The sequence below is a fragment of the Acomys minous genome (assembly GCF_964271855.1).
Source record: "Acomys minous genome assembly, chromosome: 6".
Taxonomy (NCBI): domain Eukaryota; kingdom Metazoa; phylum Chordata; class Mammalia; order Rodentia; family Muridae; genus Acomys; species Acomys minous.
In genome coordinates this window covers 53583146-53727324 of record NC_140487.1, presented here as the reverse complement: position 1 = coordinate 53727324, position 144179 = coordinate 53583146, and the positions used below count along the sequence as shown (strand labels likewise).

The 144179-nt window shown below is 42.4% G+C and overlaps 1 protein-coding gene across 2 annotated transcripts; it reads left to right on the top strand.

Annotated features, from left to right (window-relative positions):
• Nucleotides 1-69692: 69692 nt before the first annotated feature.
• Nucleotides 69693-141415, top strand: ZNRF2 (zinc and ring finger 2). 2 transcript variants are annotated; one of them, XM_084787589.1, is made up of 5 exons: nucleotides 69693-70310; nucleotides 110965-111060; nucleotides 125581-125686; nucleotides 131843-131924; nucleotides 135803-141415. In XM_084787589.1, exons 1-4 carry the CDS (start codon nucleotides 69836-69838, stop codon nucleotides 131898-131900), a joined length of 735 nt encoding a protein of 244 aa, XP_084643715.1. In that variant the 5' UTR covers nucleotides 69693-69835; the 3' UTR covers nucleotides 131901-131924; nucleotides 135803-141415. The 2 variants fall into 2 exon arrangements, with proteins under 2 accessions (XP_084643715.1, XP_084643714.1); XM_084787588.1 differs by having other exon boundaries at nucleotides 69693-70376.
• Nucleotides 141416-144179: the final 2764 nt, after the last annotated feature.

Genomic DNA, 144179 nt, shown 5'->3' with positions numbered 1-144179 from the left:
GAAACAACTCACTTCCCTTCTGGAACTGAAAATTACAGAAGATTAGGTCCCTCCCAAAGAATCTGATAATACCTTCTCTGGAGACAAGTTACTTTTTTGGAAGAATGTTTTGGGAGATTTTGCATGTGTGTCCGAAGGAGGCCAAGTGTCTCTTCTACAATGCTGAATGAAAGAAAGGTAAGGAATCCGAGAATGAAATTGTTCCAATGTATTGTGGTGTGTGTGTGTGTGTGTGTGTGTGTGTGTGTGTGTGTGTGTGTGTGTGTGTCTTTCTCCAGAGACAGGAAAGAGGCCTGAAGTCTGTGGTACCCAGAAAGAGGTGATATGTGGCATTAAGATCCTGGGGTTGGCTGGAAGACCTCACAGAACCATGCATGACCTCCTCAGAGGCTGGATCCCAGGTACCATCACTGCCTGAGGGTGGCATGGAGTGTTTCTTCGGCTTGAGTAAAGAGCATAAGCCTGCAAAGAGCAAGCCCTGGTCCCCAGACCTTCCCTGAGTCGTCCTCCTCTCCATGTGTTCAGGGTGCATTGGTTCCCTATAATTTTCCTAATCTCCCCACAGTTGGTCGTTTTCTGTGCCTCTGGGTGAAAGATTTGTCCTGTCGGGGTAGCTCTGTCTCTGATTCTACCCGATGTCTTCGGAGGAGCACAGAACATGACCTCTTGCTTTGCTCTTTCTCTCACCACACTGTCCAAGCAGCAGAAGCGCAAAGCAGCCTGTGGTTAGGGATAGTCAGGAAACAGACTTTTTTTTATATCCAGAGCATAAAAGACAGACAAGTAGCAACGTGTCACTTTGCGGATGAGTGGAAGGACAGGCACATGCTGGCTAACAGACACACACAGGCAGGCCTACAGTTTAATGGGGGAGATTTTGCTTTAACTATTCTGGGTGTAACTCAGACATTGACAGAAGGCATCAAAATGGAGGTCCACTGAGTATTGTGTTAATTGCGACAAAATATTAGTAGGCCTTCGCTTTTTATCTTTTTTTTTTATTTCATGTGTATGAGTATCTGCCTGCATGTGTGTCTGTATACCATGTGCATGCCTGTTGCCTGGGGAGGTCAGGAGAGAGGGAGTGGATCTCTTGGGACTGGAGACCATGAGGATGCTGAGAATCTAACTGAGATCCTCTGGAAGAGCAGTCCGTGAGCAGGGATCTTAACCACTGAGGTCCTCCTCCAGCCCCTCACTAGCAGTTTTGACAGACTCATAGAAGCAGAGATTTAATTAAGTAAAAGACTTTCTTTTCTCATGCAAGACTCCACGCTGGTGCAGCCTAGCCTTGTGAAATCAGGGGCCTTCCTTATCATACCACAGGCTGGCAAGACCCCAAAAGGCCTCAGCTACATCTATGGCATGTGCCAAGCTGAGAGTGTGGAGCAACAGAGAACTCAGTCTCCGCTGCAGTAGCAGAGACCAACAAGGCCTCCTCCATCCCTGAGCTTAGAAAGCCTGGCTGGGATCACCAGCGAACATGACAAAATCTCAGCTCCTGTAGTAAATGCTAATTAATACTTCGAATAGTGAGGAAATCATCAAGCCGTAGGTAGCGTAGGCAAACCAAGCTCATGTAAAGGATGTGTTTATGTGCGTGCGTGCGTGCGTGCGTGCGGTGGGTATCTGTGAGGTGCTGGACCAGTCTCAGCCTTCTAGGTTCTGTCGCCTTGGCTCTCTCAGAACCCTAGGCTGGGGTCATAAGCAGAGTATTTATCCCTGCCTGTGACCTCTGAGTATGTCCCCACTCTTGCTCCAGCTGGGAAATTTTCAGTTTGAGCGAGGAGCTGATTCAAGTAGAGGATGTCCCTTTAGGTGGGCTCCGCATCTATTGCCCCTATCCTAGGTGTTTCTTTTGGTCTGAGGCTTGAGCTCCTGAGGCTCGAAAACACATTTACAACTTTTCTTTCTCAGCTCTCCGCTGTGTCTCCTCACCCCTGTGGTGAGGATACTCTATCAGCCTGGCTGATAGAAAAGGACAGTGTGAAAGGATGGGGGGTGGGGTGGGGGAACCTCCCCAAGCCTTGCATGTCATCAGCACCTGACCACACAAGGACAGCCACACGTTGGCTGCGTCAGGGTTTGGGAACTCGCTTCACACACCTGTGCCTGGTGCATATTTTTGCCCTAGAAATATTTGTCACCTCTGAAATTATTCAGGTTTGTAGAAACTCTGTACACAGACGGTGACACTTTTAAAGCAATCGGGGGGGGGGGGGTGGCTGGAGAAAGGACTATTGCTGTACAAACTCAAGGACCTTACTCAGTCCCGAGAAGAGAGCCAGGCACAGCGGTGTGCATGTGTAGTGCCAATGTGCCTTCGTGAGATGGGAAGTGGGGACACGACAGTCTCTGGATGCTGTGGGCCAGCTAGCCTGCTATACTCAATAAAGGTATCCCGTATCAAAACAAGATGGAAGGTAAGGATGACACCCAAAGCTCCTCTGGATCCACCCATGCACTGTGGCAAGAGCACTCACACACAGTAACACACACACACACACATCAAAGACACGCACACATATCATACATCCACAAGCACTCAAAATAAAATAGTATAAAATAAGTCAAAAAGTAATAGGGAGTAAATATCCCTTAAACCCAGTGTTGGCAGGAAAAGTGCCAGTCTCTGATTGGCCACTGATGTGTCCATTGGTCTTCCAGGGTTATCATCCTCCTGTGGGTGTCCTGGCAAACAGAATCCTTGTGCCTCTAGGAATGCGTCCACAGTTAGCTCACAGCAGGTGTGGCAGCGCTATTCCAGGGCTGCCAGCCTGTGTAAGACTGTGCCAACCAAGGCTCTCACTTCTGGGTGTTTCTGGTCTGTCTGCCAAACCTCACTTGACTCTCAACTCTTAGGGAAGATGGTCAATGACGTCTCTCCGGACTAGGAAAGATTTACTGGGGACAAGGGGTGTTCACACATTTCAGGTAGATACACTGCTGTTAGCACATCCCTGTTTAACAAGCATAGAAGTGTACACATGTGCACACGCGTGTGAAGGTCAGAAGGAAACGTACGGTGTCATTCATAAGGTACCTTCCATCTTTTTATTTTATTTTTTTTCTGCCGTAATCCCTCACTGGCCTGGAGCTTGCCAGTTGATTTAGGCTGGCTAGCTAGTGAACTCCAGGATCTGCCTACTTCTACCTCCCCCAAAATGTTTATCTTATTTAGTTTTTACATAGGTTCTATGATTCAAACTCAATTCTTTGTGCTTATAAGGTAGACATTTTAACAACAGAGTCATCCCAGTCCCCAGTTTGGAGCTCATTATGTAAACCTGGCTGGCTGCACACTCATAGAGATCTACCTGTCTTTGCTGCCAGAGTACTGGGATTAGAGGTGTGCGCCACTGAGCCTAGCTGTCTCAGTCTTCAGTGTACAATTATGCATCATAGATGCTCACGATTGTAGTTTGTGCCACAGTATATGCTGTAAGCAAATTCTCATGGCCACCTCGATGCTCCAACAGTCTACGTGGGGCTGTTGCCAGGCAGAACACATTTTGAGAAGCGCTGTGGCGGCAGCACACACCTCTCCTGTTATAGCATAGCGTTTTGTGGTTCTAACCACTATCATTTGGGGTTAGAGACGATCTGAGCTCGGCGAAGCTAAATGATTGAGAAGCAGCAATTTAGACTCACGACTGAGACAGCGACTCATCATTCCTGTAAATCTCCCAATACTGGGAAATCAATGGCTGGGCTATTGCCACTAGTCATTTCAGACTGGGACTTTCCTGGCTGTGTTTCTATTGGTCTAAGACCCAAGATGTTTCCTTTGCTTTTGCTTTTCTTTCTGGAATATATATATAAAAAAATCAATATTCTAGAAGATATGAATCACCTCCTTCTCTTCTCCCACGAGAAACTCGACTCTTTATTAAGTCAGTTTATTTACCTCCTGCTTCATATGGTCCCTACAGAACATGCGAGGTTGAAAGTCCCTTTCATGGCTACTGTGCCAATCTTATCTGATGCTGTTAACTATTTACGCTCCAGAAAACATCATATCCACACAGTTATGGGTAAAGAGGCCAAGTGGAGATGGACGAAGTCTGTGGAATGCTCCTAGTTTGGAGCTGTCGGGTGAGGAAAGGTGCCCAGGTCATGGGGGCAGAGAAAGACTATCCCGGTATCACTGCTGCTTAATTTTGCTGAATTTCTTGGAACAGGCACCATTTTGAAACATGGGAAATTAGAACCTTGAACTGGTCTCAAGACAAACTGTCCCAGCTAGGAGATGGCTATCAGTAGAAAACTCACGTCATAAGCATGAGGCCCTGGCTCTGGGTTCCCAGAACTCATGTACAAAAAGTCAGATGTGGTGACACACGCTCTTCATCCCAGCGATGCCAGGAGGAAGCGGAGACAGGTGGATCCCTGAAAGCTTGCTTGGCCGTTGGCCTGGCCTAGGTGTCAAGGTTCTCAGGTGGCAAGAGACCGTGTTTCAAATAGAATGTGAAGGTGCCTGTGATGGTTAATCTTCTTTGCAACTTGATTGGATGTAGGGTCACCTAGGAGACAGATGTCTGTGAAGGAGTTTCTAGGTTGAGCTAATTAAGTTAAGAAGACCCGTCCTTGCCACAAGTGGTTTCATCTAGTAGCCTGGGGTCTGAAAGTTAATAAAAAGGAGAAAGCTAATTGAGCACAAGCCCCCATCACTCTGTTGTTTCCTGACTGATGAATAAATGTGATTGGATACGTCATGCTCCTGCCGTATGCCTTTTCCACTGACTGTACCCTCCAAACTGTGAGCCAAAATAAAAACCCCTCCACCATTGAGTTACTTCTTGTCAGGTGTTTGGTCATAGCAAAGAGAAAGTTAACTAATACAACACCCAAAGAATGACACTGAGGTTGGCGAGACGAGAACTCTCATGTATATCTGCACCGCTCTACAGATGAACATGTGCACACAAAACAAGGACCAAAAGAAAGGAAGAAAGAAAGGGAGACGAGCTGCTTAATAGATGTGTACAGACCCAGGCACGAAAACATTAGAAGAGAGAATGAAAGGAGGAGGTGACCGGCTCAGAGACAATAATGCTGAAAGACTTGAACCACCTTGCCCACCACTGCAGAGAGACAATAATCCTGAAAGACTTGAACCACCTTGCCCACCACCGCAGACAGTATGGCTTGTACATGTCAGTTCCCACTGCTGGGACCTGCCAGGCCAGTGTTTCATTATAATATTGGCCCTTAAAAGTGTGTTTCTTCATACAATGATGACAGGACTTTTTATGAATAGAAATTAGGCCTTGCACCAAGTTTATAACAAACCACAAGCTTCATTGCACAGGTAAGAAAGAGGGACCAGCCGCTGAGTGATATACCTGCCATGTAGCAAGAGAGCAGCTCTGAGAAGTTGTTTAGGAAAGATTCCACAGTGATTTTGGACAGGCTCCAGGCTCTTTCTCTTGGGAGTGAACGTATAGGAGGACAGTAAGAGACCAAGGATTTTTTTATAAAAATTAGATAACTGGGTAGAAATTCTTCCCACTTCTGTTGAGCCAGGTCATCTGGGTCCCTGGAGAACTGTTATATGATGTTTATTAAATTTGAAAGGAAAGAATAAACATGATTTTTTTTTATTCAAACCTAATTAAGATCTATGTGAAAAACTGGGGGGGAGGGGGAGGGAGAGGAGGAGTTTCCTCCTACTCAAAAAAATGAACAAAGGGCCTATTGATGCTAGGAAGTGACCTCACTGTGCTTAAAGATATTTGTGTTGCTTCTGTGTGGAGTGGCAAGCAAATAAGTCCTTCCCAACCTGTGTGGGCAACAAGAAGCAAACAGGAGAAGAGGAAGTGCGGGTGAGTGGAGATGACCAACTTGGGTCAACACCAGTGCTTTCAAGCAAGAGAACTCACGGAGCTTCAGGTCGAATAGATGATACTCTGCCGAGGGGTCAGCCTGGCCTGTCTGAGTCAGCAGGGTCAGCATCCCAACATAAGGGGGATATCTGAGGGGTTTTTCCCTTGGCCCTTCAGCCAGAGCCTGTCTCATCCTCAGCTTCAAATGCTGTGTCCACTGTTATATATCAGCCACAGCCCCCTGCCAGGCAGCTTCATGCACTAAGCTGTGTTGTGACCCACAGGATTAGATTTTGTCATGCACATGCGCCCATTCATATTTTTCTCCGTCTGTGGCTGTATGTCGTTAAAAGACCTGACAAGTAGTTGATGTCTCTCGCTGAACTTAAATGAATTTAAGACTTGTCCTGGTTTACTTCTGGGTCTGTTGAGGCAGACGTTTGGTTTCTTTGATGGGCCTGTAACATTTCCCTCAATTTAAGAAGGAAAGAAAATGCCCAGAATCTGGGGGAAAGGTTAGACAGAGGACTATGATGTGCCTTTCTCTGTTTCCACAAACAGTGCTTGAGCCGTTCTAAGAGACCAGACTGGTCTTGTTTTCATGAAGCAAGCTGTTGTTCTGTGTGTGATTGTAGGGTAGAGGTTAGATTTGAGATGCCCAGATAATGCAGTGTAGTCTGTCTGGTCCCCCATAGGAATTACATTGCAAAACTAGAGGGACCACTTTTCCTGCTGCTGAACCCCAGGAAGCCTGGCAGCTTGGAGAACAGAAGGTACATGAGATGCAGCGACCTTCACCTGGCCAGGAGCTTGGTAGAGAGTCGCAAGTGCACCATAATATACCCCACTTAGGGTGAATGAACTAAGTGAGGAGTTTAAGACTTCTTGAAGGTTCCGTGCTCCCCACTCCCACATCCCTGTGCTCTGCGCCTTCTGCTAGGCAACATTTCCCAACCACTGAGCACATAGGTGAGCACATAGGATTAGACTAGTTTTAGCCAGTTCAAGTGTTGCCTGTGCTTCCAAGCCTAATCCAGTTTCTAAAATCTGGAGACCGGAGGTCTCTATTCCTCAGAAGCTGTGACCTTTTTTCTTTTCTTTTCTTTCTTTCTTTTTTTTTTTTTTTTTTTTTTTTTTTTGAGACAGGATATCTCACTGAAAACTGAGGCTCACCAGTTAGGTGAGGCTGCTGAGTCAGCAAGCAAGCCTAGGGATTCTTCTATTGCTGGCCTCCCTCTCCCATTCCATCACTACCACCACCCTCATTTTTGACACTTGGGGTCTAGAGAGTAAACTCAGGGCCTCAGGCTTGTGAGGCAAACATCTTGCCAACTGAGCCATCTCCCAGCCCTGCATTATCTCTCTTCTTCATTAGCCAGCCAGACGAAGAAGACTCAGAAACCCCCCAGGGGATATCAAAGCCACAAGATGGAAAGAGCTTGGGTCATTGAGTGACTGCCTAGACTGGGCTCGATGTGAGGGGGATAACACTAACGCATTAGAGGTTAGACCTTGCTTTCCCAGTGGTTAGGGCATCAGCTAACGCAGAACAGAAGTCGAAGAGTCATTATGCAGAGAGTGAAGCCAAAGGTGCCTACAGCCTTCCCCAAAGTTTCCTCTGGATGACTAGAAAAACAATTTAGACTACACTCACACCCCATGCACTGAACTGAGACCCAGTTGGTTTCCTTTGAGTTTGGATTTCCTCTTAGTCTTCTAAATGGAAGAGGACTATTTGCTTCAGTAAAAAACCTATACATATAAAGTCATAGCCCTCGAGTAAAACTGACTTTTAATCTAAGCCTCGGTATCGCCAAGTGAAATTTGGCTCTAAGTCAGGTGTGGTGGTGCGTGTTGTAATCCCAAGCACCCTGGAGCCTGACAAAGGAGGATTATCAGAAGTTTGAAACCAGCTTGGTCTACCTAATGAGAATCAGGCCCTCGGCACCTTTAATAAATACTCGGGACACTTTCCAGTTCTCGGGTTTGTACAGATTTTACTTCATGTGCAATCTGTGCCTTCTGTTGCCTTCTCTTGGTGTGAGGCACTTAAGAGGGGGCGGCAGGTGGCAGGTGGCATTAGTACCCTCTCCTCACTGGCAGCGTAAGATAAGTGTTCCTTTTCCTTTCATCCCAAACAGATGTTTATATCAAATATAGTGTCTGGCTTTTCTATTAAAGAAAAGCATAAGAAAAGTACAGTCCCCGGCTATGGTATCAACTCCTCAATCACAGCTAACGTGTCTGCACTTCCTTCCAGTGTGGCCCAGACAGTATCATTCTGTCTTTGCCAGAGAGCTCAAGGATTCAGGACCAAGCTCCTGCGCTCTGGGAAACCCGTATGAAGCCATTGTGTCCTCAGACACCCAGCTTTACAGTAGCAGGATGATTTAGGGGTGCACTGTGTTGTATGTCCAAAAGAGAATGCCAGGCTGCCTGTTAACACAAGCTACAGTTTGTTTAGCAAGTGTCAAGCCAGTCGCCCTAACACCCACACGGGCAGTCTGGTGGCAAACCGAGCTGGATGCAAAAGCTTTGGGCTCTTGCCGGATATTTATCTGTAGAAACAGGATTATAATTATGTATCCTAAGGCTACTCACAAAAACAGTGCTGACCAACAACGCAAGTGAGAGCTCGCCCACCAGAGTTCCTCAGACTGCTCGTCAGCCCTCCAATTCAGTTCTTTTTGAGATCCCTTCCTTTTTTTTTTTTTTTTTTTTTAGATTCCTTCCCCTTTTCTTGGGTTCCTCTAAATTCTAAGAGCTTGAAAAGTCAGTTGCAAGGAACTCAGGCAGTAAAGGCACAGCATTCCCCTAATGCTGTGACTATGGAGCCAGCTGAGATCATAGCTGGGAACTGACCTTAGCCTAGGTACAAATCCCAGGTCTGCCTTCTGTTAGCTGCCTGTTAGCTGCCTTTGACTCTCAATTTTCTTATTTTTAAATGAAATTCCTATTGCCAAGTGTGGTGGAGCACACCTTTAATCCCAGCACTCAGGAGGCAGAGGCAGGCGATCACTGTGAGTTCAAGGCCAGCCTAGCCTACAAAGTGAGTCCAGATTAGCCCGAGCTATTACACAGAGAAACCCTGTCTCAAAGTGAAATTCCTAAGGGTTTAGGAAGAATTGAGGAAACGGGCTGCCATTTTTTCCATTCAACTGCCAAATCTTACAGACGCCCACTATCAATTCACAATTTTATTATTAGACCACAAATAACTGGTAAATATGTAAGATACTGCATGTTAATCAGCTTGATCTAGCCATTCCACACTGTACAGATATTCCAAAGCATCATTTTACATTCCCATAGATATATGCACATTTTCCAATTAAAAGAGATTAGAGGAGTGGGACATGCAGTGCAGTCGTTGAGCGGACTCTTGAACAGGACCTGGGTTCGATTCCCAGCACCCACACGGCAGTTCACAACTGTCTGTAACTCCAATTCCAGGAGATCTGACTCCCTCACACAGATACACACAGGCAAAAGACCAATGCACATAAAATAAAAAGAAATAAAAATTTAAAAAGAATATATCCTAAATAGTGCCAAATTTACTTTGGGGGCAGAAAGAGGTTGGTTAATGGACCCCCAATGTCTGTAAAGGTCATCAGTTCCATTTATGAATGTATGTATGCATGTATTTATTTATTTATATTTGGCCCCCATGAGAATCAGACCCAGGACCCCATTGTTCAAACACTAAGCTGAGGCAGGCAGGTGCAGGCGTAGCATAGCTACAGCCCAGAGCCCCACATGGTTTGAGGTAGACACATACCACTTTCCCAACACAACATTTTCCAAAAAAACAGCATTTGTCAACCTGAGATCCTCTACCTGCACCGAGCTGCATGTTCACTTGCTCAAACAATGCATGGGATTGCTCTTTCATAAGAGTTTCTTGTTAACTCCCCTCTTGTGGCCAAATACATCCTGAAACTAAGGAAAATGAATGGATCCACCCTGAACTGGGTTTTTTTGTATGCGTGCAGCAAAACAAAATTTCTATGGATAAACTTTCGGGGGAAATTCTCTATTTACCATCTTAGGCATGTGCACAGTTGGCTGTGCATATGATTAAGTCAGATGCATTATGGGAAAGGACATGTACAATGAATAAAGGTTTATGTAACCCAAGCTCGTTAATAAAAACAGAAAACCACGCACACCTCACTCCCAGAAACCAGCTCCTCTTCCTCCTAGCCCCTGAAAAGGAACTCCCTAAACAATAATCCGCTGCTCTGAATGCTACCGCGCAGTAGGCTGTTCCTTGCACGATACCCCCGCAGCAGGTTGTTCCAGGCAGTACATCTGCTGTCTACTCATGGTTTGTCTTTGAATAAAACATCTTGCTGCTTTGTTATTTGGGTGCACCTCTTCAGTATTTTAAAGAAGATATCAAGAACCCGGAAATACTCAGTCCAGACAGTGGCCCTGACAACAGAGGGGCAGCCTCCAGTCCTTCACGAGTGCTCCATCGTTGTCAGTCAACCTCAAGATGCCCACCTATAACTTTCGTGAGTTTTCCCAACCAAAGACTTGTGGGGAAGAAGTACACCCATTCAAAACCGCAGTAGCTATGAGCTTAAACTCCGAACTGGGTCTGCCCGCGTTTGTAGCAGGTACTTGTTTCTTTTGTGTTTTCTCTCGTTAAGGACTGAGAGCCAAACTGGGATTCTCTGTGGCACACTTCTGTCATGGTGCCCATGGAAACAGGAACCAGAGGGATCTTCAAGCTGTGCTGGGCTGGATTCCAGAGCCTAAGCGTGTGGAGAGAAGGCTGTCGTCCTCCATCCTCATAACCCAGAACGTAGATCCTCAGATAAACCAAGCATTTCCCCAGCCTCCTGGATTTCTTCACAAGAACAACAACAACAACAACAACAACAACAACAACAACAACAACAAAAATCAGACTCCAAAGCAATTCCCCTCCTGCACCCTACTGCCTTTATCTTCACCAAGAATGTAGCTCTAGTCTCTTCTGTGGACTGAGCTGTGTGTCTTTTACAAAGACCTATGGAAGTCTTAACTTCACTTGCAAGCAGCCATTGCAGATAGAACTGGCGAAGATGAAGTCGTTTGCAAATAGGGCGAGCCTCTAATACAGTACAACTAGTGTTCTTATTTAAAGAAAGAAAGAAAAATAAAGATGGGAAGACAAAAGGGATGCAGGCTGCAAGCCTAAAGGTACTTGAACCTACTGGACACATCAGAGGCAAGGGGACACAGTGCAAAATGCCCCCACCACCCATCCAGAGAGTTTTCATCAAGAGCTAGACTGCCCACTTCCAAATTTCCAGCCTGCAGGACCTGGGGGGGGGGGAGGGGGATAGGTTTTTGCAGCTTTAAGCCACTCTGCGTATGTCAACTTCTTAGGACAGCCTTTGGAAACAACACTCTTTTTGGATGAAGCTAGACCCTAGACAAGAATGAATTATTTGTGACTATGGCTGGAAGGTAAGAAGTAGTGATGGGGCCGACCGAGAGCTGGTTCCGGTGCTGCCTGGCCTCACTAGTAAATGGTGGTTTTCCTCCCACAGGGCCAGGCTTGGGGAACTTCTCAACTCCTGTGTTCCAGGCTGACCCCGATGCCTGAGACTTCTGCCTCTGTCTTTTAGCTTCTTCAGAGCACCCTTCCACTCCCCCAAAGCCCCCCAGAGTTACACCTTCTCTAAGTGTGCAGTGGGTACCAGACAGAATGACCCATTAGGAAAATTACATGGCAAGAGAAAGAAGAAATATCTGCCGGGTGTGGGAGACAGTTGCTAGGTGAGGGGAAGGTCAAAATGACCCAGGAAAATTTGGTAAGTGCATGGGAAAACAGCATCATGAGTAACTAGCAAAAATCTTTGCTCTTGTTTGACCAGTTAGAAACAAAACTGGCTTTGCTTTTAAGGAGGAAAAAAAAAAAGAGAGAGAGAGAGAGAGACACCTGCCTAGCACTGCAAACTTCAAAGTGTCTGCAGAAACAAAGAGTTGGTGCTGGGTGCGTATTTATGGTTGTGTTTTAATTTGCAGCAGGATCCTCAGGGGCGTGTAAAGCCTGTGTTTACTCCAGGCCTGTCAGGCACCTTGTGGGGAGTGACTGAGTCAGCGGTCTGCCTTCCTGTCACTGCTGCTCCACTGACACCAATCTCCAATGAACTTTAAACAAAGACGCGTCTCAACACTACACCCACTTAGCTTGCTGGCGCGTGTCCTGCCTGCTGTCACATTGCTGTCTGTCCTCTGGACTGACTCTGCCTTTTATCAGCCCTTCTGTCTCCTTGTCTGTCGTCTTTGTGCCCTTTGCAGGGACTTTTTTGTGTTAGCTGCTTTGCCACTGGTGGCATCCCCACCACCCCTCCCATCACTTCCTAGCTCTGCATTGCATTAAGTATGCTAATTAAACAGATGAAACACTTCCTTTATTCAGCTTGAACTTCTCAGAGCTGAAGCTGAGAAACGGCTTTGTTTTCTGCAGGTTCTTGTAACACAGTTTTGCTCCTGAGGCAGAAAGCAGAAGCAGCCCAGATGGAAGGCCTTCCACTTCCCTCTCCTCTCATTGTCTCTTGACTGGTCTCCTTTCTTTCCTCTTTCCTTACTTATTATTTACATAGCGAAGATAAAAATACTAAGTGACATTTACCATTTTAAACCATTTTTAAAGGTGTCCTTCAGGGCCATTAGGCATAGTTACCTTGTGTACAACTATCAACATTTAGTTCCAGAAAATCTTTCATCATCTCAAACAGAAACTCTACCTATTAGGCAGGACCTCTTGGCTGCCTCCAACCCAGTTCCTGCAGCCACATTCTGTAGCATACTGCTATTGGAAGGGGCTGAAGCCAGTGAAAATGCACTACCCAATTGGGGCGTGTTGGTGCGCTCCTTTAACGCCAGCACTTGGGATACTGAGGCAGACAGATCTGTGAGAGTTCTAGGGCAGCCTGGTTCTGAGTTTCCAAACAGCCAGGGGCTGCATAGTAAGACTCTGTCTCAGAAAAAAACCAAAAGTAAAGAAAATGCCTTACAAGCTCCAGAACCACCAAAAAAGCTTTTTAAAATTAGAATTGATATGCTAAGAAAAGAGAAGGGTAGCTGGGCGGTGGTGGCGCACACCTTTAATCTCAGCACACGGGAGGAAGAGGCAGGCAGATCGCTGTGAGTTCAAGGGCAGCCTGGTCTACAGAGTAAGTTCTAGGACAACCAGGGCTAACACAGAGAAACCCTGTCTCAAAAAACAAAGACAAACAAACAGCAAAAACAAACAACAAAAAAAATTGAAAAGAAAAGAAAGAAGGAGAGAAGAAAAGAGAATGGCATTATACATATAATGCTCAGTTTAAAAAACAAAACACAACAGGAGCCTTTAATCCCAGCAGAGGCCGAGGCAGGTGAATCACTGTGAGTTGAGAGGGCAGCCTGGTCTACAGAGTGAGTCCAGGACTGCCAGGGCTATCACACAGAGAAACTCTTGTGGACGTTTTGGGTTATATGTAAACATGTTTTTGTTTTAATCCCAGGTGTGGGATATAGGGGCTGCTCCAGTTTGTCCACAGCTGATAACTGCCTCATGAGAGGGTGCCTGATCTTTGTCAGCTGGGAACTGCCTCATGTGGGGTGTGGTCTTTGCCAACTGGAATAAATGCCAAAGAGAGAGAGAGGAGAGAGAGAGAGAGAGAGGGGTGGGGGGGCGGTGGCTTAGAGAAAGAAGGCTGCTGGTAGTTCCCTTTCTGCTCCTGGTTGCTGTTGATGCCGTTTGAGAGAAGCTGGAGATATCCGGAACCGAGGATTGGACTTTCCCCCAAGGAACCCGATGACCCTAAATAGCAGGAAGTAGCTAAGGAAAACTGCGTTCCCTCTCCCCAGTAACCTTCTTTCTCCCCTGCCTGGTGTTGAGGGTGTTAGAAGAGGTTGGGGTGGAGTAGGGTAAAAAAGATTTAAGGAACTCAAGATAAAAATAGATTGTACAAATATGCCAACGAATCGTATAGGAAAAATAAGATGCCAGGCAACAGATACGATTTGGAGAAGTTTATTTGTAGAAGCATGGGAGAGCAGGGAAGGGGGAGGGGCACCCCAGAGACAAACCCACACCCCCTCCCCCTCTTCTCTCTCTCCCTCCCTCTCTCTCTCTCTCTCTCTCTCTCTCCCCCCCCCTCCTCTTGTTTCTCTCTTGCTCCTCAGATCTATTCCTCTATCTCTGTCTCTCTCTCTTTCTGTCTGGGGTGCCCCTCACACTTCTGACCTTTCCTCTCATTTGTACTTTATCCCCTATTTCCCTGTCTGTCCACACTTGGCTACTGAGCTACTGATACCTTTATCGCTAAAGAAACTGTAAACTACATTTTACTCATCAAGTATCTGGGTGCCAATGCTGCAGAATCTTATCAGGGACACAAGTGACGTCCACAAGTGTCTCCTGCTGCCACCGCCACAGGGCCACCGGTAAATCACTGTGTTACCACTGTCCCTCCCCACAGACAGCAATATAATCCCAAGTGCTCCCCAGAAGGATTTATCAGGTAAAACAAATAGAAAGAGTTAGGAAGGGGAAAGATAAAACTTCCAGCCATCACCAGGCCATGGTGGCGCATTCCTTTTAATCCCAGCACTTGGGAGGCAAAGGCAGGTGGATGGCGGTGAGTTTGTGGCCAGCCAGGTCTACAAAGCAAGTCGAGGACAGTCAAGGCTACACAGAGAAACCCTGTTTTGAAAAACCAAAAATAAATAAATAAGTAAAACTTTCAGCCATCCCAATAGATGCAGCAAACACAACAAAGAAACCCAAAATCAGGTTACCAATGTGGATGAAGCCATTGGTAACTCAGAGAATAAATTCAAAACAGTAAAAGAAAAAAATGAGCAAGGAAATTGACACCTGCTCTGTATCAGCTGTACAGGCTCACAATTCAGCTAAGGAAACCAAAGATGCCGAGATTCTGAAATGTCAGGAAGATTCAGAATCCTGTCTTTCAAGAGAACTACCCGCCGGGCGTGGTGGCGCACACCTTTAATCCCAGCACTCGGGAAGCAGAGGCAGGCGGATCGCTGTGAGTTCGAGGCCAGCCTGGTCTACAAAGCAAGTCCAGGACAGCCAGGGCTACACAGAGACACCCTGTCTTGAAAAAACAAAACAAACAAACAAACAAACACAAAACAAAACAAAAAACAAAAAAAAAAATCAAAAGAACTAGCCATATCGGTGATTGAGGTCGGATGAATAGAGAAAAGGAATTAACTCAGGACCCAGAAGAGAACATTACCAGTGTGGATGAAACCACCTGTGACAGGGACGATACATTCAAAACTGTAAAGGAGAAAACAAAATTGAGCCAAGGAAATTGAAGTGCTGAAAAAGAACTGAACAGAAGCTCTTGAAATGAAAGAATCAGTCGGTCGCACAAGAAACACAGCAGAGCCATGATGAGCAGACAAGACTCAGCCGAAGAGGGAATGTCAGGAGCGGGCACAGGGTGGAGAAGTGATAGGTTCAGCCATGGACAAAGAAAAGTGCATTGACTGAAACTTCAGAAGCTTTGAGGCACACTCAGCAGACCAAGAACGGGGTAGAAGAGCGAGCTGCGACAACATCTAAAAGAATAAGCACTCTATTCGGTGGCATTTATAACAGAAAATTTCTCCTAAGCGTGTGCGCGCGCGCGCGCACACACACACACACACACACACACAATTTAAAGGACATGGTTGTGGGCTCGCTGTAGGCATCATGGGAGATCTTCACTTGAACCCTATACACACTTCCTTCTGAGGTGACCAGAGCTCTTCCATGATGTGTGTAACCCAGGTGCTCCCTGAGGAAGCATTGCCAACCACATCCAGGGAATGCAGAAAATACAGGGCAGGCCCAAACAGCAGGCACATCCAGGCTCTGACATCACCTCTGCAAGATGATTGAGTTGGGCAAGTGGTCCCCTGGGCTGAGTACCAGCTTCCTCAGCACTAAAACACAGTCGGTAACTTCCTTATAGATTTTCTATTTAGCTTCAGTGGGATGAAGGGACTATTTAAGAAGTGCTGGGTGGCCGGATGTGGTGGCACATACCTTTAATCCCAGCACTTGGAAGCCAGAGGCTCACAGGATCACTGGGAGTTCAAGGCCAGCCTGGTCTACCAAGTGACTCCAGGACAGCCAACCCTGTCTCGAAAAAACAAACAAAAGTGCTGGGTGGTATAGGATTTCTGTTATTAACCATGCCTATGGAATTCACACCTTGTGGCTTTCTTCTTGTACTCTGTCAAGGTCTAATTCTTGCTACATGATCTACAGCCTAAAGCAAAAGAGAAATATTTTTACTTGCTTCTATTAAGTCTGGACTCCTCTCTTTCCATACACACACCTTACATCTATAGATGAAGAACGGCTAATGAGCAAGCCTGGTTTTTCTTAGAAACATACCAAAGAGATTGAACAGTGTAGGTAAAGAAGGGGATGCTTGCCAGGGTGGCCACAGATGTGCACACGTGGGTAGAAGGGGTAAGGTCTGGGATTTCAGAATTGAAATACAAGAAATAATAAAAGTAGCTTACACCTGAGAGTGGAAGATGTCTTCACATGGCTCCGTCAGCCTAGCAGAGCTGGCTAGTTGCTCCAAGCCCATTCTTCCTCTCTTCCACGGTCGTATTACTTTTTGCTGGATTCATGGCCATCTGAGGTAAAGATTCCATTTCCCAACTCTGCTGCCATTAGTGTGTCTGTGAGTCTGTGGTCCTGCTAAAGAGTGTGAACACAACGGATGCTAGGTCTGACTAGCAAGAGGTATGCCCTCCATATGCGTTTTTCCTTTCCAGTAGTGGAATGAGGTAATAGGAAGAGGCTTCTGGAGCCATATAAACAAACGGAACACATGGGGATGTTGTTGGAGCAACAGGACAGAAAGGAATTGCATCAGTGACAATGTCCCAAAACTGAGCCAGATGTAATATGAATAAATTAATAAAATAAAATTTAAAAAAAGAATCTGTAGAAGAAAAAAACTGAGCCAGCACCCCAATTGTGCTGCTTGTGTCACTGTAGGATATTTTTATGCTACTGTGTCTTTTAGGTTCTAAAATATGGCTACACTGATGTCATCCCACCCCAACTCATGTAGGAAAAGGACAGTTGAGAAGGAAGCGATTCACAGAAAGATATGCTACTGATGTGACACACGAGATAGGGACTTAAAACCCTTCTTCTTGGTTAAGCAACCATTACCTCGTGACCCTAAGTGCTTGTGCATCCAAAGGAGAAACTAGACAAGCAATTCAAATTCTAAGAGTGGACTCAAGATGAAAGAGGAAGGACAAGTGTAAGCCCTTGTCAGGACGTTCAGCTGTAGTCTGGCTCAGAGGTAGACTGCATGCCCACCATACATTGGGGCCCTAGGAAGGAAAGAAGGAAGAAGGAAGGGAGAGGAAAAAATGTATATGTAAAGAAAGCACATGGAAAGCAACACAGAGTTAAGCATCCATCCTAACAAGGTTTAGCTGGGGGTAAGAGAAGAGGTGGAGAAGCAGAGTAGGATGCTTGCTGTGGTACACCTGCCCCAGCCTCCTCTTCTGATAGACATTGACCTAGCACTAGGGCCTGACACCAAGGCCCTGATGCCAAAGGGCCGACAGAGCTGAAGATGCAGGCCACACAGAGCGTGGAGACCTGTACTCCTCCACGGTGGGGAGATGCACTACTGCCTCAGCCACAGGGCTGGAGGTTTTGAGATCTGCAGAAGCAACAGCTTTGCTTTGGCTGTGAGCAGCATAGGCAGTAAGGGTCCTCATTTCCCCTTCTGCCTTCCAACTAACCACTTGGTGCTCAGCAAAATGCCCCGCCTTAGAGGAAGTGGTCCATTTGTACTGATTAGAAGGCAAAAAAAAAAAAAAAAAAAAAAAAAAAGGAAGTCATCCCTCTGGAGAGCTGACTCAGTGCTGGGCTTTACTTAAATCCGTTAGCACCACTGCAAACCCCCAGCTTTAGCTAAGAATTGCCAAAAGACAAGATCACTACAACTTAGTGTTAAGATCTTATTTGGCTTCCCTGTGAATCCTGGAATGGGGCAACATTCCACTCTACTAGACATCGTCACCATGATAAGAGCCGAGGTGTTGGGTTTTAGAGGCAGAGGAGGGACTCCAGAAAGCAATACAAAATGAAAAACTGGACTGATGACTTGTGAAGTTTGTTTTGGTGACAGTGGGCCTTAGGACCTTACCCAGGCTAGGCCAGTGCTCTACCATCAACTCACACTCTTACCATCCAGTCACATCCTCAGCGCTTGTAAGTGAGGGACGAGTAGAGCCAGAAGGAATAACATAGGAATTGATGTAGGCTCATTGCAAACTGCTTCTTTTGTTTAAGGATTAAGAGGCTGAGTTTCCATATTAGGCCAGTTAGAACTGGCTTGTTTGGACATTATGACTGTCCTCTTGCTAATATTGTCTATTTCAAGGTCAGATAAACAGCTAGGTTTCATGGGGTGATGTGAACTTCAGCACAAGGGACTCTGTAGAAGAATGTTAATTCAGAGCATGGCTGTTTTGGGTAGAGATCACGTCCAAAGACCTTCTAAGTCTGTGTGATCTGGCTGAAATACAAACGTGCCTTTAATCCAGGAGTCAGAGGCAAACAAATCTGAGTTCAAAGCCAGCCTGGTATAGAGTGTTAGGTAAAGATAAGCTTAGATCCAGGCATGGTGATACATGCCTTTAATCCCAAACAAAGGTTAAGTTAGTCTGTAGAAGGAAGCACCTATGTTTGAAAGTAATGTGGCAGAAAAGATGATGAATATGAGATTTGACAGACTAGGATACACCCAACTCTTAGAAGAAGAGAGTGGGAAGTACTCTCTTAAAAGTAGTTTTTCAGAGAGGAGGCAGTTTTTCACCAGGACAGTAATAGAGAGAAGGGTTGCAGAGAAAGAGCTCAGGTGAACACGGAATGAGCCAGAAAATGAGAAGAAGCCAGAAGATTAGAGCAGACTGCTGAGTTAGTTTGAGGCCAAGCAGAGCAATTCCAGGCCAAGAGAAAAAGCCAGATTAAATAAGTCAGCTGGGAGAAGAGTTTGAGCCAGAACAGCTGAGTTGAACCAGCCAGCCCAGAACTCAGAAATAACAAGTAAGATTGAGCTTATTAAGCAGTAAGTCTCAGAGGCTAAAACATTTTAGGTCTAGGTTAGATTGTACAGAGGCGAGAAGCTTCCAGGACTAGGCCTAGGTTAGCAGAAGTAGGTAGTTAGCTTCGCAGATAACAGTTGATCCAGGAGAATAAAATTACTTTTACAGGTTTTCTCTGTGTAACAGCCTTAACTGTCTTGGACTCTGTAGGTCAGGCTGGCCTCGAACTCACAAAGATTCTCTTGCCTCTGCCTCCTGAGTGTTGGGATTAAAGGTGTGCGCCACTGCGCCCGGCTAAGGGACTCCATTTTGATGTTTCTCCTTGAGTGATGGAACTGAACTAGGAACTTAGTCCAGACTAACGGCCTCCTATGTTGCTGGAGAGGGTAAGAGGGCAGGAAGCTGCAAAAAGGAAGAACAAAGCATTTTTATTTCTTTCTGAATAAGATTCTGAAGGTGATGGCAGATTTTTCTGGCCCCTATTTGCTTAATGACATCATAATGCTGGACATCTTACAAGAAAGGATTCTAGAAAACACTGCTGGACCCTCCCCTCGATGGGCCAGTACCAGGATCTGGAGTCCTATCGCTAACTGGCTTGAAGCACTCACTGGTGGTGGTTCTCTGCCGTCTTGAGGCTTGTCCCCAACAGTAGGTGGAACAGTTTGCCCAGATACTGGAGGTACCAATATGACTGGCAGGGTATACATATTTCTTGTCTAGATGTCCCCTTTCACCTTATCCTGAATCTTAGTTTTTGCCACATTATCTTTAGACTTGCTTGCAAAATAAGTTGTTGGCATTCTTTTCTACTAAACATAAAATAAACTCTCTCTTTCCCCTCTTCCTTTCTGAGAAGGAGGAGGAGGAGGAAGAGGAGGAGAAGAAAACAGTAGAAGAGAAATCCTCAAGAGCCGAAAGGGCAGGGCCGGGTGTGGTGCAGGTCGTTCATCTCTCTAAGGAGATCTCCACCAGAGGCATTTGGTTCACTTGGTTATACAAGGAGCTGAGGAAAGACAAGAAGAGAATGTCCAGATAACGCGAATGTTTAAACTCTGCAGTGTTTGCTTGGGTGGGTCTCATCTTCTGGTCTTCACATCTTCCCAGACCAGATCCCCTGGGGTTAAACTCAAGGAGACGAGTACCATTGTGCTTTGGGGCAGATGAAGAGCATCTTGACTAGAACCAGTCTTTCCCTTCTCCCATTCATCATGGGAGCCACTGTAGCAACAACAGCAGTAATGACAAGCATTGTGAGTTTTTGAAAGTCAAGTTACTTCCATTGATTGTGACAGTGGCTGGTCTGGGTGGCCCTGTCGTCCCCAGCCAATGGTTCTCATTGACACTGGGAAATGAATCTCACTCCACTGGTTTCCTGATGAATTGCCCTTTATCAACTGATGCACGAGGCCCCAAGTGCAGTGAAATCTCACAGCTGGAAGGGACTTTGCTCTAGTTAAATCGCACTTCTGTAAGTTCTCTATGTACTTAAAATAATAGCCTGCAGCCAGGCGTGGTGGCACACACCTTTAATCCCAGCACTTGGTAGGCAGAGGCAGGTGGATCACTCTGAGTTCGAGGCCAGCGTGGTCTACAAAGGGAGTCCAGGACAGCTAAGGCTACACAGAGAAACCCTGTCTCAAAAAGCAAAACAAAATAAAAATAATAGCCTGCCCAAGCCATCTCCTTATAAACACTCACAAGGAGGCCAGAAGAATTTGACTTCTATTTCTTTTAATTTTTTTTAATTTATTATAATTTATTCACATTACATCCCGGGTGTTATCCTCAAGCTCTTATCTTCCCATTCTCACCCTCCCCCTCTTCTGCCCTATTCCCTTCTCCTAGACCTCTCATGGAGGTAGGGGATGGATGGGGGCAGGGAGATGCAGACATGACTCCTCCCCAACAACCTATCATATCTCATCAGGATAGCCTGCATCCCCCTCCTCTGTGTGCCAGCAAGGCCGCCCAGCCAAGGGGAAGTGATCAAACCGCAGGCAGCAGACGGAACTTGACTTCTAACCAGCCTTGTTAGAATGGTGGCAGCAATGACGCTTCTGTCACTGGGGACTCTTGTTCAACTGCATAAGCTGGACTCTAAATCAGAAAGTGCAGGAACTGATTTTTGAGGCTCAGCCTCCCTGGAGGCAGACAGGCCAGATGGTCTGATTTCAGCTTCATCATCCCAAGCCCTGGCTTTTCCTTTCCTTGGGAAACACAGAGGGATGTTTGAAAACAATACAAACTTCTTTGTGTCTAGCCTAGGATGTCACCCCAAAGGGTGGAAGAGCCAAGTCTCTCAGGAAGGCGTTTGGATACGTATGAAACAAGGAATTTGACAATCTGCCACCGCTGGCTGGTTGTTTCCATTGTAGGGCATTTTACAGTAGAAGTTTGTTGCAAAAAAAAAAAACAAAAAACAAAAAAGCACCAGTTGTGACTATGGTGATATGGGCAGTGGTGGCATGGGCGACTTTAGTCCCAGGACTCTGGAGGCAGAAGCAGGCAGATCTCTGTGAGTTTAAGGCTAGCCTGGTCCACAAAGTGAGTCAAGGACAGCCAGGGGTACACAGAGAAACCCTGTCTCGGAAAACAAAACAAAACAAAACAAAAACAAAAAAGCTCAGTGACAGAAGACTTTGCTAGCACACGTAAGACTTTGAGTTTGGTACCCAGAACTACAAGAATATATATAGTGTATACATACTCCATCCACAGTATATATGTGTACATACACACACATAGATTTAAAAGATAAATAAGCAATCTCAGTGAAAATCAAGAAAATATTTGCTATTTCTGATGGATTGTAAAATGAAAGGTATATTTACTTTCTTTAAGAAAAATGTCAAACTGGGCCTTGTAAAGAATACATTATATCTTTTTGATCTAAACTTTTGGTCCTCTGTATATTACACGTACATAGACACATTTGCTTATGTGTATTTCTATTAGACACACATCACCTCCCACATAACTAAAAAAGTGTGTGCCTATGTCCAAATATACCATACAGGTTAAAAATCATCCACACAGGGCTTTGAATGAACCATATAGTGTACAACTAAGTTTCTGAGATTTTTTTGTTTTCAAATGAGTTAATACCACTCTTTGTAACAGAAAATGTGCAGGGCTTCCTGGCTATGGCACAAGAGGTGTGTGTGTGTATGTGTGTGTGTGTGTGTGTGTGTGTGTGTGTGTGTGTGTGTAAGATTTTGGCAGCCAGAGGGTGGGGGCTTTTAGGTGACTTGTCTTTCCCAGGGAAGGAAGGAACAGAAACAGGAGGGAGGCCCACTGACTGCCCTACCCTGTGCTGTCCTGGAAGACTCTCTCTGGACGTAAGAGACTGCAAGCTTTCTACTGGCCTACCAGTGCTAAGCATCCACTTGGACCCTGGTCCTCTTCTAGGAAGTTTGGCAGTTAACTTCCCTGAGATGACTAAGACTTCTTTACATCTAAGCCCATAGTTCATCTGAATCCTATCGTCAGAGGAGCTCAATAGGTGTCACGTGAGAGTGTGAATGGTGAGTCTCCCCCCCCCCCTTTTCCTGGAGCCATTTTAATGGAGTTTTCCACTACTGCTAAAAGAAAGCCCTAATAGTATTCTGTATAGGGAGTATGATTATTGCCACTGCAACGTAGTTAGAGTGATGTTTGTTACCAATAGAAAACAGAAGTGGCTTTAGAAAGTTAGGGTGTGGGGAAGTAGGACTTCATGGGTCAGGTGCTCACAGTGTAGGCATGAGGACCTGAGTTTGGGTCCCCAGCATCCAATAAAACCCAGGTGGAGTAATGAACTCCATAACCCCAGTACTGGAAGGGGTGGCAGAGGCACATACCAGGGGCTTGATGACCAGCCTGTCCAGCCAAATTGGCAAACTCTGGGTTCATTGAGAAACACTGTCTTGAATAAGGTAGAAAAGGATATAGGAAAGACATCTGATGTCCAACTCCCTTTCTCTCTCTGCGTGAGAGAGAGAGAGAGAGAGAGAGAGAGAGAGAGAGAGAGAGAGAGAGAGAGAGAGAGAATGAATTACACCTATAACTCCCTAATGATCAAGGGGTCTAGAGGCAGGCAGCCAGCCCAGGATTGGAAATGAATCCTCCTTAGGTTTCTTCTGAATTTCTACTCTGCCCTAAGTGGTCTCTGTTGCCCAAGTCACTTATGACCTCAATTGGCCCCTGGAGCACTGATGATATCACCCTTCCCATCATCCAGGAGGAAGAAGAAGTGAAGAAAGGCACACTCCACCTCCAGGAGCTGCACACACTGCCTCTACTTATCCCGTTGGCAGCTTGCTGTGAAAGCCGGGCCAGTGTAGGTTTTGCTCTTCATTACCTTGTTCCAGCTAATGAATAGGGGTTCTGTTTGTGTAGAAGGAAGACGGGAGAGCTGAAGGGAGATCCAGAAGCTTCCACAGAGATCAAACTGGTGGCCTGCAAGGAACTAAGGTCATACTCGCAGCCACCAGGAAGGCACTGATGCTAACAGGCCTGCCCAAGAAAAAGAGACACTTCAGTTATCCTGGGTAGTTGTTTCCATTTCCAGCACAGTCCCCACTGCTGCTGCTGGAATAGGCTTGGCCACAACGCTGTCTGGAAGAAGCGGGCCACAAACCACAGATCAACAACTTTCTTGTGACAGTGACTTCATGTCCTCCAGCCCCTGCTGACCGCAGCATGCAAATCACTGGAACTGAATGAGGGCTCCTCATGGTCCCCAGGCTATCAGAAAAGGAAAAGGAACAACATAGGTGACGATTTAAACTGTTCCAGTCATCTGGGAGGCCACTGGTTGCTGCTGGTTTTCATAACAGCACCATGGGATGGGTATGCCGAGACATCTGAGAATAGATCTGAGACTGGCAATATTAGAACAAAGCATCAGGAGCGGCCAGGCATGGCAGTGCATGCCTTTAATCCCAGCACTCGGGAGGCAGAGGCAGGTGAATCTCTGTGAGTTCAAGGCTAGCCTGGTCTACAAAGTGAGTCTAGGACAACCAGGGCTACACAGAAAAACCCTGTCTCAGGGAAAGAGGAGGAGGGTGAAGAGGGGGAGGAGGAAGTGATGGTGGAGGAGGAAGGGGAAGAAGAAGAAGAAGAGGAGGAGGAGGAGGAGGAGGAGAGCAATGGGTTCTATCAACAGCTGTCACTTAGCTTAGTTGTAGTTGCAACCCGTCCTGTGATTGCCAGCAATTGAGAGGGCTGATCATGGGCCTGAATTCCTCAGACCCAGGCCCCACAGCCTGAGCTAGCCTTCCAGCCACTTCCCTGGTTGAACTCTGAGCTTTTTAGCAGCCTCATCCAGACCCAGCTAAGTCTCCCCTAAATTCCTGATACCCTGATCCTGTCATGTCAATCACAAATTAAGAAAATTCTCTATAAGTTGGCCCATAGCCCGAAGAAGTCCCTCTTCTCAGATGACATTAGTTTGTGTCAAGTTTACATAAAATCTAGGCAGCACAGACTCCAATGTCTTTCTGCTCACATAAAGTGTTGGTACTGAATAGCCGCTCAACTGTGTTACATGCTATGTGGACCTATTTAAGGTCTCCAGAAGACTTGGGAATAGAAAAACATCCAGATGTTTCTAGACCATGTGACTCTAGGGAGGGTTGTAGTTTGGGGTATATGATAGCATTCAAAATTATTAAAAAAAAATCCGAGTATAGCAATACATGCCTCTAATCTGAGTACTTGGTAGTGGAGGCAGAAACATGGTGAGTTCAATGCCTGTGTGGTGGTGGTTTAAGTAAGAATGGTCCCCACAGGCTCATAAGCCTGCATGGGTTACATATCAAGACTCTGACTCATTAAAAAAAAAAAAAAAAAAAAAAAATATATATATATATATATATATATATATATATATATATATATATATATATATATAACCTACAGGCAGTTGTTGATCTAGGCTCTAAATTCCACAATGTGTTTGAAATATAAATAAATGGTTGTGTTATGAAAATCAAAGTTGCATTGCCCCAGAGACTGACTGCCAGGGGAGCCCCCCCGCCACATAGGGGCTTGAACAACCTGGCTCCAAAACTCCCTCCTTCCAGAACACGCAGCCTCAGAACACTTGCTTCTACTGGAGCCTTGCAATGTGGTACCATTTGTGGATTCTGTATTTCAAGTTGTTGGGGTGAGGATAGGGTTGAGATGTAGTTCAGTGATAGACTTCTTGCTTAGAAAACTGATACCCTGGACTTGATCCCAAAAATGCATAAATAAATAAACCCATCTGCATGATGAGCACAGGGGTGTGGTCCCTGTGTTCTCAGAGACTGAAAGCAGCTCTTTAGCAGGGAATAGGCCTCACCTCCACAGGCTGTACTTTCTGCTTCCTGACCTGTCATGTGAAGACAGTGAAATCCACTGTGAGCCAATGAAATATTGTGTGTGTGTATGTGAACTTCTCCATGGTTAATGAATTAGGTAGGTGTAGTCTTCAGGAATGGGACTTTGCTGTCAGCTTGTGGAGAGCATCCTATTGTCTTTGCAATAGCCTGGGTTGTTTAGGGGTTCCCATGGGACCTCTTTGGCCAACAATTCAATTAGACATAACCCAATCCCAGCACTGGAAGCTTCATTTTATGACATGAGATGTCCAATTGGAGCTCTGCCTCTTCTGTTAGTTGGTAATTTCACTTAGATCCTCTTCACATATGAACATATTTTCCAAAGCTTCTGTTTTGGTACCAGTCAACTCTGTCTCCTGGGCAGGCCAGTCAACATCTATGTACCTAGCACCCTTGCTTGATGTGGGTTTCAGGGCTGCTAAGTGCCCTGGGAATGGGGTCAAGTGCTGAGTGTCTTAGTAAACTTGACTTTTGCCAGACTCTGTCATGTGGTACAAAGCATGGGAACCTACAGTAAGGAATGACTCACACTTATTCTGAGGAATGGCTTCTCAGAGTGTCGTGTCTTATGACATTAGGATATCTTAAAGTTATAAAATATTCAGGGTACTTTCACTAGGAAGGCAGGAAAATATCAATTAAATAGATATAGTAAATAAAAGTTTAACTCTCAGACATATGGAAAGTAAAGCTACTAGAAACAGGTCTTAGTCTTCTATAAATGAGAGCTGATTGGGGCAGCAAGTAACAGAATGCTAATTAGGAAAAGCTTAAATCAAATGGATTTTTTAATAAGAAGAACAGGGGAAAACAGATATTGCACATGTCTGTGATCCCAGCACTCAGGAAGCTGAAGCGGGAGGGAGGGTCATGGCACTGGAGGCTAGCCTGGGCACAGAGATAGGTGAGTCTCTGCATTGGTTAATACTCTGATGTTAGGGCAACCACCTCTTAGACTCCTTTGGCCTGTGGCCTTGTGGTTAGAAGGTTGCTACTGGGGATCTGCCATTGGCAACCACATTCAAAGAAGGAAGACTCGGGTAGGGACAGAAGGTCGGAGATTCTCCAAGAATCCATTCACATCTTCCAACAGATTTCCTATCAACATTTTATTAGTCTAGGCGGTGCCATCTTAGTGGCCAGGGAGGCTGGGAGATTGAATATATAGCGTTCCAACTGGATCGACAGCATCTTTTTTTTTTTTCTGCCTAGAGGTGTTTTCCTATTCTATGGGGCTTGATGTATTATGTAGGGGAGAAATGCAAGATAACAGAACTAGCAAATGAAAAGCTTAAGTTTGAATGTGGGCTCCACCACTTACCAACTCTAAAGCAACTGACAGCATTGTCATGTGGAGGGAAATGGGGTACTCAGTGCCCGCATTGGTGGTGGGGGGGGAGGATATTGTGAGAGCTAAACACAACGCTGTATTTATAAGCCTTGATGGCACATCCCCAAAGAGTCCCTATTTTCTGTGATGTGCTGGGCTCTGCAGGATGTGCTAATGGTGGATACACACAGAGTTGAAGATAGTAGAGCCTGAAGGCCAAGAGCACAGGCTCTAATCAGACGACTGGGTTCAGATGCCTTCTCTTCTACTTAGAAGCTTTGGGATCTCTCCATCTCCAGCTCTCTATCTGTTGACTGGAAGTAATAACAGAGAATACCTCATGGGGACTATTATGATGATGCTCACAAGGCATGTGCATCTGGCACAGAGCACACCCGTTGCAGGGGCCAGCCGTTATTGATATCGATTGCTCTTTTTTTTTTTTTCCCAGCAGCCAGAACTGAAAGAGTCAGTGTGTTGCCGTTGAAACTCTTCAAAACAAAGCCATCTTCAGTCCTATAGGATGCACAGACTCTATATGCTGGATGCAGAAGCACCCGCTGAGTGCCTGCCCTGGATTCAGATGGGGGTGCTCACCATCTGCACATTTGTTTTAAGAGAATGCTTAAAACAAACCCTTGTTTGAAGAGAGGAAGTTGGTCTGTTTTCTAAACTATGTCTGTGACAAACTAGGCCCTCTCCAAAAATATTTGCTTTTTAAAATTCTAAGTGATGGCTGTTTTTATGCTAACAATATACTACCTGGGAGCCTCCAGTTGTATTAGTGACTTTTCTCATGGCTGCAACAAAATGGGACTGAAGTGTTACTGTCAAGGCGAGAAGGTTACAGACAACTGCAGTAAGTACAAAGCCAAATTAGATGTTAAAAATGCCCACCAATTTCAGAAAACAGCTGTCCTAGTTTCCTTTCTATTGATGTGATAAGGACCATGACCAAAAGTAACTTGGAGAGAAAAATGTTTGTTTCACTTGTACTTTCATATCATAACCCATCATTAAAGGAAGCTAAGGAACTCAAGGAAGAAACCTGGAGGCAGGAGCAAACTCAGAAGTCATTGATTGCTCAGCCTGCTTTCTTGTACCACACAGCACCACCTGTCCAGGAGTAGCATCCTTCACAGTATCCTGGGCCCTTCCACATCAATCATTAATCAAGAAAATGCCCCCACAGACTTGACTACAGGCCAAACTGTTGGAGGCGATTTCTCCATTGAGGGTCTCTCTTACCAGGATGTGTCTAGAATTGTGTTAAGTTTACAAAAGCTAACTAGCACTCTAGTATTTCACATTGGCTTGAGCCTGCCGAACATTTTTGGAATGATGCTTATGGGTTTGACAAAGTATGAAATTCAAGTATGTGTCTCTCTTCTAATGGCTGCATCTGAGAATGGCAATTCCAAGATTGAGAGGTGAATGCTAGCTATTTGGTAAACACTGAGGAAAGGCCAGTGGTGGCTGAGGTCCTTACCTTATATCATGTTCTGGGGGCTTTTTAAGTCACTTGTTTCTATTTAAAAGGACAAATATTAAGAACTATATATATTGTAGGTCCAGAGACCTACTAGGGACACTTGCTCATTCATGTTCATTGTTGCTTTATTCATAATAGCCAGAAATTGGGAACAGCCAAGATGTCCATCAACTGATGATTGCATAATGAAAATGCGCTACATTTATATGATTGAAAATCATTCAACTGTTAAGAAAAGCAAATAAAATTTGCAGGTAAATAAATAGAGCTTAAAAACAATCATCCTGAATGAGGTAATATAGACCCCAAAATGCCCCGACCTGCAGGGTTCGACTAAAACTCGGGAGGGAGGTCACCTGTTGAGAAATGCAAGACACAAGGAAGGAGAGCAAGTCTGATTGATCAAGCACTCAACTTTATTAGTCAGGCAGCAGCTTTTATAATTCAGAAGGCAGGGAAGCATATTGCTATAGCAATGCAGTTGTGGGTTTTTCTCAAAACATAAGAAATTCCAGGCAGGGTCATAATGTCCTGCCACACAGGGTATCTTGCTTTGTCTTCATCTGGCTTTAGTCTAACTGTTGACTCACAATAGGGTCGCTCCATCCCTATCTGTCTTTGGTCTAACTGCTGACTCACAACAGGGTCAGCTAGTTTCTAGTGAAAGGCAAACTCTGGGAAAGGCAGAAACTTAAAGGTGCAGACTTGGAGAAGATGGCTGAACATTGGTCATATGGCCTATTGTCCCCAACACCAAAAGACAAATGCGTATTTATCTCTTACTCATGGAGTTAGTTTGTAATCCTTCCATATGAGTGCTACAGTCTCTATAATGGCAGAAGTAAGGGACTGGCTGGGAGGAGATGATCTCCCAAGGAAGGGGAAGTAGAATATATCATTATAGAGAGATGCTGGGTTGGATTGGAATAGGAGGACTAAATGGGAAGAGGGAAGGAAGAGAGGGAGAAGGGAGGGACTGTGGGGAATGACAGCTAACACTAAGGGCCATTTGAGGAGCCGTAAGGAAACCTGCTACTGTAGAAACTTCCTAAAATACATACATATACAAGAGTAATCTAAATAAAGTCACCAAATAATGAGATAGGCAATGTTGCAACTAGATATCTTACACCACCACGTGAAACATCCAGTGCCAGGAATGATCTTCTTGCTGCGTCATACCCCCACCCCCACCCCAAACATCCCAGGCTATTGCCAAAGTATTGGTTGCTCCCCACAAAAATGATGGTAAGACTCTTTGCTGAAGGCAACACTTACATATCTCATCAGACACATAGAAATTGAGCTGGTGCCTACCTAGAGGCTTCATCCCTACTGACAAACAGGTGTCCTGCATGCTACCAGAGGAGAAAGGGAGTTATCAACCTAGCTACAAACCCTACAATCCACAAGGGTGACCTGCCTGTGGGATAAGCTGGTGCAATAGTGGCACAAACCTTGTAGTAGCAACCAGCCACCCTCTGATTGGATTTAAGGCTTACTCCATGAGATGGAATCCATACCTGACAACCCTCAGGTTGCCAAGAACCTAAGACTCAATAGGCCATGAGCCTGGGGTGGGGGAAACAAATACTATTGTTCTGTAAAGGGATATAGCAATAAAATGACCCCCAATAGCATTCTGATATACCCACAGCAATAGATGGGAAGTAACACAGAGACTCACAACTGGACAATATGCACAGAACAAGAGACTTTGGAGTAGTCCTAGACCAGATGTCTTCATGGAGCCGCTCCTCGGGGCCCAGGGAACTATGTGAAAGAAGAGGCAAACAGTGTAAGAGCCAGAGGTGATGGGTCACTTTATGGAAACAGTGATTTCCGGATACAACAGGACTGATGCACACATGAATTCCCAGTGACTGTGGCAGCATGCACAGGGCCTGCAGGAGTTCAAGCCAGAAACAATCCTAGCATCAAGAGCAGGAAGTAGACACGGGCTCTCACCCTCAACAGATAAGTTATCTGCAACTGACACCAGCTTGCAGAAGAAAAGTTTGTTGTCCTCAATGGAGTGTCACTGGGTGTGTGAATCATACTTCAGAGTAGGTCCCGTGCTCAAGAGTAGTTGGCTAGCACAAGTTAACTGATTATTTTTTGTATACTTTGTGTCTCATATTGCTTAGTTTGAGCATTGTTTTATTCATCTTTTGCTTGTACATTTTGGTTCCCATTTTTGTGTTTTTGTATTTTTGGTGTGTGTGTGTGTGTGTGTGTGTGTGTGTGTGTGTGTGTGTGTGTGTGTGTGTGTTTCTTGTTGAGGGAAATATTGAGAACGGATCCCTTGCAACCATAGTGAAGTGAGCAGTTCTGCTTTATCGTATTCTCCCACTCAGGACAGAAAGCGAAGGAACCAAATGACCAAACACCAAAACTGAAAACATGAACCAGAGAAAAGCCTACCTCCCTGTAAGTAGAGTGCCTCGGGGTTTTTTTTTTCCACAGCAGTGAGAAGCTGTAATGCTGACACATTACACAGCACATCAGAGACTTTGAGTTGTTTTGTTAAACTCCTTGTTTGCTTTTTGAGATAGTCTCACCTCACAGCCTAAACTGCTCATGAATTCACCACAATCCTCCTGCCTCCAAGTGCACCAGCCATCACACCTGGCTGTCTTGGTTAGCTTCTGAACATATTCTGTGAGGTTAAGAGCACAAGTGAGACTCAGAGTTGGTGCCAGGTGTGTGCCTCTGGCAGTTGCCTAAGGTTTTTTAGTTCATACTTCCCCGTCCACGGAACGAGCAAACACAAAGACAGCAGCTCAGAGGGGAGGTCAGTGAAGTGGCCGCAGGAGGGGAGCTGGCACAGAGCTTAGCTATTGTCAAGGTCTCCTTCCCCTTCTGCTTCGGTTGTGGTGTGTGAGTTCGGTGGCAGTGTGTGGGGTGTTGGCTGAGGGGAATCAGAAAGCAGCTCAGGATATGTGGCGGTTTGAATAAGAATGCCCCCCATTGGCTCACATATTTGAGTGCTTAGTCATGGGGAGTGGCACTAGTAGGAGATGCAGTTTATTGGAGGAAGTGGGTTTTGACGTTTCAAATGCTCAAGCTAGGCCCAGGCTCAGTCTCTCTGTCTCTGTCTCTGTCCTTCTGTCTCTCTGTGTGTCTCTGTCTCTGTGTCTGTCTCTCTCTCTCTCTGCCTCTCTCTCTTTCTCTCTCTCTCCTGCCTGCGTATCCAGGCATAGAACTCTCAGCTACCTTTCTAGCACCATGTCTGCCTGTGTGTGGCCATGCTTCCCACCGTGCTGATAATGGACTAAACCTCTGAACGTAAGCAAATCCCAATTAAATGCTTTCTTTTATAAGATATGTCTATATTTATACCTATCTGTCTGTCTATCTATCTATCTATCTATCTATCTATCTATATCTATCTATATCTATGCATCTGTGGTCATGGCTTCTCTTCACAGCAATAGAACATTGACTAAAACAGAACACATATTTACTGGGCCAGAAGCCAGAGCTGTGGGGCTCTAATACTGACTTCCTGTAACGTGAGTTGGCTTAATTTGTCAGAGACATTCAACAAGCAGCGAGGGTGTGCTGCCCTGCTCCGGGTTGTGCTGGGCCTTGCTAGAAAACTATTCTCTGCCTTCCAAGTCCCTAGAGGGAAAACAGGCAGAGGCATATCGCACAGTAGGGCCTACAAGTCCTGAGCCCTGCTAGAGAGACTTCAGCTAGCATCCACAGAGTGCACACATCACTCCACCTTGAGGTTCTGAGTTGGAGCCCAGAAAGGAAGCAGGTTTATTTAGTCTTGTGGCAGGAACACTTTGCTCCCTGTTCCTCATGAGGAGAGTTTCCCTTCATGACAATATGGACCCTGCTGGCCATTTTCCCTACTCCTGGTATGAGCTGTCCCACTAGCCAAAGGAGAGAAGCATTGATGTCTCTGTCCAGCCAAGGCCTCACCTCCTCAGGTGGGAAGCTGACCTTCAATGTTCCCACTACCCTTGGTCTCGGAGGGAGGCTGGCCAAGGCCATGCCACCCGCCTGGTGTGAGTGGTTCCTCTGAGCAGTGCCACTCCACTCTCCCACTGGGTGACATCTTCCTGTATCACCTTGATCTTAATCGCTAATAAAACATATTTTGGCACTATCTGTTGGATCTTCCGTCTTATTTCTCATCAAGTTGGAAACTTATTTAGGATAGAAGAGATTTATTTTTTTTAGCCCACCAGGGAGCTGAAGACATAGACATCTTATGTCACTAGGTTCCTTTGGCAAGACCTGGTTGATGGCATCACCCATCCCATCCTATGACATGCTCAGTGGCTTCCCCAGCAACGATTTAGTGAATGAATTAGTAATTCCTCTGCAGTGGGTAGGGGCGGAGTGAGCAATCAGAAATCATGAGAGACTATGGAAGAAGGAAACCATTTTATTCAGAGTTAGAAAACGGAGACAGACTCTGACCCCTGCTTTTCTTACCTGTAAAACATGAAGTTATACTTACCTCCCTCATAGAGTCCTTGGGGGTGGTGCATCATACATGCAATGCGGAGACAACCTTAACAGCTACCATCTGCTCTTCAAATTATTACCTGATACTGTTTCCAGCACAAATATCTATCATTAGCAGAGGAGGTGAAAGCATTTTTATGTTGATGTATCTTTAAAATCTTTTCCAATATAGAATTCAATTCCCCCATCATTAAATGTTCACTGACTCCAATTCAGAAGCTGTTGTCATTAATGTCCACAGTCCCCAATTCAGCCACCGTGTCACTTGTCTCCTCTTAAAAGGTGGGCAACACAAAAACCCACTTGCATTTGTGGTCATCTTAAAATTACATTTTCAGAGAAAGTAATAGGAAAACAGGCCCCATTGCTTATGTGACATTTCTTGTTAGAATTTTTCAGGTTGCTAATATCTACATGCAAGCATCACATTTAGGAAGCAAATAGATTCTGGTGCCTTGTAAATGTCTTTCTTCTCCCCGTTTGTATGGAGAGGGGACCAGTAGAAAATGTATTGGCAACCACATTTCTCTTGTGACAAAACGATAAAGCACTTTTGATGGGTGTGTATATTTAAATAACCAAGAAGGCAGCAGCTGGTTGCTTTCTTTCTTGGTCCAATTAAGTGCTGTTTTCTCTGCGAAGAATACTCAAATCATACCTCAATCCTCCCTGTGTCAAAGGCTGTCTGGCGGATGGCTTCTCTTTCTCCGAGAAGAAAGAGCACACTTGATTTTCTGCCTGTAGATGACACTGCTTCAGAGAAAAACTGCTGGCTTTGAGTAGCAATCTTATTTTGTCCCTAGCACGTGGGCGAATGCTGTTGCTTCTAGGGACTGGAGAGAACCGCGCCAGGTGAGGCAAGGATCAGTATGGGCAGACACTGTCAGCAAACAGAGAGAGTCTGCGGGAAAGGAGAGAAAGCATGCATTAAGGCTATACAAGGCTTAACTTCTGCCTATCAGCAGCTGGGAGAAGGCAGGGACTCTGGAAATAAGTCACTGGTAGACAGTTTAACGATTTCAGAATGGCAATTGCCCCTGAGCAGAAGCCACCTCTATCCACAGCCACATGCGTGTGTTTCCTCTGTTTCAGGTGAAAAGGAGGAGGGCTTTGGAGCCATAGATCACAGCCCGTTGTCCAGACTCTAGGATGTCATGGGGGAAGGACCATGGCTTAGAGGGGGCCAAGCTACTCACCAGAATTAACATAATTCCCTTTCCTGGAGGTAAGACTTCCCAGTGTCCTGTTCACATGGTGGTGGGTATTACAGGACTCACACTACCAGCCCCTAACCCCTGGAGGATGGGGTGCACTGTACAAAGCGCTTCATTCGCCTATGGTACCATAAAATTTTGCCCCCCCCCAAAAAAAATCACAATTTTTTTAAAAAGTGAAAATTAGTTGTTTGAGAAAAATAAAATGCCATAATAATAACAACTACTCAGGTGAGGTATGGTGGCTCACAGCTGTAATCCCAGAACCCTGGAGGCTCAGGCAAGAAAATCAGGAGTTCAAGGCCAGCTTGCTTTATGTAAGGAGTTCAAGGCCTGTGTGGATTATACAATAAGACATCATCGGTCCTGACTAGTTCTTTGTAATCTTGACATAAGCTAGAGTCATTTGAAAGGAGGAAACTTCAACTAAGAAAATGCCTGCCTAAGGTCTGGGTGTGGGTTCTTTTCTTTCTTTCTTTTTTGTTTTTGTTTTTGTGTTTGTTTGTTTGTTTGTTTGTTTTGGTTCTGGTTTTTCCGAGACAGGATTTCTCTGTGTAGCCATGGCTGTCCTGGGACTTGCTCTGTATACCAGGCTGGCCTCAAACTTACAGAGATTCCCTTGCCTCTACCTCCTAAGTGCTGGGATTAAAGGTATGCCCTGCCACTGCCTGGCTGTGGGTTATTTTCTTAATTAGTGATTGATGGGGAAGGGCTCAATCCTTTGCAGGTGGTGTCATCCCAGGACTGGTGGTCCTGGGATATTTTAAGAAAGCAAGTCATGGGGAGCAAGTCAACAAGCAGCATTCTTCTATGGCCTCTGCATCAGCTCCTGCCTCCAGGTCCCTACCCTGTTTGAGTTCCTATCCTGACTTCCTTCAGTGGTGGACAGTGATATGAAAGTGTAAGCCAAACACACCCTTTCCTCCCTGAGTTGCTTTGGCCATGATGTTTCATCACAGCATAGTAACTCTAATTAGTATGACAGCTCAAAAAGAAAATAAAGCAAACCTCCTCAAAAGAAACTAACAATAACCTCTCAAGGTCACTGCATTTACCAGACTTACTACTCACACGCCGATGTTTCGATGTTTATTTTCAGAATCACCTACCTGACAGGTACTCAGAGTCTCCCACTTGCAGGTGAGAAACAGGCTCAGAGAGGCTGAGTCTGTGGCCTAGCTCACACCAGGAAAGCATGATAGAACCGAAGCTCCAAAGCAGCTGATACCATAGAAGCAGCCTGTTGCTGTCCTCTCTGCTTAGGCCCTCCTCCTCCTCCTCTTGACACCCCAGAGAGACACCGGCAAGCATTAAGAGCCTATGCCAGGGAGAGCTCTAGACCCAGCGAATGTGTTGTTCGACCCAGTGAGCATGCCAGTAATTTCTGGGTGCCCCATTTGCAGAGTACTGCTCCGTGCCTGGGGATAAACCTATAAGCACTAAAATTCCCTGTGCCCACTGAAGCAGGCAAGTGTGCTTAGGGGTTAGGATATAGCATGATCTGATATAAAGTGACAAATTCAAGGAAGAAAAGAAACCTCAGAGAATGGCGAAGAGCATGTTGTGTGACAAAACTCTTCCTGGGGAGACACAGCAAACACTCATCCCAGATAGGGAACCCAAGACAGGCTCTAAGTGCACATACAACTGAAGTCCAGCTTGGTTAGCCAGTCGATGACTTTTATGGTGAGGAGTGATTTACAGGAGCAGAAATGATTCTGACAGCTGCATCACCAAGGCCATCCTAGTTCGGGCGACAACTCACAGATCTGGAAACCACACGGCACAGCCTGCAAGCAGCTTGGCAGGTTGGAGAGTGACCTTGTCAGGTGCCTCGGTTAGTCCAAACCTTTTCCAGGCATCACAGCTGGGTTCTGCTTCTTCTAGGCAGTTGGTCTGGTCTAAGAATCATCTTCGCAGCTTGGCCTCTGCTCTGAGAGAGACTTCCCAGCTTTTATTGCTTAGTCTTGTGGGGTGGGTCTAGTGAATCTGGTCTGTTTCAGGGACTTCTTTAAGCTATTTTGAGTTGCTTACCTTCCTCCTTAAGGTGCTAGCTTCCTGCTGGCTAGAGTGTTTCAGTCTCTGAGGAAACAGTTATACCACAGGGGATCAGCACAGCCAGGGGATACCACGTAGCTAGGTCACCTTGCAGTGCCAGGGCTCAAACCCAGAACTTCTCATTTGCTAGCAAGTGCTCTAGTACTAGGATACAGAGCCAGTCTCCAGTATGCACTTTTAAAAATTTATTTATTTATATTACGTCTCTATGGTTATCCCATCCCTTATATCCTCCCATTCCTCCCTCCCTCCCATTTTCCCCTTACTCCCCTCCCCTATGACTGTGACTGAGGGGGACTTCCTCCCCCTTTATATGCTCATAGGGTAACAAGTCTCTTCTTGTAGTATGCACTTTTAACTTAGGGTGGTCGGAGAGGTCTCACTGAGGACATGGCACTAAATACTAAAGAGGAAGGCAGGGAAGGGAGTAGTGGTGGCAACATACAAGGAGGCGTGTTGCAGGTGGAAGAAACAAGTATGTACAAAGACCTGGCAGGAAGCTGGGCATGACGGCCCACATTAGCGCTGAAGCAGGCTCTTGAGTTAAAGGTTAGCCTGGGCTATGTAGGTAGGGCCTGTCTTGGAAAACAAAGAGCAAGAATGTAAACAAGCAAAGAAGGAAGGGAAGGAAAGAGGGAGGACAGACTGAAAGGAGGAAGGAAAGAAGGTGTCGTCAAGGTCATGCAAGTGAGAGGAGACAGAAGAAGCAGATGGTGGCAGGTCCTGGTGGCTTCCTAGACCACTCTGGAGGTTCAAAGCCTTGGTGTCTGTGTAAAGACAGAAGGAGAGAACAAACTGCACAAAGCTGTCCTTTTACACATGCACCTACACACACATGTGCACACGTATGCACACATATATACTTATATGTTTATATGGCACATATATAATAAATATATAGTATATGTTATTTTTAAAAGGATGCTAAAGGGGGAAGGATGGCGGGGAGGCAAGAAGGGATCCTGCAGAAGCCAGTGCTGCTTGGCTGGGTGTGGCAGTGTGAGGAGAACTGATCAGGCTCTGTGCGTAGTTTGGTTACTGAGTCAGTGCACATTGACATGGCTGTTAAACCAGCCAGAGCCTGGTGGAAGCAGCTATTTTCTTCACACAGGAATGGATCCTAGGAATCCATGACCAGTGATGTAAGATACTGACAACCACTGAGAGCTTGCGAAGATCCACCTTTTGATCCAAAACAATGCATTTCTTAGTTTGGGGCTTCTGTGTTGTTTTATTTAACATTGTGTCTGCACACCATTTTTTTCCCAGAATTTTATTAGAAGATTTAAATTAACATAATGGGAACTAAGGAAAGGCAAAAAGCACTAAAATAAAAATAAAAGAGAAACTCAATGTAAATAGTTAAGTGTGTAGAAATGTACAGAAACAGATTATCACATAATTTCAGGAGCATTCCTAAAGAGAAGAAGAAAAATGTGTCTGGAAGTAAATTTGACTAGGGATTCTAACAAAACATAGTCAAGAGTTATCAGATGCCAAATCAATCATGACTTTTAAAGGTGTTTTGTTTTGTTTATTTTATTTTTGTTTTTGTGGGTTTTTTTTTTTTACTTAGGTTTTAAGTAAAACATAGATACCAGTTACTAGGATTTAATCATGGGGTGATGTTATGTAGGAAGTTATTGTCTTCTCTCATGGGCCTCTTTCTGGTATTCTGGCCTCTTCCCTCTTTCACTTTCACATAGACTCACACGTATAAAAACGCGGAAGCCAAGAGTCCATGCAAGAGAGGACTGTCAGAGTTTGCTGGCTTGGCCTCTGTTGCCTCCCTTAGGATAATGTTTCCCCATTCCATCCACTTTCCTGTAAATTGTATAACTTTATTCCTCTTTGCAGCTAGATAGAACCACTGCACACATGTACCATTATCTGTTCATCGATTGATGGACAACTAGGCTGCTTCCTTTTCCTTGCTATTGTGAACACGGCAATGATGAGCAAGGACCTCTAGAGTAGGATATAGAGTCCGTTGGATAGATGCCCAGGAGTGCTATAACTGTATCATAGGATAGATCTATTTCTAGCTGATATCCATAGTGGCTGCACCAGTTTAAACTCCCACCAGCATTGACTGGCTGCTCTTCTTTCCTCAACAACCTCTTCAGCATTTGTTATATTTTTTTATTTAAATTCTTTTTTTTTTCAGTTTTTTTTCTCCTTTATTAATTTATTCTTGTTACATCTCAATGGTTATCCCATCCCTTGTATCCTCCCACTCTTCCCTCCCTCCCATTTTCCCCTTATTCCCCTCCCCTATGACTGTTCCTGAGGGGGATTACCTTCTCATAGCCAGTGTCGTGACTACTTTTTCTTGTCAGCTCGTCTGTATCTAGAAACCACTAAAAGGCAAGCCCTGGACATTCCTGTAAGGACTTTTCTTGATTAGACTATCTGAAAGGGGAAGACCCACCCTATAGTGGGTTGCACCTTTTGGTGGCAGCTGATGAAGGAAGTGGAAGGAGAAAGGGTTTTTAGTCTATCTTTCGTCTTCTAGCCTTCCCCTCCCTGACGGCCTCATCAACCACGTTGCTGCTATTAGTACATTCCATTGTCCGACATTACAACCTAGTTTTGAGCCTCTAATGGAAGACCAGCAGCTTTTGAAGAAACTTTCAGGCCATCAGCTCCAGACTGGGACTGCTGAGACATGAAGCCCTGTGGGCTGAACAACCATGGGATTCTGGGCCTCTCCATTGTGAGAGAGTCGTTGGTGGACGCCTTAGACCATGTCGTGTAAGCTGATCGGATAAATCCTCTTAGTAGCTATTCATTCTCTCAGTTTGTTCCTCTAGAGAAGCCTGACGAATACAGATTGCATCTCTAGATGCTAATTCAAGAAACAAAGTGGCCAAGTGACTCAGATTCTCATTCTTCTCTCGGGAAGGAAAGATGAGGGGTCCAGTATGAAGAGAGCTTGGTGGCTCTGGCCCTCTGTGTGTAGCCCAGAGGTGTTTTGCTCAAATTGATTGGCTCCTCATCTGATGTCTCGGGCATGCAGGCCAGAGATAAGCATCAGCCATGTTTACCTGGCTGCCTTCTATGCGCCAGCTCTCTGCTGTTTGCTTCTTTCACTTTTGTCTGTATTAGCCTTTTAATTAAGCCCGATGCTGTTCTTTACAAAGGTGACACCATTGTTCGTGCCCGGGATTGAAAGATGACCTTGCTCTGCTCAGTGGCAGCCTAGAGGTCTCACAGTAAGAGCATGCCCTGGCTCATCCAGGCTGACTATTCAAAGTGGATGCTGTTATTGGATTGTGTTCTATAAAAAGCTGATTGTTTTTGTTTGTTTGTTTTGAACATTGGTCACACTGTGTAGCCCAGGCTGACACTGACCTTTCAATCACCGTGGAACGTTGGAATTGTAGTGTGTGCCACCATGCTTGGGCCTGATACTGAATCATGCCACAAGCAGTGTGGGCTTACTTAGATTTATATCCTCTTGATTGTCTGGTTTTAAATTGTACAGCCAGTTGGACTTCCAGTTAAGGAAGCAGACGACAGAAGCTTCCTGCGAGAAGACTACCATAGACAACTGTAGTCCCTTCAAAATATGCAGACAGCAGAGACATGCTTATTAAATAGGATCCCTATTTCTGGACATTCTAGCCACTAAGAAGCTAAAAAAAAAAAAAGAATAAGAAATATGCAGAATTAAAATTATTTGCAAGAATTAAAGTCAAGTGTAGAATTCCTGGGAGCCCATGGTCAGCCTGAAGTACACAGTGGGGCTCACAAAGACCAATCCCTCCAATAATAATTATTATATTAGCTTTACAGTATTATTAGAAACTATAAAATTTGATAAGGAGCCACAGCTAGAAATTATTTTCTGTCATCCTCAGCAAGCAGAACCTTGAGAGCCAACTTGCTCACTAACAGCCAAAGAAAAGGCATTTATTATAATATGGCACTGTGTTCATGCCCCCCAGGGAGATCAGAAGAAAGGGGGAAGTTTGGGTGTCCAAGATTAAAAACAGAGACCTAAAACTTAAGCTTCTTTATCCTTCTGCCATCCGCAAAGAAGTCAGATGACTGAAACCAAAGACACACAGCTACAAAATCCTTGGGTATCAGGTCAAATTTCTCTCACTTAAAACAATTACACAGGATGACATAAGGCCATTTTCACACAAGTGTATGGTATACTTTGATCGTATCTCCAACATCTCACTCTGTGTGGTGGTGTGTGTGTGTGTGTGTACATGTTTGTGCACTAATGTGTGTTTAGGTCATAGGTCAATATCAAGTGTCTTCCTTGCCTTATTTTTTGAATCAGAGTCTCCCTGAGTGCAAACCTCGTCAATTTTGCTAGACTAGCTAGCAGGATCTCCCGGGAATCTTCCCGTCTCCATTTTTGTAGTACCAGGATTACAGACACTCATAGCTCACATGGCATTTTCACTCCTATGCTGGGAATCAAACTTGTCATGTTGCACAGCAGCCACTTTACCCCTTGAGCCTCTTTCCCAGACTCCCTGTGGCTTCCTTATCTCCTCTGCAGTCCTGCTACTACTGCAGCTACACACAGTCGTGATACCATTTCAGTAGGATCTCCTTTGGGGGAGCTATCATAATGATGGCCCTCAAAGCTTTGAGAAGCCGCTGGGGACATAGATGATTGGGGTAGTAGGAGGCTGGGTTTGAAGCAATTGATGCTATGTGGAGAAAAATATGCACAAAGCATCTGAGGTAGCTGAAAGTCCAATGTGAGAGCGTGGCTGGAAGAGGTGGGTGACTGCTTGCCTTCACCCCCAAGAAGATTACAATAGTTTTTCCTTTGAATTCAAAATATCTCCCTCACAGCTTTCAGTAAGTACATTGGATCTTTTGAAGTGTGTCTGGATGTAAGAAGATTGTTTAAATTGCCTTGGAAACAGCACTGTGCTCATGTGTCAGGTGTGAGCACGCACAGATAGCATGCAAATATAGCACCAAGCATGTGTTTTTTATGCTTTCTCCTTCTGGTGGCTCTTTATACTTCTAAAAATTAGGTATTCAAAATAAAGCAATTTGCTGGTTCCTATCATACAACTGTAACCTATAATCTCTCTTTTGTTTTAACTTTAAAAGTTACTGACTGGGGACTTTTTTTCTGAGTGGTCATCTTAGATGTGAAATCATCTGGATGACTTATGAATGTGAGCAACTGGGACCAGATGGTCTTCCTTCAGTTCTAAGATGACTGTAATCCTGTCTTGTCACCAGGTTCAGTGGAAGTGGGCTGTGGTACTGGGTAGCCTTAGCTAAGTACCACCAGCCAGGAAGTGACTCAGCCACATCACTGGGTATGGTTTGGCATCCTGGCAGAGCCCTCACCCCTGTGTCATCAGGTTCTACCAAATGCCTTGGCACTCCAGGTCCACACCATGTCCATGTCTGCCTTCTTTACATTTGTCCTTTGTCACTCTTAGGCCGAGACCAGTCAACTTGACATGTTCATTGATGCTGAATCTTGGGGTTACATCTGCCAGACTCAAGACAATTTGCTACTTAGCCCAGGCTGGCCTTGAACTTCTGACTTTCTTGCCTCAGCTTCCCCACTAGTAGGTATGTACCACCACACTCAGCTTTCAAGGTAACGTGCTTACATTGTCAAGTTACATTACAACCAGTCTAGCTGTTTCCTACCATTGCCCCTCCCTGTACTTTGTTTCTGTCTCAAGGGCAGTTCCTCACCAGCCCAGGGCCTAGGCTGACAGCTTGTGTTCCTACTGCTGTGCCAGGCAGATCTTCTCCTTCCCCCAGCCCTTCCCCCAGCCCTCTGATATTTGCTGTCATTCAGAACTTACCAGAAAGGATAAACATCTTGAGATTGTCTGCCGTCTGTCTCCCCCAACAGAAAGAACACAAGTCCCACAAGGACAACATACCCCAATGCCCAGCATGTGGCAGGAGTTCAGGCAATTACTACTAAACTAACGAATGAAAACACTGTCCATGACTTTCACACAAACTCTGGTGCCCCATATTTGGCCATATCCCCTTGATGGGGAAGCCCGATGGCACTCGGAGGAAGGATAGCAGACTATCAAGAAGAGACCTGATACCCTAGCATCATATTCAGGGGGAGGAGGTCCCCCTCAGTCACAGTCATAGGGAAGGGGAGTAAGGGGAAAATGGGAGGGAGGGAGGGAAGGAGGAATGGGAGGATGCATGGGATGGGATAGCAAATGAGATGTAGTATGAATTATTTTATTTTTCAATTAAAAAAAAAGGAAAAAAAGAAAGAAAGAAAACACTGTCCAAAGCCAAACCCAAGAGTGAGAGCCGCATCCCCCGCTCTCTGATGCTAGGCTTTATTTTATTGTATTATGTTTTGCTTTTTGAGACTGCTACTCCTTTACAGCTCAGGCTGGCCTTGTATTCAAGGCTGTCCTCCTGCCTCAGCTTCTCAAGTGCTGGGATTACAGGTATGCATCACCTTGTCCATCTAGGAATGTAGGTGTTTTTGTTTTTGTTTTTGTTTTTTAACAAGCAAAACCTCTTTCCAGGCTATTTACAATGCTATTGTGACTTTAAATTTTGTTTTTAAAGCGGGCATTCAAATAGATGGGTTTGTTTTTTGAGGTCTTCATACATACACATCATTATACTTTGCTCTCGCTCATTCCCTCCCTCATTTCCTTCTCTCACTCCCCTACCCTGATCCCGACTCTCACTCTCCATTTTTCTCCCTCCTGCTCTTATGCTATATGTATTCCATTCCCCTCTCTTCCCTCCTCCAGGCCCCTACAATCATTCCTCCCCTGTTGTTAAGGTTCTTTTTATAAAACTGTCCATTTCTCAGTTTCTCTCTTAACCCAGCTCTTACACAAATCATTGAGACTCTATCATATTTGTTTAATAATAAGCTTTACAACACAATAACTAAGCAGTTGTTACTCTATTCTCGGCCCTCTAAGCTAATCTGGCTTCCTCCCAGCATACATCCTAGAAATAGTTGCACTTTGTAGCTTCCTTGCTCCAGCTTTTGCCCCTGATGTCTCCTGGACTTCTGCCTAAGGCTGAATCCCCTGCTTCTTCTAACTCCTCCTCCTCAGATGGCAAGAAGCTCAGCCCTATTCTCCCTCCTGCGCAGTGATTGGCTGTAAGCTACTTTATTGACACTTCAGGGGACAATTGGAGAGCAATGTTTACATAACAGAAAAAGGATTGCAACCAGATATGGTGGGTACAGAAATCAGCATTTGAATTACTTAATAATTTTACACCTATACCTGTCATGGTCTTCTCTTTTCAACACATACACATATGGACACATAGACTCAACACACACACACACACACACACACACACACACACAGACACAGACACACACACACACACACAGACACACACACACACAGAGTGCACACTATGAAGAAAATGGGATATTTGTCTTTCTGAGTCTTATTTCACTTAGCATTATGATCTTCAGATCCACCAATTTCCCCCCAAAATGCATAATTCCATCTCCTTAAGGGAGAAGACTTCCATTGTGTATATATGCCACACTTTCACTTTCTTTATCCATGATTCTGTAGATGGACATGTAAATTTGTCTCTATTTCCTGGCTTTTGTAAACAATGCAGCAATACACATGGATATGCAAGTATCTCTACGATGTGTTGACTTAGGGTACTTTAGGTATAGCTGAGTCACATAGCAGTTCAGTTTTAGTTTCATGTGACTTTTGAAGGACAGAACCACCAGCAGCAAACACTGGCATTCCCGAATGACTAACTTGACCTACAATTGTTTGCTAGCAGTAGGGCTTTGGCTCACTATGACTCTTTACTTTAATTTAAATTATCTTACTTTGCACACTGGTGACAGTAGCCCTTAGAATATGAAGCCCAATGGCATAAACTTTAGGTTGAGACAGTATAATTTATATTCACTCCCAGCTTATAATGGGAGAATTTTTTGTTTCATCTTTGGCAGAACAAAAGCCTGAGTCTTTTTTTTTTTTTTGCCAGTGTTAGTTATGGTGCATTTCCAATACCATAATAAAAACACTAAAGGCTTGGTTATTGGTTATTAATAACAGTCTGTTTATCTCACTGCCCTGAAGTTAGGAAGTCCAACAACATGGTGCCAGCCTCTGGTTGGTATGTGATGAGGGCCTTGTGCTGCACTGTAACAAGATGGATGATATCACTGATGAGTCAGATCCAGCCACTAGCAAGCTCCCCTTTATAACAAAAGTACCCTTGAGACTTTTCTGTAAGAATCCTTGAATGAATTCATCCACTGATGAAGGCAGAGACCTCATAATCCCATCCTTTCCTAAAGACTGTACCTTCCAACATTGTTACCAATTGTCAAACCATGTCCAAACCACAGCTGCTAGACATGACACTGTGACACCCTGGGCCTCAGTTTCTCTTTCTGTAGATAAATGTGTTATGTTTGTCTACTTTACTTCTTAGTAGACACCATAATTTAACATTTTTGACATCAGTAACACCCAAGTCCTTCACATACAAAAAAAAAAAGTATAAAAGTATAAACCTATGTGTCAGGCAATTAGTTAATGGAGCCATAATATCTTGGGTCTTGTGGTATTTATTATTTTATTAGACAAAGCACTACCATGACTTAGCTTTATCTATTGTGATATGGAAACTGTACCAGGCTCTATGTGTCTTGAGGAATTTGGCAAAGGATGTTGAAACTTGTGACTGTCATCACTCAAGTTCACACCCTACCTGACCTCTGCTCACCAGAAGTTTGCGACACCTCTCTTGTAGGGGCCCCAGGAAGGTGTGTAGAGCATGGCACTAGCTCACGTTCTGTGGCCAGTTGCTTCCAGAGCAGAGGCTTCCAAAGGACCAAGTCTATAATAACTTCCCTATTCTGAAGCCAATGAGATGAATCAAGATACATATGTCAAGCACATCTCTGTGTGACTGTCAGCTGTCCTTTCTCATATTATTTTTGGGTTTAATATTTTAACATCTTTACAATGTGCTCGTGTATAAAATTCTGCTTGGACACAGTGAGCTGAAGGACAGCCCTGTAGTTTCCAGGTCTTCTGTGACCTGCTTTTGTCAGTCAATGATTAACTGACTTTGGTTAGCAGAGATAATGCAAAGCTTTGGAAATTTACCTGGCTTTTGGCAGTAGGGCTCCAGCCTTGATTGAGGACTTACATGCTGTGTGTGTAGGCAAATGCACGAGGCTTCCACATCCACGGCTGCCTTAAGTCCTGAGAGCTGTATAGTAGTGGAGACACCATGGTTATTAAAAGTAACAGAAGTCAGACACTCAGAGAACACACATCTCCGGATCAGGATCCCTAAGTGGTCAGCCAGGCAAGTCTGGATTTGAACTAAGCTCAAAGCTCATGGTCTTTTAATTGTATTAGACTGGGTCTCAAAACAAAGTGCAAGGCATGAATTTCAATGTAAGGTACACTTTCTGCTGTCGGCAGAAAGCCATTCAGAGATGGCATTTTACTATCTGTCTTTTTAAAGATAGGACCTTGCAGTGTGGTTTAGATTTGCTTTGAGTTTGTGGTCCTCTTTTCTTAGCCTCCTGAGGACTAGGGTTACAGGTGTGTGTCACCATGCTCAATGGCAGCTGGCTACTCCTGATACTAGACAAGAAGCCTTGGGAGACTTCAGAGCATAGCATTTGCTTTAGTAGAGTCCTAGGCTGAGTGGGGCTTAGACCCCAGGGCCATCTGCTGAGGGTGTAGAGTCAAAGGGATGCTAGGGACCAAGCTGCAAGTCACACCACACCAGTTTTCTTGGTGTCATTTATCACACACAACCCCTAGCTAGGCAGAGGCTTCCCACTTACTATTTTTCTTTCCAGATGACAGAGGTAAGAGAGCTTTTTGACCCTGTATGCTAAGAGATAACTGCAAGGCTTCCAAATAGCTATTCTTCCTCATGGATGCTTTACTATAATATGGCCAGAAAGAAAAATCCTCAGCGGTGGAGGGTTCTGGACAGAGCCAAGGGAAGGGTGGTAATCAAGGACCCCCTCAAGGCCTCCTGCCCTGATGCCCTTGTAAATGCTCTCTAAGAGCAAGGAATAAGCTGCACTTTGTCAGCGTGCAAGTCATGCATCTGGATGCAGTAGTTTCCAGATGGTTCTATTTTTATTGACTCCACAAATCAGCAGATCTTTCAAATGTCTACCTGAAAATGGCTCTATTCTGGCTGGTAGCCATGCTTCTCTAAAGCGAAGCCACACCCTGCACGGGCAGAGTTGGCTATGGCTGCCTATGGGTAGGGAGAGATTCTGCCTGACCACCCTTTGCTAAATACACTGACCATCATTTCTGACATGACCAGTGCTGCCCTGGGTGAGCTTGCCATGGGAAAACCGTAAAGAGCAGAAGGTATAAGGATGCTTTGGGAATGGAAAGATGAAGCTGAAGGAGAGTGGGCTATGAGTAAAAACAGTTACTGTGGTGTCTCCAGTAGATTAGGGGAAATCCAACTGAGGATGGTCAAATAAGTGTCCGTAGGGAAATCACTTCTGAAGGGTGGTTTGTGGCCCCTGAGCTCTGAGCTGGACCAGTAGCATGATCTCGGCAGTGATCATCCAGTGGTCGATTACTGATGTCTGCCAACTGTTTGGGGATGGGCGTGTGTGGCGTATGTGTCAGGCCTGCTCTTGTTGACACGAGGCTATCTTCCCTTTGGAAAATACAACCAGCCTTTTCTCTCTTCCTGGGAGCACACACAGCTATGTGCATGCTGCTCAGGTAAGAGACTTACAGTCGAGGCACCATCTTTCCAGGCTATCTGGGCTAATGGGTGCTAAGTCCACTTAACATATGTCTCTAAAACCTATAAATGGAAATTCCCACAAATTGGCTTTCTCTTTCCCCGTGCAACAGATGTTCAACACTTCAGGCTCTCCCACGCCTCAGAACCAACTGCTACTCTCAGATTCCTCAGAGTGGATCATGGCTGGGGCAGAATCCATGACATCTGCCACTTGGCTTCTCACAGAAGGCACAGTATGTGGGGATGCTTGTGACTGTAGCCACCAGCACCTTTTGTCACAACGGAGTGTCCAGAAACACTTGCACCCCGATGGTGCTGGTGTTCCCAGCTACTCCCTACTGTGTGAACACGGTACAGATAGGCCACACCCACCCCTTTATTTTTCCACTACCTGGCTCCTGGTCATTTTAATAAAATAAGCATTTTCCTTAAATATGAAAAAGGCTTGTGTTCAGAGACTTTCCCTTTTAGTGAGCTTGGGCTGCTTTGAGGGTGTTACTCCAACAGCAGGTATTTTCTTCCCACAGTTCTGGAAGGTAAAGCCAAGCTCAAAGTACCTGCTGGGGTGTTTTGGCAAAGGCCAGCTTCCTGGTTTGAAGATAGTCACCTTGCTGTGGCCTCTGGGTGAAGGAGTAACTATTCCTTCTTCCCCTTAACAAAGACACTAGTCCCGTCAAGAACCCTGCCCTCTTGACCTCATCTAATTTGACCTCTTTCCCAGAGGCCCACCTCCAAATCGCCTCCCAATGGGAGTTACAGCATCAGTATACACATTCCATAGCATCCTCCTCTCTGTAAAGTGTGCTTTTGAAGACATAGTCTTGCCATGTACCTCAAGCTAGCCTCTAACCGAGAGCCTCCTGTCTCAGTGACCCAAGATCTGGGATTGTAGGCCTGAACCATCATGATTACAGCCTAACTTCCTACCATAAAGAGCTTAATGTGCCTTTTCATCTAAGATTGTTCTTGGAGGGGGCTCCTTACAGTACTGGGAGAACAGAGGCTTTAAAACCTTGAGATTTAGAACAGACATGGAGACACATACTGGTAATCCAGCAGTTGGGAGGAAGAGGCAGGGGGACCTAAAGTTTAAGGCCAGCCTGGGCTACATAGTGAGACCTTCTCAAAAGATTTTTAAGATTTAGAAAGACAATGCTCCTCTTTCCTGTTTTTGAAGAGAGCAGTAGGTGGCTAAGCTACTATTGCTAATGGCAGAGAAATGCCCCTGTGAACTGTGTGGGTGAGCACAGGACCCAGCAATGGGATAAGGGTGGGGTTGGACCATTTAGGCTGTTTCCTGATAAGCAAAAATGGACAATTCTGCTTGTTGAGTTGTTACCATATCGACGCTTGGGACACATGTGGATTTCAGTTCATGATTCTCCCATGTAGGAGCACTGGGACCTTGGGCTAGTTATTTGATCTCTCTACGCCTCAGATCTGTTACTTCTAAAGATGAGTGATAATTATGCCTTCTTTATGATACTCACTGAGCAAGAGGTCCCATAAGAATGCATGTAAAGTAATTCGGGAATACATCTATGTCATGATATGTGCTATAATAGCCCATGACAAGGGCTAAGAAACAGAATCCTTCCCTCGTTTGCTGACTTTGGTTAACAATTACAGCAATGGCTGCACAGTAGCCAACACTTTATGATACCAACAAGCCCTTGGCATGCGTTCCCCTACTACCACCTGTGGGGTAGGTGCTATCAACCTACTGTAGCATCAACGCTAAGTTATAGTTGAGGAAACAGAGTCACACAAAGGTTAAGTAACTTGCCCAGAATCACAAAGCAAATCACCATCAGGGCCAGGAGTTGACCATGTACAGGGCAGCGCATACCTGTAGAGCTGATATGTTGGGCTATACCGTTAAGACCTTGGATGGAAGCAAGTAGTGGTCCCAGTAATTGACTAGGATCCCCCCATGTCTGAGCTCCTTTGAATGTCATTGATTTGAAGTATACAGTTGTGCTGCATTGAAAGCACAGTACTACAGGACATGTGGTATATACAGGGGCCCTAGAACTCAGTGTAGGCACATTTGAGGCCAGCCTGGGGCTACACAGAGAGATTGCCCCCATAAAAGAACCAAAGGCCTATAATTACTTTCATATATTTATGCAGTGCTCTCAAATGGTACAAAATTCAAAAATAAAAGGTAACATTATCTCAAGTCTCTTCTTGCTCCATCATCCAGCCACCTAGTTCACTCCAAACCCTGTACAGGCAGACACTGAAGACTTCCAACTGCATGGCCGAGGGTTAGAAAGGGCCTCTTTGCAAAGACTAGAAGACACCGGATCCTGGTATATCTAATAGTTACCTGGCTACTAAGCCAACTAAGCAGAGACTTTAGTGGCCAAATATGAACAAGAATAAATGTTTTACAAAATATTTTTAAAGGGGAGTAATTAATAAGCAACAAATAGCAATAAAAACAACCCTAGGGAAGGGTGATCATTTAATTTCCATAGTTACCACATTGTTGTCAGCTTGCTGTATCCATGGATTTTGCATACATGGGTCAACCAGATGTAGAAACAAATTTTAAATTTTTACAAATTTACATTAAAATTTTTAATTATATTTTTTTATTGAAAAGAGGGAGGGAGGGAGGGAGAGGGATGGAGAAATGGCTCAGTGGTTCAGAGGGCTGGCTGCTCTTCCAGAGGTCCTGAGTTCAATTCCCAGTAACCACATGGTGGCTCGCAACCATCTATAATGAGATCTGATGCCCTCTTCTGTTCTGCAGGCGTACATGCAGATAGAAAAGAGGGAGGGAGAAAGAGCAGTAAATTAGTGGAGATCAGAGACCAGTTTGCTGGAGTTGGTTCTCTCACTATGTGGATCTCAGGAATGAGACTTGGACCCTCAGGTTTTGTGATGAGCATCTGGTGTGTTTTGTGTTTGTTTTTGTTTTCGGTGGTTATTTGTTGTTGTTGTTGTTGTTTGTTTGTTTGTCTTTTAATGTGATCTATGTTGCACATGCACAGATTTTTTTGGTCACTGTTCCCTGAACAATCCAGATCAGCAATGATTTGCACAGCATTTGCATTATATAAGGAATCATGAATAATCTAGGGATGATGTAAACAACAGACGAGATTCGAGTTGTACCTCAGTGGTGGAGCACCATCTTTGCATGGATGAGGACGTGGGTTCAATGTCCAGCAGTACACACATAGAAACGAAATAAACATGAACAGGCAGTGTGGGCCATATCTGCATACTATGCAGTTTGTTACTGCAGTGTCCTTAAAGTAACCACAAACTGGGGAGACATGCATTGGTTGAAGGAATCAGGTTGTATTCAAAAGTGACCCTGAAGAATATAGAAGGGCTACTTAGGGGAATCTGGGCACAAAAGGATTTTATAGGAGAAAAGTGAGATATTATGATAAAAAAAAAAGGCTAGAGAAGAGCAAGCCTTCATTGTGGGAGTGTGTCTTTTTTTTGTTCAGTGGGAGCATCACCACTGGAATGGACTTTGACTTCCTGCAGCTGGTTCACTAAAACCTAGTAGAGGGTTTCTCCACACCACAATGGGTTAGGGAGGACTGATGGCTGATCTCAAAGGACAGTTCAAAAGTGTCCCAACAATAATTTAAAATAAAGGCAACTACACATAGACCTTGAAATCTAAAGGCAGTCCCAAAGCCAACTCCTCAAGAGACAACTTGATATAATTTTAGATGTCCATGCTTTTAGCCAAAAACCATAAAGCATTAGAAGAAAATAATAGGGTTGGGGAAACGGCTCAGCCCATAAAGTGCTTACCTTACAAGCAAGAGGAGCTTAGTTTGTTGCATCCTCAGACCCACAGAACAATAACACAAACCCAAAAACTATAACAGTGTGTATGTAGTTCTGGCGCTGGGACGGTATAGAGCAGTGTTCACTAGCCAGCCTAGCCAGTCAGAGAGCTGCAGGCTCAGGGAGTGTCTCTGTCTCAAAACATAAGATGGAAAACAATTGAGGAAGACACTTGATGGAGACTTCTGGCCTCCACAAATGGATACACATAGAGAATAGAGAGGGAGGAATGGAGTGAGGGAAGAAGAAGAAGAAGAAGAAGAAGAAGAAGAAGAAGAAGAAGAAGAAGAAGAAGAAGAAGAAGAAGAAAAAGAAAAAGAAGAAGGAGGAGGAGGAGGAGAAGGAGAAGAAAGAGAGAGAGAGAGAGAGAGAGAGAGAGAGAGAGAGAGAGAGAGAGAGAGAGAGAGAACTATGGCAGAGGAGATGGCAGTTAATGAAAAAGAACTGCAAAGTCACGAACTCAGGGTGTTCTTCCATATGCACCAATAGTAAATAAATAACATGTAATTAAAAAGATTAAAAAAATTAAAAATTCTATTGCTCAGTCAGGCTGATATACACTTAAAAAATACTAGTGAGGCCTGGCAGTGCAGGACCATACTCCCAGCCACTCAAATTTCCTTCTTTATTTCTGCCTTAACTCGGTTTTCATTCCATAGTGAGTTGTTCAGTTTCCATAAGTTTGTAAGCTCTCTGTTGTTTCTGTGGTTGCTGACAGCCAGCTTTAATCTATGGTGGTCAATTAAGATGCAGTGAGTCATTTCAGTTCCATGAGCTGCTGAGAAGAAAAGATATTCTTTCATGTTTAGGTGAAACATTCAGATAACCCCTAGGTCCATTTGATTCATGATGTCATTTAAGTTTAGCATTTCTCTATCCCCTAGCATTTATTTTTGTTTGTAGGACCTGTCTATTGATCTATTGGTGAGACTGGTGTACTGAAGCCACCCACTATATTATTCAGGGTTCCCTAGAGAAATTCCCACATATATATGAGATTTATAAAGATGGCTTACAGGTTATGGCCTGACTATGGCTGTCTCCTGTTGATGAAGAATTTTAGAACCCAGTAGACTAGATTTTCCTCTGGTCTTCAGTAGATGCCAGAATGTTGAAGTAGTCTCTAGTACCAGAGAGGAAATGAACTTCTCAGCGAAAATGAGGTCAGGAAGGCAAAAAGGAAGCACTTCCTTCTTCCTTGTCCTTTATATAGTCTGCCACTATAAAGTGTGACCCAGATTTTAAAAATCAAGTAGCATATAAAAGTAGACTCATTACATTAACACCTGACTTCTTAATGGAGACCCTGAAAGCCTGAATGGCCTGGATGGATGTTCTACAAACTCTAAGCGATAACAGATGCCAGCCCAAACTACTACACTCTAGAAAGAAAAACATCCCATGAGAGAACTAAACTTAAGGTGGATCTTCCTGCTTCAAAAGATCTGCAATTAGCACCCTAAACATTCCCACTTCAAATGATTATTCAAGAAAAAATATTATTCACATGTATACTTAGCCATTTAAGTTTTAGTTAATTCCAGATGAAATTAAGTTGACAACCAAAAGTGACAATCAGACCCACTATCATGGTGTAAGGGTGAATATGTGATTTTAGCTATAGCATTTCTTTTATGAACTTTGTTGACCTTGTGTTTGGTGCATACATAATTAGAATTGTAGCTTCCTTTTGGTGAAGTTTTCCTTTGGAGAATATGTACTTTCATTCTATACCCCTTCTTGTTGTCTTTTAGTTTGAAGTCTATTTCCTCAGATACTAAAATTGCTACACTTGCTTGCTACTTAGGTCCATTTGCTTGAATATTTTTTTCTATCCCTTTATACCCTTCCTAGCTTGAGGATGAAATGTATGTCTTGGATATAGCAGAAAGATGGATCCTTCTTTCTAATCCAGTCTGTTAGTTTGTGTCTTTTTATTAAGAGTTATCAACAAGCAGGAGCGATGTTCATTGATTCTTGTTATTTTGTTGTTATGGTGGGTATTTTGCCCCACTTTTGATTTATTATTCTGGGATTATTTGTTTCTTATGTCTTTTGGGGTGTAGTTGGCCTCTTCTGACTGAAGTTTTCCTTATAGTACCCTCATGGTATGTTTTCTTTCTCTGGAAACCATGATTGATAGTTGTGCTGGGTATGGTAGTATGAGCTGGCATCTGTCATCTTTTAGACTCTGTAGAACACTGGCCCATGCAGGCCATTCTGGCTTTCAGGGTCTCCACTGATAATCCAGGTGTTATTCTAATGAGGCTACTTGCAATACTATTTGGTTGTCGGGGTGTGGTGGTGCATGCCTTTAATCCCAGCACTCGGGAGGCAGAGGCAAGCAGATCACTGTGAGTTCAAGGGTAGCCTGGTCTACAAAGTGAGTTCAGGACTGCTGAGGCTACACAGAGAAAACGTGTCTTGAAAAAAAAAGAAAAAAAGAAAAAAAAAGATTTCCTGGGGTTTTGTTATTGTTGTTGTTGTTGGGTTTTGTTTGTTTCTTTGTTTTTTAAGATTTAACATGTTCTTGGCTGAGGTGTCTGTTTCTTCTACTTTGTCTTCAATACCTGAGGTTCTCTCTTTCATGTGTTATAATCAGTGATACTTACCTCTGAGGTTTTTGACATCTTAATTTTTCACTTCCAGTTTAATTTCAATTTGGGTTTTCTTTAGTGGTTTTATTTATTTATTTATTTGTTTTGTTAAATTTTACTTTCCTCAAATTGATTTATTATTTTATTCAACTGTTTCTTTATATTTCTGTCTTCATAGAGAGCTTTACTCATGTTTTCTTCCAGATCCTTGAATGTATTCACAGCCGCTATTTTGAAGTCCTTGTCTTGTGCTTCAGCTGTATTGCATTTTTCAGGCCCTACTGTAGTCGGGTTACTGGACTCTTCTGTAGGCAGACTGTCTAGGCTGTTCACCTGTGTGGATTTGCACTGAGGTCTAGGCATGACATTATGATGACTGAAGTATTTGTAGGTGCTGACAGCTGGTCCTGCCTTTGCTGGGTTGGGTTGGTGTTCCTTTTTTTTTTTTTTTTTTTTTTTTTGGTTGCTTTTGCTCTCTCAGGATCTTAGGCAAGTGTGATAATTGTGGAATCCCTGGTAGCGAGTGCTTCTGCAGGTGGGTGCGTGGCAGAGAGGAATCGAGATGGGCTAGGGAGAAAGGAGGGTTAAGGGCCGTAGGAAAGGGAGAATATGGGCCACATCAGGAGGCAGGGTCCCTGGGTAGTCGACATGTGGTTGCAGGAGGGGCTCCTGAAAGTGAGCTGCAGTAGATTAAAAAATATTTCCGGAGAGACAGGGATGACAGGGCTGCGGTAACCCTGTGTCTGCACTAAGGTGGAGTCTCAAGCGAATGGAGCCAGGGTGAGAGGAAAGGTCCTATGAGCAGGGGAGAAGGAGATGTTGTAACAGAGGGCAGGAAGGATAGTGAAGACCGCCTGTCTGAGTCCCAGCCTAGGGTGACCACTGGGATTCCCTGGTAAAAAAGTGCTTCTGGCTATTGCCACCAGCTGATACAAAGGAGATGGGCGGGGGCCCGTGAGAGATCCACCTGCCTCTGCCTCCTGTGTGCTGAGATTAAAGGCATGTGCCACTATGCCTGGCTGTGTAAAAGTCTTTTTGTTGACTTTTTAGAATTGATAATGGCTATCATCACAAGAGACACAGATGACAACATGAATGTGCAAAAAGCATTACGTATTTGTGGTGGTCGGAATGAGACTGGTCCCCACAGGCTCATATGTTTGGATACTTGGTCCCCCAGCTGGTAGGACTGTTTAGAAAGAATTAGGCGATACGACCCTGTTGCGAGAGGTATGTTACTGTTGGCTAGCTTGCTTTGAGGCTTTTAAGAGACTCATTTCCTGTTTGTGGATCAAGTTGCTCTCAGTGGCTGCTCAGCACTGTGCCTGTGTGCCTGTGTGTCTGTCTGCCTGTGTGCCAGCATGCCAGCACCATGCCTGTGTGCCTGTGTGTCTATGTGTCTATGTGCCTATGTGCCTGTGTGCCTGTGTGCCTGTGTGCCTGCGTGCATGCCGCCACACTCCCCCACCATGATGATGATGGACTCCTGTCCCCCTGGAACTGAGAGCCTCAAATAATATGGTGTTTTATCACAGCAACAGAAAAGTAACTAATACAATATTCAAGTGTCCTAATTGGACCACTGTCAGGGAAAGCCAGTCAAGACATCCAGATTTAGGGCTTGAAAACACTCAGTATAATCGCTTTGCATTAGCTGGGTAGTCACGACCGTGAAAAGTGCTTCAAGTTCGGCTCTCAAAACTGTGACGGTGAGACCCAGGGGACCTGAGGCAGACCCTGCTGCCTTTTCTTTAATTTTTCTGATTACGCATGTTCACACAAGACAGAGGTAAACAGCACGGGCAAAATGAGGTGGGGAATCTTGGCATCCCTGTTAAGCTTTGGAGACTCCCTTCCCTCCTCGTCCCTGGAACCCGCTGAAGAGATGGCCTTGGTTGCCATCACTCACTCATTCCCATGCTGCAGGCTGTCTCACCTCTCCCACTCGGGCCAAGAGTGACAGATGGTCTCCTCCGCCTCCTTGTGCTGCGTGCCAGGGTTCACTGTACCCTTGGGCTACTTTTGACAGTGTTGAATGAATGAACTGATCTTCATTCCTAAGACCGCCTCCTAGGACCTACTCACTCTTCATTCTCCTCCGGTGATCTGACCGCATCTACTCCTTCCCCGACTCCTCCCACCAGCTGCTTGGCCACTTTTGGAAATCCTCCCTGGCTCCTGGATGCTCCCTTAGCCCACTCTTTCCCAGGTGTGGTTTCTGCCCCATCTAGGGCAGCATTCTGCCCTAAGCTATGCCTCTGACCTCCACTTGTGAGCTGCATGCCTGTAGCTCTGACCTCCCAATTCTGAGTGTCACGCTTTTAGTTATAACGGCCTACTCTCCCCAGCATGGCTGTTTAGCAGTTTCTCTAACCAAACATGCCCCATAAGAGCCATTTCTCCTCTGTTCTTTCCAAGTCTTCATATGACCCTCAGCCTGGAGATACTGACTTATTATTAGCTATCTGTGGTGGTTTGAATGAGGACGGCCCCACAGGATCATATATTTGATCCCAGTTAGCATTCTCTCTCTCTGTGTCTCTTTCTGTGTGTCTCTCTCTGTCTCTCTGTCTCTCTCTGTCTCTCTTTCTCTCTCTCTCTCTCTCTCTGTCTCTCTCTCTCTCTCTCTCTCTCTCTCTCTCTCTCTCTCTCTCTGTGTGTGTGTGTGTGTGTGTGTGTGTGTGTGTGTGTGTGTGTGTCTGTCTGTCTGTCTCTGTCTCTCTCTCCCTCATGCTTATGGATCAGATGTAAGCTCTCAGCTACTGCTCCAAAGCTATGCCTGCCTACCTGCTGCCAGGCTACCCACTATGACGGTCATGGACTTCACCTTCTAAAATTGTAGGACCATCCCCACCTCCTCCAATATACTCCTTCTTCTGCAGGTCACTTTGGTCATGGTGTTTCTTCACAGCAATAGAAAATCACTAAGAAACTATCCCCCTTCGGTCTGCTTCCATGTTCAATCTATCTCTCCTCTGACAGAAGCATTTCTGAACTCCCTTCCTCTCCATCCCCCACCATCTTAGCTACCTCAGGATCTGTGGGCGCCCCCACCCCCTTGCTAACCAAAATGCTGCCACAATCCCCTCTATAACACATGGATTTATTCAGGGTCTGCTCTTAGAAGTTTCCAAAACCCAAGGTCCCTTCTGGCCTTAGAGTGTTGTATTTTTCTGCTAGGTGATTTATTCTGGCAGGCATACCCATTCGTTGTCCAAAGTGCCCTGTGTAAATGATGAATTATGTGGTTGTGCTAGTTTGCTATTGTCAACCTTACACAAACCCAGACAAATCTGGGAAAGAGGAACTTCAAAAAAGAAATTCTCCCCCCATGAGATTGATTATAGGCAAGTCTATCGGGGTATTTTCTTAATTAGCAGCTGATGTGGGAGGGTCCAGCTCACTGTGGGTAGTGCCGTCCTTGGCCTAATGGTCCTGCATAATATAAGAAATGAGGCTCAGCAAGGCACGAGGAGCATGCCAGTAAGCATCCTCCTCCACGGCCTCTGCATCAGTGCCTGCCCTCAGTTCCTGCCTTGAGTTCCCACTCTGACTTCCCTCAGTGATGGAGTGTGACTTGAAAGTTGTAAGCTGAAATAAATTCTTTTCCTCCCCGAGTTGCTTTTGGTCATGGTCTTTGTCACAACAATAGAAACATAGGGCAGTGGTCATCCTCTCATGGCTGTCAGGGTAAAATCCAAAAAGTTTCTTGTCTTACAGTCTGGCCTCAAGCTGACTGTTCCATATTCCCCGACTATGCCACCTGCTGTCCCCATCCCCTCACTGCCCATGCCTTCCTCTCACCCTAAAGGCTTCCTGCCATTTCCCACACGTCAAATCCATACTCTTCAGTATTAAGCCAAAAAGCCTCTCTTCTGTGGAATAACATATCCTATGTGCCTCTGCCTCCCTCCCCATCTGCAAGGAGGACCCTACCACCACCACCAACACACACACACTGGTCCTGTAGCAATTTGTCCAGACCTCTGTCACATCTCCCAGTGTGACTGTGGTGCAACAGCTGGCACACTGCTTGTCCTCAAAGTGTCTCTTAGAGAGGGGCTTTAAAGAAGCGGGGAGTTGAGAGTATTTTCAGCTGGCTCTGTTTGGAATTAAAAGCTTTTATTGCTCATGTGGGATTTGCTTGAGAAAAACCTAGCATGTCAGAGCCAAATTCATTTCTTCTTCATCTGTGGACCGAGAAGGAGAATCATTGGTGCTGGCCAAACCTGCCCATGTGAACTCAGTGGAGTAATAAAAACAAGTCCGGCTGTTGAAATAGAGTGTGCTGAAATGAGAGTGAAATTCACATTCTACCCCCTGCCATCCATTTTCACAGCTCACCGCCTGTGTGGAGTGAAGGAAACGGAAGATCTGAAATCTGACAGATGGCTAAATACAGCTGCCGTTTGCTTGCTTGCTTGCCTTGTTTCTCTCCAGTGTGTCAGCTGCATGTCAGAGAAGCACCATTACCTGGGTGGCAGCAGACAACGGCTGTATCATAAGTACCGTATGCAGCAGCACTGTCCACGCTGGGGCTCCCCTCTCGGAGCCTGACTGCCAGCTCTGCTCGAGGAGTCAAGGAACATTGTTTGGAGGACACCGTGCTGGGAGGCAGGTTAGAGGAGGAAGAGGCACTCCTGGACTTTTCCAGGATGATGCTGAAGGAAGAGCTCTACATTCGTTACATAAGTTCAGTGGAGTTATGATGGTGGGGGAAACCTGTGGTCACAGCACGCAGGAGGTTGAAACAGGAGGCTCACAAACCGGAAACTAGCTCGGGCTCCAAAGGGAGACCCTTGGCGGAAACTCGTAGAGTTTTGAGCTGTAAGGTGTTATACAGATCATGTCATGAGGCTATGGAGGGACGGGGTAAAATGTTTGCCTAACGTGGTTAAAACCCCGTGCTCAAGCCCAGCAAACCCTCCCATCCACAGTTGTTGTCAACCTGGTGATCTTCAAATGTCTGTGGACGCAAACCCACAATTGATGAAATGAGCTATGTCTCAGAATAGACTGTTTATGAGACAATACCCTCGTCAAATGGAAAGTATTTTTACACTCTAGAGTTTGAAAACTATTCTTTTTCATAAATATATATACATACACATATACATACACACCTATAAAGGAGCCATGTGTAATATATATAGTCATGCGCCACTTGGTTTTCCTGACTCACTAATGGTGTATAACCTTCAGTTTGAAAGAACTGACCTCTCTCCTTTGATTTTTTTTTTTTCCTTAAGGAAGCAGTGGCGCAGAATAATGAGATAACTTAGCCTAGAAGAGTGAAGAGACATTTGCATTCTAGTGTGAGGAAAGGGGTGTTAGACACAAAAAATCCTTATGCCAGTTCTGGTGATTTATACATATAATCCTAGCCCTTGGGAAGCTGAGGCAGGAGGATTGCCATGAGAATGAGGCCATCCTTAGGCTACATAGCAAGACTCCGTCTCAAAACAGACTGCATTGATCATTGGGTGTTTTAGGACTTACCTTCACCAGAAGTGCCTCTGTTTAGGAAGGTACAGACAGCCGTGGAGGGAGGGGCAAGATGGAGAATTAATAAGTAAGGGATCCTGGTCTTTTTAGCTCCACCAAGACACAATGGATGTTTGGATGTTTCTGAGTAGGAATTCTCAGCTTAGCTTGGCTTGGGCATGGGTGATGCCACTGTAGGGAGGAAAGCACTTGTTAGAACTGTGTGGGGGCTTAGTCTGATACAGTAACTCCAGGCTGTTCTGTCAAGCAACTCTCCTTTTGGGAGCTACAGTTGCAGCGGACAAGTTGCACTGGGCTCTGGCTGATGTGCAGTACAGCCTAATACTACAGTGCGTGCAGTACAACAGAAGAAACCAAAGGCAGGGACTATCAGCCTCTTGAGTAACAGCTTTCTATTGTCTGGATTTCAAAATCCTAGTACAAATTTTAAAAAACAGTTTAGAAATCAGTATTGGATTGTCAGTTCTTCTTTGTCCCAGGTAAGGAAATACTTGAAAAAAGAGGAGGAGAAAAAGATGGTGATGGTGGTGGTGGTGGCGACTGTGGCACCCCTACCCAATCTATTGCCAGTCAGGAAAACAGAAAGCTGTCATCTTGGATGAAAGATAATTTCAAACACTGACTACGTCTAGCTTTTTATATATCATAACTACCAGATTGTCCTCATTTCCCTGTGTACACACTTCATTACAGATGTGCTGGTGGGTAAGCCAGTCCCTGGAATTACTGCTCAGACAGATATAAACTCCTTCCTGAGGTTATTCACACTCAATTGAGGAAATCTGGATGTTTTATGCGTCACTTAACATGAAGGATAATTGTTTTAAGTCATAAAAAAATCATTAAGTGGTTTAGAAAACCATACAGAAGCCATTAGCCAGATTATACTAAATATGAAAAACAAGACACTTCCTATTATATAGTTTATCAAGCCACGCCACTTGTCTGCTAATTACGATCATTCTAGAATGGGTCACTGAAGGCAGTGGACACTTGCCTCCTTTTTCTCTTCTGCAGGAGGACATGAGAGGCAGTGGCCTGGCTTCCCCAAACCCTTTACTCCTCTGAAGGCCTTATGTGTCAAACTACGTGCAGTGTATGCGTGGTAGGGCTTTTTTGGCTTAAGTTAGTTAGTTTTGAGATTGGGGGTGTGTCTCTCTGTAGGTAGCACCAATCTTTTTAAATATTTATTTATTTATTTGTTTGTTTGTTTGTTTGTTTGTTTTTAGTATCACTGATCTTGAACTCCTGCAACCAAGCAACTTTTTTGTCTTGACCCTGCTGGTAGCTGGGGATCACAGGTGCAAATTCTACCACTTCCAGCTTATCTTTTATTTTGCAAGGCCCCTATGCTAAGTTTCTTTGTGAGCTCCAAAAGACACTCTTGCCACCAAAACGCACAAGTTAGTATCAGAAACAAAACAAAACACTGGCATTTAACATAGCATGAAATGGAATTCTAATTGTAGCTGTCACTTGCACAGCCGCTGCTGATCTTATCAATCATTGCTTTTTGAGGGCTAGGAGGCTTAGAGAAACAGGAGGCTGTATCTGTTACAATATATTTAAGAAACCAGGTAGAAGCACATTCAAGCATTTTGTTGAAACTTTTCACCAAGAAGACCCCAGATGTCACCTAAAGCCTCCTGGAATTTCAGTGCCAAGCCATTACAATGTATTGCCAACTATAAGAAACCCAAACCATCATTTTGAAAAGTTCCCGTCTCCTGTGTGTGCAGGTCAAGTCTGACGCTGCTTTCTAAAAGGCATTCAGGTTTGCTTGTTTTGAGGGGGAAGCCGTAGGAGTGTTGAGCATGAGCATTCTAAAGAATTTAAGATCTGTTCACTTGCACTCGGTCTGCACATTTTCCTTCGAGGATGATATGAAAATGTGTCAGCATCTGGCCAATCCTGGGTAGTCTCCCAATTCTACTGCTGTTCAGCCCTCCATCCTGTTTTAAATTTTTTAAAAATGAAATATACATGATCTTTATCACTCTAACCATTTTAAGCATGCAGTTCAGAGGACTTAAATATATTTACCTCACCATGAAACCCCTCAGCATTTGTTTTTTAATACCTAGGTCACTATAGCAGTCTTTAAAACACAGTTTGAGAACTAGGGGTACAGTTTGGTGGTACATCTTAGCACTCACAAAGTGTCTGGCTTGACCCCCAACATCCAAACCAAAATAAAACAGGACAGGAATCTCCTTTGGCTTCCGGTCTGTCCCAGTAAGGAAGGAAACAGATCTTTGTTGGTTTTTTCTGACTGTTGCCAGAAGGAAGAGCAAAGGTGCGTTCTTCGTCACCTCTTCGGTGCTCTGGCCTTCAGGCGTTCTTAATAGCAAAGCCAGGCAAAGGTGTCTGGGGAAAAAAGCACAAGTAAAACTCTACTGGACCCTTCTTTGCATTTATCACTTCTGCTCAGAACACCATAGCCCAAACAATTGCTCTAGAATATAAAAGCTCTTAAAAGTCGTATTGCCATTAGAGGCAACACACAAACATTTTAGAAGTAAAATCTTTAACTTTAAGATGTGTAAAAGAAATGGTTCCTACATAGGTTCCAGTGGATGGTCCTACCCCCATGCAATACTGTAGGTGTGCTTTTTTTTTTAATAGCTATTTTATTGGGTTCTACCACCCTCCTTCACCCCTATCCCTTCCATCCCCCCAACACTAGGCAGGCAAGAACGAAGGTTAGAGGGGAAAGGGGGTGTAAATCTCTTTGAACTACTTCCTGCTAATCAGGAGCATCAGGTTCCTAAAGGCAAGTCCAATCTGCATTGTCAGAATATCTCCAGCAATCCAGCAAATCGGCAAACCAGCAATAGCAAATGCAGCAACAGAAACCTGCAGCAGCAGGGACCAGCAAAAATCACGCCCCTCCTAGAGCATGAGACAACCATAGCTAAAGAAAACAAAATTCTCACTACAGAATACTGACAGCACTAAGTGTGTTCAGTAGGCTAAACACACACACACACACACACACACACACACACACACACACACACATTCTTGAGCACACATACACAAAGTTTGGGAGGGAAGTGGCAGGCATGGAAGAGTTGGCAAGAGATTGAAACTTTCATATGGCCAATCCTTGCACAGAAGCACACCAAGACAGGAAAGCGAGAGGTGCCTCAGCCAAAGCAGAAGGAGTCCACATCCACAGGGCTATCCCTGGTCCCACAGGAGGTACCAGGAAGAAAGAGTGCATGGATGCCAACAGCTTCTCCTGTGGGCAGTGCTGCTCTGTATCACTAGATGTCAGTGTGGACTTTTCTAGCCATCACGTTTTCACCGTTGTATGTAGAAGACAGCAATGTAGGGCCTTTCTTTAACAGCACTGTCTTCAAAACCAGCATTTCACCAAGTATTTGTCTATTTTAGCATTTCCATTTTTCAGCATCCTTTAAAATGCAAACAGACAGTCTGAGTTAAAGGTTGCTTTTTAAAATACCATGACTTTCTAATCTTAAAGCTTACAGCATTAGGAAGGCAGCCTGCAGGATGTCCCAAGGAAGCTGGCAATGGAAAGTTCCACTGGGGTCTTAAAAGTAGCAGTGTAAGACAGAAACCTGTAGGTTCAGCCCCAGGAAGCCACACCATCCTACAGTGCCACCACTGTTCTCAAAAGAGGAGGCAGGAAGCTGTGGCCAAGTGTTTATGATCACATGAAACATGAGGTATAGTGCCCTTGTTAACTAGTTTTGGGTTTTAGCTATCCGGAGAGGGGGTTTGTTTTGTTTTTGTTTTTATTTTGCTTGCTTTGTTTGTTTTTAGAGATAGCAATCAGGAGATTTCTGCTGCCTGAGGAAATGTCACTGAACTGCTTGGCTATCACTGACACAGGAGCTCTCTAGAACCGAATAGCTTAGCTCAGCACAAACTCACAGCTTCTGAAGGTCACTGAGCTCAGGCGCAGGCAGAGAGCTGTTTCTTTCTGGAGGCTCCGGAAGACTCATCTCTAACATTTTTGGCTTGCCCCTCACCTTAATTCCTCTATCTCCAAAGCCAACCATGCTCAAATCCAGTCTCCCATGGCCCCTGGGGAGGCAGTAGAACCTAAGTAAGAAAGCATTCTTACTTCTAAGCTACATTCCCAGCCCCCACCCCAAACATCATCACCACCTCCTCCTCCACCTCCACCCCCCCCCCACCAACACCCCCTTTTTATTTTGATGCACCAGCTTACTGACTGGCCCAGGCAGGCCCTGACCTTGTGATCCTCCTGTTTCAGCCTCTGTAACAGCTAGGGTTACAGATCTGGGCTACCAAAGTTGGCACTATCTAGTCTTTTTGACATCACTCTGCCCTGTGTCTCCTGTCTCCTGCCTTTGCTTATGAAGAATCTGGGCCAACCCAGGTCACTCAGGACAGTCTTCCTAGCTCAAGACCCTTCTACTTGCAAAGGCCATCTTGCTATATAAGGTAACATAGCGACAGATTTCAGGAATGAATATAGGGATATTATGGGGTGGAGGGAAGGCACATATCTCTACCACAGTACTTAATTGAAAAACAACATGTAGCTGGGTGGTTGTGGTGCACACCTTTAAGCCCAGAACTCAGGAGACAGATGCAGGTGAATCTCTGTGAGTTCAAGGCCATCCTGGTCTACAGAGTGAGTTCCAGGGCAGCCAGAAATACACAGAGAATCGCTGTCTCAAAAAACCAAAACAACAACAACCCAAAAGCATATGATGTCCTTCTAAGTGCCATTAACAGGTGCTTTTTATATAGCAGACTGTGTCAGAGCTGAGCGGGCTTAGCTGGAAGAATCTCAACAATGACAAGAAGGTTTGTTATGCCCTCTATTAATATTCAGTTAGTCCCCCAGCCTGACTGCACTAACTCCAGTGCCCCTAGGGACCCCTACTTAAAGGATGACTTTCAGGAGTACATGCATGTGCAGCACTGAGAAAAGTGAAAGCCAGTGCTGGGAAGACAGGCTAAGTAAGCATTGCACCCAAAGCCAGCCAAAGGGCTGGATGTAACTCAGTGGGAGAGTGCTTGTTTAGAATGCTCTGGTTTCAGCCTCTCAGCCCAGCAGACAAAAACCAAACCATAAACGCCCAGTTTGATCCCAGACCTTGCTGCAAACAAAGGGTGGGTTTCCTTTTGCCCGTGTGTGTGTGTGGCATAGAGTTCAGTTCCTCTTCCCAAGCTGTCTTTCCGGCCAGTCACACCCAGCACTGAAAGCACTGTCCAGAAAGTCCATTCACCATCTTTGCCTCTTCCTTCTCTCAGACAGCCTGTCACCAGCCTCCAGAGCCCTCCGCTCCACTTTCTCCTCTTGCCCGAATTGCCTACCTCAGCTCCTAAGGGCGGTCTTTCCTCTCTCCCATCACTCCATTCTCCAAAAACTCTACCCTAGGTAAGTTATCCTTTCAAACTCAAAATGCGACCATGCTAAGGCTGCCTAGGAGAGCAGTTCTCTCTCTCTCTCTCTCTCTCTCTCTCTCTCTCTCTTTTCTTTTGGATCCTTGCCCAGCGGGCCAAGCCAGCTGGACTCTGTCCCAGCCAGCTCTTGCAGCTGGTTCTCAGACTTCCTTGTTTCCTCCCTTCCATTCCAGCTAGTGAAATGCTTGTAGTTCTTTGGATGCTTATGGCTCTCCCTTGCATTCAGGCTCCTGCAGCCTAGGATATCTACAGATGCGTAAGGCTGTCTCAAGACTTGGGTATCACTTGTGGAGTTGCATTTTCGTTCTTCACCCAACTTCCGTCCCTTGGTTTTTGTGTGCAGTTACTCAATACTGGAAGCATCTCTTTCTGTCTAGGCATGGTGGGTACAGGCTATAGAGTTTTGAGGTCTGGATCCTTGGTTAATTTTGTTTATCTGGGGAGGAGACTTTACATATGTGGAGCCAACATTTGCTTATGAATGGAGGTAGCTTCCAGTGGGGTGCGGATATATCCTAATATTTCTGTGTACCAGGGATGACCCTGCTCTGGGCTTTCTTCCAAAACCTATTGGTTCAGACTTGGATCTCTAGAGTTCAGCCAAAGACCATCTAACTTCTGGGAAAGAGAGGGTGTGGTAACGTTGACCAGGAGCTCTTACCACCCAGTTTGCTTTCTTGTTCCTGGCAAGAGGTAATCCTGCATTTCTGACCTTATGCTTTCCCACCTGCCCTAACTTGGGGCAAAGATCATTCAGATACCAGTCTGAGGGAGTATAGACTGTTTTGGCATGAAAACACAAAGGGCAACAGACCAGGCATGGTAAGCGCAGTTAGCTAAGTCAGTGGTGATCCAGGGCGTGCATTAATTACTGCTGCCTGCCATTATGATCCACAGCAGGCCTTGGAAGCCTCCTGCCTAAAGACTGTCTCAGAGCTCTGGAGAAGCAGTCGCTGTGGAGTTAGTTAACACTATTGGAGGCTAGAGCCCCTGTGCTTGGGAAGTTTCTGCAGTCTAGGCCTAAAAATCCAGAGCTTGCCTCTGCTGGGGCTTTTGGCTACCCTCGAAGGAAGAAGTGGTATAGGAAAATGTCTTCTGTCTTTTGAATCGTTCATGTATTACTGCAGGGGTTTGTGAAAGTGGCAGGAGACTGGGAGGATGGTGCGTGTGCACTGGAGGAGAGAGCACATGCATTATGTAGCAGAGAGCTATTTTTCGCTCTAAGCTCGCTTTCACTTCTATAGGCTGGGAACTCCCCTTGGTTCTGAGCTCATGGCAGTCTTTTCACTATGTTGTACATCTTTACAACAGTATGGCCCCAGTAAAGTCCTTTACAACACTATGGAATGTAAGAGGTTTCTTTAGAATGTAGGAAAAACATCATGGGTTATGTTTGCTTTGTGTTAAGGATTTCGAAATAAAGGCCTTTATGTCGGGGTGTGGGTATATATGCATGTATGTTTGTGTGTGTGTGTGCACATGCCTGGGCAGGCTTGTGGAGACAGATCAATCTTGGCTGTCTTTCATTAGGAGTGCTCCACATTCTTGTTGTTGTTGTTGTTACTACTACTACTATTTTTGAGACAGGGCCTCTCTGTGTAGCCCTGGCTGTCCTGGACCTTGCTCTGTAAACGAGGCTGGCTTGGTACTCAGAGATCTGTCTGCCTCAGCCTCCGTAGTGCTGAAATTAAAGGTGTGAGCCACCACCACCCGGCTCACTTTGTCATTCATTTATTTATTTACTTATTCATTTTGAGCCGGGGTTTATCCCCTGAGTTCTGGGCCTCACTAATTAGGGTAGATGGATGAGCCCCAGGAAACACCCTCCCTCCCTGTGTCCATCTCCTTGGCTCTAGGATTACAAGCCATAGTGCCATGCCTACCTTTTTACGTGCTGCTGGAGACTGTACTCTGGCTGGCATGTTTGTGTGACAAACACTTTATAGACTAAGCTATCTTCTCAGGCCCAAGATACTGTTGGGTTTTTTAAAAATTAAAATATTATTTGCAAGCCATAGTTGATTGAGTGAAATATAATACACACATTTAATCTCTTGTTAATAACTTTATACTAGTTTGATAAGCAAGAGTCTATTTTTATTAGCAGGTGCTGACATTCTGTCTCTCAGCTGTTTTTAGAAAAGACAATGTTTCAAAATCATGTTAAATATAACACAGGGCTCTGCCGACCGGCTGATTAACATGAAGCATTTTGTGACACACCGAAGCTTATTTAGGACACCAACGACTGTTAAAGTGTTAGCTACCCTAAGAAATAAAGAAAAGTTCATTAAAAGAAAAAAAAAACTTTAACTACAAAGATTTCAAATAACCTCTGGTTTTCTATATATGTTTATCCGGTCAAGCCATTATGGTGATGTACATACTGGTAATGACTACTAAACAGTTATTAATAATACTCAAAGTGGTAACAGTGAGCTTCAAAATAGTGAAATCAAGTCCAGCGAGTTTTTGCATATTCTAACTGGACAGCATCATAGTCTGCTATGGACAATATGCATATTGTTATCCCATCACAGGTAGGACATCAAATTTCAAAGGACTTTCAAATAGACATTGGGTCTTTTGAGGCTCTCAACTAGGTTGAGACTGGTACCATGATCTTATGCACATCACACATTTCACAAGAAACAGGTTTAGCAAAGGTAAGTGGCTTGCCTTGCCCCCAATCCCAAAGCCAAACCCCATCTTGAATTTACTACTCTGTGGTGTGTGCTTCGTCCCCCCCCCCCAAGACAGGGTTTCTCTGTGTAGCCTTGGCTGTCCTGGACTCACTTTGTAGACCAGGCTGGCCTCGAACTCACAGTGCTGGGATTAAAGGCGTGTGCCACCACCGCCCGACTGCAGTGTGTGCTTATAATCCTGTCCTCATCGGCTCCAGTCCGCTGCTTCTCATCGAAGAACCGATGGAGGTACACAGAAGGAAGAACACGTTCCTTTAGGGCATGTGAAGAGCTGGTAGGGTATCATGAAGCTGCAGATTTTAAGTTAAGTCACAGCTGCTTGGCAATACAACGCAGTCTTCAGGAGGAGAGACCCGACCAAGGAAAGGGCGGAAGAGTCCCTCTACACTACTGCTGTCAAAGCATAAGAACGTAAATGTAGGAGTGACTTTCAAGAATCACTTTAGGACCAGCATGGTGACTCAAGCAAGTAAAGGCATTAACCCCCCAAGAACCCACATGGCAGAAACAAAGAAAAAAAATCCCTGTCAGTTTTTCTCTGACACCGCGTAAATGTCATAGAATAAGTGTGCCCACATGCATACATATACACAAATAAATGTAGAAAAAGATTTAAAGGATAATTTTAGCATGACTGAAAAACATGAATGCACTCATTCACCGGAAAGTTACTGTACTGCCATTGACTGAGTGTCTAATGAATACCAGGATGAGAGCTATGAAGGCATTATTACACAGCGCTTGTCTTCAGTCCTGGGAATGGGGTGACTGGCAATGTGCAGGGAAAAGACATTTAACCAAATAATGCAACACAGGGTATCTTATATAAAAGCACAGAATAGATATATGTTATATGCAATGCATATATATATATATATCAACCCATTTCTTCTTTTCTTCTTCTTCTTCTTCTTCTTCTTCTTCTTCTTCTTCTTCTTCTTCTTCTTCTTCTTCTTCTTCTTCTCCTTCTCTTTCTCCTTCTCCTCCTCTTCCTTCTCCTCCTCCTCCTTCTTCCTTCTTCTCCCTTCTCCTCCTTATTGAGACTGGCTTTTGCTATTTCTCAGGCTGACCTTGAATTCTAAGGTTTGATAGGCCTAGTTAAATAAGTCTAGCAACGGTCTTCAGTTTCTGTTAGTTCAGAGCAGCCTGAGCCGCCTCCACTCTTCAGAGGTGGGTTCAGCACTCACTGCAAATGATACAAAGAGTGGGCAGCCAACCAGAGACAGCCATGACCTGGCCAGAAAAAGATAAATTTATAGATGGTCTTTACTGATGGTATAATTGGTTACTTTACTGCTGGTATAATTGGTTAAGAAAGATATGCTGCTGGTCTGGAAATCTTCTGCCTCATGATGAACTCATGACCTGGCCAGACTAGCTCATGTGTTCACTCAGTTTGCCCAGCCTTTCTAGTTTAAATGATTATTTAACCCCCTTTTTAAATTTAAGTGTTTGTAAAAAAAAGCCTACAAGCTGATGGGGGTAGGGGGTGGGGGGATGACCATCATGTCTAAATGGTCACCCCAACATGTTGGATCCTGCAGAATAAACAAACGCTCTTTTTTGCTTGCATACTATTTGAGTCTGGGGTTTTTTTCTTCAGCATGTTCCAGACCCTAACAGATTCCAGTGAGCCTCTGGATAGTCTCTCCAGAAGCTGGGAACTACAGGTAGCCTGCTCATAAGGCCTTCTTTCTCTTTTTAAGAAATCCTAATTAATGGCTGAAGCGATGGCTGCGCGGTTAAGAACAACACTGGCTGTTCTTATGGAGGAACTGCGTTTGATTCCCAGCACCCCACGTGGCTGCTAACTAACAGTAACTCCAGTTCTAAGGGATTTGGTGGCCTCTTCTGACCTCCATGATGGCTACCAGGTACACATTGGGAAGCTTGCATGCAGGCAAAACATTTACACACACACACACACACACACACACACACACACACACACACGTTAAAAAAAAAACAACCCCAATTCCTATATCTTTGGAAAGAATGACTAAAATCACTAAATGACCCACTACAAATACAAAAGAAAAAAAACCGTGGCAACGGATTCGTTTCTGCAGTTTATACAAACACATTTGCAATTTTCCCCCATGTAGACAATGTGGTAGGCATCTTCCAAATGGGAGACTCAGAACCTGAGGGCCCAGGCACTGTACACAGGAAGGTATTTAGGATTCTGTTAAATTCCATTTAGAGAAACCACAAGATTCTAAAGCTTTTGCCCTGGAGATTTAATTCAAACATTCTGGGCAAGGAAGCTAAAGTCCAAAAAGGTAACATAATTTACAATCTGTGTAATTTGGCTCTGTGCTGGGCTTGAAGGCTGGGTCTCCAGGAGGAGATCGTCTCTGCGCCTCCGTTTTTGCTCTGCCCTTGAAGGTCAGACTGGATTACTATTTGTTCTTCCAGTTTTGTGCTTCTCCTATCTCCCAGGATAATTCAGATCAAGTTGGCTTCAGCCTTCCCGTTGTTTGGCTCTGTGCTCCGCCCCGTACTGTGCTTTTGTCTGCTTTAAATTGTCTTCATTGCTGAGACTTTTTGTTTGTTTCTTTGTTTGTTTAATCAGTGTATACAACACCAACGAAGGTCACATCTACCCATCCAAAAGCTCCGGACACAGGGTACCGCCAGGACTGCTCCGCCGTCCACAGGCCACGTGCGGGAGGAGGGGCAGCTTTCTGATTGGTGCCCGGGGCCTTGCCTGAGGGCGGAGCCACAGGCCTGTCCATCACCGCCTGCTGGGCGGGGTCAGGGCGGGCAGGCCTGGTTGTAGGGCAGAGCTAGACCAGCGGGACCCAATCTCTGCGCTTCGCCTCAGCCCAGCCGCGGCTCCTCCAGTGCGGGCCGCCCGGCGACGGTTGCCGGGGCGCGCGCCGCCCGTTCCTCTTTCCCGTTGCGAGCGACCAGCGCGCAGGGAGGCGGCCCCTAGTCTGGCCGGGCGCCTCCCACTCTCTGAGCCGCCGGGGAGCCGGAGGATGGCGGCGGTGGCGGCTGCCGCCCGGGAGGAGGCGGTGCGGAGGCCGCGGAGCGCGGCAGCGAGCGGTAGCGGCCCGTCGCGGCGGCCCGGCAGCGACCGCGTCCGCACGGCCACCTGAGCACTAGTAGCCGCGAGCTGTGTCCCGCCCGCCTCGCTCGCTCGCTCGCGGCCCGGGGCGGCGCGGACATGGGCGCCAAGCAGAGCGGCCCCGCCGCCAACGGCCGCACCCGCGCCTACTCGGGCTCGGACCTGCCCTCCGGGAGCGGCGGCGGCGGCGGGGCAGATGGCGCTCGGGCGGCCCGGTTCGCGGCCCCGGTGCCCGGCGCGCAGCAGCCTAGCGCCTCGGCCGGCCCGGCGGCGGCGGCGGCTGCGGCGGCCTCGGCCCCGGCAGCGCCTCGCAGCCGCTCGCTCGGCGGGGCGGTGGGCAGCACGGCGAGCGGCCGCGCGGCGCAGTCGGCCTTCAGCATCCCCGGCGGCGGCGGCGGCGGCGGCAGCGGCAGCGGCGGTGGTGGCCCGTACGGCTCGCAGGACTCGGTGCACAGCAGCCCGGAGGACGGCGGAGGCGCTAGGGACCGGGACCGGCCGGCGGGCGGGGGGCCTGGCGGCCCGCGCCTAGTGATCGGCTCGCTCCCGGCCCATCTCTCCCCGCACTTGTTTGGAGGTACGGCCCCCTGCCCTAGCAGCGGCTCCCCAGCTGGGGAAGCGTCCCCCTCCCCCCTGCAACGAGGTGAATGGAACAAGTATTGTTTTAAAACAAACTGACGAAACAGCCTCGTGGTTGTAGTTTTTAATACCAGGAAGTCAGGGGAGATCGGTGGCGGAGTGCAGTTCTGCCCCAGAGCTGAAGGGCGAGTAATTTTAAAGGCCCAAAGCCAGAAGGGACTCACGTGGACTTCTGAGTGTTTGAAAAAAGGAAGTTATCTCTCCTTTGGATCAACTCCTAACAAAGCTACAAAAACAAAAGTCTCTGTAAATAGCCCTCCCTACTTACTGGGTACATGTTACCTGGGTGTACGAGTTAATTCGAAGTGCTATTTTACCCCCAGGAAACTGCCACTTTTAAGTGTGGCTAATGTCACTACTGCTTAGTTTGAAGCTGATTGTAGAAATGTTCAACAACAGTTATTTAAAGATATAATCTTGACAGTGATCACAACTCTGCCCACAGAGGCAGTAATTGGACATAGCCTCTCGAAGAGCTGTGTTGACGAGAGTTAAGGGAAAAAAAAAATGAGAGAGAAGTCAGTGATGTCCTTCTGCGTTGTTTGAAACAGGAGAAAGGGTGCACTTGATTGTGAAAATATGAACTTGACCGCACATACCCACCTCCTTGCGTTATGTGTCTGGTAGTATACATTCATATTTGAGCACAGAATGATGTAAGCTCCATTCTTTCTGTTTTTAAGACCTTTTTATTCGTGTGCTTATAAATGTTAAAACATTTGGTAAACAGATTTGTGTTCTAAAGCAATCAGAGTCTAGTGTTAGTTTGTGAGAATGTCATGTTTAGGTTTCTACCATTATAATGATATTTTGCAGGGTTGGTATGAAAGCACTAGCTTTTAGCTACCTTTATTATTTTTAAAAACGTTTTTTGTTTGTGAGGTTCTGGGACTCTGACCTAAGTTACTGAGTGCGTTAGGCACGCTCTTTACCACTGAACTAAACTCCTAGCCTGCCACCTAAATAATTTGTTTATTGTTAAATTTTACACTCTCAATAATTATAGCAGTGTTTTCTAAAATGAGGCTTTTTTTTTTTAAAAAATCTTGTTTTTGAGGAAAAGAACTAATTATATCCTAACTGTGATTTTAGGCACTGTAGTTTCCGGAGAATTGGAGAGTGCTACATTTTAAAACTATGTATCTTCTTTCTTTTCTTTTTTCTTTTTTAAAAGGTATTTCAAGACAGAGTTTTTCTGTGTATCAGCCCTGGCTGTCCTAGACTCCCTTTGTAGACCTGGCTGTCCTTGAACTCACAGAGAATCACCTGCCTCTACCTCCGCCTCCAGAGTGCTGGAATTAAAGGCACCCCCTACCCCCCCCTCCACCGCCCCAACCCTCTACCCCGGCTAAAAATATGTATCTTTTTAAAATGAAGTTTTCATTGAGCAGTTATGATCATCACAAGTAGGAACAAGAAAAGGGAATAGCAAAAAGTCTTAATATTTCGTATACTGATTACTGCTTTGATTCAGTTTTTCTCAAGGCTGATGATTCTCTTTGACAAAGTCAGTTTGGTGTCTTTATTTTGTTAAAGTAACTATTTGGCTCAGGCAGATAGCTGGCCTTCCTGCTTTTAATTCCTAAAATATTGGCAAGACCTGTTTGCTAAACTTTGGAATACAAGCTTTTTTCCCCCCAACTTGGTTCTTAGATTTGTGCATCTAGTGTGTGGTTCTTTAGTAGTCTTGTTGAGCTAGGAGGACAGGTTTGGGAGCAAGACGTGACACTAGGAAACCCGGGCAGCCTTGCTCCTCTAGTTCTCTGGTTGAGGGTGAATGTGAGTTAGTCCTGGAACATCCGTTGTGTGGGGTGGTTTCATCTTTTTCCTCCAGTTCATTAAGAACTATTATGGATAGGTATCATTCTTGGGACAGTTGAGGAAAAAGTCACTCTTTTTTTGTGTGTTTCCTGATTTCATATGAGAAACTTCAGTTGACAAAGGCCTAAAGGGGATCAGAAATGACCTGCTCTTACTTGAGAAGGGATGAAAAGTGCAGTGACCTTAAAATCCTCGTTGAGACGGAAACTGTGAAGGCCAGTGTTGGTGGCTTTACCTGATGAGACTTGTACCTGTACACCAGCAGATGGGGGCGTGATAAAAAAAACGAATAGAAGCAGGTTTCTAATCATTCTGACATGAAGAGACCTAACTGTGGAGTGTTAAGTAATTAGACTTCATTCTTTCATTTTTATTATGTTTTACACCAGTGTGTTTATTTAGTTACAGTTGCTGAAGCTGGGCATATGCAGTGCTTATTGAGTTATGAGTTGCTAGGGCATACACAATAGACTCCTTCTGAACATTGAGAAAAAGAGTATTTCTAAATTAATGGAAAGTACTTCTTGTAACTATAAAAAGCACCGATATTTACATTGTTTCCTAATCAGAAGATAACACGTCTAAAAATATTCAGATAATCCTTCCTTGTTCACTTTCAGTACTGAAAGAGAAACCTAAACTGTCACTCTTTAAATTGCTGTCTTTAAGAATGTAGCCAGTAGATTTGTAAGCTGCTCTATTGCAGTGTGTTGCCAAATTGATTGAGGTTTTCTGTGGTGACTTTTGAGTTTTGCTCTCTTTGGGATGTACATTTTGGCTGCACATCTTTTTTCTCTCTAGAGAGTTAAATAACCAAAAGGGCGGTAACTAACCAGATATTTCAGCTTGTAGGCATTAAGTTCTCATGGAGGTCAGGCTATAGTTAGACTCTAGAGGGAGTTATTAGAGGGAGTAGGGGCTTGCTTTTCTTTAAACTGGTGAGGCACAAGGACTGTCTATATATAGTGAATAGAAGTAGTCTCTTTACTGATAAGATGCTGGTCTCATTTGTTTTAAAACTGGTCTCTGAGGGCATCGTGAACATTTGAAAGCCTTGATATCTTCAGGAGGATTTGTTTGGCTTTATTTTATGCCTGCATTTCCCCACTATGTTGCTGATGTTCATAAAAGCTGTTAATAGGAGTGGAAACATAGCCTTTCCTGATGTAGCTGTGAAAAGAGGTGAATTAGACTGTTAAAATGCCCCAGTGAGTGAAGGTTATTTCTAGAGAAATCCTGGACTTCAGTAATGTGTCTGTTTGGTAGTGAGATTGTAAAGTGAATTACTTTTGAGACACTGAACCAGCAGTTCTTTGCTGCTTTTGGCTGCTTGATTGTCTTGAGCTTATTTGGGTGTGGCTTGCCTGGGAGTGGCTCAGCAGCCTGTAATTCAGGTGTCTCCTGTTACTTATATTGAAAAAGGCTGAGCCATCATTTAAAATTGAATGTGTTAATTAAGCTTTGTATTCCTAGGAAGATTTATTTCAATTAACTTTTAGCACAGATATGAAGCTTTATGGAGATGTTCTCAGTCATTACTTATAATGGGTGCCAAAATATTTGAATTTGGGAAATTGTAGGTAATCTGCTCTCATCCTTGGGTTTTCTTCTATACTGCTGATAGTTTTCTTGGGGGAAGGGCAGAAGTGATGTTTGCTGCCCTGTAGGGAAGCCCTGCTGCTAACTGCCACTCTGCCTGTCCTTGCCAAGGGTCTTGGATAGGCAATACTTGTCACCTCATCTATCTGTGAAGAGCACAGGCGATCCCTTATGTTGCTTGCTGGAGTGTGGCTTCTGTCCTGGACGGTCCTGCTTTGGGAACAGTTTGGAAGCAACCTTGAGTGGAGGAGGAGTGGGATGAGTTGCACAGTCTGGCCCTTTGAAAGCTGCTGCACACCTTGGCTGGTGGAAGCGCTCTGTCTGTTGTGTGCTTAGCAAGCCTGCCTGACTTTCCTGCTTGCTTGCTTTGCCTGGTGACCAGTAAGTAGGTTCGTATTGCTGGCAGACCGCCTATGTCTTACTCTTTTTGTGCATCATTTTATGGGGAATTACCTTAATGTTCTACTTATCAGATTCACTGGCTGTTCATATAATCCAGGTTATTGGCAAATGGGCTAAGAGAAAAGCGCAGGAACTGCTTCATGGAGCAAAGTGCTTTGGAAGATTTACTTTCTTATGTAAAATTTCTTAAGCATTTTAAAATGCTAGTTTGTTTAAATGTTGTAGGTTCTGAACTGTTTGACATTAACATGTTTAGAAATGAGAGAAACCAGGGTACTTTGTGAACAAAAGGTTCAGAAAAGAAGGTCTTGGTTGTAAGAGTATTTGCTTTCTGTGCTGCTCGTTAGTAGAGGATTGCAAATCCAGCTATTTGAAGCAGTACATACTCTTTAGTATCTGTGGGGCAAGAGCCTGGGCACAGCTTAGTGGGCCAGGGTGCCGTTGGTGCAGATGGACACTGTGGCTGCTGCCTGCCCTCATCTGAGGAGGATTGGCTCTAAACTCTCTCAGGTGGATTGGCATGATTCATTTCCTTGTGGTTGTTAGCTTCACACTACCTTACTCCTCTCCAGGGTCTCCTAATTCTTGGTGCAGAGTCATAGTGTCATTATACTGGAGAATTGGTTTTGTTGTCCTCCCTTCCCTCTCTCTTCCTCCTTTCCTTTCTCCTCCCCGCCCCCTTTTTTTTATATTTTGAGACAGTGTTTTTCTGTATAACAGCCCTGGCTGTCCCGAAACTGTAGTCGAGGCTGGCTTCAAATTCACAGAGATCTGTCTGTCTGTCTCCAGAGTGCTGGGATTAAAGGTTTGTGCCGCTACCACCTGGCTTGTGACATTTTCATACATTTATATTGTTTACTTTGATCATACTTACTTTTCCACTAACCTCTTTTGCTCTCTCCTTCCCCTGCCAAGATAGTTCCCCTTTTAGTTTCATCCTCTTCTGAAACCTAGATTCAAAAAACATGAAGTATTTGTGTTTGAGTCGGCTTATTTCACTTAATAATGCTCTCTATTTCTGTCCATTTTCCTGCAAATGACATATGTCACTCTAAAATATTTTACTTATGTGTGCTTTGATTTGCATATATGTGAATGTACCATGTGTGTGCCTGCTGCATAAGGAACTCAAAAGAGGATGGCAGGTCCCCTGAAACTCAAAAGTTGGGAGCCACATGTTTTGAGCTGTCATGTGCATGGCTGGGAACAGAACCTCCTCTGCAAGAAGAGCAAGTGCTCTGAACCACTGAACCATGCATCTAGCCCCTTAATTCCATCCTTCATGGCTGAGTAGAACCCCACTGTCAGTGCATATACCGTATTTTATTCATTTATCGAAGGAGCCCTAGGCTAGTTCTATTAACAGCAGTTTTGAACAGCATCAGTGTAAACATAGATGTGCAGATATAATACACTGCCTTAGATTTGTTTGGGTATATTCCCAAGAATAATGTTACTGGTTCATATGGTAGTTCTTCTATTTTTAGTTTTCTGAGGAGCTTTTCTACTGATTTCCACAATGGCTTGTTACCATAAGTCCCAGCAGAGGACACCATATCGTTCATCTTCGGCAGGCCCCATCACTTTTGCCACTTTTCACTGGTTAGGTGCAGATAGGCCTGATCCACACTCAAAGGGAGAGAAAAGTGGGAATCAAACACTAGATAGTGGAAATCAAAAGTGGTCACCCTAAAACCGGTTTACCACATTGAGTATAGACGTAGGTTGATCAGGTTAACATATAACTTAATTTAAATAAACCTCACTTTCTATTTACTTTCTAAAAATTGTAGTCACTTCTGTGGCAAGTGGAATATTAGTGACCTCGGCTCTTGGTCCCTTTAAGAGGCTGTGCTTCTGTGTGTCAAGAGTACAAACAGGAGGCTGTTCTTGCTTAGTTCTCCCTAGAAGCTGAGAAGACTCACTAGTCATTATTGAGGTGCTATGTAACAAGTTCCATAATAGGACTTTCAACAGAGTGCTTGAGTGTATATTGCGGGTGCATGCGGAATGGGGAAAATGCTTCACAAAGGAAGTAGTATTTGAGCTGCTTTTGAAGGATTTAGAATTTTTGGTAGGGAATGCTCTACAGACTATGTGAAAGGCTGCAGGAGCTTGGCATTTGGTGGAGTTGTCTGGAGTGTCCAGGTGGAGGAGTGAATGATGAGCATAGTAAGCTAGAAGAGGTTGTTGAAGTGCTGAAGAGCGGAGATTGTGGGGTAGAGACTTGTCTATGGCTTCTCTTTTAAACAGGTTTTCAGAGACCGAGAAGAGCAAATCCCAAGGAGGCTGGGATTCAACACACCCAAGTCAAGGATCAGAAATTAGAAAGGCCCTGAGGTGTGCCTGTTCCACGTGTTTTTGTAACCTACGTAGTTGGAGTCTAGAAGGCTATAGAAGATGAGAGAAAAGATGTGGCCTGTGTGAGCATGAAGGTGGAAATACCTTGTGACATGGTCAGAGATTCTGGGCTTTGCTCTAAAGAGTGATGCAGAGGCCTAGAAGCTTTTTGAGCAGAGAGTTGATGTAACCTTGATGGGTTTTAAAGGATGACATGGTGTCTGTGTGATAGTTGTCAAAGATAACCATAAACTAGGTGTAGAATCAGAGGTAGTAAGAGGTGGCAAGATTCTGATGTGTACATTTTTAAAGGTAGAGCCAAGATGATGGAGACATTAAGAGTCTACGGTTTTGATTTTGGGGTTTTGTTTTTTTGTTTTTCACAGTTGAGTACTTATTTGTACCTTGTGCTATTCTACAGCACACATTATTATTGTTGTTGTTGTTATTATTATTATTATTATTATTATTAACATCCTGGTAAATCAGATTCCATATTTCTCCTGTTTTTAGAAATTTATTAGAGACATGGAATTATTAGAACCCAAGGCCTGCATTTATCAAGGTGTGTGATCTTTGTTCCAAGGGTGTAGCTTCAAGCAGGGTACAATTTGGTGGTTTTTTGTTGTTGTTGTTGTTGTTGTTTTTGTTTGTTTGTTTTTTCCCTGAGATAGGGTTTCTCTGTGTAGCCTTGGCTGTCTTGGACTCAAGGGTATTTTTTTTTTTAAAGGAATATGTGAATTTTTTTTCTCTTCATGAAATATCATTGGAATGAGGATATTTATTTAAGTGCAGAATAGTAAACATAACTTGAATTCATGTTTTTCAAAACAATAAAGCTATGAAATATATGTGAAGCCAAGTATAATAATTCAAGTTCCAACTGTAATTGACCCTAATTACAACTTGAATAATTATGATTAGTCTGAGCAGTTCATTAACTTATCCTATTTTCATACGTGTAAACTGAGTGAGGTATAATAACAATTATATATGTATATAACATGCATGTATATACTGGGCTATTGCATGTGATTTATTCCTAAATATCAGTTCTTGGTTTAAACAATACATTCTGTTTTTATTGATTTTTGTTTCACTAGCTTTATTCTTATCTTTATTACTTGCTTTCTTGTTTTTGAGTTAAGTTTGTTTTTGTAGCTGCTTTCTTTTTCTTTCTCTTTTTTAATGTTGAAAAGACAATTAGGCTTTAATTACCTCTCAGTACATCTAATCCTTTTCCAGAGCTTTTGGATGCTTCATCATTTCATTGTCACACACTCACTGTTTTAAAACAACTTTTGGGAAATCATTTGTTAGCTACATAGCTTGACACTCCTATTTCTTTTACAGTGTGGCTTTAGCATTTGTAGCAAATTTATTGTTGTTTTGATACCTTTTTGTTAATAGAAGTAATTGTATAAACTAGAAGTGGGTTGCATTGTGGTCAGGAAATCTTAAGCATCTGTTAAAGGGGCTGGAGAAATAGCACTTGGTGTTTTTGCAGAGGTCCTGGGGTTGGATCCCAGCATGCACATGGCAGCTCAAAACTGCCTGTAATCTAGTCCAGTTCCAGAGGATCTGATGCCCTCCTTTGGTCACCATGGGCACCAGGCATGTTTTTGTAGTAGTGCACATACATATAAAAGAAATGTATAAATCTTAAAAAAAAATCTTGCTGGGTGGTGGTGGTCCCAGTACTTAGGAAGCAGAGGCAGATGGATCTCTGTGTGTTCAAGGTTAGCCTGGTCTACAAAGCAAGTTCCAGAATAGCCTGGATGGTTACACAGAGAAACCCTGTTTCGAAAAATAAAAACAAACCCTATATAAACATACAAATATCTGTGGATGATAGACACATAGCTCAAAATAACTATAGAAAGTAAATCTGTTGTTTAGGGTGCGTCCCAGTCTACCATCTTATCTAACTACCTCAGAATTTTTTTTTTTCCATTTTGTATGTGTGTGTGTGGGAAAGTGCATGGGCATGTGCATGCAGCGTGTGGAGGTCAGAGTTCCATGTTGTGTGACTTTCCTCCATTGCTTTTCCACCATATTGTGTGTGGGGTGTGCCTGCATGGCAGCGTGCTTGGGTAATGGCATGTATATGAGTGTGCGTACATGTGGAAGCCAGAGGTTGACACTGGGTATCTTTTACTGCCACTGTCTATGTTTATTTGAACATGGAGCTTTCTGTTTCTGCTAGCTTAACTGAGCAGCACTGCAGAATCTGCCTGACTCCTGCTTCCTGTCAGCACTTGGGGAGCAGGTTGTATGTGACTGTTCTGTGTGCTAGAGATCGGAATTCAGCAGCAAGCGCTACCCACTGAGCCATCTTCCCAGCTCTCCACCTTGCTTTTTGAGAGAGCTTCTCACTGGACCTGGAGCTCACCAGTCAGCTAGACTAGCTGTAGCAGGCTCCAAGAATGCTGAGGATCCAGACCCAGGTTTTTACTACTGTGTTGACTGACCTATCTCTCTAGTCCCTACTTTTTATGTTTTCTTAATTTCTCCAAAATTCTCTTCAGACTCTTGAATTATGCTTCATAGCACACTTACTGTGCCAGGCTTATGGTAAAAAACTTTGTAAATATTGATTGCTTCTTAAAATGTGCTTGAAGACATTATTATATTTTTTAACAAGATTATTTTATTTTATTTTAAAACAAGATTACTGGTCACCAAAACTATTGTCATATTTAAATCACAAAAAAGTGTTGCTTTAAGAAAACCAGTATACTGTTTGTGTAAAATGTTACCTTGACTTACTGAACAAAGAAAGTAGATTTTATTTGAGTTTTATACATAGAATTGCCTTAGAAGGAAAGTAAATTATACTGTGCTTATAGCTTATTTTTATTTATTATTTATTTTAGATTTTTATTGTGAGATATAGTATCTTTTTTTGGGACTCCTGATAATGTACTTACATTGTGTTTTGTATATACATACATGTATGATGAAGGTGTGTGTGCCTTCTCCCTTATTATTCAGTTACTAGTTGCCTTTTCTCTGTTTAGCTTTTTTATTTTTTTGTCTTTTGGGGGGATGTTTTTCTTAAATGTTGGATGGTTTTGACCAGTCATGTGAACACTAAATTGGAGCACTTGACTAGAAGTTTTCTGCATATGCATTCACCTGTCTGATCCCTTATGAATGTTAAATTGTTTTTCTCTTGGACTTGGTCATGTTTTCTGGAAATGGCCTTTCTTACATGTAAGAAGTCATCAGCAACATCCCCCTTTACTCCCCTTGTAAAGACAGCGTCCAAGGTAGCCTCAGACTTGTAATTAATACTCTGTCTGGGGCTCCTGAGTACTGGAATTACAAGTGTGTACTGCCATGCCCGTCTTTGAAGATACTCTTTTCAAAAGACTTATGCATATGTTTACCTGTGTCTGGGTGACTATATATGCAAGTGGGTGGTGGATGTGGAGGTGCAGGAGGGTGCTCCACCCCTGGGAACTGTGATGCCTGCTTCTTACGTGGGTCTTGGGATCCAAGGGTAGTCCTCAGGGTCTGAGTAGGTGCTCGTAACCACAGAGCTCTCTCTCCAGGTCTGGTAGGCATGGCTCTTTTGTTTCCTAGACTCACTTTTAATTCTATGTGTATGAATGGTTTGCCTGCATATGTGAAAGCGCACTGCATGAATGCCTGGTGCCTGCTGAGGCCAGAAGAGGGTGTCGGATTCCTTGGAACGAGTTGTGGGGGGCTTTGGATTGCCTTTTGGATGCCAGGAACTGAACCCCAGATTCTGTGCAAGAGCAGTAAGTACTCTTGACTGTTAAGCTGTCTCCAGCCCCAAGACATAACTTTTATCCCTGTCTACAGGAGCAGAGTGAGAAAGATTGGGAGTTTTAAAAAATGTGTTACATTTGCTCAGATTCAGGATCAACTAAGGCCTCTCTGCCCCTGACTGTTCTGTTGTCTCATGATTGTGAAAGGTACCTCCAAACACAAGCCTCTTATGGTTTCCTATCATTGAAAGTTGGGGAGTATAGCTGGGTAGCTAACAGCTTCTTGCCTTGCCTGGCGGGAATGCTGCCCTTCAGGCCCCAAGGCCAAGTCTACTGTAAACCTGCTTTCCTAATTTTACATGAAAATTATCACTATCACTCGTTCATATGCTTTCTAAAGACTGAGCACTATTTTTTTCATTGTGCCATTTGATTAGCTTATAATTATATATTTTATTTTGGGGGCTGGTGAGATGGAGCCGCTGGTAAGAACAGTTGCTGTCAAGCCTGACAGCCTGAGTTTGGTCCCCAGAACCCACAAAGTGGAAGGAGAGAACTGTCAGAGCTGGCTCTGTGCCCCACCCCCAACTGTAATGAAGTCTTAATTGCTTTCTTCTATAAGAATCGCTTGCTCATGATGTCCCTTCACAACAAGACAGTGCTTAATTGGCAAGAGTATCATCATGCGGGTTTGAAACCTGCTTTTCTGTTTAATGTGTTCAGGAGATTTTTCTGTGAGAGAACATATAAGTCTGACTCTTTGTTTTTAGCAACTTTTTGTTTACGTGTCTATGACACATATGCACTGCAGTTCCTTAAACCTATCACTGGGCGTTTAGGAAGGTTCTAGTTTTGCATATGCTAGTCAAGTGCTCTACTGCTGAGCTCCCAGCTCTTTTCAGTGTTGTAATAAGTATCACTGAATATGTCTTTATACATGCACACACTTTTCTAATGTGGATACTCTTTTGACAACAGGAAGTATAATATAGGTAAAATCACCAAAGATTATTGTTAGACTCATGTGTAAGGGTTCCATCTCAAGAATGCTGCATGCATATGCAAGCCATGCGTGAGGGCTTCCCAGGCCATCTACATGACCACCTGACTCCAGATGTGCAGGAGAGGACCATGACAGCAAGTGCTGGCATGAAGTCCAAGGCTTGCTGCTAGGCAAGTGCTCTGCCACTTCACTGTTTGTGATATGATCTCAGTAAGTTGCTAGGCAGGTCTCAAACCTGTGATCTTCCAGTTGTACCTTCCAGAGCAGCTAGGATAACAGGCCTGTGCTACTGTAGGTTTGCTAATTCACAACTGTGACTTACAGAGCTCAGGAGGACACTGCAGTTATTACTGCAGCTTTATTATGAAGGTCAGAGCAGGGCCAGCAAAATGGAGTCCACCATGGGGCAGGATCTATAGAAGCTAGAAAGTAGTCAGCATCACCCCCCTGCCCCCACCCGGCCATCGTGGGATCGGGCTGGGGCTCCCATGGCACATGCTCTGTGTTCGTGCACCAGCGAGCTACTCCAAGTCTGGCCAGCCACACCACGTATTTGGATTTCATTATGTTGACACGATTAGTTGGAAATTTGCCAATTTACTGACTCTAAGGTCTATCCAGACTCCCTGTAGCTTGGGGATGACTCAGAGCCCCATTATCCAACCACAAGGATTCTAGCTCCCATTTTCAATGTCTCTTCAGCATAAAGTGAGGTGTGATCCAGTCATTTGGGGAGGAAAGAACTGGGCAAAGTGTGTGTGTCTGTAATCTCAGCACTCTACGAGTTAGAGGCCAGCCTTGTCTACAGAGTGAGTCCAGGACAGCTAAGGCTACACAGAGAAACCCTGTCTTGAAAAACAAAACAAAAATTTAGAAGCTCTGCCAGAATCTTGGGATAAAAAATAACAAGTTTCTATTTTTACAACAATTACTAAGAAATAAAAATTTCTAGTTAAATAGAATGCACATTTTAGTTTTCAGTAGACATTGACCCTCCCTAAAGACATACTAATTTATTCCTGCCACTAGTACAGTTTCTGCTTACTTTTCTGTTAGATATCTTCTTTTTTAGAAACTACTTTTCCTCTGTTTTGCTGATAAGACCTTTTCACTTGCATTTCTTGAGTTCTAGTGAAAATAATCATTTCCATTTGTTTATTATAAGCTGCGTGTGTGTGTGTGTGTGTGTGTGTGTGTGTGTGCACGTGCACGCGCATTTGAATTACTTGTTCATTAGCTTTGCCTATTTTTAAGCTGATAACGTTTATTTTATATTGTGTTCTGGTCCATTATATACTATAGACACTTAGTGGTTTTTTTGTGTATGCACATTTCAAATATCATGACTCTAGCTTATAAAATAAGGTTTTATGAATGAGGCTCACTGCTTTGATTTTTAATGATACAGGGTTATGAATTTATATAAAAATGGTATTTGTAAATCTGTTCCTATAACTGAAGAACAAAAGATCTTTCCTTTTTTTCCCTTTCGTTCAATATATGAGAAGTCAAAAGCTACTACCACAATCTGTGGACACTATTTTTATCTTTGTATAGAAATATATTTTGGAAGAGGGGTTTTTTTTTGTTTCTTTTTTGTTGTTGTTGTTGTTGTTGTTGTTGTTTTTTTTTCTTTTCCCTTAGACCAGGGTCCCACTAAGTAGCAAGCTGCCTTGACTAGCCTGGAACTTGATATGTAGACCAGGCTGGCCTTGAAGTCGTAGAGGTTTGCCTGTATGGCAGTTTTTGGTTTTGGTTTTTAATTTTTTTTTTTTTTTGCTGCAACTTAAAATATATAATGTTGAATCTCACAGAGACTTAAATTATTGGAGGTATGTATGTCTCACATTTTTGAATATTTTTGTTTAAGAGTAAGGAAGAGTTGAAAAGAAGAGACTATTTCTTCTTGTATATGAGTATATGAGTATATAAGAAATCAAAATTACTGCCATAATCTAGGTAGTATTTCTATAAATAGCTGTGTATAGTGTTATACACATATAGTATAGAAATATACAGGAAAAGTTAATTCTTACTAATAAAATTGATACTCGGGTTAAAGAGATGGCTTAGAGGTTAAGAGTAGGCACTCTTTCTGCAGAGGACCTGTGTACAGATCCGAGCACCTCCATCAGGTGGGTTAATCTGCCTATAGCTCCAGCTCCAAGGGCTTCGATACCTCTGGCCTCCCCAGGCACCTGTGTTCACCTGCACATACCCCCACACATAGTTAATAAAAGTATTAAAATATAAAATATCAATTTCTAATGGATTTCCTAAAATTAAAAGACTGAAATATTTTTGGCACAAAACTAAGAAATACATATTAGAAAGAGCTTCAAAAAATACTAGCATAATTTTGTTTTTAAAGCTCTCAGCCTCATATAACATTTTTAAAAGAGCACATTTATGTATTTAATCTACATGAATGCTCTGTCTTCATGGTCACCAGAAGAGGGCCTCAGGTCCCATTACAGATGGTTGTGAGTCACCATGTGGGTGCTGAGAATCGAACTCAGGACCTTTGGAAGAGCAGCCAGTGTTCTTAACCACTGAACCATCACCCCTGCCCCCCATGTAACATTTTTAATATGTCAGTATGAGTATTGTTTTACATCTCTAGACACTCCAGTTATCAAAGCAATGGATGTACTTATACTTATGTCTCCAAGTAAACACTTTGCAAAAGGAAGATGATGTAATCCTCCATTTTATAAACCAGAAACTAAGGCTCTGCAATAATCAGATTTTGAATGACTGAATCAATCCAATGATGTTGTTGTTCTTTCCATTTCACTGAGTGCTAGTTTCCTATTGATGCAGTAACAAATCTCCACAAATATGGTAGTTTTAAACCACACAAATTTATGATCTTACAGTGCCAGTGGGCAGAAGTCTGCAGTAAAGTCTCTCAGTGGGCTCCAGTCATGGCTTGGTAGATGGCTTCTGGGCCTCCAGGGTGATCTGGCTTCTGCAGGCTGCTTGCATTTCTTTGCTTGTGGCCCTGCTCCCATAATTCACAGCTACCAACATCAGGCCAGTTGTTTTTCACACTGCCATTTCTCTGTTTTAGACTCTTCTGCATTTTAAGGTCCTTTGTAATTACATTGGATATGCACAGATAATCTAGGGTAATCTTTTTAAGATCAGCTAAGCCAGCTAACTACACATGCAGCCTTAATTCCTTTCTGCCACACAACCTGTTTCCAAGACTCAGGGATGTATAGACATTGTCAGGAGGCTGTTCTGCCCACTTCAGTTTGATAACTCTTGAATGTCTTTAGTTTGTAAGTATGCTTTTGACCTACCAAAGAGAAAGAAACATGGTTTGAGATTAAAGGTTTTTTTAAAAAGTAATTTAAGTAAATTTTAATGTCTGTTAGGTATTATAACTAAAAAGCCCTTTATATAAAATCTAAGATAGCTAAATAAGTATCTTTTAGATTTTTTTCCTGAAACATGGCATAGATGGAGGGATTTTGAAACATTGAGGGAAATGTTTATTCTGATTTTCAGCTTGAACAATCCAAAACAGAACTGTCTTATTTTTATTCATATTAAATAAAGTGCTTAATTTGTATCTGGTTATTTTTAAGTTTTCTTAGGATACAGTGAACACTTAGAACTTCTTGGTAAAATAGCAGGTAGTCCATGAAAATGTGATATACAATACTTTGTGTTTTACATTGATTTTTTTTTTATAGAATAGGTACTTTAAATCAGATTTTAAAAGGGAAACTATAACCCCAGCTTGATTCACAACAATGATCTAAGATTCTTTTTGTATCTATTTTTTTAACTTTGTACATTGAGTGTGCAAGAGTGCAGAAGCACCTGTGCCACTGTGTATGGCGCTCAGAGGGCAGTGTTGGATGTTGGTCCTTGCCTCTGCTTTGTTTGCCTCCCCATCTCTTGTTTGCTACCACATACAGCAGGCTGGCTAGCCTGAGCAATTGAAAGAGCCTCATGTCTGCCTCTCAGTGTACTCTAGGAACACTGGGATGTGGGCTCTGGAGAGCTAAGCTCAGGTTATCCCTCTGCCTACTGAGCCACCTCTCTAGCCCTAGTCTTCATTTTTGGGGTAGGGGAGGGATATTCTGATGGTTTTGTGTGATTCTTTTATATTTGAAGATTTATTTTCTAAGTGCTAGATGGTATAACAGAAAATCTGTATTTATAGAACCTGATGATTGTCAATTTTTTCTTATAAACATTATTTTAAATTTTTTGATGCTTTCTTCCTGAGCATTTTATAATTTTATTGAGTGCTGAGCTCTGTGCCTACACAGATTTAAATGTAGGATTGGAAGACTAACTGGTACATGCACTCTATCATGAACATATGCTTTTCCTGCCCTTCTGAGAGGCTGTAAATGCTTCCTGTTTCTGTCACCATAACTAGCATTGTTGTTGAACTGAATGAAGCCATAGCACGTGTACTTACTGACTTTGGGCAGATATGAAGTGGGAACAATTAGAATTGAAGTCCCTCCCCCTGCACTGGACTTGTCCTGTGATTTGTGAGCACATGGGAGAATACCCAGCGTGTTTAACTGTTGATAGGCACGTAGACTTGAAGTGTGTGGCATCTCCGATAAGAGCACAATCAAAAATTCATATTTAAAAAATTCATATCTATTTTGTTCCCATCTAGTCCATTCTTTAGTCTTCAGTTATTAGTTAAATTTTAGGATTTCATTACAGTTTTAGATAATTCACTGCAACAGTGGGATAAAATGATTGGTTCATTTCAGATTGTAAATCATCGCAAGTGTAAAGATCCATGTGTAGGATCACTGTTTTGAAGTGTATGAAAAATTCTACTTGCTTAAGGGCTATAGAAGCAACATAGAGGACAAAGACTTGCATATTAGGCATTTATAGTTTTAGTTTGATCTGAATCTTTTTAAAAAATCAGGTAGGCCATGATAGATTTGTAGTCTTTACTTAGTGTGTGTGTGTGTGTGTGTGTGTGTGTGTGTGTGTGTGTGTGTTTGTATAGAAGATGGGGAAGTCTAAATGAGTCAGATATAATGCTTTGTGTTCAGGTTAGCTGATTTGAAACAACATTCGGAACTCAAGGACGTTTCCGCCTCACATAAGAAGAACCAGAAAAAGGCAGTCCTCAGAGCCTGTGAAGGTGGACGCTCGGGGCTGGGCCAGAGCAGGGGTCTGGGAGTGGACAAGATGCTCTGGGAAGGCCAGCAAAGGACTTGCCTAAAGGGAATTTACTAGAATGTGGTCATTTGCTTGCACTTTGCTTTGTTTTGAAACAGAGTCTTGCTCTGTTGTAGCTCTGCCTGGCCCAGAACTCACTTTGTAGAGCAGGCCAGCCTCAGACTTGGAGCAGTCCTGCTTCTGTTTCCTACATGTGCTGCCTCATGTTACGGCTGCTTGTGTTCACTTCTTTCTTTCTTTCTTCCTCCCTTCCTTCTTTTTTTTTTTTTTTCCTCCTCTGTTTTTGAGACAGGGTTTCTCTGTAGCTTTGGCTGTCCAAGAATTTTGTTCACATTTGATATATTACCTTCTAAATATAAAAAGGCACCATTCTCCTTTGAAGTCAGTTAGAACTTCACTTCTCATTTTTGGAGGTTTCCACATCCTATCAAAAGTCTATGGCCATGCTTTGGGTGTTTTAGGGACCCAGAGCAGGAAAAATCCCACTGGAGCTGTTCCACAAAGGTGGTGGGATTCGCACCGTGTGCCTGCTAGAAAAGTGTCCCTGTAGGCAGTGCACCACGGGGCCCTTGTGGAGAGGGCCCTGCTACTTGTCAGGAGGGGATTGGAGTTGCATCTGCTTTCCCTTGAGAGCAAAGGGAGTTCTGTCACCTTCATCCCTGGGTATGAGGAAAGCAGCTTTCCTTGCTGAGAGATGGAAACCCTAGAGTTCTCAGCTTGTGGCTCTCAACCCTTTGAGGTCAGATGTCCTGCAGATCAGACATTTGCATTGTGATTCATAACAGTAGCAAAATATAAGTTATGAAGTAGCAATGAAAGTAATTTTATGGCTAGGGGTCACCACCACACAAGGAACCTATATTAGAGGGTCACAGCATTAGGAAGATTGAGAACCACTTCCTCGGAGGAATTGAGAAAACTGACAGGTATCCTCCACAGGCTGAGCTCTGTTAGAGCCACTGTCCCCTCTGTCCTCTAGCTGTAGCTCTGTGTCCACATGCCGAGTACATTAGACTCCCTTTTTTTAAATTGTGGGTAGCAAGGGGAGAAGAATGTGGTGCAGTCGGCTGTTACAGTGAAACAGCACGGGGCTTAGCTAAGCGTTGTGTTTTAGCTCACTTAAAATTGACCGTGGAGAAAACATTGATGTGTTCTAATTACCATGCTTAGACCATATATCATATTTTTATTGCTGTGTGTAAAGCAATTAAAAAATACTCAGGGCTTACTTTAGTAACTTAGGTAGGCTTTTGACTTTGGAATATAAAGATGAAGAAAGGTTGTTGTCCTTAGGAAATACATGCTTACTAGGTAAATAGCCTTGGAAAGAAGTTGCAATGTGGCTTGTTTTTCAACACCTTTATTAGTGTGTGTAGAAAGACAAGAAAGTAATACTCATTTATTACTAATGCTTCTGGAACTCTGGTCTGACTGTATCAGATTGTAGCTGTGTGGCCTGAGCAAGATCCAATTGGGATGGCACCATTAGTTTGTAGAGACGACTGGCTCCTAAAATTTTCAGTAAAGAAAAAATCTATTTTCAGTCACTATTTCCCAAATTAATTTTATAGTTATATTTTTATTTTTTTGTTCTGTAACTCAGATTTTCATGATGGTGGAGTATCAAGGTTGGGCCCAAGTCCCGGTTTCTGTTTGAGTAGATTTGGGGTGGACTGGGAATTTGTATTTCTAACGAGTTTGCTGTTACCTCATGTTCCCTTGAGGTATAGGTTTCCAGAACAGTGACAGACCATCATTTTATTATTTCCCTGCCAGAAAAAGGTGCTTGTGGAGATGTGAATAAGAATGGTTCCCCCATAGGCTCATGTGTTTGAACACTTGGTCCTCAGTTGGTGGAACTGTTTGAGAAGGATTAGGAGCCGTGGTCTTACTCAAGGAGATGTGCCGCTGGTGTTGGGCTTTGAAAATTGAAAAGACTCTTACTATCCCGTGTAAAAAATATTATAGTTAAAAATATTACAGTTTTTTTTCTATGCCTGTTCTAGTTCCCAAATAATGACACAGAGACCTATTAGATTTATTGATAAGCTTTAAAGCACTACAGCTCGGCAGATACTGATCTATTGAACCTGTCTATACTAGCCTAGCTACTTTCCAGCCACATGCTTTGTGTTGCTTGCCATCTTAGTCTTGGCTTAGTCCGATCCATCTGTCTCCTCATTGCTCCTGGCGACCTCCTCCCTCAACCTTCTCATCTCCTCTCCTTTCAGACTGCAACCATCCCTCAGGGCACAGAAATCAGGATTCTAAATACCCACTGTACAGGTCCATCCCCCAGCATTCCCAGGGTACGCTCACTTGCGCTCGCTCCCTCCTCACCTTTCTCTGTGCTTCCTGGTTGTTTCAATATGTTAAGCTGTCAGTTACTGTTCCAGTAGTATGCCTGCCTGCTGCCATGTTCCCCATCATGATGGTCATGGACTCTTACCCTATGGAACTTATTAAATGCTTTTTCTAACTTGCCTTGGTCATGGTGTTTTGACATAGCAATAGAAAAGTAAGTAAAACAGTACCTCACACCTAGCTTGAGAAGATGAGACAGGATGATTGTTAAGTTCAAAGCCAACCTGGACTGCATACATTCTAAGACTATGCTTCATATATATATATATATATATATATATATATATATATATATATATATATATATATATACACACACACACACACACACACACACTTAATTTAGAGGGCCTAGGGCAAGTGGTCTTAATGAACACAATTACCCTAGGTAGCATTATTTCCCTTTTGACTAAGTCTTGCTAGTTCTGTAACCTGCAGTTTAGTTCGTCCTGAAAAGTGATGAAAACTATTTGGAAAAGGTTGTAGTAAGGATTAAATGATGTATTTACCACAGTACAGGGCACATCACATTCCAGCTACAACTTTAATAATCTGATGGTGAGTCAGGGGTCATATGGCATTCTTTTAGTTGGGAACTTACTAGAAATGTGGAATCTCAGGCTCCACTCCAGACTCACTGCTGCAAATCTGCGTTTTGAGAATGTACAATAGATTTATATGCATTTTGCCTTGTGAAAAGCACCAATGTAGGTTACATGCTAGGAAAAAGCAACTTGTGGTTAGTGCATATATTACTTGCTTTGATCCATTTTATGAACTGGCTAGTTTCCCTGTCTATATTAATATTATCTACTAGAATATGTACTGTTTACTTGAGAGCCCATAATATTTTGACATTGTCTTTCTTGGTGTTCCCTAACTACAAAGCAGTATGCGCTATTGTTAAGTCTTGAACGAATACATAAAAAGTGCCTGAAAAGTGTATTCTCTGAAATAAGCAACCGCTAGGACTGTGACAACTCTTTTGTTTATCCCTTTCCTCCCCACCCCTCTCTCATGTTTTTCTTTGCTTCCTTTTTCATCCCTCATCCTCACTGACCAGATGCTTGTTTGATTCATTCTGCAGTATGCACATGGATTTAATAATGTGCAAACATGTAGAGATTTTGTGGTTATTGTTTTACAGAACTGGGAATATGTTCTATGTCCTCATCAGCATTTTATTTGTCTGCCTTTATCCACTTGCAAGTTCATTTAAAGCTTTTTGCTTACTTTATATATGTGCATATGTGTGTGTTGCTTTGTTTGTATGTGTGCCACATGCAGTGCCCTCAGAGGTGAGAGAGGGCATCAGATCTTCAGCCCTTAAAGTTCATTTTTAAAAACTGTGTGATATTCCATGGTAAGAATGTTGGACACATCTCTAGAGGACTTATGAATGGAGTGATTTTTAAAATTACTTACATTACAAAATGGATTTTATATATAGGAAAGAGTATAGCATTATCTATCTGTCTATCTGTCATCTATTTAATGACATGACTCCTCTTGTACCACTAACTGCTAAGAAACTGAGCATTTATGGTTTTGCTAATATTGCTCCTTTGGTAAGCGTAGTTTTCCTGAAGTTTATTGTTTTACTGCTTACTGGCACATCCCAGTGCAGACATCTTACAGGAGGCTTTGGTTTTAAATTCAATGCCACTGTTACCTGTAAGCAGCTTGATTGTTTTCATGTTGATACGTTGCACTGAGTGAATGTGCCGTGGTTGCTGGTTGACTCATCAGGTATAGCAGTATAAAACGTTCTGTGGGAACATTTGGAGACATGGTTTTGGGTATGTGTGTGCTTTCTGGCAGTGGTCTTCACACCTTTTAAAATTCTGAAAGTAATTTTTAATGCTGCCTTTTTAAGTCAGACTTGTAGGTCAGTGATAGAGCGCTGGCTTAGTCTGCCTGATGCCCTGCACTCAGTCCCCAGGCCTGAATCAAACAAGACCTGACTGCTTTGCAGTGTTCACATTTCATTTTTTGGCATAATTGAGCACTTCAATAGATATAATTTCAGATCTATTACAAATACTAATCTTCAAGAAAACAAAACACCCCTATAAGAGGCAGGAGAGAGTACTGACTGCTCTCCCAGAGGACCCGGGTTCAATTCCCAGCACCCACATGGTAGTTCACAACTATCTGTAACTCCGGTCAGAGGATCTGACACTCTCACACAGACATATATACAGGCAAAACACCAATGGATATAAAATAAGAATGAATAAATCATTAAAAATATTATTTAAAATCTCCCATTTAAGTGTGTCTAAATATATATATTTCATGTATTTTAAATTTTACTAAAGGTTTCAATTGCTGCCAGGCTCCACACAGTAAGTATTAATTACTATCTTAGAAATAATGCACAGGTAATTAAATGTAAAATTAAAATTGTTCAAAATTTAATATATACTTACTTAATTAGCATAAATAGAATTTTATTATAACTGCATTTCTTTTGTTTTGTCTGTTCTGGGAATAGAATTGAAGGCCTTATGCATGTGTTTGTTAACACAGGCTAGGGAATGGAGTGATGGAGGTGATTTGATTAAAGGAAATGTCAGATTGGCCAGTGCTTCTTTGGTGCCAGGCGTATTTGGTGTTGTTTTATTCTGTTTACACACTGCCTGGTGTATTAAAACAGAATTTGTAATGAATGAAAGATCTGGCTTTTTTATAAAGTGGGAGAAGAGCAAATGAAATGAGACCTGGGTGAGACCTGGATCACTTCCATGTTCTTCCACACTCCGTGCAAGGAGAAGACAAATATGAGATTGTATGTTTTTAAATTGAGAACCTGAAAAGATTTTAGGTCCCTTCAGCAGTAATACCCTCTTTCTCTTTATAGGAACATTTTATCAATTTACAATGCTACTAGCAGTGAGTAGAGTAAGTTAGCCAGTCATTCCATGCCCTATTATATTTTTGTTTCTATCAAATTTCCTAATCTTTAGTGATATTCTAATTTGCTTTCTGTTACTGTGATAAAATACTAAATGAAAGCAACTTGGGAAGAACGGGGTTTATTGGCTAATAATAGTTCCAGGTTACAGGCCATCCTTGAAGGGAAGTCAGGGCAGGAACTCAAGGTAGGAGCTTGGAGAAGAACCATGGAGGAGCACTGCTTCCTGGCTAGCTTTCCTTGCCTCATGCGTAGCCTGCCACCTTAGACAATCCAGTACCACCTGCCCATGAGTGGCACCACCTGCCCTCCTGCATGAGTTCACAGTCAGGAGTGACCCACACACATGCTAACAAGCCATTCTGATAGAGGCAGTTCCCCTGTTGAGGCTCCCTCAGGAAATGCTGGGCTGTGGCACATTGACATTTAAAGCTAAGAGAGGTGAGAATATGCTATTTCATGCTCATATTTGTTCTTTTATTTTTTCCCCCTCTTTGTTTCTCTTTTAACATGGTATCACTATATAGCCCAGACTGGCTTTGAACCTATGATCTTCCTGTTCAGCTTCTTGAGTCCTGTGTTTGCAGACGCATGTCATCATGGCTGAGTGACTGATTATAACTTCTTTTTTCATGATTCCATGTTGCTTCTCTTCAAAGGCCCATGTGGTACTTGCTTTTCTGCTAGATTGTTAGTATTTTACTTAGTGAGTCACAGGGTTTTTTAATGTATTCTGTGTTCTTTTTGTTATGTAAGTTCTAAAATCTGAGTTTAATGTTTGTTTTTTCCTTTTATAAGGAAAAATACACATAAAGGTTGAGAAAAAGATTATCACAACAAAAGCCCTTATCACACAACACTCAACATTCATGAATATGTTGTCTGTTCCACCCGCCACCGCCCCTGAGCAAGTCCTAGACATGTCATTTTCAATGTGGATATAGTCATTTATTTAATGTTAGTTGTCTTTCCCTTCTCTTCAGATGTCTCCTTTCTCCTCAGTCTGAAAGGGGCTCTTAGTGACTAAAATGAAAGCATAGCAGTTTCACCTTTCATGTTCAGACTTTACTACTTCTGGGATTGTTTTTTATATAAGATGCAAGTGGGGTTCATTTTTTTTTTAAATACCCATTTGTTCTAGCACCATTTATCAATCACCTGTAGTGCATCCTTTTCATAAAGTAAATGTCTTTTTTTCTCTCTCTCTCTCTGAAGCTTGGGCTACTTGAAGCACTTGGTGTCAGTGTTCCTGGCAGTAGAGTGTTTCCCACAGATTAGCAGTGTCCGCATCATCTGGCCACAATGCAGATTGTTGCCCCCCACACTGAAAACAGTAGCAGGGCAGGACAGTTGCAGTCTGTTTTAATAGAACCTCATGTGGTTCTGATGCGCGCTCAGGTATAGGATTGTCAGTCTAATGGCCGCTGTTAGACCACCAAAGAATTAAGAATCCAGTCTGCAAGAACTGCAGGTACCGGTGTGTAGGTCCATGCTCCCATGTGTTTCTACCCCCCCTCTACCTCGCATCATGAGTTTAATGGATGATGCTGGGGGTTATGGAAAGCAGTCTTGCCTAGGTTATAGTAACAGTGAAGGCAGAACCCTTTCAGGGCATCATTCTACTGCAAAGGAGAAAGACTGCTGCTGTTCTCTGTATCTGCGTGAGTTTTCATCTTGTTTCCTGGCCTAGGGATGTGTAACACAGCAACTCATTTGATGTTCTCAATTATTTTTCTTTTTTAAAATTTTGACTATTGAATTTGTTTGTCAGAAGAGTAGGCCCAAGTACCTATTCCACTATGTTTCTGGTATAGTCTTTTTTTTAAATTGAGTCAATTTTACTAGCTTTCTGTTTAGGAAAATGCATACTAAGGTGCTAATATGACAATATCATCAATCTTTGTGTTGTGCTGTTAGGAACATTCATATAAACTTAGATGAAATCTTTTTTTGAGAGATTGGGTATAATTATGACTCTTCCCCCCTTTCCCCAGGGCTTCTCTGTAACAGCCCTGAACACCTGGCTGGCCTTGAACTCAGAGATCCTCCTGCTTCTGTCACCCTCCCCCCACCTCCCCCCTGCCCCAGTGCTGACTGCATGGCTGTGACTTCCTTTCTTGCAAACTCAAAAGTGATAGGAAGATGAGGGAAGTAAGCGAAAGGCGGGCTTTCACTGCTAACGTCTCCAGATCTCTGCATTACAAGTGCGCCACCACACTTGTTCAGCTTTTTATGTGGGTGCTGGGCATTCAGACTCCTGGTTTCATGTTTGTGTGGCCTTGTGCTTCAAATGGCTTATCCACTGAGCAACCAGCCCAGCCTTCAGCCTTTGCCCCTTGTGCTGACATGCTCCCAAGTGCTGGGATTCCTGTTGTGCACACTACCCCATTTGTATTTCAAATAAATAAATACATAAATATACAACTTGAATGTTATTTTACAATTATACATAAACAACCTGACTATAAATTTGTACAGTCTTAGGCTTGTCATGTTTTGACTGGCCTGTCATATGAAGTCAGGTATGGACTTTTTTTTAAAATTTGTGTCATGCCAGCTCTTTAAAACTTAAGGATTTGGGTATTGTTTTATAATGTGTGGTTTTATAATCCAGTTGCTATATAGCAGAGGCTAGCCTTGAACTCCTGATCCCCCTGCTTGTACTTCCTGAGGGCTAGGATTGCAGGCATATACCACTGCACCTGACACAGTTTGGATTTTGGAGGGGGGTGCTCAGTCTGTATTTGTTCTTGGGGGTAATTGTCACTGTTGTACATGTGTGGTGGGAACGCCGAATAAGACTGCTACTGTGGTACTACCTGTCTCTTTGAGACTGTACAGAGTGACAGTTTGGCAGCTCATAATGACAGACATTAGAACGAGCAGCTGGTAAGTATCTGTCTACCAGAATGCTGTTTGGTATAGCATCTTGCTTTTAGATACCATTTATCTACCATCCTAGCAAATGAGCGTAGACAGTTCCACAATAATACAAAACTTTATAAAACTCTCCTCAAATGTTTGAAAAGATACTTTAAAATTGGAGAGATGCTCCTTGTTCATTATATGTACTGTGAATGAAGCCTCGTGCTTTGAGCACCATTGGCAGATGAGCTCTAAGGATCCCTGTATCCCTAGCCCTTGGTCTTTTGAGACAGTGGCTTATCCGTGCCTAGGCTGACTTTGAAACTGAAATATTTCTATCTGCCACTCTCTCTCAAAAGCTGGAAATAGGGGTGTGCACTACTACAGTACCCAACTTCATATTCATTCTCTCTCCTCCCTCCTCTCTCCTCTCTCCTCTCTCTCTGTCTATCTCTCTCTCTCTGTCTGTCTCTGTCTGTCTCTCTCTGTCCGTCTCTCTCTCCTTCTCTCTCTCTGGTGTGTGTGTGTGTGTTGCTGAGGATTGAACTTATTGCTTATTAATAACAACATGCTAGCTAAGTGTTCTACCCTAGCTATAGCGTCTTGGTCTTGAAAACATTTGTTAATTAAAGGGATCTTTGAGAACTCTTTCTTTACAACCATCCACAATTTACCTTTTTTAAATAAATTAGAATTCATTGTAATAAGGAATATACTCTTTAAAAATAATGGACAAATTGTATGTGTGCTTTAAATCATTTGATCTTGTCTCTCTAATCTCAGCAATAATGATGATAATAATAAAGTTAGATGAAATAGAGTAGCATTTAGCAAAACGCTTTTTCACTCAAAGTGAAATATTTTTAAATGAAAGCCAGCATCCTTACTATCAAATTTATAAGTTCTCTACCAACAGTTTGCTTTAGATACCGTATATGAAAGGTGGCATGAGTAAGAGACATGGCTCAAAGTAATACAAGTTCCTGGAGCCATCTTCTGTGGCATGAGAGCCAGACAAATGAGTGGATTAAGTATTGTGACCTTTCACCTTTGTTAGGATAGTGGCTAGTTATCAGCCACACCAGTAAATTATAAAGCCATTTATTTTGCTCAGTGCCGTTTCAGCCACGTAGATCTATTGTAGAAAGCATTAACTTTGTGGAAATACTGGAGGTAGAGGTGAGGCATGAGGCAGCAAGATGCTCCTCACCTTTGATTACTGTGGTTGTACACACAGTGTCAGTACAACCAGTTGGCCCTCCTTTGTTGACTTCCCAAGTCTATTCTCAAGGATAACTAAGCTGTATTTCCAAGTAAGTGAAGTAGGACTGAGAAGCACATGGAGCACTGCTGCTTCTCAGTCTTACAGAAAGTGGGCACCTGCTTCCTACTCTGTTTATTTGCTGTGTTATTCTGGGTGCCTAAATTTGATGCTACTAAGCTGCCACTTTTTATCCTTAGTATTGATTGGGTTTTCCCTCTTTTTTTTCTACTCTGCTACCCTTAGTCCTTCTGGAACCAGTAGTGTCATGGTAAGTATTTAAATAAGACCTACAAAGTTTTTGACCTAGTGAGGACTTTCTTTTTTTACCCTCACCCATCTTGGTGAAAAGTTTGTATGCTCCAGCTGGTCTCTGTGGTTTTGCAGGTTTCATTGTTGCCGTGTTTGTGTATAGGCTGATAAAACTTCTGTTTTGAGGCACCCCTGTCCTGCATGCTGTCTCAAAAGGCATCCATTGTTTGCGTTTCATAGTATGTTTTTCTTGAAGCTTGCATTACCTCTCCCCTTTTCTTTTTGTGTTTGTTTGGGGGCTCAGTCAGGGAGGAAAGAGAAAGGCTGTCCTGGCATCCTCACTCACTACTTTATTTTTGCTGCAGTACTGAGAATCTAGGTCTCTGTTGAGTAGGGCACACACAAAGCACAACAGCTAGTGTTTTTGAGCTTTAGCTTCAATCTAAGTCCACTAACGATACTTCACTTGTTTGATTTTGTCTTTGGAGACAGGGTTTCTCTGTAGCCCTGGCTGTTCTGGAACTCAGTCTGTAGACCAGGCTGGCCTCGAACTCAAGATCTGCCTGCCTCTGCCTCCTGAGTGCTGGGATTAATCGTGTGCGCCTTCTCTCTTGGCGACTAATGATACTTTTTAAGTCATTTACTCATAACTGTGGTAAAATCTCTATCAAATTCTATGTTGCATTGTAACTCATTCAAATGTCAAGATATCAAAAAGGCACACACATATTTTTAGGGTTTATCATATACCATAGTATGCAGTTTGTTATGCAGTTACCTGAGAGCTCTGTTATAATGAGATTTGCATTTACAACCTAGTCAGTTCTTTTATTCTTTAAATTTAGATTATGATGTGTAACTTGAAAGAAATTAGAAGCACCAGGCTGGAGTAGAGTACTACTAAGCTTTCAGTATTGAACTTTGGGAAAGAACTTTGATAGAATTCTGTCATCAAATGAAGTGTCTAATTTTTGTGAAATAATACTTAAGCAAAATTAGTAAAAGAATACAGCTATACACCAAATACCCAACTGTCACTGTGTACAGAAGGAGAACATCAGTACCTAAACATGGTCCCTGTGCTGTCTGACTATAAAGCTCCCTGCTTTCTTAGAGTAAGTGTAAGCCTTGCTTCATGATAATTATTTATTTGCCTTTGTGTCTCATTATTTGTGTATTTTAAATAACATTTTGGAAACCTGATGCAAATGCAGTTCTACACTCCTGTTTTGGATTTTGCTCCTTTCCCTCCAATAGTACATTTATAAGATTTGTTTATAAGATTTATTTATATTGCGTATAACTGTTATAAAGTCTATAGTATTCCCTTTTATAAATACACCAGCACTTATTTTCTAGGGGGAAAAATATTAATGAGTACAAAGAAAGCAAACATGGCCCAGTAAAATATGAGGCAAGAATGCCTGTCATGAGGTGCTTTTTTACATTTACAGTTTCTTCCCTATGTTTTTCATTGTTTTTAAACAACTACTTGGAATTAATCTGACAGTTATGGAATGATGAAAATACCAGATATTATCTTATCATTTAATACTTGGCATTTGTTTCTATTTTAAAAAATCCATTACTGAGGTACTATTTTGTGAGCGTGTATTGTGGTAGATTCATTCACATAACTTGTTTAGGGCAGTAGTTCTCAAAGTGTCTTGAACATTATATATTCATTGCAGCCCCAACCCCCTTCAGTCAGAGTCTCTGGGAAACTGAAGTAGGTTCTCAAGATGAACCTCCACACAGTAAAACTTGGGAAACTGCCACCCTGGCATGCCTGCCTAGGATTGCGCTCTCTGAGGCACAGCTGTGTGCACGTGCAGCTTGCCGTTGTTGCACATTGGAAACTGGACTTTTCCATAGAGGTTATATCAAAGTTTACTTAGCACTGGGGTGACTGGGCATCTGTACCTCTACATCCTGTAATGGAAACTGATTTTAAACTTTGAATAGTTTCTGATTTTGTTTAAAATACAGTTGAAATTTGGTTTTTCAGATTTACTCAAAGAACTGACTTAAATTTATTGAGGATTTTCTAGAAATATGATTAGAAAAGTTTTCAAACATACTCTGGAAGTATAAGGTATATATACATTATATATACTGAACAAATAAGTTTCATGCCATGCATATTCTGCAGTTCATTGTATTTTCTTATATTTGGTTCATTTCTTTTTTTAAAAATTATTTAACACCAACTTTCTGGTATGATGTCATTTTTAGCCCTGTACACTCAAACATGAATAATAAATAATAAAATAATGAGCCATTTCCATGGTATAATGATAGTGTGTTACATACTAAGGGGCATTTTTAGCTTGAGTTACCACAAGAATATGTTAGCATGTATAAAATTTTCAAAATGATGACACAGTTGCTATTGTTTGGTTACTTAGAGATGGAGGTTTTGAGTTAAATAAATTTTAAAAATCTAACTCTAATAACTTCAGTTAGTCACATGATCAAACTGAATGTTGCCTGTTTCCCCAACAGAGTGAGAAATTTAAGTTTCTTGAAATAATTAAATAATTACATAAATAATGCAATTAACTTTGCCATCTTGATATAAAGGAATTATATTCTTATTTGGGGGCATGTCCCCACACCCATGATCCTTTTAAGAGTAAGAAAGTGTTTCAGATCTTCTGTACTTTATCACTTATTTGCTAAAACTTAACGTGTGATTCTTTTGTTTTGTTTTTGTTAACAAGTACAGTAAAAAGCTAAATGGTACTCAGAGAATCAGCTCCTGGAAAGCCCAGACAGACGCCCTTCAAGCCTGCAGCTGGCTTGCTTTTAAATTGTACATTGTGTCAGTGTTTAGAGAACCCAAGCAATGTGTAGTTAGGCGTTTGTTTTTTTCCACCATCCTGGTCACTGTATTAACAATGCTGATGATGATGACAACTTTTACAGTATTAAGGAAGGTAAAAAATTAAGAATTTTTTATTAAGCAGTTCAAATTGATATTTGTAATTGTCTTGAAATTACAATAATTGAATTAAATACTAAGTCTTATCGCTTAGGAAGTTGAGCATCATAGTATGTAATGTATGTTTTAAATGTATTGGGCTTTGGCTCAGCAGTTAAGAGCACTGGTTGCTCCCTGGAGGACCTGGACTCAATTCCCAGCAACCACATGGCAACTCACAACTATCTGTACCTCCAGTTCCAAGGGGTCCTCACACCCTCACACCCTCACACCCTCACACAGACATACAGGCATGCAAAACACCAGTGTACATAAATTAAAAGTAAAATCATTTAAAAATATAAATGTCGATTAGGGTTGGAGGAGAAATGAGCAGAGTTGGAAAGGAGGAAATGGATAAAGGAAGTCTTTGTGCAATGAATAAAAAGTGTATGTGTGCCATCCAGGGGAGAGATGAGAGCAAATTCGTACGGACAGTTCGTGGATATATGGAGAGCAGGTGGGGGTAGCAAATGTCTCTAGCGGTATCAGAGCAGATAGCAGACACCTGTGTGGTAACCCAGCGGGTAGCGGACCCCTGTAGTGGTAGTGGACCCCTGTAGTGGTAGTACACTGGATAATTGTGGCTAAATTAGAGTGATAGTGTCTATCAAGAGAAATGGTTAAATCTGACATACTTAGGAGCTCAAATCTGCCGGTGTGGAGAGGTGCGTGAGCATAGACAGTGGCCACGGGAAACACTGTGCCACAGGCCTTGCTGTACCCTCGGCTTCAGCTCTGCCTGAGAACGGGGACCGTTTTAGTCATATTCACGGGTAACTTCTCATAAGCAAACTTTTTTTTTTTTTGGAAAAGATTTTTCCTAGTTCTCCTGTTGGAAACAGGAATTCTGGAGCAGCTAATGATTTCTACAAGGAGGACACAGACTCTTGGGAGAGTAGCACATAGCAAATGTTTGAGACTGTCTCTATGTGTAAGTGAGCCATAGAAAATAAGTAATCAAGGAGTGAAACCACAAGTGTATACCAAAATATCAATGTACTATAGTTTTAATGTGTCACATTAATCTTATGCATTTTACATGTTATTCAGCCATTTAAAAATATAAAGGTTACTCTGGATGCATTGGCTGTACAAAACAAGTTGTTACCCCAAGTGCATTTCCCTTAGAGGAAACTTGGAGGTAGATAGAGTAAAGACACTGAGATGCTTGTTGTCTTGATCCCTAAGGATCACGTGTCCTTACAGTTATTATAATGGAATATTTTATTCTTCTATTTGAGCTCAGAGACCCAAGAGGCAAAACCCTATACAAACAAGAAAGCACCAGCCAGCATGTAGCAGGGTGAGTTCCCAGAAGAGCAGAAACTCTAGGAAGGCAATTAACACATACTAACTAGTAGCAGCTTCCAGAGGTCACTCCCTATGGGAGAGAGAACTAACAGGACTTGTCAGACTTAGGTTAGGAAGTAGAGGCGGGGTCTCTGATATTGGAGTAAACCTTCTGAGAATATACTGCAAAGGTTTCCTGTGTTCACATTTTGATAAAAACAGCTATGTTTTTATGCTGAGTTGGGGGAAGAGTCATACTACAAACAATTACCAGAAGATTGTTTGCTTCATTATGTTGCTTTTTCAGGCCCTCACGTTCCTGTAGGTGAGTGGAATGTGAAGTCGTCTAATACATGGCATACCTGTACACTTCAGGAGAAGCCACCAAATAACTAGTTAGCATTTACATTAACAAAGTACAAGGCTTGGGATTTTCCTGTGCAGAACTGCAGTGTCTGTCTCCCTCCTCCAGTTGGAAAGTATCTAGAAATGTAAATTGTACATCTTTTGTTGTTTTTGATTCAGGTTGCAATCCCCCCACATTCCCCCCCCTCCGCGCCCGAGCTCTGAGTTTAAAGGGGTGCACTACCATGCTCCCCTCAAGTTGCATCCTGAGAGTGGGGGAGAAGATACACGACCAACACTGCGTTTAACATGTCAGCTGTTCAGAGCTGCTTTTGTTAAAACGTGAGCACTACATTAAAAAAAATTCTCTACATTGTCTTCCAGTCTGGACAAGATGGAAGGCTATTCTGGAGAAAGGGCCTTTTTGCTCATTCAGTAATAATACTGAGCCCCTTGCTTTGGCATAGCTTTATGAAGGAAATGGGTATTTTGCAGCGAAATGTAAGCTATGCTTTAAAATAACTGTTTTCATTGTTAAAATTATTTATTATTTTATATTTGAAGTCTTAAAGACATTTGATTGGTGGGTTTAAATAAGACTGTAATTGCTCCTATGGTTCTTGATAAATTTCAACTCTACTGAATTTATTAGCTGGCCGTACTATGCTAAAAGCAATAGTTTTTGTTTATATTTCAAGAGAATTAAGATTTGAGATAATTTAAGCAGGTTTTTGTTTTGTTTTGTTTTGTTTTGTTTTGTTTTTTTGGAATAGCCAAAATGTGGCAAGATAGCAAATATTTAATAGGAATATGATACTTAGAGAAGTTTTTCAGACAGAAACTAAAATAACAGGTAAAAACAATTACAGCCAGTGGCCTGCCCTAGGGTTAGTACTTGAGTCTGGACTTTCTGTGAGGCTTTGGTCACATAATTTCTGAAACTGAAAGGAATTGTTTTTGTTTGTTTGGTTGATTAGTTGGTTTTTTTTGAGACAGGGCTGTCCCAGACTTGCTTTGTGGACCAGGCTGGCCTCAAACTCACAATAAACCCTAACTCCACCCCCACCCTTACCCCTGAGTGCTGGGATTAAAGATGTGCGCCACCACACCCAGCCTGGAAATATTTATATTTAGGAGCAAATTATTCTGGGACATTGAGCTTAAAAATGAAGAGCTTTAGCCATGGCTGGTACAGATGTAGAGTGTTGTTTTAAGTCAAAAAGTATAAGTAATGGTAATAGTGGTTAGTATTCTGTGTTGTAATTACATTAATCCCATATGTGTTCTTTCTGTCTTAGCATGTGGCCTCTTATCCCTGTTGCCTTAGTCCTGTAACAACAATGACAACAACAAAGCAAAACAAAAAACAAAAACAAAAAACATCCACATGGTTGGGTACATTATAAAGAAAGGGAAAGTGTTGTTTAGTCCACAGTTTGGAGAGCTAAAAAACCAGGACTCTGCAGCTCCATCTGTTTGGCCCCTGGTGAAGGGCTCATGGTGGGGGTTCCACAGTCAGAGGAGCCTGTATAGATATTCCAAGGCAAAGCAGGAGCCCAGAGGGAGTCAAAGACTAATACATTGGCATCCTATAGGAACTGGTGCTGTCCTTTGAGAATTATACACACACTTAGGCCACACTCCTTAAAACTTCCATCACCTCCCAACACAACCAAGCCCAGGACCAAGTTTCCAGAAGGTAAAACTTGGCGGTGGGTGGAAACACTGAATGCATTTCTTGAGTTGTTGTGTTTCTTAATGACCTTTCTTCCCCTGTTTCACTGCCCTTTATTATTAGTTACTCGGGGCCAATCCTTGGTGGCAGAAACCAGACCCACTTGTATTAATAGTTAAAGCACTGATCTTTAGGTCTTTTTTCCCTTACTGTGTAGTTTCTCAAGAATGTTTGTATTGCCACCTGGGGTTTGATCTGATTTCCATGGGAGCTGACCTGTCCCCAACTATTTTTGACTTTTCAACCATTCCACATCACCCTTTTCTTCTGTTCCTTACTTGTTTCACCTGTTTGAGACAAATTGTATTTTACTTCATGTTTTTCTGTAAGATCGATTAACTCACTCACAGATTTAAAAAAGAGACCCCATTCTTTGTTCATTTTTCTAGGCAAGTGCCTGTGTTGGTTGGTCTAGACAGCTTTTGGTTTCTAAACAGCTGTGGGTTTCAACATCAGTTTTTTTCTCTACATAAAGTACAAGATAGGGAAGAGCATCTGTGATTATGACCCCACTGCAAGGTTTTACAATCACTCCAATTTCCAGATCTCCCTCCCTCCCTCCCTCCCTTCCTCCCTCCCTCCCCTCCTTCTCTCTCTCTCTCCCCCCTCTCTCTCCCCTCTCCAGGGTGGAGTGCACAAATATGAACATCTGACAATGAAAAAGGAAACCACAACCAAAGAAAAGGAAAGAAAGAAAAAGCTTTTGGAAGTGAGGTTGAGGAAAGTGAAAAGAGTTGTTTGTAAATAAGCACAGGGCAGATGTCTTTACAGTCTTATCTAAGATTGTACCTGCATCAGCTGTATGAATTGAGGCATCTATGCGCTTGTACTTTATGCCTTAAACAATAGCTGTAAAATGTTCTCATTTTGTAGCAGGAATTACCGACTGTGAAATATTTAATCATCCTTGGTTCCTGACTCAGGTCCTGAATAGTTTCTCAAATATATGACGTATGTTTGTTAAGGTGTTCAGAATATGATCCCATTATGGATTATTTTAACTTGTGGCAGGTTCTTACTATGTGCTCATTTTGCTGCTTTTTGAGTTTTGAGACTCTGCAAAGACTATTGCCTCTTCTTGAAAACAGTTGTAAAATAGATCCTGAGGGAAACATGCTTCTATATAAAGTAGCAGTGAGGACAGGAACTCAAGCAGGGCAGGAAACTAACTGGAGGCAGGAGCTGATGAAGGTTGGCTTGCTCAGCCTGCTTCCTCATAGAACCCAGAACTGCCAGCCCAGGGATGGCACCACCCACAGTGGCCTGGTCCTCCCCCATCAATCACTAATTAAGAAAATTCTCTAAAGGCTTGCATACAGCCAGATTTTATGGAGGCATTTTCTTAATTGAGGTTCCTTACTTTCAGATGATTTCAGCGTTTATCAAGTGACATGAAACTATCACACTGTTTCTGGCCCTACTGTTCACTAGTTTTCTGACTTTTGGTTAGAATTGTTTTTTGTTTTGTTTGTTTGTTTGGTTGTTTTTTTTTTTGTTGTTGTTGTTTGTTTGTTGGTTTTTTTTGTTTTTTTGTTTTTTGTTTTTTTGAGACAGGATTTCTCTGTGTAACAGCCCTGGCTGTCCTGGAACTCACTTTGTAGACCAAAGAGATCCACCTACCTCTGCCTCCTAAAGTCCTGGGATTAAAGGCCTGTGCCATGCCCCCTCCCCCCAACCCTTGGTTAGAGTTCTTACCTCACTGTTTTATAAAAGGAAAAGGATCCATTTCCATTCTCATAACCTTGAGCCATGAAGGTGGCAGTGACTAACAGTAGCTTCTTTTGGACAACACTACTTTGTTCTCATGAAGAAATCTCTGGTTTTGATTTTTGCTTTTAAGCTGTACAGAAAACTGGATGGCTTATTTTAAAACCATTGTAACCCTTAGGTGAACCCTTTCAGTATCCTCCAGTCTAAACAGCCAGGGGTCCTTTGGATGACCTTTAACTCAGATAGTTAAATGCTTACTGTGTGTCAAAAAGTATTAATGACTTTTGGACTATGAAACGTAGGTCACCTAAACTGCTTCATTCATATTCTGTTTCTATTATCTTCCAAAATAATAGTTTTGAAAAGACTGCTTGGAAAAAGAATGAAGACTTGTAATGTACAGGCAGGCCATAGACAACCCTGGCTTTCCTTAATGGGCTTACAGCTTGGATCCACATGAAATAATTTTTCTAAGAATCTCTGTTGTGCAGCTTGTCTGTGGACATGAGTTCTGTGTGCTCCTCCACCACTGTCTGTATGGCTCACTATAGAAGCTGTTCTCTGGACTGTAAAGCACTGGCTGAACAAGATCAGTACGTAACAAGCAGCCTTGTTTTGGAATGTATTTTACTACATTGTGGAATTGGCTCTTGACTGCTCTGTTGTTTTCATTTTGTTGGACATACTTTGCTCCCTGACAGAAGTAGCTGTCATTTTTCAGTGTTGGAAGATTTCATTTGCTGTTTTGTTTTCTCTTTTGCCCTTTTGAGCGGAAGTTATACCTGTTAGAAAACCGTGTAGTTTAGAAAGAAGATAGCTGACCTGCGTCTTGTCCTGACTACTTCTGGGAGAATTTTTTCTTAGCAGCTAATCTTACATATGCCTACCAGGGAATAGGTCTCCCTGGCAGCTGAAATGGCTGTCTTCTCAGGTTAGACTTCAGAACTTTGGCTGTGCAGCATGTATTACTTACCATAAAACTTGTTTGGTTATAGGAATTGATTCTTTTTCTTCTTATTGGAATATTTGAAACAATTTTTCCTTTTAAATAAATTTGGAAAATCCTTAGCTGGTTAGGGCTTGACTGCCTGCAATTATGATTAATAGTAATTACAGTTCTTTGTTCTTTGTAGAATTCAAGCTAACTTGATCTAGGTATTCAGTATTGTCCATAGGTCTAGGTGAGAGAGGAAGTGGGGATAGAGTACATATACAGTATATAAAGATGTTTAGCTTTTGACTCACAGATCGTTCCTGACAGAGATAAGGCCTACATAGAAACAGTGATGGCACATGGAATGAATAGAAAGGTCAGTGGAGGGTGTTTGGGGTTTAAGCTCTAAGGATTACATGATAAAACTTGAAGAGATGGAAATAGATTTGTAAACAAAAACAAGAAACCAAGGCATAATTGCTTGAGCAAAACCACAGAGGTGTGCCATAGTTATTCTCTTAGAGGAAAAGAATTTAATGATTTCACTAAATTTGCACTAAGATGATAATGGGAAATGGTATGCAAAGTTGAGTACAGAGACAGATGGGCGTGTCTGCTGTAATGATCTTGCACAACAGGAGTCACTGTACAGTAAGCCAGAAGCAGAGCTCAGTTCTGCCACTTTGGATTTCTTCCAGTTTGGACCTGTATCCTCTTTAAGTGAGCAATTGAACCAGGTGAGTTTCTAGGCTCCTTCTACCTTTTCTAGTTCCATTACTGAAGACATGAGAGGACAGATAGCGTAGTTGGAGGTCTGTATTGCCTGTAGAGCAAATGGAGATTACTTTGGAAAATGTCTTGTAAACACATCTTTAATTTGTTCCACTGTTTTTAAATTCAGTTTATATATACTTAGAGAAGCTTAAGCCCACCTACCATTTCCATCTAGAAATTATTAGCCAGTTAAAGTATTATAACGGTTAAAATATAAGAACCTGGCTGGGCATGGTGGTGCATGCCTTTAATCCCAGCACTGGGGAGGCAGAGGCAGGCGGATCACTGTGAGTTCAAGGCCAGCCTGGTCTACAAAGTGACTCCTGGACAGCCAAGGTTACACAGAGAAACCCTGTCTCGAAAAAAAAAAAAAAGAAAGAAAGAAAGAAAGAAGAAATACAAGAACCTACAAGCCTGCATCAGTGCCATGCTCACAGCCAGCCTAACATGGGATACCTTTCTTTCCCTGCTGTCTGGACTTTAATGTAGGGAGGTTAGATTCTTCTCTATTGTCATGGAAAGCAGGACCTCCTATGGTTAATAAAATTGCATCTAGATAACCTTCTGTCATTGTAGAATAATGTATTGCTCTGTAAATCTCACAGTAAGGACTAGAGAGAGATGGGACTTTCCATCACTCATTAAGGTCTTGCCTCATTTTGCTGAGGCCCTGAGGTTCTAACAGCACAAATAGTAAGAACGGCCTGGTTACTCACCTACCCTCTTATTCTGCAGTAGGTTCTAACTGATGGTAAAGGTGATTTTTGCCCATTTTGGGGGGAGAGAAAATCTCCCTGTTACTCACCCTGCTGATACAGTGTTACAAGGCTAAGGTTGAGATCAGTCCTCTTTTACTTGTGATTGGTGGGTGGTTTCTAGAAGAATACAGTGTACCCGTAGTGAGTAAAAGTGTCGTTAGGCCATTGAGAAAAAGGAATCTTTTTGTCTCAGTCATCAACCATAGACAGGCATTAGCTATTTACCTGTACTGATGTTCACAGTTTTATTCTGTACAGTATAAGTGATACAACAGGTATGTCACATTTATTCTTCATAGGCCTGTGGATTGTTTTGTTTTTTGAGTTTTGAGTTTTTGTTTTGAGTTTCTCTGTGTGTGTGGCTTTGGCTGTCCTGGAACTCACTCTGTAGAGCAGGCTGGCCTCAAACTCACAGAGATCCCCCTGTCTCTGCCTCCCATATGCTGGGATTGAAGGCCTGCACCACTAACGCCCAGCAGGCAGGCATGTGGATTTTATACTTATGGAGTGGCTTGAATATTGAAAAGAACAATCTCTGTTTGACGAATAGTTGCACTTCCTTTATAATCTCTTTAATTCTTATCAAGATGCCAATGTGTACCTAGCATTATCTACGTTTTCATTATCATAGCTCGTAGTACAATTATACCCAGATGTCAGGTCTCAAACCAGGAAAAACAGCTTATTTAACATTTCAAAGCAGACCTGGCCTCCAGGTTTTCCCAGCATCCCTCAGTCCCTACCTGTTACAGGGTAAAGGTGGCATACCACCACACTATACCCTGAATTCTCTAGCCCTGGGACTGGGCTGCTTTTTCCTCAGAGGCTCTGTCTTTCCTGTATAGCGCAGACACTTTGCTTACCCACCCCATTTTGTACCTTTGGCCTCCTGGCTGCTGCCCCTTGTTCCCCTCTCTCCTCTCTCCCTTACCATCTCTCTGTCTTCACACGGTCAGGCTCCTGACCACTCTAGACTCTTCTAGATGTGTCTGCTTCTACAATAAACTTTCACCATACCTAGAAGCAGTAATGTCTTTTCCTTCTCATGTCTTTAATCCCAGCATTTGGGAGGCAGAAGCAAGCAGATCTCTGAGTTCAAGGACAGCCAGGTTACACAGAGAAACCCTGCCTTGAAAAGCAAGCAACAACAAAAGTTGTTTATGGTGGAAGATAGGTCCATCTGGAAGAGAGTTATAGAGAGACATTTGGAAGTGTGCTTACATATATGTATTAATCCTTCACTGGCTTGTTCATGCCTGGATTTTTGTGTCCTGAGTTTCTGAATATTTGAGGATACATATTTTTTGATACTCATTTTTTTCTTCTAAGAATTCTGAAAGTATTCCCACACTGTATCTCAATAACTATATTAGTCTGAATCATTTCTAGACAGCCTTCTCTTCATTTAGCGTTTCCAGCCTCCTAGTCTAAGAGACATGGTTTTTCACCAAAGACTTCACCTTCACTTCTCTTGGGCATGCTCTGGTCCCTTGGTTTAGAGGAGTGCATGCTCTGGAAGCTTCTTGAAAATAGGCATAGGTGGTAAAGGGTTTTGGTGCCTTACCTGTTTCTCAATGCAGTGGAAGTTGCAGTACTTTAGATATGCCTTAAATGAGTGCCTGCCTAGGATTTAGAAGTTACTGCTTGACTTGCCTTCTAGCTTCCGGCTATGTTGACAAGACAAATGCCATTCAGGTTCTGAAAAGCACTTAAACCTAGCTACAGAAAAATAAAAAGGCCTGCTTTTAGCTATTTTACTTTGCTTTTTTTTCTTCTTAATCTTTTTATTTTTATTTTTTTTACGTCTATTGGTTTTTTATTTCATAGTAATATACTTTGGCATGGCTATCTGTTTTATTTTTATAGTCTATCATTTTCTATACTGATTAACTACAGCCTAGAAAAGAATGTTGGATTCCCTCTTTCCTCACTTCTGTGCTTCTGTTTAATTGGATAATAGAGTACCTGAACTGATTTTATTTTATATGCCTTGCTTGACTTTTGGTTCTACTTCCTGGGAGACTGAAGAGGCTGTGTGGACTTGTGGTGAAGTGCTCTTTAAATCCTCTTGCATCCAGCTCTTTCGTGTGTGTGTGTGTGTGTGTGTGTGTGTGTGTGTGTGTGTGTGTGTGTGTCTATGGTCTTAGCCTGTCTGTTTTATCTTTAAAGTATTAAGACTGAATTCAAATCGTGCAGGGATAAATTGATATATTTAAAGCATCTAGATAATTTTCTCATACATAGTAAATGATAATTATTATTAATTGACATTAGTATTACCTTAAATTAAGAGCCCATCTTTCTATGTGAATTTTAAGTTTCTATAAAATTTTTGAACTTTGATTTTGTGTGTGTGTGTAAAATGTGTATTTGAGTCCCATGAGCCATGATAAATGTAGAGGTCAGAGGACAGCTGTTGAGTCTCTTCTCATCTTAGATCTTTGCCTGCGTTCAGACGATTCAACAGGTCCTCAGGCTGCCTGTCAGGGGCCTGCTGAGTCGCCTTGCCAGCCCTAGTACCTTTCTTCCATTTCTCTATCACTGTTTCCAAGCCTCTCATTTTTATTTCGCGGATGCAGTGTCATCTTGAATTATCATAACTGGACAACTGAGAACATTTGGGGGGAAAGCCTTCAATATATAAAAGGAAGTCAAAGAAAGCAAATAGTAACAACCCACATAAATTAGAGTCCTAAGGTATTTAGGGCCAGGGCCAGGGTTTGAACTGTTCAAGTTTTCTTAGGGGACTGATGCTTGTATTGTTTTGAGGTTTCTTACATGTTAAAGGCTTTGTCTACATTCTTCATAATTATCTTCAAATTGACAGGAGTATACATAGGTATATCTTGTCTTAAGTATGTTGTCACACCAAAGATACCATGGTGCTGTTTAGAAATTTTGCCCACTTAAATAACTACAGAATCCTTGGTGTTTTTCTTTTCTTTTCTTTCTTTGTTTGCTTTTTGAGACAGTAACTATCCTGGACTCACTCTGTAGACCAGTCTGGCCTCAAACTCACAGACATCCACCTGCCTCTGCCTCCTGAGTGCTAGGATTAAAGGGGTGCACCACCACTGGCTGATGTTTGTTTTGTTTTTGTTTTTGTTTTCAGCGTGAGAACTTAGTATGGTGTGGCAGAAAGGCTACTTATTATAATGTCAGTTCTACATTACTGTAATGAAGTACCCAAGCATGGTTGATTTCATAAGGCTGCTTTAGCTCACATGTCTGGAGGCTCATGGACTTGGCCCTGATAATGGCCTTCTAATGGTTGGCACCACCAGAATGGCAGGTGTGCACGTGGAGGGGAGACGTTGCTTTGCCAGACAAGAAGCTAGGGAGCAATTAAAGGCTCAGGCTGAGACTTGCATAGCAACTTGCTCTTGGGAAAATTGCTCGAGAGTCCCATAAGCCCTGCTTTCAGTTTTGGAGCACATGTTCTCAGTGACCTAACACCCACATACTAGAGTCTCATTGTAAAAGGCGGTACATCAAACAAGTTGGTATTGAAGCTTTGAACATAGGAACTCTTGAGGTGCAAACACAAAGCATCTCCAAGTTTAGCAACTGATAATGTAGGCCTCAAGACTTTTAGATAATAGACCTGCTTTTGCTCTTCTCAAAGCTCTTGCATTCTTTCTCAGATATGTGTTTAAAATATTGGTTGGGTAGAATATTTGCTAAGGTACTGTCTTTTCTATTGATGTAAAGAGACACCATGACCAAGACAACATATAGAAGAATTTACTGAGATTTACAGATTCAGAGGGTGAGTCTATTGACCATGCAGTAGCTAAGAGCTAAGCGTTCTCCAGTAAGGCCACACCTCCTAATCCTTCCCAAAGAGCTCCATCAACTGGGATGAAACATTCAAAAAGGGGCTTGTGGGGAACATTTTCATTCAAACCAGCATTACTGTGTAGCTATAAAGAATGTGACTACTGGGTCAAATGGGAACAATATTTTTCATAAAGATGATCAGCATAGAAAGCTATTCTAATATGAAATTGTGCACATGTGTGGGGAACAGATTTTAAAATGAGAATAATCTAAAAAATAGGAATAGATATGGGGATTTAGGTAGAGCTCACTTTTCTCATTTAACTTGTTTATTAAGATAGTGGGGCAATCTCTATACATTGATTTAAGTCATTGATTCTAGTCACAAACCTTTTTTTCCCAAATTAAGTTGTATTTAAATACTATAATGTATTGTAAGTCTAATGTTGAAGTTTTAAATGCTTTTGGTTTTCTATGCCTTTTAAAAACTATAGTTTGATATTCAGAATAGTTAAATAACCAGCTTTCCTTTATGTTTTAGGATTTAAGTGCCCGGTATGCTCAAAATTTGTACCCTCAGATGAAATGGATTTGCATCTTGTGATGTGTTTAACAAAACCAAGAATAACCTATAATGGTAAGTTCAGTGCCTTAAAATAACATTTCAATTTAACATTGCCATAAATAATGTGAACTCCATGTTATAAAGCAAAATTTAAGTGGCAGGAAGGGCTCAAATTCTCATCTTAAGATACCTTTATATGTGTAAAAATTATCTATTAACTAGGTTGTATCTATTAATACGTGAAAATAACATTTTCTAAAACATTTAATGGCAAGAGTAGAATTGTTTTGTATTTCTTTTAAATCTTAATATCTGGCTTAATGACAAAGAATTATCACATTTTTCTACAATCAGGTTTTTTGTAATAGAACACATCAGATGCCCTGGAAAATTCCACTAGTACATAGGAGAAACTGAGAATGAAAAAGGAAAATGATGTTAACATAAAAATAGTTTTAGCCCAGTAATGGTGGCGCACGCCTTTTGTCCCAGCATTGGGGAAACAGGCAGGCAGATCTCTGTGAGTCTGAGGCCAGCCTGGTCTACAGAGCTAGTTCTGGAACAGCGAAGGGTACACAGGCCCTGTCACCACCTTGAAGTGTGTGTGTGTGTGTGTGTGTGTGTGTGTGTGTGTGTGTGTGTGTGTGTGTGTGTGTGTGTTTTGTAGGTGTCTTGGTTTTGTTAAATGAAAAGGCTGGCCAAGACTTCCTTATGTCTCTACACTTTGAGAACTGCTGTGTTGACTAAAATCTTTTAGGTTAGGCTTAAAGAAAAAGTAATGTTTGTGACAACTATGTTCAGAAACAAACAAACAAAAGACTGTTTTTAAGAATATATACTAAATGAGGGACTGAAGAGATTTCTCAGTTGTTAGAGCACTTATTGTTCTTCCAAAGGGCCTGGGTTCAGTTCCCAGCACCCACATGGTGGCTCACAACTCTACGTAACTTCAGTTCCAGGCCCTCTTTTGGCTTCTGTGGGCACTGTATATATGTGGCACAGACATACTATACACATAAAAATAAATAACTCTCAAACAAATCTATAATAAATAATACACTGTTAAGAGTAGGGATAAAGTTTTTTAAATATATATAAATGCAATAGAAAACTCATAGGAAAAAATAAATGCAGGAAATGGAGACTGAAACTTTATTATCACCATGTATTTGTCTATCATTCTGGCACTAACTGGCAGTTGCTTTAGGTTTGGTATGTTTGACTAGGATATTGCATCTTGACCCTACTAGTACCATCTTCAGTGTCAAATGGAGTAAATTTTGGAATTAAAAATAAAATAGTACCTTCTTAACTAATAAGAAATTCAAACTTCAGTTGGATTTTGTGGTATTTGCCTATAACTTTAGCACAACTGAGACTGAGGCCAGCCTGGGATATTTATATGTAATATGCTATCTTCTAATGTAAAGAAATAAGTAAATAGAGGAACTTAGTGCATATCTAAACGCCATTAAGAAAAAAGAAGAAATGACATTCGAGGATTAAAAGTAGTGCCCTCTAAAGAAACTGTGGTACAGTTACACTATGGAATACTACTCAGCTACTAAAAACAAGGAATTTCCGAAATTTGTGGACAAATGGATTGAACTAGAAATGATCATAATGAGTGAGTTAACCCAGAAGCAGAAAGAGTCAAATGGTATATACTCACTTATATCTGGACACTAGCCCAAGGGGCATGTCCCATGAAAGTCTTCACTTACCAGGAAAGTGGGACAGAGGGGAGGACATCCTATTGGGACTCTAGGTGAGAGAAGCATGGGAGAATGGGGAAATAGAAGGATCCAGAGGATCCTAGAAATCTACAAGAAGAACATTATGGTGGGCAGATCTGGGCCCAGGGGTCCTGCTCAAACTTTGGCACCAGCCAAGGACAATATGTGCAGTAAACTTCAAACCTCTACACAGATCTACCCAATGGACAGGACATTCTCCACAGTTGAGTGGAGAGTGGGGTCTGACTTTCACATGAACTCTGGTGCCCTATATCTGACCACATCCCCTGGATGGGGAGGCCTGGTGGCACTCAGAGGAAGGATAGCAGGCTACCAAGAAGAGACTTGATATCCTATGAGCATATAGAGGGGGAGGAGATCCCCTTCAGTCACAGTCATAGGGGAGGGGAGTAAGGGAAAAATGGGAGGGAGGGAGGAATGGGAGGATACAAGGGATGGGATAACAATTGAGATGTAATATGATGTAATATATATATCAGTGCCCTCTTGTAGTGTGGGAGTCTCTGGGCTGACTATTATTATAAGGAACAAGGGTTAATGTAGGTGACTCTGTGACCTTAGTGAGCCCTCTAAAAATCCCTATAAAGTTTTAATGAACCAAAAAGAAACACAAAACAAAGTAATTTGAAAGGTGTGTTAGCAATCTTTAAAAAAAAACAGTTTTCTTCTCAAGAGTCAAGAATTTGCCCCTAATGCTATCTATTCTACTTAACAGTTATTGACAACAAAGCACACAGACCATGCACACACACACATGCTGCTGTGCTTAGAAGCAAGGGTATAGCCATTCTGAACGATATCTAGGCCTACATCTGTCTATAAACATTTACAGTAAGAAGCGAAGTGTTCATAAAATTTTATGTAGTTGTTAATTTTAAAACTAGCCTGAGGGCTTGATGATGGAGAAGGAATCTCTAGCTGTACTGGTCTAGGGGTTACAGAAAGGTGTGGCACATTGGTAACATGCCTCCCTGTCTTGGGCATGGGGAGTTCTAATTGCTTTAAAGGCAAAGCCCCAGAATACCACTTCTGAGATTGGTGGTGTGTCTGTTTGGAGGTGACGTTTTTAGTGCCTAAGCAAAGCATCTGTTATGTTATGCTATCATAAAGTTTAGTACAGGTGAGTCTGCGAAGCTGAGTCTTTTGGTCACATGACTATCATTTCCTGTTTGAATTCCTAAATATTGACACCAACTCAGCTAGGTTGGTGTTAATCATATTAAATGCTTCAACAAGAATTCTCTTTCCGTATACTTAGTAACTTGTATCTTCTGCAGACTTCCAGAAGTTGCTAACTTTGAAAATTTGAAGTTTATTTGTAAAGTATATATTAACTATCTATAAAAATTCACAGAATACTCAGGCTTATATTCTGATAGCTTTATCTATTGAGGAAAACGGATGTAAGCTGAGGTCTCAGAGCGTGAGATCATCCACCAAGATACTGTGTACATGCTTGTCTGCATTTGTTTAGATCCACAGAACTATGTCCCTGGTGTGGAGAGTTACTCCTACTCTTGGGGCTAAGAGTGACACTTCCCCATGCTAACTGTTGCTGGCTTTGTTAGCTTGCTTTTCATCGGCTGTGACAAAAATGCCCAGGAAGCCAGCTAAAAAGGAGAAGACTGGTTTTTTACTCATGCTTTCAGGTAGTGATGCTTGACCAAGGAAATTTATCCTGTTTCTTGGTGTTCGGGAAGCAGAGAGTACAAGAGAGCATGTGGCAGTGGCCCTGTTACGCTCTTCAAAAGTGTGCCCAACAATGACCCACTTCTCACCTACATGGAACCACAGTGTGGGGACCAAGCACTGGCACACAGCTGTAGGGCATTTCAGAATGGGCTCTAACCCTGGCTTTAGTAGGTCTGGATTCCGTGGGCATGTACATGTCATCTGAAAGTGAGTTGTTACTGAGCATTTCTTCGAGTTTCCTTGGCTTATTGAATCACTTGTAAGCTTACTAATAGTAAGATAACCATGCACTGTGGGTGGGGCACGCTGCTTTTCCTTAACCTGCTGAATGGGTGATGGCTTTGAACTTGAGTAGTGTGTGTGTCATTTTCTTCTCTTTTAAAACAAAAAGCAGCATCATTTATTTAAGTTTATTTTTGAAACAAAATCTGTAGCCCAGGCTGGCTTCAATCTTACAAAGTCTCTTGCCTTGGCCTCTCCAAGTGCTGGGACTCTAGGTCTTTGCTTTCCTTCTCTCTCTCTCTCTCTCTCTCTCTCTCTCTCTCTCTCTCTCTCTCTCTCTTTCTCTTCCTCCCTCCCCCCTCCCCCTCTTTTGCTGTTAGATTGTGTTGGTAGATTTTTCTAATGCTCTAATTAAATTGTATTGATTTCTGATGTTGCTGGACTTTTATATCTTGATAAAGGAGTATTTAAAAACATTGCTACAGAGGTTAACACAGGCAAAGATTATGAATTGGAACCTCTTCCTTTGCTCTGAAGTTGTCTATGTATTTAGGAAGTGCTGCTCTCTATCAGCTACAACACAGCTGTGACCATCCACTCTTTAAAGACAGACTACTGACAGCTCCATCAGTATAGTCCTTCTCATTTTCATTCTGGGAACTTTATTTGAAAATAATCCTTTTCTGTTCCTGAGTGTGATGGCGCAGTTATGTAATGACAGCATCCAGGAGCGGGAGCAGAAGAAGCAGGAGTTCAGGCCAACCTTGCTCCATGAGACCCTCTTCCCAGCACCCAAAATCAGGAGTAATAATGTTCTCTAAATTTTATATTTCATCAGTGTAACATTTCACATGATGTTTCCTTACATTTTTAATCTTTAAAATATCTTTGACCTTTTTTTCTTTGTAATATATGTTGTTGTACTTGTGCTAAACTATTTAGTTGATATTTTAAAAGAAGATAATAGCTTATTTCTTTTCACTCTCCCATCCCAAAATAGGATTTCTCTGTGTAGCCTTGGTTGTTCTGGATTCACTTTGTTCACTCTTTATATAAATGGCACTATCTGTTCTTCCAAAGGTCCTGAGTTCAGTACCCAGCAACTACATGGTGGCTCATAACCATCTATAATGAGATCTGGTGCTCTCTTCTGGTGTGCAGGCACACATGTAGGCAGAATAATGTATAAATAATAAATTAATAAATCTTTTAAAAAACTTTAATAGCCTTTACCAACTTAATATGTTTTATTTCTTTTACTAATTTCAAAGATAACTTTGGTAGGAAGATACGGTAGAAAGTCATTTTGATTCTGATGTTAGAGTGTAGTCCATACACTCTTTTTGAAATTCATTGATATATTTGTGGTTAAATACCTCATTCCTTTATTTAAATCATGATGACTCTCATAGTTTTAGCTGTCAACATGACACAAACCAACTGAAGAAGTGCCTGATTAGACTGATCGGGAGCCTTGTCTCTGGAAGCATTTTCTCAGTTGCTGTTTGATAAGAGTGAGTCCAGCCTGCTGTGGCAGTGCTATCCTAGGCAGCCCAGGAAGGCTTGGGCTGAATTCAAAAGGCAGCTGAGGGACTGGAGAGAGTTTAGCAATTAAGAGCACTTAACTGCTCTTACAGAGAACCCAGCTTTGCTTCCCAACCTCCACAAGACAGCTCACAACCCTCTGTAACTCCAGTTCCAGGGGATCTGTGCCCACGTCTGATTCCCTGCGCACCAGGCACACATGGTCCACAGACACACAAAATACTCATCCATAAAACAGTGGGTTTTTTTTTTCTTAAAAAAGTAGCTGAGCATGAGCCTGTAAACAAGCCTGTAAGCATCCTCCATGGTGTGTACTTTAATTCTTTTGAGCTCCTTCCTTGACATGCCTCAGTGATGTTTTGTGACCTGTAAGTACAATCCAAATAAACACTTTGATCCCAAGTTTCTCTTGGTCAAAATCTTATCATAGCAAAAGAAACAAACTAGAACATAAGTGAATGTAGAAAACATGTTTTCTATGGAGTGAAAATAATCTTGTTTTGTTTGAGAAGATTCTCTGCATAGCCCTAGATATCCCTAACCACCTTGCTACTCCCTGTATAGACCATGTGGGGCTCAGACTCAGATCTGCCTGTATCTGTCTCAGCAGGGGTTAGAGAGAAGTGCCATCACACCTGGCTACATCAGCTGCTTATTAATACATAAAGTGAGTTGGTTGAATTATGGAAATATTCAGTGTCCTTGCTAAGAGGGAGTCTTAGCAAAACAAACATGGTCTACGTAAGTCTGGCAGATTTAGACATTTTAACAAAACCCCCCACTGTAACTGGTTTTACCAATTTTTCTCGGATTTAGAGTCTCAAGTTGTGTTGGTGACATTAGCCTTACAGAAAATTTTCTAGCATGTGTGTACATGTTTCTAGATGTGCAGGTATTTGTATATATGTATGTGTGTGTATAGAGACCAAAGATTGGTGTTTTCTTCTTCTTTTACTTGCTCTCCATCTTGTTTTTGAGACAGGGTGTGACTAAATAAACCTGTCACTCATCAATTCCACTAGTCTAGCTGACCAGAGAGCTCTAGGGATCCATCTACCTGTCCCCACCTCGCCAAGCCTGGAGTGACAGATGCATGCGGCCAGGCCCTGCTTTTACATGGGTGCTGGGATCCAAACTCAGGTCCTTATGTTTGCACTCCCAAGTACTTTACTCACCAAGCTACCTTGTAGTTGTTGGCTTTATTTATTTCCAGCTATGTTACCTGCACAAATATTTATGCAACTTATTTGGGCATTACTTTTTGGATTAGAACTTTTTAAGGACAGGTCTGGTGTAGCCAAAGCTGTACTTGGATTCACTGTGAGCCAGACCTGGACTTAAACTCGCCCCCCCCCCCTTACCCACTACCTGAACTTCTCAGATTGCTATTTATCCACAACTGTGCTTGCATCTTTTGTGTTATATTTTTGGTTTCTTGTGTGTGTGTTTTACCTGCATATTTATGTGTTCCACATGCATGTCTAGTGCCCATGGAGGTCGGAAGATGGCATCGTATATTCTGGAACTGGAGTTGCTGATGGTTGTGAGCCACTGTGTGGGCACTGGGAACTGAATCCAGGTTGTCTGCAAGAAGAAGCGCTCTCAGCTGCTGAGCTGCCTCTCTGGGCCCTGATGCTGTGTTTTTTCTGTGTCTCATAAAAGGCGTTACCCATTTTTTGTTTAGCATCATCATTTGATGATGATGCTGATTTTGGAGTACTGGGGATCACAACCCAGTTTATTGATGCATACCAAGCAAGTACTCTACTCTAGTCATTTGATAGTATTTTGATTTTCATTTGTTGACCTGTAAATGCTTTGTTTACCTTGCCATAACCAGTTAGCCTGCTGAAATTGTGTGAACTCTGGTATTACATGAAATCATCTGCTTTTGGGTCTGAATCAAAGGATTTTATTATTCATGAAACGACAACAGCCAGAAAAGCCATTTGTTGGTCCTAACGCCTTGGTTCCCACATCAGTGAGCAGCTGCAATGAAGGAGGCACTCAAGGAACCTGTGCCTTTTGCTTGAGGCACACCTTCCTTAGCTCTGAGACTGACAGGTGTCCTTGAAAAGATGCCCCAGGGGCACAGAAACACCATGACCTGGGGAGAATGACCTTCCAAATGAGTTTGGGTGCTTTTGCCTGCCACCTCTGTTCTTACTCCTTTTTAAAATTAACTCTTCTTTTTAACATGTTTGCATGGTTACATTGCAGAGACAGAAAATACCCAGTGAAAAGCCCCCACTCACCTTAGGTAGCTTGAATTTCTTGTGCTGTTAACAGTAGAGAAAGGGTGTGTGTGTGTGTGTGTGTGTGTGTGTGTGTGTTGTTTTTGTTTTTGCAGTGTTGAGGGTAAAACTCAGGGTCTCATGAATATTCTCTACTGCTAATTTATGTCGCTGTTCGTGTTTTTGCAAGCATACATTCATGTGTTCTTTCTACATAAACTTTACATGACCATTCTGTACATAATTTGAACCTTGAGCTTTTAAAAATATCTTTGTTTGCTGGCAGTTATCCTAGATGAGTCATTTTTCTTTTTTTATTATTGCTTTATATTTTGTAGAGGGATTTACCATAGTTTATTAACTAGTTTTTTTGTTTTTGTTTTGTTTTTTTTTTTTTTTTGATGGATTTTTAAGTTGTTCTTGGTGTTTTAGGCAGCTGAGTATGTCTTTGGGACATATATCTGAGGTCATGTTCAGCCAAGGTTGTATATACTTTTTGCGTTCCTGATAATCATACATTGTAGTCTTAGAGGGATTAGAGCTCCTTTCTGGATTTGGCTTCTCTTCCACTGTTGCTTTTGTTACTTAGCGCACTAATCATCTGGGCATGACCTGCCCAGTACCGCTGCCTACTAGATAGTCTTTCCACTGCGCTATGAGGTAGCTGCCACCCTGAAGTGTTCTTAAGTAAACTGCAGGCTTACAGTCAAACCTGCAGCTCTCTGGGCTATACACACACAGGCAGTAGTTTGTTTGCTTGTTTTTTATCGGTTGGGGTTGGGATTTTTTTGTTTGTTTCTGTATTCAAATTGTTTAGCTATTTTATTGCCGTTATGAGCCTACCTACACTATAACTTCATGAATTATTTTAATTTTAAAAGTACTTAGTAGTAAATTAAGTTTGAAAATTATGTAGAAATAAGAACTTTGGGGGGTTTTTTAGTAACTGATTTTACCTCTCTGTAGTGACCAAAACAAATGAGACTGAATTTTAGTTAAAAGCATACTTTGGTATATTTTTAAAAGTATTCAACAGTTTAATGGGGTTTTATGGGGGTGGGGTAGAGAGGTAGAGTGCCATCTAGGACAATATTAGAATTGGTATAACAAATAATTGTGATTTTTGTTTGTTTTCTTTTTGTGAGTATGAGAGAAAGGGGCCATAGATTGGAAGATTAGGAAGGATTCTATAGTATACTAGTTCCTTAGGTGGCTTAAATGGTTATTTCTTGCCTATCAGGAACTTAGCTTTCCTAGTACTGATTTCAAGTTTGATTTTAGGTCACCTTGGAAATGAAATGTGGGTTGAAAGCCGCCTTTTCATCCCTCTGTTCCAATTCTCCCATTGGAGAGTCAAGGAGATGAAAACTGTGAATTTCCAAAATATTTCCAGGCATATAATTTTTTAATTATTAAAATTTGACTGTTTTTAAATAATATTTTTGTTTGCTTCTGAAACATATGGGCTACATTACTGTGTAGTCCAAGCTGGCCTCCAACTTGCAATCCTTTTGCATGCTCAGGCTTTTAAACTTGAGCCATCGCTCAGAGCTAGAGTTGGTGATCTATATCTTTGTGTTATTTGTAACAGTACAATTGAAGAGTAGCTGCATGATTAATCAATTCTTAGTTACGTTTGCACAAAAGAAAGCAAACGCATCGAGGCAGAGAAGCAGTAACGCTAAGGTGAGTCAGAGCATGACTCGGAAAGGGGTAAGGACCAGCTTGAGGCTGACTAATACAGGTTGATACCATATTCATATTGATATATTTAACTTAAAAGTCAGCTTCACTTTATTAAATATCACTTATAAGCTGTGTTATAGTACTTGAATAAAACAACAGCTCATGGATCTCCAGTGTCAAATAGTAGCATTAGGTCCTTTTAAATTGATTGGGATAATACCTAGAAATACTAGTAAGAGAGCCCCCACTTTTCATTATTTGAGTAATTGCTTTTTACTAATATTGTGATTTTTTTTTTTAATTCTTGATTTTTCTAGGGATTATTTCACATTTCAGCTGCTTTTGTTTTCTTCTGCTATCATTGAGGGTTCAAGAAAAAGTAAATCTTCAGGTAAAATGCCTGATCCGTGATAGTGCTCGGCATCGTATTGGCTGGAAAGATCAACCTACTGTTTGGATGCTTGTCTGAAAGTGACTGTGGTGATTTAGACTTGTGCATGGAGTCCTGGCTGCCTTTGACACTGGCCTTTGTTTTGTTTTGGCTTTTGGAGACTTTTGGCTGTCTGCTTTTCTTCATGTTGTCTTGATCCACAATGACTATATGGATATGTGCTTGGACCTGCTAAACCTTTTAATTTGCATAGTTGGCTGCTTGAATTGTAAGTAATCTCTTTGGACAATGCACACTTAAAGAGCCTGAGAAGCTTTTAGTGAAATACCAATTTACAGAAGTTTATATTAGCTTACAATTGTATGTTTGTTAGCTACTGTGTATTCTGAGGTTTGATATTTTACTTCAGCTAATGTTGATAATTGAAGAGTTGACTCCACTTGATGTATGACCATTGTAGATAGCACAAGTGGTACTGTTTTCTTTTCTGACAGAACATGCTGTTGGCCAGGGTTACTTAAAACTGGTCAAGCAGTCCATGGAGTGTGAGCTACTTCTTACTCCCAGCTTTATGACATATTATTAACTCCTAATGATGAAGTGTGACCAAACTTAAGACTTTCCTCAGGGGCTGGAAAGAGCTGGTTCAGTGGTCAAGAGTGTGCTGCTCTTGCAGATGATCCCAGTTAATTCCTAGCACCCATATCAGGCAGCTTTCAACTGCCTGTGAGTACAGGCAGGTCAGAGGGCCCAACACTTCTGATGTGAGGGCACGAGCATACACAGAGTTTTTAAGAACTAAACTAAGAGAACGAATACTTTATCTAAATATGTGGTCCTCTACAGACTGAGAATTTTGCACACTTAAGGTTGTCTAAGACTGCTCATTTGCATCAATATTTATGCTACTTTAATGAGAAAGTTTTAAAAAATTGAGTAAAATTATTTCTTACAGCAAAGATCATGAAGTAGGCAAAATGCTACTTAATTAGCTAAGCTAAATCCAGTTGTGGTCCCAAACACAACTAACTTAGTGCTTCTGATAAGTTACTTAGCTTTCTCAAGCCTTTTTACTCATGTATAAATGTAGATAAGTCGTTATTGTGTAAGAATAACCTAAAACAACATGTCCAAAAGAATGTAATTAAAATGACAATTTGTATGGGCCTTTGTGAATGAAGCCACAGTGTTTGCAGTATTGGGCACAATCATCTGCATGCTATTGTTGTAGTCTGGCCACAGTCAGGGTGTGTATAGGTCAGAAATGTCTCAGGAGTTCCCAGTCAACATGGATTTCTTTGAACAACTGGAATATCAGGGCGAGGTGAAAAGGAAAGAGGATGATAATTAGCTTTGGTTTTTTAAAAGAAATCCATAAAATACTTCCTACTAATATAATAATTTTGTAACTTAAAAAATCTTACATAATTCTTTAAAATCTTAACTGTAATATTTTGAGTACATTCCCTATGTTAATATTAAAGACAAGTAATAGGATCTTTCAGAGGTTGACTAACTTAGTCAAACTACTAGCAAAATGGAAATCTGTATTAGTAAAGTTTTCAGTTTTTCAACTTTTAACTTAGATTTTGGGGTTCTTGCTTGTTTGATTTTAGAGACAAGATAGGCTGTCCTTACTATGTAGAGCAGGTTGGCCTTGAACTCATGAATAGATACTACTACCTCTACCTCCCAAGTACTGAGAATAGAGTACTTGGTGTGCCACCGTGTGCAGCCAATAAATGTTTATATTTTTGTGGGTGGTCTCATGCCCTTTTTCTCACAGTACCCTAGCTTCCTGTCCTCGCTTCCTGGGTGTGGTTATAGAACTGTGCTACTATACCCAGGAAGTCACATGCACTTCCTACTCGCTCCTGTTCTTCCTGACACCCCCCTGCCAACACGCGCGCGCGCGCGCGCGCGCGCGCACACACACACACACACACACACACACACACACACACACATCTCCTTTCTGAGGCAACTGTGTGTGGACCGGTAGGATACCGAGAAGCTCGGGTATCTGTTTCTGTGTTGAGATAGACGGCCCCCCCAAAGTGATTCTGGCACCCTCCTCTTGCTAAAAGTCATTGTTTTAACTTTCCCTTTCCCATATCAGTATGTCAAAATTAATACATAGATAATAAGGTGCCAGAGAGGTAGAATAGTGTATAATGTACCAATTTCACTCCAGCTGCTCCAGATGTGTTAGGTCACCAATGAACACAGTTTCACATTGAATGGTGATTTTTTTTTTAAACTGTAAAAATGTTTTCAGGTAGATTTTATTGGGAAGACTTAAAATTTGAAAAACTGAGCATTTTTTGAGTATTTGAAGTTTTAAGAATGAACTGCATTCTAACTTAGTTGCTTACCAGATAGCATTTGAGCATTAGGTACTTTTAATTGTCTGATCAGATATGGGGTTCTACAGGAAGCTGTTTCCAGCCGAACTTGAGCTTTGGTTTAAGCTGCTGTTTTGGGGTGTTTGTGTGTGGGTGTGCTTCTCTTGATACTGAAAATAGTTATCAAAGTACTAGAACTGAAAGGAATTAAAGATAAAAATAATTACTTTAATACACCATTCTGAATTAATTTTTAAAAATTAAATCCAAAGTATTTTAGGTTCATACATGTCTTGTCAAGTTTGAAACAGCATTACATAAAATTCTTAAAATATAATTCTTATCCTTAATTCTTATATTCTTACAATATAATTTTACTAATTGGATTTGCATTTGTTGCACAAATTTTATGGATAGGATACAATTCAAAATTACTACATTTAATTAAATATTTTAGTTTTAATAAATATTTAAATTGTCCAGCAAAGTCTTTATTTAAAATAAGTATTATAATAAAGAAATGAGACCTAGTTATAGACTAATACAGTAGTGTTAGAAGTCAGGTATTTTCCTTTCAACAATATATGCAGAGTGTGTTAAAGTTCCTCATATTTCTAGTTCATATTGACTCTGTTATGTGGACTTTTGGGGAAATGGTAATGGCATTTGAATTCGAATGTTCATCTCATTCATCTTTCTTATTTTGCGATGAGTAAGATTTGAGAGTTAATGTCTTCTGACACCTGAAAGCCTTGTCAGTCAGCTAGAAGAGACCGATACGTTTTAAGATTGTTGTTTTTCTTTCTTTTGAGACAAAGCTTCTCTGTATGACCCAGGCTAACCTTGAGCCTATAGTTCCCCCGCCTTAAGCGTGCCCTGTGCTGGGATTATGCATCATAATTTATGGAGGTGTTTGGTTTTTTGTTTTTGTTTTTGTCTTTTTAGCACAGTCATGTGTGGGCTGTATAGAGTAGTGCTTCATTCTTGGAAGTTATTGAAGACTCATTCACAGCTTTATTAGGTTTTATAGCGATTTATTTTTGTGGGTAATTACAACATGGTAGGAATATACTATATGTTTTAGAGTTACATTTTTTTCTTTGGTTGTTTGAGACAGGGTTTCTCTGTGTGGCTTTGACTGTCCTGGAACTCACTCTGTAGACAAGGCTGGCCTCGAACTCACAGAGATCCACCTTTGTCTGTCTCCCAGAGTGCTGAGATTACGGGGGTGCAGAATTACAAACATTTACAAAGCATGTTTTCTCTGTTTTACAGTGCTGGGATGAAACCCACCATCGTTTGCTCTCTCTGCTGTCTGTCTGTTTAGTGCTGTAACTGTAAGCTGGGTCCTTCAGATCATAGGCTAGACACTAAGACTTCAGTAGAGATAAGTAAAAGGGGGAGGAGGGAGACAGAAGAGAGCTCTAATGTAGGGAGAAAACAGAAGAAGAACAAGGCTTGGGTCCGGTGACTGTGATCATCACAGTGGCCCGCTAGGGTCAACAGACAGACAGTGAAGTACGGAACTGGAGGGAAGTGCTGTAACGCTATGCTCTCATCTCTGCCTGCCTTAGTTAGGTGCTGATCATGACACATTGGCTTATAAGTGCTGACATCTTTTTTTTATTCATGGATAGTGTTCATTACCAGGTTTTTCTATAGACCAAAAATAGGCTATTATCCCTCAATCTGTTCTCTCTGAATGAATCTTTGAGAGGGAGCCATACTATTCTCTGAAAGTGTTTTATTCATACTCTGAGGGATGGCATGCTTTAGTTTTTCATCATTTTTAAAGGAGCGCAACATGCTAGTTCAGGCAGGATCCCTTTAAACATTAATGTAGAATACTAGGCTGGGTGTAGTGGTGCATATCTTTATTCGCTGCACTCAGGAGGCAGAAGCAGAGGCAGATGAGGATCTCTGTAAATTAGAGGCCAGCCTGGTGTACATAGTAAATCTGGTCCCACCAGGGCTGCATAATGATACCTTATCTTAAAAATAAATACATAAAACTAACATTAAAACAATTTAAATTACAATTTCAGAATATTTTAAAGAAATGTCTGCTCTGTAGTAGGAAGCCCCTACTTTTCAGACATCACAGAGTTTTCACAGTGCTTCCAGCGCTATCTGGAAGCCTTAGGTCACAGTCTCAGGTCAGCATCGCGCTGTCAATGGGAAAGGTCAAGAAGACATTCTTACTGTGTGTGGTCTCCAAAACTCAACTTTCTAAAGTCACTTTCAGATTTAAAAGCATTGATATCCTTCTGTGTCTTTTTTTGAGATAAGCAGCTTTTTAGCAGCTTCCTGCTCAAGGTGATTTCTTTTTGTTTCCTTTAATTAAAAAAAAAAACTTATAATGGTGTTTAGTCTTTTCAGCCATACTACTAAACTTTTTTGGGCTGTCTTGGACACTAAACTAATGTTGATGCATAGGGGAAAGAATAGAAATTACAAATAACTGAGTTGTTGAATTTTTTGCATCAGAATCTTGTGCAAGTTGAAAATTATGGTAGTGTGTCCTGCTTTCTCTTGTGCCTCAGTGAGATGCCTAGAAGCCGATGTGATGAATAATTTGTTCATGGTGAATAGCACTTCAAGTCCATGTGCTGAGTTTTATGTAGTTGGACAGGTATACTCAGTCATTCATTGATGGGTTCTGGTTTTGGTTTTCAGTGTGATGGCTAGTTGTATTGTACTGGTTTCTTTTTTCTTCACAGAGGATGTGCTGAGTAAAGATGCTGGGGAATGTGCAATATGCCTTGAAGAATTGCAGCAGGGAGATACCATAGCACGACTGCCTTGCCTGTGTATATATCATAAAGGGTAAGTTTAGTGTTGCTTTATGTTGATATTAAAGCAAAATGATTATTCTTTTGGTTCTAACATTGGTTCTTCTTCATTCGAGCTCTTCTGCTCAGCTTAGGATCTTAATAGCACCCCACCTCCCTTTCTCACCCTTGCTCAGGTTAAGTTAGATGTGCATCTGTTGTGCTGTGCAGGTGTTTTCAGCTTGATCAGCAGGTGTCTGTGTAAGTCTAGCAACCACCTCACTTTTACACCTGGGCCATACGACAGTAAGACTGTCCTCAGACCTGTATTTCTAGCAAATGGCAAGCTGAGATTCCAGCAGGTCGGGAATTCTAGCCGCTTGACCCCAAATCCCACTTGGTTGTTTTTGTTTTTTATACATTATTGTGCTTTCAGAATAATAAAGAACCATTTTTAATTTAAAAAACAAATCCAGGTGTGGTAGGGTACTGTTAGTCTCTGTGAATTCTAGGCTAGCCTGGTCTACATAGTGAGTTCCAGGCCTAATAAAGGCCTGCAAAAACAACCACTATTTAAGGTAACCACAAAAAGAATAGAAAATTAGGGACTGGACAGTTGGCTCAGAGGTTAAGAGCATATACTGGTCAGTTTAATTCCCAGCACCCGCTGGAAGTAGCTAACAGCCACCTGCTACTCCAGTCTTGGGGTAGGCTATAGGCAGCGGGACCCAACGCCTGGCCTCAGAGGACACTGGTCCTCAGATGTACATACCTACATATATACACATAATTAAAAGAAATAATAAAGTTTATTTAAATTTTAAAAAGGAATAGGAGGCCGGGCGTGGTGGTGCACGCCTGTAATCCCAGCACTTGGGAGGCAGAGGCAGACGGATTGCAGTGAGTTCGAGGCCAGCCTGGTCTACAAAGCGAGTCCAGGACAGGACAGGCTACACAGAGAAACCCTGTCTCGGGGGGTGGGGGGGGGGAGAATAGGAAGTTACAGCATTTAAACAAAGGAAAAGAATAAAATGGAATTTTTAATAGCAGTTGTGGTAACAGCTTTGGAGAAAGCAGAGTAAACAATACGTGAAGACACAACAATCTTATGTCTATAAGATTACGTTGGAAGTAGGTGAACTGTTAGAATATGCTATGGATAAGCAAGATGCTTTACAGGTACAAACAAATATGGAACTAAAAGCGTAGAGAACTGTGTCCAGGCAGCTATTAACTAAGCTCACAGTGTGCACCAGTTTCACACACAGTCAGCATCCTAGGAAGCATTCCTTAGAGTTACTGTGTGATGGTAAGTACAGGAAATTCTCCTTGAGTCTATTTATCTGGAGATAAATGACCTTCGTTATTTAAAAATTTCCTGACCAAAATAATAAATGAGTCAAGATACAGAAAAATTGAGCAGTTCCAGCTTGCCAAGTTTTGACTTTATTTTCACAGATAGAATCTAACTACCCAGGATAGCTTCGAAGTGTCCTTGTAGGTTAGGCTTCCCTCACACCTGTGCCCTCCCCCAGCCTCCTGAGCACAAGTGAGTCTGGGTGGTGCCACCTGCCTGCTTTCCAGTTGTCCACATTTGTTTTCATTTCTCGGTATTGGAGCTAGAACTCAGGGTCTTGCACGTGCTGCGGCGTTCTTTACTGCTGAGCTGTACCCTCCGCCCTCTGGTTCAGCCTGATGAGTCCATACATGTCTATATTTACCCAGTGGCTACTGAAACACAGCATAGTATGTGTAGAAAAACTCAGTATTATAAAAATAATATTTATATGCAAATTAAGCTATATAGTTAATGTTATCCCAGTGAAATCTTACTTTCTTGTAACTGGACATAATGTTTCCAATAATATATGTATATGGACTAACAAGTGAAGGGCTGAAGAGTAGTGACCATACTCTTGAAGAATAATCCTGTTGGCATGTGTCCTAAGAGATGCAAAATGAAACAAGGACAAAACTAAGTCCATAAACACGTGAGCCTGCGTGGGGAGACACGGCATGGAACCCAAGGACATGGAGGCTACAGTTAGGACTCTTAGTCCTTCCACTAATGTGTGATCTCAGACAGGTGTTGATTTCCTTGTCTTTAAATGTTTAGTTGTGAGGATTTAAATGTGTTAAAATTTGAGAAATGGTAGCATAAGAAACGTTAAATAGATGAAAAAATGTTTGACCAGAGGTGGTATTACAGTGTTATAAAGAGTAAGCTGTTGGCGTATGGTGCTGTGATCCATTAGTTAGTATACAGAAAATTCTAGGTTGTCTGTGTGCAGTACCTGTGAATTCAACATCTAAGGAAGTAGGGAAAAACTAGGGAATTAATTTTGACCTTTTGGTAAGAAATCCTGCTTCCCTCCATGCTTCCAAAGTAAGCATAGGGATGCTCAGAGACAGCTCAGCAGCTAAAGTGCTTTTCTGCTCTTACAGAGAGGACCTGGAGTCTGTTTCCAGCACTCACTTAGTGCCTCAGCCTCCTGTAACTCCAGTTGCAGAGGCTCTAATACCCTCTTCTGACATCCACGAGGTCACATACACACATGGCCACATACATACACTCAGACAGATTTAAAAGATAAACTCAGGAGACTGATAAAATAAACTGTTAAAAATTGTAGCTTATTTACATTTGAGGTAGAAATTAGTCTTTGTAGTGGAAATGGCCCCTAACATGACAACAAAAGGCTTATGTTTGAAATAACACATGGACCTTTGGTCAGTTGCTGAGGAGAGACTGTGTGCCATTGGTAGATAGGAGCATGGTATTGTAAAGGCTTTCCTAGCACTGTAAATGCTACTGTGTACCAGCTGCAGATGAGAACACATTTGCGTATAACAAACCATGCAGTAACACAGTATTGAAGGACACTCATCCCCCATGGCCCTGCTCAGAATCCCGTCAGGCTGTGTGCTCTCACAGCTCTCAGCTTTGTGTGCATTGGCTTTTGTCTTCATGGCCTATCAGTCAGATTCTTCCTTAGTTATATATGACACTGAGCTCATTAACATTCCAGGCATGCACTATTTATTAGAAACAAGCATATCTTTGTTCTGGTAAAAAATTATGTTGTATGGTCTGCCTTTAATCTGATACTTACCATCAAATGTTGTTACTTTGAGATTATGAATTTGTGGAAAGGTTTATTAAAAAGCATGAATGGTGCCAGGTATGGCGGTATTTACCTGTAATCCCAGTATTTAGGAGGCTAAAGCAGAAAGATCTCCAATTGTGATCAGCAGAGGGTATATAGCAAAACTTTGTTACAGAATCCCTGACCCCCGACCCCTAGTGTATGTGTGTGTGTGTTGGGGGCGGGGGAGAGAGAGATACCTAAATAATAGTAGCTTCTTGAAAATCTGTAAGAAAAAGACTATAGAACATTAAAAGATAAAAAGAAAAAAATGGGGCCAGTGAAATGGTTCAGTGGGCAAAAGCGTTTGCCCCCAAGCCTGACAACCTGGGTTTGAGCCTCACGACCCTCAGGTGGAAGGAGCCAACTTGCTCCTGTAGGATCCGTCCGTCACATGGTCACCAAAGCACATATAAGCTGCCCCCTTTAATAAATGAGTAAGTTATAATAAAATATTTTTCAAAAAAAATTGTTAGCAAATAATTTGAGTAAAGAGGACTGATGTAATTGATATGCAGCTTATAGTTGCAAGTCAGTTATTGTACTATTAAGTCTGTGCTACATTAAAAGTCTAGAGAAAGCAGTGCTCCTGCCCAGAATTAGGGAGGTGGAGGTGGGGGGAAAGACATCTCAACCAGGATGTGAGCCATCACTGAGAAAACCTTACTGTGACTTTCTAAGAAACCAGCTCAAGCTGTCATTAGCGAAGAGATTAATTTGTATTTTGATGTAACCATTTAGAGACTGTTCATAGATAATTGCGAATGTCTACAGTAAAGGAATAGATAAATAAATTGTGTTATATTCTTGGTCATTTTTATTTTGAAAACAAGATCTCACCCAAGTCTTCTAGGCTGGCTTTAGGCCTACAGTCCTGCCTCCAGGCAGCTGGGATTGTGTGCCATCAAGTCCATGTGCTATATTTAGAGAATGGAATGTGAATTAAAAGACACTTATGAAGAAGGCAAGTGAGGCATAATATTTGCAGTAGCATTAATTTAGAGTTACCAATCAAGAAAATGCCTGAGAATAAAAGGTACTAAATTGGGAATACTGATTTCATGCTGGAGCTGCTAGAAGAAAGGAGTATCTAAACAGTGAGGCAGTTTACAGTAGACACTGGGTGATAACTGTCTATATACAATGGGATCTGAGGTTACTTATTAATAGCCTTCTCATGATGAGCCCAGATGACATGGCTGTAAAGTAAGAACCCATTTTAGACCACAGCAGTGCTATTCAGATGCACTGTAAGTGTAACCACAGCTGGAGAATTTTGTTTTAAGATGTGGATGGGAGGTTTTTTAGGGCTCAGTGGTACAGACCAGACTGAAAACATTGGGGTGTGGTAGAATAAATATTACAGTGGCAGCAGGAGTTGCCTTAGTCATTTGGAAGGCATGAGTATTGGTTGGGGTACTCTGCCCCCCACTATATTTTCACCTGTAGAACCACCCTGAAGGGGTATAAGAAAGGTATGTCTTCATTTACCCCTTCAGCATAGTAGCTAACCTGGCTTTATGAGCATCCAGAAATTACCGTGTGCCACCGATGAGAATACCGAGCAATTTGAAAGCTGCTTTAGTGACTTACAGGTTGAAGACACTGATTTTTATCATTTGCCGCAGCTCTGTGCATTTGAATATTGTACAGTGAAGAGAGTGTGTTACATCTGTGCACAGTACAGCAGCCATTGCACATAATACTACTGAGAGCACACGAAATGGGTCTGAGAGACTGTCGTTAAGTTTTGTTGTTAATCTAATGAATTTACATAACTACTGCTTTGGGCAGTGCCGATCTCTATTTGGAAAAATTATGGGCTGCAAAGATAGCTCAGTAAAGTACTTATCTTGCAAGAATGAGGTCTTGGGTTCAATCCTTAGAACCCACAAAAAAGAGCTGCACTTAAAACCTCAGTGCTAGGGAGGTTTGTTACAATAAATTTATCTGTTAGGCCTAGGAAGCCGATAACTGACACAGAGATTGAAACGTACTTTAAAGCTGCAAGCACAGCGCTGGGCAGAATCTAAACTGATACTAATCTACTCGTAAACTAAAATAAACTACTCTAACCTCATAACGTATATATATATCCCAAGCACTTGCCAATCTGATCCTCGGGAGCTTCTTTCCTCCTCCTACTGTCAACTGTCGACTGACTCTCTCTCTCTCTCTCTCTCTCTCTCTCTCTCTCTCTCTCTCTCTCTCTCTCTCTCTCTCTCCCCCTTCCCTCCCTCCTCCCCTCCCCCCCACACACACTCCTCCCCATCTCCAAGAAGTCTCTCCTTCCACTTCCTGTTCTTCTGCACAGCTGATTGGCTAAACAGCTTTATTGACAGTTGTTACATCCACTTAATACATTCCTTCACAGAGGTAGAGGTTGGTGATCCCTGGGACTCACTGACCAACTAGCCTCATTAACCCACTTAGTGAATTCCAGGATAGTGAGGGACCCTACGGGGAGTTGGGGGAGGTGAGCAGCACTTGAGGAAAGACATACATAAGCATGCATGCACACACATATGCAAACCCTATGTATGTACCCTAAACATAATTTGTAGTAAGATCATGAATACTCTATAAATGATATCTTTGTGTATATATGGATTACAGAACAGGGTAGAGGTAAAGGTTCCATAATTACATATAGATGTGGACTTTTTAAATGTTATGCGATGTTGTCAAAATTTTTAAATTAAAGCTATTTTTATTGATAGACAACCCGAGCAGGCCTATATACTACTATTTTGAAAAGGAGTTATTTTTATAACTCTTACTTGATTTTGAATATTGATAAAATGTTGGTTCTTTAAGGGAATAGTTGCCCCTTTTTAAATTGAAAGTACTTCATAGCATAAATGTGACGATCCCTCCCCTTAGTATAAATGTAGGATAATTGAAGTATAATTAACCTCTTTTACTGTATTTGTCAGGTGCGATTATTAAAAATACTGATTTTTTCCTCCAAAGACATTAAAGTCAAGTAGTAGGTATTTTTATTATGACTGTTGGGATATAATTATACATAGGATTTACACTTTTCTAATTTTGTTCTTTTCTAGATGCATAGATGAATGGTTTGAAGTAAATAGATCTTGTCCAGAGCACCCTTCAGATTAAGTGCATCAGATTCCTGTGTTATGGGTAATTATCCCCCCACCCTTTTAAAAATTGATTTGTGAAAAGTTATTTTGGATCGCTATTTTCAACTTGTTTTTTTTTTTCAACTTTTTAAAATTACATTTCTGTGTGTGTATGTGGATGTGTGTTTATGTGTGTGTCTTTTCTAGTTATTTTGTAAGACTACTATATAAAAACTCACATGTAAAGATAGACTAAGGAGGCTAAGAATGTTACTCGGTGATTAAAAGCAACTGCTCTTGATTCTGGAAGAGAGTTAGGTATTGAGTGACTAGAATGCTCTTGGTAATTTGTAACACATTTGCTTACTTAATTAAAGTTTAATACCGGGAGAAACAAACAAACAGTGAGGTACACATTATGACCATACTTTCCAGGAAGAATTCTTTAAGGATCAGAGTAGTTAAGTCCCATGATTAAAAAGCAAGTTGTACCACACTCATCAAATTATGTGCTATCTGCACAACCTTCTGTTTTACATCTGAGTCAAGTGGTTTAAGGAAAGAGCTGAAGGGTTCCATGGAAGCATAAAGACTTGAATTCAGAACACGTGTAAAAAGCCCTGGGCAGGTGGTCCACACTGAAACCCTAATGCTGGGGAGGCAGGTGGGCGGACACCACAGTCTAGCCTAGTTGGCAGCCTCCAGATTTAGTGAGAGATCTTGTATCAAAACTAAGCTGGAAGCCAGGCGTGGTGGCACACACCTTTAATCCCAACACTCAGGAGCCAGAGGCAGGTGGATCACTGTGAGTTTGAGGCCAGCCTGGTCTACAAAGTGAGTGCAGGACAGCCAAAGCTACACAGAGAAACCCTGTCTTGAAAAAAACTGGGAGGAAAAAGATGGAGATTATCGAAGAAGACCCGAGTTGTCAGCTTCTAGCTCCCACACATGAGCACATGCACAACTCTCACACATAAAGGTAAAATGAAGCAAGGCACTCTGCAAGTCCCAGGTTGCAAAAAGAATTGAATCTACACACTTGAGCTGTGTACCTGGTGTAGGTTTTTTGTTTTGTTTTGTTTTTTTAAGTAACATAATTGTCAATCAGAAGTATTATGTGCTGTTGTTGTAAGCATAACTGTCTGTCTGTTACTCACCTGATGTTAAAGTAACACTGTGAGTGCCCTTACTTCTGTTACACAGCTAAGAAAGTGCTTGGGAACGTTGACTTGTTGAGAACACACGGTCTGTTGCTGCTGATTTGGACCCAGGCGTTCTGACACTGATGACTAGTTTAACGACTTTGAGATGCATTTCCTTCATGTGATTAAGCATTTTCCTTCCCATTTTTAACATGTGGTGAAATGTTTGCATCTCTAATAAGCCAGTACATCACATTATAAGACCAAACGGACAAAAGTTTTGTTTTGCTGACCTAGTTTATTTGAAAATGCCTAGTGAATTAAAGATGAACCCATGAGTATCTTTTTTTCCCCATACCCCATAAGGTAATTAAAGAAGATATCCTGTAGCTTTGAAAAAAAAAAAATAAGATTAACGTAACTGCTATTTTAAGTATAGAGCATTTAGCTGACCCTAGGAATGCTTCAGAAGCCTCGGTGTGAGACCACTGTAGCCAACAGTAGAGTTGCTGAGCAGCTGTGACAAGAGGTTGGGAATGTGGTTCTGAGGTCTTGTCCTCTGCCATCCTTACACTTGCTACTATTTTGGTAATTTCTTGCTCTTCAGGCTAGCAGGGTGCCCTGGGTGTGCTGGCTAGTTTTTTGTTAAGTTGACACAAGGTACAGTCAACCGAGAGAAGGGAACCTAGCTGAGAAGATGCCTTCAGAAGATCAGGCTATACACAGACCTGTAAGGCATTTTCTTCATAGTGATTGATGTGAAGAGGGTCCAGCTCACCATGGTGGTGCCATCTGTGCTGGTAGTCCTGGATTCTATAGGAAGGCAGGCTGAGCAAGCCAGTAAGCTGCATCACCCTCTGTGGCCTCTACGTCAGCTCCTGCCTCCAGGTTCCTGTCATGTTTGAGTTCTTGTCCTAACTTCCTTTGATGATCAACAGTGCTGTGGAAGTGTAAGCCAAATAAACTATTTTTCTCCAAATTGCTTTTGGTCACGGGGTTTCATCACAGCAATGATAATCCAACTATGACAGTGGGTAAAGGTGCTTGTCACCAAGCCTGATAACCTGATTCCCACATGCTCTCTTCACACATGTGCCCCGCCACTACAGACAGTAAACAAATAAATGATGTAATTTATCTCTTGCTTTTCGGCTTAGAAGTCTAGCTTTGTGAGGTGATGTATCCAAGAAACTTTGTTGCAACATTGATGCAGATAATTTAAGGTTAACAGATTCTGAAGTAAGAACTGTAGCTGGGTACATGTGAAAGCAGAGGTACTAAAAGACGTGGGAACTTAGTAGAACCCTAAGTGCAAATGGGGTAGCAAGATTTCTGGTGCAGAGCAGTAGGGTGTACTGAGGTTGTATGGGGCAGGTGTACAGCTGTAGTTTTATTTCACTATTAGAAAGGTAGAGATTTCATTGTTCCATGGTGTTGGAAGTCAGACTATGCTCTTGTAGATCTTGCACATGTCAACAGTTGCACTGGGATGTATCTGCAGCCCTGATAAGCCCTGCATTGTTTCAAAGCTTGAATCTAAAGTTTAATGTGGGCTGGCTAGGTGATTCAAGTCACTGTGAGCTGAATCCCCAGCCTGAAAAATGTTTTCTGGGTGGGAGGATGCTTTGGATGTGGTTAAGTGTTGCCCTGTGTCTGAATCAACACAGTTATGAAAAATGGTAGAAGCATTTTAAGAGAAATACTAAAAACCAGTGCTAATAAAATGAAGGATTTGCTGGGCATGGTAGCAGAAGTTCCAGGTCAGCCTGAGCTACATTAAAATGGAGGTATTTTAACTTAATTGTTTAATGAACCAAAGTATATCCCTAAGTCTTTAATCTGTAAATATATAATGCCCCTTTTAGTATGAACTAGTATCAGTCAGGGTGACCTAACAAAATAAATGGCTGATGGTAAGCAAAATCACAGTTCTGCACACTGGAAAATTCTAGGTCAAGGTGCCAAAAGACAGTACCTCTGATGATTGCTCCTCACACATCCAAAGATGGCAGAAGAGTTGCCAATAGCCCTGAAAGTCTCTGATGCTGCTATGTTACAGATTAGCAAGCACCAAGACCCCAGCAAACCTAGGGCTTTCTTTCATGGTCTCATCACTAGACTTTTTTCATTGATGCCACAGTGAGCTATGGGATTTTGGAATACATCCCATCTCAAGAGTCACCAGCATATCTCTGTTAACCTCAGACAACAGCTCTATTTTCTTAACATCTTAGTCCTTTCTTTCTAGGGATCTTTCTGCACATAGTACCTAAGCTTTGAGATGAACTTAACGTACATGGGATAGGCTTATCTTTCTACCTAGCTGCCTGCAGAAATCCAAACCAATGGAGTCTGGTTCCAAAAACTTGAAGGATTTTTTTTAAAAATACCAGAGCCCCACATTATGTATCTATATCATAAGAATTTAATTAGCAACTCTATAAAATAGACATGAACATGCATGTTCTTGATTAATTATGAAGTTACTTACTGTTAATTTGGGAAGATGAGTTTAAGTTTGCGTACATGTATGTACTTAGTTCTCAACATTTATTATGGAAAAGGAATAACTTCACTTTTTTTTTTAAAGACTGTTGAGCTTTAACTGATCATTCTTTCTCTTGATTTGTTCTACAAAGTAATAAATTTCTCAAGTGGTAAAAAGGGCGGTGTGAAAGGCTACAATTATAGCAGCATTGCTCCTGAGAAAGTAGGTATTGTACTTCTATTTGCATTACTATTATTGACCACGACTTAGAATAATTTGTTTTTATCCATGTTTTCTTGTCTTTTCAAGATGCTTGAGAAATCTAGAAGATTTGAAGATCGGACTCTGGAAAAAATGAGAACTGCAGGCTTATTCAGCCAGGATCTGAGTTCTGTGACACCTGGTAGTCCGGAGAGGGACAAGAAGCACAGAACTCAGTGTACCAAACTTGCATATAAGGGACACACAGGGATTTTGAAAATGCTGCACATCCTGGACTAGTCACTGCATAGATGACACTGATAAACATTTTGTATTCAGACGCCAAAGTTAACTAATTGCAAAGTTGATTTACTTTTTATTAAGTTCTGTAGAGCTGCTGTTTTAGTGTGTTTGGGTTTTTGTTTTTGTTTTAAGTTTGGGGATTTTTCATTTTCCCCAACATAATGTTTCTGCATTCACCTATTCTTAACTTGAAAAACCACACAATTTAGTTCTTACAAACTCTTCAATGTGAAACCAAGAAATGTAATCAAAGCAGTGTAATATTCTGTGAATGGAAAGTATAATCTCAAGTTCTTCCAGCCCCCGCCCCCGCCCCCATGTATGAAAAATAGGTTTCTGGGTAGGAGAGTTAAAATATGTTAGTAGTTTGAATTACAGGTTTAATATTATAAAAATGCCATCCAAAGAGTAAATCAAGTTACATAATTACTTTAGTTAATTAAATGTAGAACTGTCTACTGAACTGCAGTTTCTGAAATACATTGTTTCTTCTGAAATAAACTGTGCAATAGCTTGTTGGCAGTGACCATCTTGCAGCTATGCAACTTTGAAAAGTCCAGATTTGGGGGTCTCAGTGCTGGGGCCACAGTGACTCTGTCCTAACAGGTATTTTGTTCCTTTCATGTAATTACTTCATTGTGCTTTGCATTTCCAGGCAGTTTTTCCATGTTTGGGTAAAATGTTTAGCAAGTTGTAAACTTAATACCTTATGAAAAGGGTGAAATAAACACTTCTGCAGTGGGACTTGGAGTAATTTGAGGGACATTTTATATACTTTTAAAAATCAGAATTTAATTGGGATGCCAGATTTCTAGCAACTTGCATCTTTAGTTTTCCAGATAATCTGGAAGTTAGCATTTGATAAATGATTTTTTAAGCAAATATAAAGATTTTGTTAATTTATAATTTATTAATGTGTTGTTACTGTAATTGAAAATGTTGTGGATACTTTTAAATTCAGTCTTTGTAGAAAGAACTGTATTAAGCAAAATTATGTGAATAAATACTCCCCTAAAATATATCCAATGGTTAAGAATACTGGAAGAGAGCTATCAGGGCTCCAACGGTGAATGTCTTCTTAAATACTTATCAGAATATCAATATGTAGATTTCACATTTGATTTCCTCAGGAGGACATTGCTTCCCTGGTCTATTCAGCCTGCACAGCTCTGCTTTCCTGCCCAGCTGCCCTGAGGTGTTGAAGTGTATGCTTCTGATGCTGCTGCTCTTACACTCATTTTTGCCCCAGCCCTGTTGCTTCTGCTTCCTCCTTTTCAAAAGGGCAAGTGCAGGAGCACCTGCTGCTATGGTGGGGGTATGGGTGGGGGGCTGTCCTGATCATGGAAAGAGCTTGCATTGCTTTCGTGTGGTTATAGGCTAGCTAGTACTTCCCTGCAGTGTCAGACCATCCTGTGTGACAGCTGCCAGTACGGCTCCGTAGGGACTTTTTCTGCCAGTTGTAGCAAGTTGCTCTTCCATCAAGGGAAATAATTCTTTCCTTAATTTTTTTCTGTTAATATGAAATCTGAGTCCATTTTTGTAAGCTTTCCTCTCCCCCTGGTTTTCCCCCAAGGAACTCTTAGAATGTGAATAATCACTTTGCTGTCTACTACTGGTATAATGCCATGATAAGACTGACTTCTGCTGGCTTCTCTTGGAGAGCAGCTGTGGTAATTCATGTCTAGACTCCCCTGCAAGGTGACGTGTTTTGTGCCAAGCTCAACTTGTTGGAGTCTCAGCCTAAGTTCTTTCCCTCACATTGTTCTCCAGTGGTCTTCATGGCTTCTGTGGTGTTACAGAGCTCAGTGCTGCCGCGCAAGGACACGGACACTGACTGTGCTTGTCTGGACAGTATTTACTGAAATCCATTCAAACAGCTCTTATTTGTCAAATTTTATAAAGTTGGTATTTTTACTTTTAAGCTCTGTCTGCAATGATTTCCTAAAAAGAATAATTAAAAATAGAAGAAAAGAGAGGTGCTCAAATGTTCCAGTTTCTGTTCAGTTACTGGCCTAGGAGTGTTCTATAAGTGATACTTTGTATAACCCTGCTTATAATATCAGCCTGTACGCAGACACTGAGTAGCATCAGTCGTTAAATTATGGAACATTCAGCTGAAACTACTGGCAGTAAATACTATGGAGGTGGAATAAAAATTGAAAGCCTCTGTTCTCCAGCTGGTCATAGCCTTCTCGCATCTTTGTAAGTACTCTTGCAGGGCACACGTGTGTAGAGAATGGGGTACATGCGTGGCTTTCTCCAGTGCCGTTCTGTCCATAGGGAACTTACTGCCAATTTATATTGTACTTTAATCTGGTTTCTTATTCCCTCTTTGCCAGGATATTTAAGAGACGCACTCGTCTCTTTATAAAATCATTCTCTTTCTTAGGTTCTGCTCTAGAGAGATAGACATAATGCTTTTCAAGCCTAGTTATAAATCAGACTGTAAGACTGTTTTAAGAACAATGTTTATGTTGAGGTATGAGCAGTGCTTTCTACCTGATTTTTGTGTATGTGACAGTGACAAAGTCCTGTTGACTGTTGGAGTATATAGGTTTGGGCTCTCTAGTGCAAGTCTTCTGCAGTCTCAAATGTTACATGAGTGTTCTGGTTTTCTCTTAGATACTAGAATACCAAGTACCAGAATAACCAAGGACCATCCTTAGCATATCTGCAGGATGCACAGCAAAGATTTCCACCTGAGTTACCAGAAATGGCAGAATCCTTCCCAGAGCATATTTCACACTGTTTTTCTAAGTCTGGGTATGGTGAGACTTCAGAGTACTCAGTTCCCATTGGACATGGTGGGTGGCTCATGCTAACACTCAGGAAACTGAGGCAGGAGGATTGCCACAGGGTTCAGCTGGCCTGGACTACAAAGTGAGTTCTAGGCTGGCCTGTCTCATAAATAAATAAATCAATAAATGCAATCATTTTAATATGTTACCGCAAGACAAAACATACTCCTTTTAGTGAAAAGGATTGTGGATTCAGTGTAAATAGGACCTGCTGTTCTGTATTGACTTGAGTGGAGTAAAAGGGTTTTCCCAACAGGAAGCTAAAGGTGAGCAAAGCGTGAAGCTCTTAAAATTCAAGAACAGTTGCATTTGCCATCTGACTGATAGCCTCACTGTGTATTGACCATGTGATCTAGATAGCCTTGCTCTTCACAGATCATCAGGAGCATACAACGTGACTTAGAAGCAAATGTGCTATTGTCACAAGCACCATTCACTGGTTGTGGGGGCTCTTCTGCATTCAGCCATTCTTATGTGGATTTGGGTTACCTTGAGGTAAATGCTGCATTCACTGACAGTGAAAAATAAAGTGTGAAAGGCCCCCTTGTTACTCACTATACAGATAACTTTACTTTACTTTTAAAAATGTAGCATGTCAGTCCTTTGGAGTCCATTCTCCTGTTTTTCCTAAAGTATATAATATGTAATATTTTCTTAGTTGTGTAATATAACTGTAGTTACCCTACCTGGTTTACTCTCGACTCTTGCTCCGTTTCACATCTCCTGCTGCGTATGTGTGAGTGGCTGCTGCTTGGTATACTCTGGTAGTGATTCACATCCTGAAATCATCCATAAGACATTTTTGGTGATAATGTACCCAACTAATAACTTTCTACTGTATTCTGTAAATGTTCTACTTAAGCTAGGAAAAAGACTGTTGTGTTTTTATTTTTTATTTTTTGTTTTGTTTCGTTTTTTAATCAGTGTTCTCCCTTAAATGGGAAATTCCTGATCTCCTAAGTCTGTTGACTTTCTGTGGGAAATAACCAACCTTGAACACCAGAAATGTTACTATTTAGTTTCTGTTGAACATGCACTATCACTGTCCTCACAGGTTTGTTATCAGGTGTTCAGACCCTTCTTAATTCTTGACCAGTGGCTGATAATAAGGTAGATTTTTTTTCCTTTGGTCTTTTGGTTTATAAGAGAAGTAAAGAACAGTTTGGCATGAACAAAGATCCCCACCACAATAAATGACAAATGTGATGCTGTAGCATTTATTAACGTCTGTGTTTCTTAGCTCTGCCTTGGGCCATGAGGATCTCAAGACTGGACATCAGAAGTCACAGTTCTCTTACCCACCGACTGCCCATGCCTGCGATTCCTGATTATTATGCTGGAGTTGGCATGTAGCAATCATTTATTCAGGAAACTAAACAACTGCCTACGTTTTGTTAGTAGTGACTCTGGGGCATCTGGTATCCCAGCACCCAAAATGTGGAGGCAAAGGATCCTGGGCTTGAAACCAGCTTGGGCTACACCGTGAGCTTGAGACGAGCCTGAACTACAAAGTGAGAGCTTGTTTCCCTGTTTGACTGTAGTGCCATGTTAGGGTGTTGAGATGTGTATAGTAAGAAGCTAACAGACTCTGGTCTAGGACTTGATGGCACTGGTTAACAGTTGTTGCATTTCTTTGCATATGACTTGTTATATGGATTTCTTTGCTTGAAAATCACAATATTTACCTCTTGATTTATTCATGGTTTCTACAACTCTTCTACAATACCTCTTAATTTCCTCTATTAGAAAGTATTTTGTTGTTCTTAAACAAGGCCCTGAAAGCATTGATCATAAGAGATAGAGAAAATGTATTAGGAACAGCCTGTATTAGTGTGTTCTAAACAGAAACAGAACAGTTCATTGATATTTTAATAAATAAAATTTCCAAATGATCTCATTAAACTCTCCTGTTCCTTAGAAGTAGAAAATAAGAATGGTCTCAAGGGATGTTGTCAAATATCCTACCTTATGTCTTTAAGTTGACAGTGTATTACAATAAAACAAATATTTGAATGATGAAAAGTTGCCATGCTACAATTAATGTTATGGCCTCTTTATTTTTTTATACCCATAATAACAAAGCTGGATCTAAAATTGTGAAAATTTCTTATTAGCGTATGGTATTGGACAAAAAGGTTTTTGTATTTTCTTGACTGTAAGTAAAGATGTATTTTGAAATACCTGAGGAAACCTGTTAGTGTTATCATTGAAATGTAGCTGAAGCAGTAAGTGTTAGAAAGGATGCTTTAAGCCAGGTGTGGTGGCGCACGTCTTTAATCCTGCACTGAGTCAGAGACAGACGGATCTACACACACACATCAGAAAGGATGCTCTACAGTTAGGCAGTCACACTTTGTAGACTTTGTTTCATAACCTTCCTTATTTTTTGGAAGCAATTTTCAGCATATAAACAAACACAGTTGGGTTCTGTAGTGATGTGATTAAGAAACTAGGCTTTGAAGCCAGGCATGGTGGCGCATGCCTTTAATCTCAGCACCTAGGAGGCAGAGGCAGGCAGATCTCTGTGAGTTCGAGGCTAGCCTGGTCTACAAAGAGAGTCCAGGACAGCCAAGACTACTTAGAAACCCTGTCTCAAAAAAAAGAAAGAAAGAAAGAAAGAGAAAGAAACTAGGCTTTGGGGCTGGATTTTCTAGTCTTAGGCATCTTTGGCCATGAGTTTTATTCTCTGTGCTATGTCTTCGTCTTTTATTAAGTAATAGAGTAGGCATATGCAAAGCCAGGGGGTTACACATAAATGTTGATGTTAAACAATTTGTACCCATTTACATGATTTTTATTAATACACTTTTACATTGACTAATGTGTTCAAAGAAGCCATGGAATGACAGCATCATAGGTTCTGACTTCCATCCTCACCATTTAGTGAAAAATGCTGTTTGAGCAACTTCACATTAAGCAGTATTTTATTCTATGCTGTATTGGAACCAGGAACACAGTAATGAAAGACAACTGGCCCCTGGGAGCCTAATTTTTAGTGAACAAGTAGCTATTGCATACCGAGAGCAATATGCTGTAGCAAACATTCTATGTGGTATAGACTCAGGAGAGATGAGAGAGCAAGTAGGTCTTCAAGAAGAGATGATGCATAGCTCTAGAGAAAGTAAAGGGATGTGTACAGTAGACAGGAAGTCAGCCTTTACTGTCTAGGGAGGCAAGCAAACAACATCATACAGTGTGTATATGTCTGTGGTTAGAGGGCTTTAAACAGGAAAGACAATCATGTTTACATTTCAGATTGGGGAGGGTGAGAAGAGGCGGAAAGGCCTGTTAAGAGGGAGGGAGGATGAGAACGGGAAGATAGAGTGAGGGGGTAACAATCGGGATGTGATTAATTAAAAAAAAAATCTGTGGTAACTCAAGGTGAGGGCAGGAGGACCTGGAAATGTAGGAAGGAAAGTCAACTCTTCCCAGCAGCCATCTTTGTAGAAGGGCATAGAGAGGGACCAGGACAACTCATACTTTTTATGTATCTTTAAAGGTTGACTCTACCTGGGATAGTCTGCTTATGCTAGGAGCATCCTGAAGAACCAGAAGTAAGGAACTTTGTTTGAAAGTGAATTGACTATGGGTGGGAGTGGGGCAGACAGGACAGGATAGTGTTGAGAACAAAACCAAAGATGAATAAGGGGCAGTTACTTCAGGGTTACAGTGCCTTAGGGCTGCAAGCATTGTCAGTTGTAACTGCTAGTTGGAAGAGTGAGGGGCTCTGAGTTACTTTAACTCTCTAGCTTGACTGAGTTGACCCTCTCTTGAAGCCCAATTGCCTTAGCTCTTGTTGTTTTTACCCTAGTTTAGTAAGTGCCAACATGCACCCTCAAACACTCTTCGGGGGTTTGTTTTGGGTTCGTTTCCCATACCCTTTCCATTGTGCCTGACTTCAAAGCAAAGAGTAAAGGTACCACTTGATTTGGGTTCTGGTACACATACATGGGAGCCTGCTGTCCCGATGATGATGGCTATTAAAGACAGGTTTTCTTCTGTAGGACCAGAAGGTTATAGGTGTTGCTTCCTGGTCTTTGCTGTTGAGCAAAGGACAGAAAGGTAAAAGCATTCTTAGAGGAGCAGCAACCTCAGGGTAGCTGTATGAGTCAAGGAGAAGGCCCGTTGATGATCTAGACCAACGGTGTATCTATGGCAACATTTCTCCAAATGACTTGGGTTCTCTTCAGAGGAAGGAAACATCACATCAGAGACCTGTGAAAACAGTAGAAACAACCCTGAGATATATATCTCAGAGGACAAAGTCCCTAAGTTGATATAATTGGCATTAAATGCTTTAAAACATTTCTTCAGTACTTAATGCTAATATGAAACTTAAAACTGTCAAATAGTGCTTTTTCTAGTAATATTGTCTGTGAGCTCATGAAATCACTGTGGAATTCAAATAGTAGACAGCCAAAAGATCTTCCCGACAAGGTAAATTTGAGTTTTTAGTATTTCTGATTTACTTGGTCCTTTAGGGGCTTAGTGACTAGGACATTAACTGAACAGTGGCTGTATTGTGTTGGCCATAGTGTAAAACTACTTTAGAAAAATACAAAAGAACTGCAAATCAAGAGCCTCTGGTCGTTCATTAATGCAGTGGTACACACCTTAAATCTCAGCACTCAGGGGTCAGGCAGATCTCTTGAGTTTGACACAAGCCTAGTCTACATAGCCAGTTTCAGGCCAGCCAGGGAGATGTAGTGAAACTCACCCTCTTCTCCCTGCCCCCAATCTTAATGCTAAGGCTATTCAACAACCCAGATCCTATACATCAAGGATAGCAAAACGCATTTAATTCATCTGTTGTCAGAACACCAAGTAAAGACCACAGACTACCCTATACCCTATACCTGTTCAGATATGCAGATCCATCTAGTTAATTCGACAAAAAGTCTCCAACTGATCTATTACTAGCTCTCCCCCGCCAATATTTGAAACCAGCCCTGTTTCAGTGCTCAGCAGTTAAGTGACCAGTAGCTAATGCCCTGGAAAGCACAGATTCAGGTAACTCTTAAGTTGGGGAATCTTTTCTATATGATCTTTTTATGCCTGGAAATGCATGAAGGCTTCTGAAGATTCTGAACTCATTTAGAGTTGGTTTGATTCAACATCTGCTCAGGAACAGATCTTGCCCTGTAGTGGGACTAGATGGAAACAGTATCAGCTTTTTCAGCCAAAGGAACTGGGAAAACCTGTGCAAAATTAGGGTCTTTGTGTGCCTCCACAGACAACTCCAGTCTTCACTGTGGCTGTGTAGCTTTTGGTGGTGTGCAGGCTTTGATTAGCTGGTCTCCTGCACAGGAGCTGGAAGGTTTGTGAGGTCTGGTCAACCATAGTTGTTTGTGAGCCCCCTTTTAGATACATCACCCGTCTAAAGT

Coding starts and splice junctions, on each gene's coding strand:
- ZNRF2 (XM_084787588.1), top strand. CDS start 69,836: ATGGGCGCCAAGCAGAGCGGCCCCGCCGCCAACGGCCGCACCCGCGCC. Junction 70,377..110,964: donor CCCCTCCCCCCTGCAACGAG/GTGAATGGAACA, acceptor TTTATGTTTTAG/GATTTAAGTGCCCGGTATGC. Junction 111,061..125,580: donor ACCAAGAATAACCTATAATG/GTAAGTTCAGTG, acceptor TTTTCTTCACAG/AGGATGTGCTGAGTAAAGAT.